The following is a 108,067-nucleotide window of genomic DNA, read 5'->3' on the forward strand; positions in this document are numbered from 1 at the left end:
GCAGTGACATCTCCGGCATTGCACTAGGTGTAGGGAGTGTGAGGTTGTACTATGCGTTGCTATATGTACAGTATACCTGCAGAGCAGTGACATCTCCGGCATTGCACTAGGTGCTGGGAGTGTGAGGTTGTACTATGCGTTGCTACATGTACAGTATACCTGCAGAGCAGTGACATCTCCGGCATTGCACTAGGTGCTGGGAGTGGGAGGTTGTACTATGCGTTGCTATATGTACAGTATACCTGCAGAGCAGTGACATCTCCGGCATTGCACTAGGTGCTGGGAGTGTGAGGTTGTACTATGCGTTGCTATATGTACAGTATACCTGCAGAGCAGTGACATCTCCGGCATTGCACTAGGTGTAGGGAGTGGGAGGTTGTACTATGCGTTGCTATATGTACAATATACCTGCAGAGCAGTGACATCTCCGGCATTGCACTAGGTGTAGGGAGTGTGAGGTTGTACTATGTGTTGCTATATGTACAGTATACCTGCAGAGCAGTGAAATCTCCGACATTGCACTAGGTGCTGGGAGTGTGAGGTTGTACTATGCGTTGTTATATGTACAGTATACCTGCAGAGCAGTGACATCTCCGGCATTGCACTAGGTGTAGGGAGTGTGAGGTTGTACTATGCGTTGGTATATGTACAGTATACCTGCAGAGCAGTGACATCTCCGGCATTGCACTAGGTGTAGGGAGTGTGAGGTTGTACTATGCGTTGCTATATGTACAGTATACCTGCAGAGCAGTGACATCTCCGGCATTGCACTAGGTGTAGGGAGTGTGAGGTTGTACTATGCGTTGTTATATGTACAGTATTCCTGCAGAGCAGTGACATCTCCGGCATTGCACTAGGTGTAGTGAGTGTGAGGTTGTACTATGTGTTGCTATATGTACAGTATTATCTGCAGAGCAGTGACATCTCCGGCATTGCACTAGGTGCTGGGAGTGTGAGGTTGTACTATGTGTTGCTATATGTACAGTATACCTGCAGAGCAGTGACATCTCCGGCATTGCACTAGGTGTAGCGAGTGTGAGGTTGTACTATGCGTTGCTATATGTACAGTATACCTGCAGAGCAGTGACATCTCTGGCATTGCACTAGGTGCTGGGAGTGTGAGGTTGTACTATGCGTTGTTATATGTACAGTATACCTGCAGAGCAGTGACATCTCCGGCATTGCACTAGGTGTAGCGAGTGTGAGGTTGTACTATGCGTTGCTATATGTACAGTATACCTGCAGAGCAGTGACATCTCCGGCATTGCACTAGGTGCTGGGAGTGGGAGGTTGTACTATGCGTTGCTATATGTACAGTATACCTGCAGAGCAGTGACATCTCCGGCATTGCACTAGGTGCTGGGAGTGTGAGGTTGTACTATGTGTTGCTATATGTACAGTATACCTGCAGAGCAGTGACATCTCCAGCATTGCACTAGGTGTAGCGAGTGTGAGGTTGTACTATGTGTTGCTATATGTACAGTATACTGTACCTGCAGAGCAGTGACATCTCCGGCATTGCACTAGGTGTAGGGAGTGTGAGGTTGTACTATGCGTTGTTATATGTACAGTATACCTGCAGAGCAGTGACATCTCCTGCATTGCACTAGGTGTAGGAGTGTGAGGTTGTACTATGTGTTGCTATATGTACAGTATACCTGCAGAGCAGTGACATCTCCTGCATTGCACTAGGTGTAGGGAGTGTGAGGTTGTACTATGCGTTGTTATATGTACAGTATACCTGCAGAGCAGTGACATCTCCTGCATTGCACTAGGTGTAGGAGTGTGAGGTTGTACTATGTGTTGCTATATGTACAGTATTCCTGCAGAGCAGTGAAATCTCCGGCATTGCACTAGGTGCTGGGAGTGTGAGGTTGTACTATGCGTTGTTATATGTACAGTATTCCTGCAGAGCAGTGAAATCTCCGGCATTGCACTAGGTGCTGGGAGTGTGAGGTTGTACTATGTGTTGCTATATGTACAGTATACCTGCAGAGCAGTGACATCTCCGGCATTGCACTAGGTGTAGGGAGTGTGAGGTTGTACTATGTGTTGCTATATGTACAGTATTGCTGCAGAGCAGTGACATCTCCGGCATTGCACTAGGTGCTGGGAGTGTGAGGTTGTACTATGCGTTGTTATATGTACAGTATACCTGCAGAGCAGTGACATCGCTGGCATTGCACTAGGTGCTGGGAGTGTGAGGTTGTACTATGCGTTGCTATATGTACAGTATTCCTGCAGAGCAGTGACATCTCCGGCATTGCACTAGGTGTAGTGAGTGTGAGGTTGTACTATGTGTTGCTATATGTACAGTATACATGCAGAGCAGTGACATCTCCGGCATTGCACTAGGTGCTGGGAGTGTGAGGTTGTACTATGCGTTGCTATATGTACAGTATAACCAGGCACTCATCACTGATTATGATTCCGTCATGCTAACCACCATTTCTAATGGTGTGTACGCACTTGTACAATCACCCTGCGATTCTGACTATATAATCAGAATCGCATCGGTATCGCACGCAGATTGCATGCAGATCGCAAGGGTTTTAACCCTTGCGATCCCAATGCGCGCTCCCGTATCGCACGGCAGAAAGTCTTGGCTGCCTTGACTATATAGTGCAGATCTGTTGTATGCCATCGCATCGGGGATCGCATCGCACGGCACATCGCAGTTGTGTACACACCATAAGTGTCAGAATGGAAAACATCTTAAAACTTTCACACAAATAACTTTCCTCATTCCATGAAGTCGGGATTCCTATTCCTATTAATGTGTGTCATTTATACCAGCTTTATCCTTCAACCCAAGAATTTGCATAAGGGGTACAGAGCGAAGTTTATAACCTCCTTTCCTTATCCACTGCAGTAGATTGCAAGCTCCGGGGGTCAGGGGTTTCTCTATCACATGGCTGCTTGCAGTGTACACATTGGGGATAGAATACATGTGAGAGATGCTGTGTTGGGGAGAAGTGACGTGACTTTGGGGAAGTGAGAGTGAGTGGACTTTCCTGTAAGAGTCACAACACACAAGACAGCATCTGGAAATTACTACCAACCTGTGTATAAGGGACCAGGATGCGTTACAGCTTCTGTTTACACCTCCCCGGCGGGCCGGCTGCGTATCCTGTGCCAGAGTCAGGCACGCCATGACAAAAGCATAACTGGCTGTACCCTGCGCTCTGAGGTGGCAGCTTAGTGTAGAACAGAGGTAACACATGGGCCTTTACAGAAACCAAACAATGCTCAGAGACTAGCGCTGCCTAAGACACATAGCGCAAAGCCAATAAACAGGATGTCACCCCAACATAAAGCCAATAAACAGGATGTCACCCCAACATAAAGCCAATAAACAGGATGTCACCCCAACATAAAGCCAATACACAGGACGTCACGCCAACATAAAGCCAATACACAGGACATCGGACCAACTTAAAGACAATAAAGAGGACATCACCCAAACATAAAGCCAATTACAGGAAGTTGCGTCAACATAAAGCCAATTACAGGAAGTTGCTTCAACATAAAGCCAATTACAGGATCTCATGCCAACATAAAGCCAATACACAGGACATCAGGCCAACTTAAAGACAATAAAGAGGACATCACCCAAACATAAAGCCAATTACAGGACGTCACACCAACATAAAGCCAATAAACCGGACATCACACCAACATAAAGCCAATTAGGATGTCACACCAACATAAAGCCAATTACAGGACATCACACCAACATAAAGCCAATTACAGGACGTCACACCAACATAAAGCCATTTACAGGACGTCACCCCAACATAAAGCCAATTACAGGACATCACACCAACATAAAGCCAATTACAGGACTTCACACCAACATAAAGCCAATAAACCGGACATCACACCAACATAAAGCCAATTACAGGACGTCACACCAACATAAAGCCAATTACAGGACGTCACACCAACATAAAGCCAATTACAGGACGTCACACCAACATAAAGCCAATAAACCGGACATAACACCAACATAAAGCCAATTACAGGATGTCACGCCAACATAAAGCCAATAAACAGGACGTCACAACAACATAAAGCCAATAAACAGGACGTCACGCCAACATAAAGCCAATAAACAGGACGTCACACTAACATAAAGCCAATAAACAGGAAGTCACACCAACATAAAGCCAATAAACAGGATGTCACACCAACATAAAGCCAATAAACAGGACGTCACACCAACATAAAGCCAATAAACAGGATGTCACACTAACATAAAGCCAATAAACAGGACATCACACCAACATAAAGCCAATAAACAGGATGTCACACCAACTTAAAGCCAATAAACAGGATGTCACACCAACATAAAGCCAATAAACAGGACGTCACACCAACATAAAGCCAATAAAGAGGACATCACACCAACATAAAGCCAATAAACAGGACGTCACACCAACATAAAGCCAATAAAGAGGACATCACACCAACATAAAGCCAATAAACAGGATGTCGCACCAACATAAAGCCAATAAACAGGACGTCACACCAACATAAAGCCAATTACAGGATGTCACGCCAACATAAAGCCAATAAACAGGACGTCACACCAGCATAAAGCCAATAAACAGGACGTCACACCAGCATAAAGCCAATAAACAGGACGTCACACCAACATAAAGCCAATTACAGGATGTCACGCCAACATAAAGCCAATTACAGGATGTCACGCCAACATAAAGCCAATAAACAGGACGTCACACTAACATAAAGCCAATAAACAGGATGCCACTTAAACCTAAAGCCAATAAACAGGACGTCACCCAAACATAAAGCCAATAAACAGGACGTCACCCCAACATAAAGCCAATAAACAGGACGTCACACCAACATAAAGCCAATAAACAGGACGTCACCCAAACATAAAGCCAATAAACAGGACGTCACACCAACATAAAGCCAATAAACAGGACGTCACACCAACATAAAGCCAATTACAGGACGTCACACCAACATAAAGCCAATAAACAGGACGTCACCCAAACATAAAGCCAATAAACAGGACGTCACACCAACATAAAGCCAATAAACAGGACGTCACACCAACATAAAGCCAATAAACAGGACGTCACCCAAACATAAAGCCAATAAACAGGACGTCACCCCAACATAAAGCCAATAAACAGGACGTCACACCAACATAAAGCCAATTACAGGACGTCACACCAACATAAAGCCAATAAACAGGACGTCACACCAACATAAAGCCAATTACAGGACGTCACACCAACATAAAGCCAATAAACAGGACGTCACACTAACATAAAGCCAATAAACAGGACGTCACACCAACATAAAGCCAATTACAGGACGTCACACCAACATAAAGCCAATAAACAGGACGTCACACCAACATAAAGCCAATAAACAGGACGTCACACCAACATAAAGCCAATAAACAGGACGTCACCCAAACATAAAGCCAATAAACAGGACGTCACCCAAACATAAAGCCAATAAACAGGACGTCACCCCAACATAAAGCCAATAAACAGGACGTCACACCAACATAAAGCCAATAAACAGGACGTCACCCAAACATAAAGCCAATAAACAGGACGTCACACCAACATAAAGCCAATAAACAGGACGTCACACCAACATAAAGCCAATTACAGGACGTCACACCAACATAAAGCCAATAAACAGGACGTCACCCAAACATAAAGCCAATAAACAGGACGTCACACCAACATAAAGCCAATAAACAGGACATCACGCCAACATAAAACAAAAAACAGGACATCACGCCAACATAGAGACAATAAACAGGACATCACGCCAACATAAAGCCAATAAATAAGATGTCACGCCAACATAGAAGACAATAAACAGGACATCACACCCACATAAAGACAATAAAAAAGAGGTCACACCAACATAGAAGACACTCCAACACTGTGGGGAAATAGAACAGGCTGCTGGGCATTACTGACAAGTCTGCCCAATGTTTTAAAGTTGTAATAATTTAAAAGGTAAAATCACCCTGATATTACATTGCCCCCTTTCTGGGTAAAAATGCAAATTTTAAGTATCCCCCAGAAGTATGTAGGAGGGAGTGGAGGCAATGTGATCGCTCCATTCCCACCGGCAGCCACATCCCGCATAGGTTTCTATGGAGGACGCAATGATGCCCGATTTACCAATATCCAGAATGCAAAACATCCCTGATATTGGCCAACACAGCTACCGGTAGCTGGGAGGGTGAACCCTACACTCTGTGCACTGCGGTCTGGCTGATCACTCATGCACAGCTCCTCCAGCAGCTCCTCCAGCAGCCCTCACAAGACAGGGACAAGTTCCTTCCTGAGTGACAGAACATCAACTGCACACCATGCCGATGTTCAAGTAGTTGTGCGATTATTTGCTACTACGCGTGCACAAAATGACAACCCCTACAGTACATGTTTTACTCTGCGTGTACTGTATGCTGAAATGATCCATACGGAGCTGTTTTTTGAAGAGTCTCCAGTTTTCCTGTCTCCAGTTTTCCTCACTACTGATGAAGTGTTAGAGCACTAAATTAGTGTAAATCATAAATCTCCTGCTGCCCGGCATTGTACTCCTATTCTCCCAAATTCTTCAGATTCTTCCACTTACAGTAGGAGTTTGATTTGCTTCCCAAAATATAAATATATTGTTACTAAAGTTATATAGAAATATCGTGCAACAAGCATTTGAGCATAGACAGTGGGCACACCCATATGTGGTGCTAGACACGCCCATTTGTGGTGCTAAACACGCCCATATGTGGTGCTAAACACGCCCGTATGTGGTGCTAGACACGCCCATATGTGGTGCTAGACACGCCCATATGTGGTGCTAGACACGTCCATATGTGGTGCTAGACACGCCCATATGTGGTGCTAAACACGACCATATGTGGTGCTAGACACGCCCATTTGTGGTGCTAGACACACCCATATGTGTAGCTAAACACGCCCATATGTGGTGCTAGACATGTCCATATGTGGTGCTAGACACGCCCATATGTGGTGCTAGACATGCCCATATGTGGTGCTAGACACGCCCTTTGGGCAGAGTGCGACACAAACCCTTAATGGTGCACTGCGCTTTGCGTGCGGCGTCTTATTGTAATTTCCCTGATTCTAGTTTTCAAATGTAGTCAAGTACAGGTTAATGTGTCATTTACACAGGGATCTCTGGGGCAGCTGTATAAGGAAGAGAGAGTGAGATGACTCACGCACTGTATTACTTGTGTCACTCCCCTTCCCCCTCCCGTTCTGCGGCTCTCTGAGTAGCATTGCTCCAGTTTCCGGATGTCCCTGCTCTAGGGCTCGAATGCTCAGGTAAGGCTCAGACAAGTACATGCTGTAACATATACAATGTAAGAGGGGAATAGCTGTTAGTAACAGGAGCTTCCTGCTGTTCTCACCTCTTTATTCTCAGTCCAGTCTGTGTACAGTGCGTATGAGCAGGCACATTTATAATGAGCAAATACAGGGAGATCAGCTTCTGTCCCTGAGAGCTTACAATCTATTCTACACCATAATTGTATACTCTCAAGTGAAAAAATGATGAGGCTCATGTAATAAACCGCTGTGCGCACGTTCTGGCCCTGTTCTCACCATCCACGTCACCAGGGCCGCCACTAGAAATGTTGGGGCCTGGAACTGACCTACAGTCCGGACCCCCAGCCGCACAGCGCCATACCTCCGGCCGGCCACCCCCCCTCCCAAAACCCCCCTGTGATCACCCCCTCCCCCCCCCCGCATGAGAAGCACCCCGCCCCCTCCTAGCCTGTCCCCATTACTTACCATCACCCACGTCGCGCATCGTCCTCTGGCTCCTTCAGTGTCCACAGTCAGGTCCGGCGCTCACACTGCACAGTGCAGAGCGCCGAGCCCCCCTGTGTCCTAGGCTTGGTGCCCTGCAGGCTGCACTGTGTATTGTGCGTGCCTGGTGGGGGAGGCTGGGTGCGGGGGTCTGTGGATAGCTGCCCAGGCCCCTCCAGAGGCCGGGGCCGGGACAGCTGTACCCAGGGCACCCCTCTGTCGGCGGCCCTGCACGTCACATCGGGAACGGAATCCATCCCACCAGACCCTCGACAAGCCCTTCTATCCCACCCTACTCCTCCCCATGCATTATACCAACTCCCCAGTATTTACAGATGAAATTATGGTCCTTATATAGGGCCCAGACATGATCGCATTGCAGCCGATTATTGATACACTGCGCACGTGTACAGTTTACAGTGCACATGTGCGAGACTCGACTGTTTGCAAGGTGATGGACAGGAAGTATGGCCCTCTTCTCTCATGTGCTTTCCTTCCTTACACTATAATCTCCCCACTGCCTACAACGGTGCCTAAGGTGCTTATTTGGGAACTACATTATGATCGCTTATGCAACGATGTTTATGAACCTTGTCTATGGCCTTCTATGTTTTGTACTGTCCTTTTGTAAATCAAGTTTATTCAAAATGGTCCTGCCTCCACGCCCTTCTCCAAAATGGCCCAGTCTCCATGCCCTTCTCCAAAATGGCCCCGTTTCAGTGGGATGTCACAAAGGTAGCAGCACACACCACATGTCTTACACATTTCAAGGTGGATTTTGAACAGGATAAGGCGGATAGCCAAAGACACACAAACAGATACAGGGAGCAAAGGTATTCTCAAAGGCAGCGTTTACACAAGTGAGCCATAGAGAATAGCTGGAGAGGAGGAATTGGGTGCGGCGAGAGAGTAAAGCTCATCCAGAAATAAAGGCCTGATTCTGAGAGGAGTCTTAGGAGTTCTCTGAACACTAGGAAGCCCCATCGGACCCCAATTTATGAATGGGCGATTCCACTTGTGTAACAGGACCATTACATAATAAACAAAAATTGTGACTTGAGACGGCAGAAAGGATCCAATTCCCTGCTTTGCTCTAGTAATAGAAGTTTTCTTGATCATTTCTGTTTGTCTTTGCCTCTAAAGGTTCTGTTACCTGAACACCGCAGGGACAAAATGGGTCAGTCCACTACACGGTATTACGTTCAAGGTCAGTTGTATTTGGATTATTTCATTATTTTCATTAAGAGAAACATTTGTCTTGTAGAACTTACATATCTAGTTGAGGGGGTTTTATAGATCTTCACAAGATTCAGTAGAATCGGACAGATTCTCATTGGTAGACCTTACGTACAACGCAGAAGAGTAATTATCCTACAGGCTAAATAACCTGCTTGTTCGCTTACTGACTCGGTCCAAGTGGACTACGTAGAACCAGTGCAGCTCATCATAAGAACAGGCCTCATGGTTGTCCCTTTTTGTTCCTAGATGGCATAAAGAAGTTCCATCAGGAGATATCAGACTATGGAGTGCAGGAGCTGAGGACTATATATGAGTATTTCAGAAGGGAGATGATCTACGCTGTGGAGACCATGGGCCCTAAGATCCTACTGGGGGAACTGACTTCTCGAGATGTTCTCAGTAAAGAGGTAGGAGGAGAAATCTGTAGTTTCTTACAATATATAATAGCAAGCTAAAATCTCATGGTTGTACCCGATAACATCTAGACCAGGACATATATTTAGTGTGTGCCGAGGCAGAACTGCCATTGGTGCAGCAGGGGCATTGCACTGGGGCCCCTGGGGACTAAGGGTCCCACTGCTGCCACCTACTGCTGTGTGGCATATTGCAAACTTGGGCTGGAGTCGATGAGGTGGAGCCCAAATGATAGTTTTGCACCTGGGCCAACCACTGTTCCACCACTGGGAACACTAATAAAAAGTTGATACAACTACTTATTACAACAAAGTTGTTGAGAAGAAACGTCTGAAGCTTGGTTCCCAAAGCACCGAGACACAATATGGATCCATCAGAAATGGTGTACACCTTCTCTCATAGAAACTATGGGGTTTATTCTGGTTGAGTCAGACGGACGGCCGATGGTTGATGTTTGCGCACGTGCAGAGGCGTATCTGCGCATGTGCGAACGTTGCGCATGTCCGAATACGGCGTGAATTCTGTACAGAAAACGATCGGTCGGAGCAATCCGAACAGGGGGCGGAGAGGGGCGTGAAGGGCTGTTTGGGCTCATTACCATATGCGTACGCCCCGCGTTTCATGGGCGTTCCCATGAAAACGCTGGGCGTACGTATGGTAATGCGGCGCACGTGTGGGGGGTGGACATCTGACATAGCCAGATGCCAGCTGCCCGCCCATATCCCTGCTTTTGCACGGAGAAATGCCCGAGTGGTCTGGAGCACTCTGAGCTGTCTGACCACTCGGTCCTGCACTCGATGGTCGGCGACCATCGGACGATGGGGGAGGCTCCCAGAGATGAAGGAGGTGTTCACATGAATCAATTGCCAATTGGTGTTTCCGGCATTTTGCATGCATTCTGTATATCTGTTTGACATCCGTATAACTGTCTTCCAGCATCACGTGGAAATGGAAGATGATCTTGGCCACTTTGGGTTTTCCGAAAAGTTGGTACAAGACAATTTGGAGAAAGGAAGAGAAGCCATGTTTGGATTCTGGGAATGTCTCTATGATCTAGAGATTGATTACTCCTGTCCTACTTTTTCTGCACTAGTGATGGAAATCGATCATACAAGTAACTTTATGAATCAGTGTTTATATCCTTATGAGGTGTTAGTAATGGCCATGTGTCTATGGGGGTTATTCTAGTCCATTCTTTCTGACAAAATCCTTCTTAGATGGACAAAACCATGTGCATTGCGGGTGGGGCAGATGTAACTTGTGCAGAGAGAATTAGATTTGGGTGGGGTTTTTCTTCAAAGTGAGATCTATATTGAAGTGTAAAATCATGCAGTCAGTATTTTCCCTGCACAGAAACAAAATAACTCACCCAAATCTAATTCTCTCTGCACATGTTACATCTGCCCCCCTGCAGTGCACACGGTTTTGTCCATCTAAGAAGGATTTTGTCAGAAAGAGTGAACTAGAATAAACCCCTATATCACACTATCTGTAATGTATATGGCTGTTTTTATCAGCATTATGACATGTTACATTATATATAGAGGGCGTGGCCAAACAACCCCTTCTCTACAATCCATGTTTTTCATATATAATTCTTGGTGTCTTTCAAATGAAAAATTCCGTCAGTTGCTCACTAACCACACAGGAAAGAGGTTCCTCCGGAGTATGCAGAAGTGAGGACAAGGAGGTACCCTCAGCTCAGGCATGAGTGGTGGATTCTCTGGGTTCCCAGCTCATGCACCAGAACAAAAAATGGTTTTGTCCCAAGAGTGTAGACATCTAAGAGAAACTTAGAGCGATAGAAGGAAAAAAGTTAAGAGACATCGTGCAACCAAGAAAGAATTCAAGGTGGACTTTGCCTAGACTCAGTATTTTAATGGCTACAAAGAGCCACTGTGCCCTCATAACTCAAATAAATTAAACAATAAAGATCATTTTATAGATGTAGTTGAGAAAGCCTTCTGCATGTAGAACTGTGGACTGTGGGACATCTATAGTAAAGGTAAGTGATCTTCAAAACGAAAACTGTTGGTAGAGCTCGAAGACCGATTTGGCCACCCCTGACTTACATATTCATGCAATAAGAAAGCGATGTTGGATACATAACGAGCAGAATGACGTGATGTAGGGTGTTGGATATGTGACTGGTTATCTCATCCAGGGATCTCATCATTTAGGTGATACTCTGATGCAGCAGATCCTATTGGACAGAGATGGACACTCATTAGCGCCAGAGCTGAAAGGTACGATCATATACCATATAGCTCACTTTGGAATATCTATATATATATTTGGTAAAGGATGACATGTTGGGAGTGAAGCCAAGATAGCCTGGCAGCACATACAGGTTACGGTTGCAGTTACGGTTAGGCTGCAGTTAGTGTTACGATTAGGTGGCAGGTAGGGCTGCAGTTAGGGTCACATTTACGGTTAAGGTAAGGCTGCATTTAGTGTGACGATTAGGCGGCAGTTAGGGCTAGAGTTAGGGTCACAGTTACATAAGGCTGCAGTTAGTGTTACGGTTAGGCTGCAGTTAGTGTTACAATTAGTCAGTGGTTAGGGTTACAGTTAGGCTGCAGTTATTATTAACGATTAGTGGGTAATTAGGGTTACAGTTAGGCTGCAGTTAGTATTACGATTAGTCAGCGGTTAGGGTTACAGTTAGGATGCAGTCAGTATTGCAATTAGTCAGTGGTTAGAGTTACAGTTAGGCTGCAGTTATTGTTACAATTAGGCTGCAGTTAGTGTTACAATTAGTCAGCGGTTAGGGTTACAGTTAGGCTGCAGTTAGTATTATGATTAGTCAGCGTTTAGGGTTACAGTTAGGCTGCAGTTAGTGTTACGATTAGTCAGTGGTTAGGGTTACAGTTAGGCTGCAGTTATTGTTATGATTAGTCGGCAGTTATTATTACGATTAGGCTGCAGTTAGGGTCATGTTTTGGGGTAGGCTGCAGTTATTGTTACGATTAGTCAGCCGTTAGGGTTACAATTAGGCTGCAGTAAGGGTCATGTTTAGGGGTAGGCTGCAGTTATTGTTACGATTAGTCAGCCGTTAGGGTTACAATTAGGCTGCAGTTAGGGTCATGTTTAGGGGTAGGCTGCAGTTATTGTTACGATTAGTCAGCCGTTAGGGTTACAATTAGGCTGCAGTTAGGGTCATGTTTAGGGGTAGGCTGCAGTTATTGTTACGATTAGTCAGCCGTTAGGGTTACAATTAGGCTGCAGTTAGGGTCATGTTTAGGGGTAGGCTGCAGTTAGTATTAGAGCTTAAATGCATTAAATACGATATGTCAACTTGCTGACTGTCGATATCTTACATTCCCATGTTGACATATAGAATGCCTTTGTACAACAAGGCTTGGGCAAGGCTTCACAACGGGATACTGTCATATTGTCGACAGCACTTAGGTCGACAGTTATTAGGTCGACACCGTTGGGTCAACAGGTGTCTAGGTCGACATGGGTGAAGGTTGACAGGTGTCAAGGTCGACATGTGAGAAGATCGACATGGGTTTAGGTCGACGCAGTGAGGCACCGTGCCCGAAACATTGCAAGCATAGCGAGGGGCTGCGGTTCACTTCCAACTGTGTCCATGTCGACTGTGTCGACATTCGGGCAAAAAAAAAAACAGTAAAAAAAAAACCCATATCGACCTTCCGACCTGTTGACCTAACCCATGTCGACCTTGTCGACCTTGCCACCTGTCGACCTCCACCCATGTTGACCTAGACACCTGTCCACCTTGCCTCCTGTCAACCCAACGTGTCGACCTAATGACTGTCGACCTAGGTGGTGTCGACAATACGATCCACACCCGTCACAACTTCTAACACTGAGCATCTGTAGCATTTACTTTTACAGAGCGAAAGCAGCTGCACGGACCTCAGTAAACACTGCAGCATAACACAAATAATTATACAATATGCATGATGGGGATTAAATGGCATAAATGAAACTAGATTATTCTGTTGATTTTACAAAAATTAAATCCAACACGCTGTCATTTACTAGAAACAAAATCGTCTTGTACATCAGTTTTCAAAAAATTCCTCCTAAATGTCATTGCCATATTTTCAGTAGGGAGAGCGTTACAGGACTCCTAACCTGCTTTTACATAAGAGGCAATTGTATATAGTGACTTATGATTATAATGTTTAAAAAAACTTTATATAAAAAAAAAAAAAAGTTGTTACTACGTCCTATTTTTAAACCCTTATATTTATTGTTTTTGGTTTTTCTGCAGATCTGCAAGGACTTTACAAGCAGCATCTTCTGGAGAGGACTCAGAATCTAGAAGAAATCAGATGCCCAGGATCTATGCAGGAAAATAAATGTTTGCACATTCCTGAACGTAATAAGGATCTGATCGTTACATCAATTCGCCCCCTTCATAAGCAGTCTCAGCATTGGCTCATAGAGAGTGGGGGCAAACATGAGGATTTCTTTCAAAGTGAACAGAGTAAGCTGGAATGTGTTCCCTCCAACAGACTGTTCCGCTGGTCACCCCGACATAAGTGTGTGCCGAATACAGTAGTAGTGAGCGGTGTACCAGGCATAGGGAAGACTACGCTGGCGCAGAAGTTTGTCTATGACTGGGTGCATGGAAATCTCTATCAGAGATTCGCCTTTGTCTTCTTTTTCAAATTCCAGGAACTCAACCGGTTGGGTGATGTCAGCTTGGTGGAGCTCATCCTTCAGGAATATCCCCATCTGGAGAGCCACCTCGATGACATCTTAAAGGATCCAGAAAAGCTGCTCTTTATATTTGATGGCTTAGATGAAAGTGTCCACCAGATGGATTTCAGAATAAAGAAATTGTGCCGGGATATAAAGCAGAGAGAACATCTTGGTGTGATTGTGGTTAGTTTGGTGAAACAGTCTCTTCTCAAGGGCTGCTGCCTACTCATTACCAGTCGGCCGACAAAACTAGCAGCCGTTGAAACCAAATTTTTCAAGCGAATAACAGAGATTATGGGACTGGGCCCCAGGGAAAGACAGAAGTACTGTGAGCAGTTTTTCAGGAACAGGGAATTGTCAGAGAAATGCTTTCAATATATGCGGGATAACGGGGCACTATACAACTTCTGTTATATCCCATCGTTCTGCCAGATGGTGTGTACGGTATTCTCATCATCCATCAAAGACCAACCAACAAACAATGATCAGCCGACGTCGCCGTTGCCCAAAACATTGACACAACTCTTCGCGGCCTTTGTTGCCACCATCCTGTCCAAGCACAGACAGGAGAAGGAGAGGGCTCGGGGAGTGTTGACCTCTATTGGGCAGATGGCGGAACACGGAGTAATGAATCACATTGTTGCATTTAATGAACAAGATCTGGCATCATTTAATGTGGACAAGTCCTCACAACTCTTTCCGAGCTTCATGAAGAAATCCGACCGACCAACGAAGACAATATTTTCCTTTGTACATATCATGCTTCAGGATTTTTTTGCTGCCTTGGTCCATTACATTAACGAATGTCCTGAAACATTACAAAAGTCCCTTGATGAAGCCAAATCCCATAACGACAGCCGTGGTTATATATTCCTATGTTTCCTCTGTGGTCTCTCAAATAGCTACACTAGGTCCATATTAGAGCCTTATTTGGGAGAACTGTCTTCTGAGACTGCCAGAGAGGTCATCGCCTTTCTACAGAACCCCATCTCGGACATCCTAGATTGGGAAGATGACAAGAGAAAGTTTCTCAGTGTGTTTTTCTATCTGTTTGAGACCCAGAATAAGGATTTTGTTTTAGAATCTTTTGGATCACACAAAAGTTTTGAATTTTACCAAGTCCACCTGACACCTCTGGATTGCACGGTGCTGTCCTTTATCCTCGAATCCTGCAAAGAAACAGAGGAACTGAGTCTACATGGGTGTAACATTCACAGTGAGACCTTGGAGAGACTTGCACCGGCTCTACACACTGTGAATAATTTAAGGTACAAATAATCTTTAAACTCTATCCAGCCAGATAAGGGTGATCAGAGGTTTAAGCTGCTCCTCTCCCTAACCCGATGGCCACCAAGGTGGATCTCTGTAGGTTGCATGTGTCAACACAAATGTATACCAATATGACAATACATAATTATGGCATCATAAAGTGCACCCAATGCATTTTGACGTATATGTGTTAACAACTGTATACCCTACAATCATTGTGAAAGGTTGAAAAGTTTCCCAATTCTGCAATTTACCAACAGAAACCAGTGAACGTATCTTTGACCCTATTGTGATGGTCTGGGAGACTGCCAAAATATATTTGAACAGAAAATGAGTAGTCTACAGTGGAAATGTGTATATTGCAAACTGAACCACTGACATTTGAGCAGGTCAAGAGAAAATAAATACAATTAAAAATGCAAAAAATTTAGAAATGTTAAATAATGCAGGTTACCTAGAATAGGATATTTGACCCTGTTTCAGTCGTTACCGTTTGAGCTTGAACTTGTAACAGTCGCCACAGTTGAATGTCAATTGAAGCCGTCCAGAAATCTTTATTGTACGGTGTAGACGATTGGGGCATCAAACTGACATGTAAGTGGGCTGGAATAATTCTCACATCTGTTGCTGAAATAGTAATACAGATACAATAACATCAGAATTAAATCAATTATCAATCCACAAAAATATATTCTGTTATTTCTCTGTAATGATCCCAATCTCATTTACGCTCTGCAGGTTTTACGACAATAAGCTGCGAGATGACGGCGTTCGCTCCATTTGTTCTGCGCTAAATCACCCTGAATGCAAGATCCAGACTCTGGTGTAAGTTGTCTTTTTATACCTGGCTGTATGACCTTGTTTATGCTATAAGGGGTTATGGTCAATAGGTTGACACAGAAAAGGCCGAAACATGGAAAGGAGGAGATGGGTTTTTCACAATTTTTGCTTGTGCAAATGTCAAACATATTGGGTGAAATGTAATAGGATGAGAGAATCAGAAAGTGAGAGATTTGGTAAGAAATCTCCAGTTTGTTTAAAGCGGCAATCATTTACACTGCAAAACCAGTTTGATTTTGTTGCCGCTTTAACAAAACTGGAGATTTCTCACCAAATCTCTCACTTTCATAATCTCTCATCCTATTACATTTCACCCTTTGTTTCAAACTATCCGGTGGATCATGCTAGAAGGCCTCTATTTATCATATATGAAACACGCAAAGGGCACCTCCTAGTGCCACAAATGAGGTACACGTAATAATGATAAAGTGCCAGTGACAGGAGTACTATAATTTAACATAAACGTAGGCGTACCTGGAGTTTCTGTGGTCCCTGCACACGTCTCAACCATGGTGTAATCTCTTAAACAGAAGACAAATAAACACGTCCATAATGTATTATATTATAATATAACGCAGACTTTATTCTTATACAGTATAAGAATGGGATATATAAAAGTAAAACTTATATCTCCAATGAAATGTTATTCATACAGGATCGGTTCTCTATTTCCAGAAGTAGGAGATAAATTGTGATTATTATACTGTATAACTTGTACTAAGGGCGGTATTCAATGTCAGGCGCCATTTCCGACAGGGGAAATAGGGCCCGCCTCCTATTCAATGCTGCCGTTTCTGCACTGTCGTGTCGGTTTTGTCGGAAACGGCTGTGTATTGACGAATTCACGGCCATTTCTCGACAATCCATGGCCGTTTTCGCCGACGCGCCCACTTTTCGCCACTCAACAGGTGGAACATTGAATTCTGCCTGTCGAGTCTCTGTTCCGACAGTCGGAATCCAACATTGAATACCCCCCTTAACCTCACTTGTGCACTAGACCGATCCTGACTGCATTCTTGTTTTATTTCGTAGTTTGTCAATGGCCGGACTGACCGACGTTTCCTGCTCGCACCTGGGATCCGCGATACGTAATAACCAGTCCCTGAGAACACTTGACCTGATGTATAACAGAGTGGAGGGTCCTAAATTCAGCGACTTGATGTCAGCTTTGTCCAGCCCGACATGCCGGATAGAGGAGCTGCAGTGAGTATAACAGGGGTATATGGAGAGAAGAACGCAGGTGAGTTTTGCAGGTGGATTTTGCGTGTTTTTGTTCTGCGTATATCCCAGGGCCGAGCATTTGCTATGAGCCGTACACATCTCCTGCTGCAGCAGACATATATTCAGGGCCGGCCTTAGGCATAGGCAAACTAGGCAATTGCCTAGGGCATTTGGAATGCCATGGGGCATCAGCAGCTTCTGCTGATTAAAATGATATGCAGCATGCCTATATTCTGTGTGTGAGTGCGGCTGTATCTGCATATGAAATAGTGTATTCATGGAAATCACTGTAACAAAGCATTCCTTATGCAGGTACAGCCACAGTCACACACAGAATATATTTATGCCACATATCATTTTAATCATCGGAAGCCTTGTGTGTCCTGGTCATGCAACATATGTGTAAGGGGCATTATGTGTGTCATTATGTGTATGAAGGGCATTAATAAAGGTTGGCATAATGTGTAAGGGGCATTATGTTTATAAGGACATTAACCCCTTCCCGACATTTGACGTATATATACGTCATGGCCGGGATGTACTTCCCGACACATGACGTATATATACGTCATGACTTTAAACTGTCACCGCGTCTAGGGACACGGTGACAGAGGGACGATGTCTGCTGTCCCTGACAGCAGACATGTCCCAGCATGCCCGGGGGGGGGGGGGGGCGGCGATGCCTCCCCCCCGTCGGCGATCGCTGCGATTGGCTGTTCAATGTGAACAACCAATCGCAGCGTTTTCCTGTGTTACCGGCGAATCAGACGCTCGGTAACACAGGGATCAATCACCGCCGGGTGTGAGGGGGCGTGAGGGGGTCACCGGTGATGACCACACCTCACCCCACCTCACCCCACCTGCCCCCAAGGCTGTGATTGGTCCGTCGGACCGACGGACCAATCACAGCCATGGCGCGTGATTTAAACTAACGGTGACTGCGCTGCAGACGCCATTCCGGTCTGGAATTGCGTGCAGAGCGGTCACCGTGCCAATCTGTCGTGATATACTGACCTGATCGTTGCCTGATACTTACCTGATCACCGCTGGTAGCGTGCTGCCAGCAGCTGGATGCTTCCTGGATCTTGTGACTTTCTGTGTGCTGCTGCTGCAGTGTCATAGAGTGACAGATAGTGAGAGATAGTGAGAGATAGTGAGAGATAGTGATAGAGAGTGCTATATTTTGTGTCTGCTGCCCCCCCTTTTGTGCTGATCAGTATATCTGTGCTGATCAGCAACTTTTTGGGGGTGCAGGTTTTTTTTTTTTTTATATATATACCTGTCAGTTGCACCAAAGGCCCCCCCTTTTGTGCTGATCAGTATAAATTAACTGATCAGCAACTTTTTGGGGGTGCAGGTTTTTTTTTTATATATACCCTGTCAGGTTGCACCCACAGTTGTGTGCCTGCTGCCCCTCACTGCTAATCAGTGCTGCATCACTGCAGCACTGATCTGCAGTTTTTTTTTTTTTGGAGAGTGCAGTGGGGTTTTGTTTTTACAACCACGTTGCTTTTGTGGGTGTCCTGTGGCCGCTGAGCGCTGATCAGTGACGTACATCACTGAACAGCATTTTTGGCACAGGTTTGATATAATTTTTTTTCTGCAGTTTTTTTAAATTGTTTTTTTTTTTGGAGAGAGCTGTGGTTTTTTTTTTTAAATTGTTTTTACACCCACGTTGCTTTTGTGGGTGTCCTGTGGCCGCTGAGCGCTGATCAGTGACGTACATCACTGAACAGCATTTTTGGCACAGGGTTGATATAATTTTTTTTCTGCAGTTTTTTTAAATTGTTTTTTTTTGGAGAGTGCTGTGGTTTATTTTTTTAAAATTGTTTTTACACCCACGTTGCTTTTGTGGGTGTCCTGTGGCCGCTGAGCGCTGATCAGTGACGTACATCACTGAACAGCATTTTTGGCACAGGGTTGATATAATTTTTTTTCTGCAGTTTTTTTCTGCAGTTTTTTTTTTGGAGAGTGCTGTGGTTTATTTTTTTTAAATTGTTTTTACACCCACGTTGCTTTTGTGGGTGTCCTGTGGCCGCTGAGCGCTGATCAATGACGTACATCACTGAACAGCATTTTTGGCACAGGGTTGATATAAAAAAATTTTTTATTATTGGGATCAAATTCCTGTATAAAGTATTTTTTTTTCTGCACTACATACACACTACACACTACATACCCCCCCCCCCGTGTTGAAATAAAGTTTGTACCCCCCCTACACTATACACGTGTTGAAACATTACACTTACAGAAACACAAAAATAAAAATGTCATCCCAAATGTCATCCCAGTCATCCAGAAGAATGTATTCAGTGGAGGAGGCATATGCCATGCTTGCCTCTGACTCTGACACAGCCAGTGATGCAAGCGGGGAATTTGAAGGATTCGTCTTAACCTAATCTTCCTCCTCTAGTGATGAGGGACCCCCTCAAAGACGCCCCCGTAGAGCAGCTGAGACCCCCCCCCAAATGATTGATCCCGTATGGACCCCACCACCAGACAATTTTGAGCCCCAGGTTCCTGAGTTTTTGGCCATCCCAGGAATCCAATTTGATTCAACAGGTCTCAGAGAAATTGACTTTTTCAAATAATTTTTCTCTGATGATTTTATAAATTTAATGGTGGACCAAAGTAATTTATATGCCCAGCAGTTTATTGCTCAAAACCCCACGTCATCATTTGCTAGGTGGACCCCTGTAGATGCAGTAGAGATGATGACGTTTTGGGGTCTGGTGTTACATATGGGCATAGTAAAAAAGCCAGAAATTAGGCAATATTGGAGTACAGATGTTCTGTACAGCACCCCACTTTACCGTATGGCCATGGCTCGGACTCGTTTTGAGACCATCCTTAAATTTTTACATTACACCGATAATGCACAGTGCCCACCCAGAGATGATCCCACCTTTGACCGGCTATTCAAAGTCAGGCCGGTCATTGATCATTTCAGTGCCAAATTTGCAGAGATGTACATCCCTGAAAAATTTATTTGTATCGACGAGTCCCTTATACATTTTAAAGGAAGGGTTAAATTCCGCCAGTACCTTCCCAGTAAGAGGGCAAGGTATGGCATAAAAATGTATAAACTGTGTGAAAGCACCTCAGGGTACACCCACAGGTTTAGGGTATATGAAGGGAAGGATTCAAGAATTGAACCGCCAGAATGCCCCCCCTCCCTCGTAGGTGTTAGTGGAAAAATTGTCTGGGATTTAGTGCACCCCTTCCTGGATAAAGGTTATCACCTCTATGTGGATAACTTTTACACTAGCATCCCCCTGTTTAAGGCCCTTGGTTCAAGAGGTACAGCAGCTTGCGGTACTGTGCGCAAGAACCAAAGAGGCCTCCCAAAAACGCACATTGCCCAAGTACTGAGAAGGGGTGAAAGCAGGGCACAATCCACCGAAAATATGTTGTTGTTGGTCAAATATAAGGACAAGAGGGATGTCCTTATACTGACAACAATTCATGGAGACAGTACCACCTCCGTCCCTGTACGAGGTACCAGTACCCACACCTTAAAACCTAATTGTATCCTAGATTACAATAAGTACATGGGCGGAGTGTATCTTTCAGATCAGGTACTGAAGCCGTACAGTGCCCTGCGGAAAACAAAAATCTGGTACAAGAAGCTGGCCGTGTATATCATCCAGATGGCACTGTATAACGCTTACGTGCTATTCCGTTCTACCAGCCAGAGGGGGACATTTATGCACTTTCAAGAGGAAGTCATAAAGGGCCTAATATTTGGGAACCAGCAGGCAGAGGGCCCCAGTACTTCTAGTACTGGCCCCCGTATTGTACCAGGGCAGCATTTTCCTAACCAAATCCCCTCCACTGCAAAAAAGGGCAGGACACAAAAAAGGTGCAAAGTTTGCTATAAAAAGGGAATAAGAAAGGATACTATTTTCCACTGTGAAACTTGCCCCGACAAACCCGGCCTATGTATAAAGGAGTGTTTTAAAATATACCACACATCTATGGATTATAAGGTTCATCATTTCACCGTGCTTCGGGGGTCTTGCTAATGCCACATAGCACCCACCATTCATTCCACCAGAATCTGAGCTGCAAAATCCAAAAATCACTCCTTCCCTTCTGAGTCCTGCCATGCACCCAACTGGTATTTTTTGGTCACATATGAGGCATTGCCATACTCGGGAGAAATTGGGGCACAGATTATGGGGTGCTTTTTCTCCTTCATACCTTATGAAAATGAAAAATTTTGAGCCAGAACTGCATTTTTGTGTAAAAAAATGTAATTTTTCATTTGCACAGCCCAGTTGTATCAAAATTGGTGAAACCCCTGGGGGTTTGAAATGTACACTATACCCCTAGATGAATTCCCTGAGGGGTGTAGTTTGCAAAATGGGGTCACTTGTGGGGGGGTTCCACTGTATTGGTGCTTTGGGGGTCTTGCTAATGCGACATAGCACCCACCAACATTTCACCAGAATCTGTGCTGCAAAATCCAAATATCACTCCTTCCCTTCTGAGTCCTGCCATTTTTTGGTCACACATGAGGCATTGCCGTACTCGGGAGAAATTGGGGCACAGATTTTGGGGTGCTTTGTCTCCTTCATTCCTTGTGAAAATGAAAAATTTTGAGCCAGAACTGCATTTTTGTGTAAAAAAATTTAATTTTTCATTTTCACTGCCCAGTTGTACCACAATTGGTGAAACCCCTGGGGGTTTGAAATGTACACTATACCCCTAGTTGAATTCCCTGAGGGGTGTAGTTTGCAAAATGGGGTCACTTGTGGGGGGGTTCCACTGTATTGGTGCTTCGGGGGTCTTGCTTATGCGACATAGCACCCACCAACATTCCACCAGAATCTGTGCTGCAAAATCCAAATATCACTCCTTCCCTTCTGAGTCCTGCCATGCACCCAAATGGTATTTTTTGGTCACATGTGAGGCATTGCCGTACTCGGGAGAAATTGGGGCACAGATTTTGGGGTGCTTTGTCTCCTTCATTCCTTGTGAAAATGAAAAATTTTGAGCCAGAACTGCATTTTTGTGTAAAAAATTTAATTTTTCATTTTCACTGCCCAGTTGTACCACAATTGGTGAAACCCCTGGGGGTTTGAAATGTACACTATACCCCTAGTTGAATTCCCTGAGGGGTGTAGTTTGCAAAATGGGGTCACTTGTGGGGGGGTTCCACTGTATTGGTGCTTCGGGGGTCTTGCTAATGCGACATAGCACCCACCAACATTCCACCAGAATCTGTGCTGCAAAATCCAAATATCACTCCTTCCCTTCTGAGTCCTGCCATGCACCCAAATGGTATTTTTTGGTCACATGTGAGGCATTGCCGTACTCGGGAGAAATTGGGGCACAGATTTTGGGGTGCTTTGTCTCCTTCATTCCTTGTGAAAATGAAAAATTTTGAGCCAGAACTGCATTTTTGTGTAAAAAATGTAATTTTTCATTTTCACTGCCCAGTTGTACCACAATTGGTGAAACCCCTGGGGGTTTGAAATGTACACTATACCCCTAGTTGAATTCCCTGAGGGGTGTAGTTTGCAAAATGGGTCACTTGTGGGGGGGTTCCACTGTATTGGTGCTTCGGGGGTCTTGCTAATGCGACATAGCACCCACCAACATTCCACCAGAATCTGTGCTGCAAAATCCAAATATCACTCCTTCCCTTCTGAGTCCTGCCATGCACCCAAATGGTATTTTTTGGTCACATGTGAGGCATTGCCGTACTCGGTAGAAATTGGGGCACAGATTTTAGGGTGCTTTGTCTCCTTCATTCCTTGTGAAAATAAAAAATTTTGAGCCAGAACTGCATTTTTGTGTAAAAAATTTAATTTTTCATTTTCACTGCCCAGTTGTACCACAATTGGTGAAACCCCTGGGGGTTTGAAATGTACACTATACCCCTAGTTGAATTCCCTGAGGGGTGTAGTTTGCAAAATAGGGTCACTTGTGGGGGGGTTCCACTGTATTGGTGCTTCGGGGGTCTTGCTAATGCGACATAGCACCCACCAACATTCCACCAGAATCTGTTCTGCAAAATCCAAATATCACTCCTTCCCTTCTGAGTCCTGCCATGCACCCAAATGGTATTTTTTGGTCACATGTGAGGCATTGCCGTACTCGGGAGAAATTGGGGCACAGATTTTGGGGTGCTTTGTCTCCTTCATTCCTTGTGAAAATGAAAAATTTTGAGCCAGAACTGCATTTTTGTGTAAAAAATGTAATTTTTCATTTTCACAGCCCAGTTGTACCACAATTGGTGAAACCCCTGGGGGTTTGAAATGTACACTATACCCCTAGATGAATTCCCTGAGGGGTGTAGTTTGCAAAATGGGGTCACTTGTGGGGGGGTTCCTAACTTTTAGCATCTTATGGTGCCTAGAAACCTACATGGTGCCTAAAAAATAATCTCATAAAAAGGAGGCTCCAAAATCAAGTAGGTGCTCCTTCTATTATGAAGCCTGTGGTTTGGTCAACGTGCACACTAGGGCCACATATAGGATATTTATGAAAACAAAAGAATTGGGGGAATCAATTTTTAGTCACATTTCTCTAGTAAAATCTACTGTGTTCCTTAGAAAAATGTATTAAAATTGAAAATCTGCAAAAAAAATGAAATTTTGAAATTTCACCTACACTTTGTTTTAATTCCTGTGAAACACCTAAAGGGTTAACAAACTTCCAAATGCTGTTTTGAATACTGTGAGGGGTGCAGTTTTTGAAATGGCATCATTTATGGGGGTGTCTCACATACAAGTCCCTCAAAGTCACATCAGAACTGAACTGGTCCCTAAAAAAATCAGTGTTTGAAATTTTCTTGAAAATTTGAGAATTTGCTATTCATATTTTAAGCCTCCTAGTGTCCAAAAAAATTAAAAGGAGGTTGAAATATTGATGGCAACATAAAGTAGACATATGGTCTTTGTTAGTTATTAACTATTTTGAGTGGTATGATTATTTGTCTCACAAGCAGAAAATTTAACATTTTGAAAATTGCTAAATTTTCCATTTTTTTACGACATTTTGGTATTTTTCACAAAAAAACACAGACTGTATCGACCCAAATTTACCACTAACTTGAAGTACAATGTGTCACGAGAAAACAATCTCAAAATCACTGGGATAAGTAAAAGCAAAAAAAAGTTATCCCCACTTAAGTGATACATGTCAGATTTGAAAAAAAGGGCTCTGTCAGGAAGGCAAAAACAGGCTGCGGCGGGAAGGGGTTAATAATGTGTGTCATGTGTAAGGGGCATTACTGTGTGGTATTATCAGGGGTGCCGAGAGAAAGGGGTAGGGGGTAAAAATTACCCAGGCCAAAATCTGATGGAAGGGCCTAGTGGGGTCCCCGGGTCCCCTCCCCTTAAGTGACAGCAGCAGCTACAGCTCTTCTCCTCTGCCCAGCACACACTGCTTTGTGCTGGGTTGCAGTCAGTGTGGCCATGGAGGTGCTTAAAATACAATAATTTCTCAGGATTTTTTTCAAAGGGTATAATGTGAATAATGTGAGGACGGAGTAATGTACATAAGGTAAAGTAGTAATACTGTGTGATGTAACGTGAATAAGGGACACCATCGCATGATATAATGTGAATAAAGTTGCACTACTGTGTGGCATAATTTGAATTGGGGGTACTATTGTGTGGCCATGCCCCTTCCCAGCAAGAACACACCCCTGTTTTGGCTGCTCACCGAATGTGTGCACTGTTTCTATTTAAAATATTGAGGGTAGGAGCACCAAAATGATGACTGCTATGATGAGGGTTGATGGTGCTGGGAAAGGGGAGCAGGGTCAGAGGCGGAACTAGTGGCGGTGCTAGGGGGCACCAGCCAAAATCTTGCCTAGGGCGTCATTTAGGCTAGGGCCGGCTCTGCATATATTGACACAATTCAGTTTAATTTATACATACTGTATTGTGATTTTTTTACCACCAGCCTGAATAGTTGTCGTCTAACGGACAGTTCCTGCTCCCAACTGGCATCTGCAATAACTAATAACCAGTCTCTGCGGGTGCTGAACTTATCCTATAATGACTTGGCCGGGCCTCACTTCAGCGATTTAATAACAGCACTGTCCAGTCCGTCCTGCTGTGTAGAGGAATTATTGTGAGTATAACCATACTGAGCAGGTATGAGGTATATAGGTTGCCTTGTATATGACAATCCTGCAAGGCGGCACCCCCGTTTTTCCCGCTGTGTGAGCTGACCATTCCCCCAGCCCCTCTGCCTAGCTGAATAGACACAGCAGAGCAGCGACAGGCATGGGGATATCCCAACTGCCCCCCCCCCCCACTAGGGACACTGCCTGTCCCAGAAAGTTGGGCACAGGAGAAACCCCCCCCCCCCCCAAGAAAAAAAAAACCGGCACTGTCCTGCGAAAAATTGAGACAGTTAGGAAGCATGGACTTGTATTGCCACACAGAAAAAAAAAAGAGAACATGCAAGTGTACACTCTAAGCCCTAAGAACATTCAGAATCTCTGCAGTTCAGCATAAAGTTGAGGTCCTATGCATCATTTTTGGTAAATATATGTGCACACCCGGTGGGGTGACCTCACCTGTTGGAGATGTACGTCCTCCTCTTAGCTCCCAAGACCCCTGTCCCATAGAAGACAGTCACAGACCGGTGAGCTGCCTACAGCCCTGCTCCATCACTCACCCAACAGGTGTAACAGTGAGTACGGCTGTAGATTGTGCCAATAAACCACAATAAACCACAAAGCCTGCTTGAGTCACTGGACTGTTCATTGCCCACATAGTAACTGCTGGTGTGTACAGTAGTGGCAGAATTGTATGGTATTTGTATGTGTTTGTGTTATATCTTACCCACATTTCCATTCTCTGGCAGGATCAGAGAGTGTTTTCGGGAAAATGAAGAGTTACCGCTACTGATATCACTGAGTAATAACACAAAGTTCAGGAAACTACAGCTGGGCAGTAATAGATATTTAGAGGCTGACGCCGGTTACATCGAGGAGCTAATACTGAGGTCACCCAGCCTGAAGGAGATCAGGTACGTACCACAAGGACCGGCCTCTGACTATACAGCCGTGGTGTGGCGTCTGACACCGGGGTTATATAGGCCCAGGACTGTGTCTTATCCCTCTCACTGATCTCACAGCTTCCCCCAAAGTGATCGTGTCTACCCATAAGGGTGCAGGACGGCTCCCCGACAGTCGGGATTCCGACATCAGAGTACTGACTGTCGGAATCCCGACTGTCGGGGTATTATACCACACCCACCCATAATGCCCTGAGATGTCAGACCAGTGTCGTATTCCCATCTCTGTGCCATTAGAACTTTCTCCCTCCATCCCTCCCTTGGTAAAAGCCTGGTCTAAGTGGACTGTCATACAACAGAGGCTGTGGAGAGATCTGGAATAGTGGTGGATTAATGCTATCTATCTTAGGGCTCAATTCAGTTAGGAGTGACTTTGTTGCACCCACAAGTAAATTTGACTTTATACCACACGCACGGTGCTGCCGGGCTCATGGACTTTGGTTTGCAGGCCCATAGGACTGTATACAAAATCCATATGTTCGGGGCGAGATTGGGACTCAAAGGGGATAATTTCTGCTACCGTTGCTAGCATTCCTATGTTGTTGCAATGGCAACTCACTCCTAATTTACTTGACCCCTTATTGTAGGCGTAGAATATTAGACACGATAGGCAGGTTAGGCAAAGAACCAGGGGTTTTTCAGCATCAACGGTACAAACCCACCCACTAACACCCCCCCCCCCCCCACCAGGTGGTACTGAGAAACAGGTCATTCCCGATGCACACGCGAAGCTCCACCCTCACAAGCCGGTGTGGTATAGAGTAAGGACGACAAACTCCTGATTAAAGACTCTGGGCGAGATTTATTGTGTTTACCGTTTTTCTGAAAATGCGATTTTTGCTCAAATCGCCCTGTATCGCCGTTTTTTAAAATCGCATTTTTTTCCACAAATCGAATATTTAATGAGGTGTGTATTCCGGCATAAAAAGTGCGAGAAAGTGCGATGTAGGGCGATTTTTGGGATGAAAAGTGCGATTTTTTAGTCATGAAAAGGTGCGATTTTTTTAAAATGTGCGATTTTGTGAAAATAAATAAAGAAATAAATTGGCGTGAGGTCCCCCCTCCTGTACATAACCAGCCCCGGGCTCATTGAGCCGGACCTGGTTCCAAAAATACGGGGGACAAAAAGCGTAGGGGTCCCCCGTATTTCTGAAACCAGCCCCGGACTCTTGGACCGGTCCTGGTTCCAAAAATACGGGGGACAAAAAATCTGGGGGTCCCCCGTATTTTGAAACCAGCACCGGGCTCCAACAGCCCGCAGTGTCATGCCACAGCCGGGGGACAATTTTTACACAAGGTCCCCCGGCCGTACCATGAGCACCGTGGCTGGTCAGCCTTGGACGGGGTACCTGGAGGAGTGGGGACCCCCCCAATAAAGGGGTCCCCACCCCCAGGCTTCACCCGTCCAGGGCTGAAGCCCGGGGCTGTCACTGGCGTCCCTGGCCATTGGACGCCGGCCTGATATGGTTAAATTAACATTCCTAACATTGCTTAATACAGGAGAACTACAAGTGCCAGCAGACCTCCCCCGCAGGCTGGGACTTGGAGAACCACAAGTCCCAGCATGCAGGGCATTAATGGGCCCGCTGGGACTTGTAGTCCACCTGTAAAAAGAATGTTAAAATAAAACACACACAGAAAAGTAAAACTTTATTACACACACACCTCACTTTTACACCCACATTCTTACCGATCCAGGATCCAGCGCTGGTCTCTCTGCAGCAGAGCCGGACAGGCCGCACTGACAGCGGGCTGACCGTCTTTCTCCGATGCAGCCAACAGCTTCTGTCGCGCTGTCCCAGTGCGACACTGGCTGAGAGCGTGATTGGGCGATGCGTCTCCATGGAGACGCATAGCTCAGCCCTGATTGGCTGAGCTATGCGTCTCCATGGAGACACATAAGCCGGAGACGCTCTCAGCCTCTGTTGCGCTGGAACAACGCGACAGAAGCTGTTAGCTGCATCGGAGAAAGCCGGTCAGCCCGCTGTCAGTGCGGGCTGTCCGGCTCTGCTGCAGAGAGACCAGCGCTGGATCCTGGATCGGTAAGAATGTGGGTGTAAAAGTGAGGTGTGTGGATGTGTGTGTAATAAAGTTTTAATTTCTGTGTGTGTGTGTTTTATTTTAACATTCTTTTTACAGGTGGACTACAAGTCCCAGCGGGCCCATTAATGCCCCGCATGCTGGGACTTGTGGTTCTCCAAGTCCCAGCCTGCGGGGGAGGTCTGCTGGCACTTGTAGTTCTCCTGTATTAAGCAATGTTAGGAATGTGAATTTAACCATATCAGGCCGGCGTCAAATGGCCAGGGACACCGGTGACAGCCCCGGGCTTCAGCCCTGGACGGGTGAAGCCTGGGGGGGGGGCCTTTATTGGGGGGGTCCCCACTCCTCCAGGTACCCCGTCCAAGGCTGACCAGCCACGGTGCTCATGGTACGGCCGGGGGACCTTGTGTAAAAAGTGTCCCCCGGCTGTGGCATGACACTGCGGGCTGTTGGAGCCCGGTGCTGGTTTCAAAATACGGGGGACCCCCAGATTTTTTGTCCCCCGTATTTTTGGAACCAGGACCGGTCCAAGAGTCCGGGGCTGGTTTCAGAAATACGGGGGACCCCTACGCTTTTTGTCCCCCGTATTTTTGGAACCAGGTCCGGCTCAATGAGCCCGGGGATGGTTATGTACAGGAGGGGGGACCTCACGCCAATTTTTTTTATTACTTTTACACATATTTTACCAAAGAACCATGCACAGATCACAATGATCTGTGCATGGTTCTGACAAAATCGCCATGTTTCTGACAAAATCGCCAGTCAGGATCAGGTCTATTTTTTTTTGGAACTTTAGACCATTTTTTTTGGCGATTGCGAATTGTATCTTTTTCAATGGGGAAAACATCTGGATGCGAATTCCGGAGTTAAAAAAAAATCGCACTTTAAGAAAGTGCGATTTCGCGGAAAAAAGTGCGATTTCGCGGCAAAAAGTGCGATTTATGCCGCAAATCGCCACTCATTAAGTAGTCAATTTGGGAAAAAAAATTAAAAAAAACGGCCGTTTTTGCGATAAAAATCGCCAAAAACCCAACATCGATCTCTAATAAATGTCACCCTCTGTATAATATACATATCATTACCCACAGTTATGGGCACCACAACATAAAAGGGATATTATGGAGCTGCTGAAGGTACAGAGAAGGGCAGGTAAATTAGACTACGGGAAGGGTTAGCCATGTTGGGAATGTTTACGCTGGAAAAGGAGTTTAAGAGGAAATGTGATTAATATCTACCAATACATCAAGGGTCAATACAGAGAACTGTCAGGTGCTGTGTTTACCATGAGGTCTATACACCGGACACATGGGCATCTGCCAAGGTTAGAGGAAAGGAGATTTCACATGCAGCAAAGGAAAGGACTCTTCAGTTAAGATCTGGAATTCTCTGCCACAAAAAGGTTGTATTGGCTGATTCAATTAATATATTTAAGAAGGGGTTAAACACATTATTAGCGGAGGAAAACATCCAGGGGTACAACCACTAATTAGGTCCGGAAAGGCAAATAGCAACCATAGAGGCGAGATCACAGGCATTCTGGCCAAAAATGGTCTTGGAATACGTAGGAAGGTTCTAGATATGGGACAATACATTTAAATGATAGGTTGAACTCGATGGACCAACGTCTTTTTTACAACCTCACAAACTATGACACCCGGTTACAATGTCCAGATGGAGATCTTTTCTGACATCTGTAGCATTTTTGGGGATATACCTCCCGTTGTCACCTGTTGGGTAATATGTAAATGTGGTCTAAACAAGTACAAACATTTATACACCTAAATGTTATCTTCCCTGACTTATCTGTGCCTGTTCTCTCGCGTCTAGCATCCATTGTTACCACATGGTGTCCCCGGAAATACAACAAAGGCTTAGAAAGCTGCAGGATGACAAGCCCGGCCTGTGGGTTGACATTTACTGAACATATAGGAATGTGACTGAAGAATGGCTGAAGAGTGTGGATGACACATCCCGGGTTACCCGTTCTGTGGCAGGAGATCACTCAGAGTGCACCTATCAAATCACCTCCCCAACCAACTGAGGTGCCCACATGGAGGATCTTCACTGTACTGTTTGTGGTTTTATTATAGATAACATTATCCCAAAGTAAAATAAATACAAAAATCACATATTGAATACAAATACTCAAGTGTACGACAATAAATAGTGTTGGTTAGAAAATACTTATAGTGTGTGCACAGTCTATATTAGGTTCTCTAATATCCAAGTGATGCTACTACAGGTCGAGTATCCCGTATCCGAATATCCTTTATCCGAATTATTCCGAAATACGGACATTCCAGAAAGTGAAAAAAAAATTTTTTTTTGCTAAAAACTCACTGGGGACATTTGTAACAGCATCACTGGGGACATGATATGTAACTGGCACTATATATGTGCAAGACAATGATTGCTTGGCATTCAAATTCAGTGCTGAGATAGTACACACATTTTGTTTCACGTTTTGAAACCTTGTTTTTTGAACAATTAAAATATGTTTGTGTGTATTTTATGTGGTAATAAAATATATTTGTGTGTATATTATGTGTTTATACAGCATAAATGCAAGAAACTTCAAAATACATCATTGAAATATTAAAATATTCCGAAATACGGAATAATCCGTTATCCAAAATTCTCCTGGTCCCAAGCATTTTGGATACGGGATACTCAACCTGTATTCACAATTCAGTTCCCCGTCACGAACAGAGGGCGATCGCCATGTCCCTGTGTAATATGTCCGTCCTTGGCACGAGAGTAGAACTTTGGAGGGCAAAGAACGATATAAAGTTCTATCCTAGAGATGTGGTCCCGAGATGTATCATGGGTTGGACCTCACATTCCCACATGCCCATCTCCCTCCCCTCAATAGAACTGTATACTGCCTAACATTACACAGGGTCCATCTTTAGTCCCCCACCAGGATCCATAGTTAGTCCTTTACCAGTCTTTGGTAAAATGACAGATAGTACGGCATATCAGCAGTCTTGATTGCAACAGTGTTTGGAACCTACCATGGTTCCGACTCTATAAGTGCGGCCTGATAGCTTTTAGCAAGTAGAACATTGTGGCAGTTGGAGTTCTGATGAGGACGATTACTGATGAACCTCATACACCGTCAGAACTTGAAGACACACTAACATAGGTGTAATAGTCCATCCACCATCCAATCCCCTACGTGCCCGGCTCGAGCGTCTCGTCTGGTAAATGTTTTGAATGAGAATCTGGAAGTAAGAAAAGAAAATGGTCACCTTAAGTTTTATAGGAGGTCTCCAGAGTGGACTCTAGAGCAGGTCCTCCTACAAAAGGTAAAATGTTTGACAAGGAGGAACTAGGCTGACACAGGGAGAACGTAGCAACGCTCAAATTTCTCTGTGGGGCACCTTCTAGTGGCCAACGGTGTGCCCAACACTTCACAACAAATTCCGTATTATTATATAGGGAGCAAGTACATGAGGATTACCGGCGAAGAATCGTCCTATGCAGCCCTAAGCCATTGCCAAGTCAGTGTAACATACAATGGGTCCTGTAAGGGAACAGCTGCCATCTTTTCTGTTGCACCTACTTGAGCTCCTTCAGGCTCCGTGACCTCAGAATTTGTTCCCGGATGGGGATGGACACAGCATCGGACAAATTGTTACGGTTTAGGTCCAAATGGGTGAGACTCTTGCTGTCACTCAGTGCCGCCAATATCGGGGCGTACTTATCTGTCACCCCGATCTTCTCCAGCCTGTGGGAGATAGATAGTTATAGGGTTCAGCTAGTAGCTATGAATAAATCCTTCTTACAAAAGACACGGGGTGGGAGGTTGGGAGGTACTAAAGGGAAAATGGGCTAACTAACCCCACCCCCCCAAATTTCCGTATGTACTAAATGCCAGGCTTTGGTGCGGAGGGTAAAGTGTCAGCTCTGGGGTGCATGCATAGAGGCTCTAGTTGTGGGCTCTTGTGCATCTGCAAGTATGCAGATAGAGAATGGTGCCCGATCACTCTGAATAGCTGTCTTCATGCTAATTGGTGGATGGCTGGTGATATTCACCAATCAGAATGCACCATTCTCTACTTGCCCCCTTGCTGGCTTACAGACAGTGAATGGTTCTTAGCATGCTGATTGATGGATGAATGGAGTTATCCACCAATCAAAGTGCTGACAGCCAGACACTGTATGGAATCATGTGGAGAGCTCTGGGAAATAAGGACAACATACAAGACTAGTTTTTATTTTTCTGCCCCCCCCCCCATCTTCATATGATATCTAGGTTTCATACCAAATAGGTATTTTCATGATAAATGCGCATCACATGTCATTTCTATAACAATATGTGATACGAGGGGGAGAAACAGTGGAGAAGTTGCCCATAGCAACTAAGCAGGTAACTGCCCTTGATTTAACACAGTCTACAACAAGACAGTTGAAAGCTGATTGGCTGCTTTAGGCAACTACTATAGTTCAGCTCTTTTCACTGCTTGATGCATCTCCCCCATCTTTTGGCATTTCCATCTACCCAGTTCCACACACAGTACAAAAGGTCCCTTATACTCACAGTAACACCTCTATCCGGCACGTCTGACTGGACAGAGCTGTAATCAAGTCGCAGAGGCGAGGACCAGCCAGGTTATTATATGACAAGTCAAGCGCCCTGAGAGACCGATTATACGGTAACGCCGCTGCCAGCTGGGAGCAGGATCCATCAGCCAAGCTGGTATCTCTCAGGCTGAACCAGGAGAAGATCAGGAGAAGATTGCACCATTATACAGATCAGTAATCATTATCACCTACAATGCTATGGGCAAGTAGCACATTCATGGCGCCCTAATTACCCGTCACCACCACCACAAAAACTGCCCATGTACTTTTTTTCTCTATGGAGATGTATCCAAGACCTCTCCGAAAACACCTGAAAACCCAACCGACCGTGTACCAGGTAGAAGGGAGCAGGCCAAGGAACCTAGAAGACCACATCACTGGAGAAGTTACTATTCGACCAACTTTGTCCACCACTCAATCTGACCTGGGCCCTAACCCAGAGGCCTGAGCCTGAAGAATCTTTACCTGAGCCACATTGTCTCTCCACCCTGCCCCTACCGTGGTGAGATAGATCATCCGCAACAGTTCTGTTATACTCACATAAGTTCCTCCAGCTTGCATGTTGGGCTGGACACTGCGGCCATCAAGTCCATGAAGAGAGGACCAATAAGACAGCTTCCAACCAGGTTCAGTGTCCTCAGGGACTGGTTAAGACTTAATACTGATGCCAGCTGAACAGAGGAGGTCTCCATCAGCCTGCCATTGCAATTCAAGCTGTAGGGGAAGCATGCAATGATTACGGAGAGTAAATGAGCAATATACCAAACCCTTCTAGGAATTAAGAGGCAGATGTATTAAGCCTGGTGAAGTGATAAAGTGAAAGGTGATAAGGCACCAGCCAATCAGGTACTAACTGCCGTTGCAGACTGCATTTGAAAAATGACAGGAGCTGATTGGCTGCTGTGTTATTACCTTCCACTTTATCACTTCACAGGATTAATACACCTGCCTCTACGTTCATCAGAATCCAGCATCACAACAGGTCCGTATCAGGTCGTACAGGAAGACACAGGAAGAGAACACACTTATTCAGCTAGTTAGGGTTGTCCTGCGTACCCTTCCTCCAAGTCTCATTAGAACATAATGAACCTCATTCAGACTGTACCAAAATGTGAAGTGCATCTGTACAAAAAGGTCTTATTTAAAAACCAATTCTGAGCTGTCCGCAGAAGCAAAGAGAAATAAACTGTAAATAGGTAGCAAATACAGCGCCCTCGCCAAGTAGGTAACAGGGGCAGATGTGCCAGGAATGTGATAGGGGGTGTGGCTTCACTGTGCACACGGGTGCCGGACAGGATGGCGGCAGGCATTCACCCGACGTCGGGATCCTGACTGTCAAAACACAGACAGCCAGGTTCCCGAAGGCCACCCGCTATTTTCCCTCATGGGGGTCCACAACCCCCATAGAGGGAGAATAGAATAGGTGGCTCGCGTAGCGGGCCAACCTGCCCGCAGCGTGGCGAGCGCAGCGAGCCCGCAAGGGGCTTAATTGGATCCCGACTGTCAGACCCCTATACCACACCCGTGCACGCTCCCCTCCCCAAAAACCTGTTCTACTCACATTAACTCTTCTATCCTGCATGTTGGACTGGACAGAGCGGACATGAAATCACTGAAGTGAGGACCCTCCAGTCTGTTATCGGTCAGGTCAAGTTTCCGGAGGGCATGACTGTGGCGCAGCCCAGACGCCAAGTGACAACAAGAGGTATCTGTTAGGCCGCTACGAATCAAACTAGAAGAAAAGCACAGGAACACAAGAGCTTATTTCATAATATCACGGAATCAAGAACACAGCACCAGAGTGTACTACATGAATGACCGTCACAGAGTATGGTCTGAGACCTCCACGAGATAAGGGAAATCCAGTATCCCCTTACAGGAAACAATCAGTAATATGGCCACTATTTTCTGTCTTTCTAATAATAAAGTATAATGCCGCTATATGACGGGTTATACTGAAATGACGGTTGTGAAATGCCTCGTACTTGATCAAATAGAATACCAATCATAAAATATTTGAGATTTATAAATGAACTGTTAATCGACAATTTTTTATTCCCTGCCCCTAGTGCTGTAACTAGACTTGTTGGTGCCTGTGACATTCACTTAACTTTTTTGGTACTTGTGTATTATCACGGAGCCCAGTTTCCTTACGTACGGTACTGTACTGAAATCGCATTGCATCGCATGTCACGTTATAGTGGCGTGCGATGCGATTTCAGTACCGCTCCCGTTCCAGCTCCCTGTCATTCCCGCCCCCTGTCAGATCCTGTCAGAATCAATCTGAGGTGATTTTCTGACAGGAATGGAAGCATTCCTCAGAGCTGCTGGTGAAGTATCGCAAGTATCGCAAATGGCTGTATCTATGAACATGTTAAGCTTGCCTGAGGAGGAGGCTATCCACTTCTTCCAGCAGCATGATCTCCTTCCGCTGACGCAGAATTGCGCTAATGTGCACGCTATGTAGCTGTCAGTGAAGGAGTGTATGTGGTGGTGCCATCTGAGAGCGTGCGTCTCAGAGTGACCCATTGGTTTCCAGGGTGCCCCTTATACTTTTGACACCTTGGTGCGCTTCATATATTCCTGGGCCCAGGAGCTCACACCCATCGACTACTGTGAGCGACAGCTGGAGATATCAAAGAAGACAGCGGTCCTGTATAACAGATGGATGCGGGAGGCTTGTACCATGGACCTCATGGCGTAGCCACAATGGCGTATCTGCAGGCCAGGGCACATCGTGGAGGTCGATGAGAGCTTGTTTGTCAAGCGTAAGAGCAATGTCGGCCGTATGTACGTGGATTTTTGGGGGAATTTGCTGTCAAACTGGACAGTGTTTCCTCACCATGGTGCCCAGACGTGATGCCACCACTTTGATGGCGGCTATAAATTAAAATATTGAGCCCGGCACTACTATTTATTCAGACTGCTGGCGGGCATACGGAACCGAACAGTTGCAAGTGGCTGGTTATCAGCATGCCCAAGTAAACCACAGAGTAAATTTTATAGACCCGGACACAGGGGTTCATGCTCAGAATGTGGAGCGTCTTTTGGGGCGCATGCAAATTGCACAATAAGCGCCAAAGAGGCACAGCACGCCACCATCTCCAGTCATATGTACAAGAGTTTATGTGGCGAAAAACTTTGTGTGGTGATAACCCTTTTCAACGCATCCTTAGACCACTTACGCTCCTTCCTAAAGCTGATGGACTTTTTTTTTACATATTTTCTTTCATTATTTTTCTTCATTAATGTTGTGATTCTTTGTCATTATTATCATTATTTATTGTAATTAATGTGATTAATTCATTATGCTTTTTCATTTTAATTTATTAAGTAAATTACAGATATTCGTTAACACGTCGTCATTACTGTGTCAGATGTATGATACTGCAGGCCACCACTACCCACGCCACCCCAAAGCATGGCAAGCGGTGGCGGAATGCGTCCTCAGACAACGCCACCACGAAGCGTGGCGAGCGGCGCCGGAACGCATCCTCTGACCTTTTCATACCCCCTCTATCCACGTTGGCGTGGAGTTGATTTTATAAAGCGTGGCGAGCGCAGTGAGCCCTGCGAGGGGCACGTATTACTTTACATGTATTCCGCGTACGCTCGCCACGCTTCAGGCTTGGTGGCTCGCTGCGCTCGCCACACTTTATAAAGTCAACTTCACACCGACGTGGAGAGTGGTGGTATGAAAAGGTCGTAGGACATGTTCCACCACCGCTCGCCACTCTACGGTGGTGACGCAAAAGAATAGTATAGCTGCGTAAAATAGTAAGCACCCATCACGTCATAGCATAGGTGCTTCTACAATGAAATATTGGATTGCACCGGATCGCATCCACTGTATGGTGCCATGCGATATTTCATTGTATAAGTACTCTTATCGGATCATATCTCATAGCATGGGTGCTTACACAATGAAATATCGTATCGCATCGCATCGGATCGCACCCTGTCTATGGTGCCGTCCTATCCCATGCGATATTTCATTGTATAAGCACTCCTGTGCACTTAATATGGACGTATGGACTACGCTAGCATACAGGGCGCCGTGATAATACACAAGTACCCTTTTTTTTATTCAGTCTGCAATGTCAAAGGTGATGGGTTTGAATCCTGAGGTATGTCATCATCTTCAATTATAATAAAAGACAGTGTGGCTGAATAACAAAGTTATGTTCATGAATATTGCATAGGTATTAGTGATGGAAGTGGTATGGAAAGGAGATCCCTGGGCCTCAATGAAAGTAAAACAGGTAAGTACCACCAACAGTGCCCCTTACCCTGCAGCACTAGTAAGGAACCTGCAAGCTGGTACTTTATCTCTCTCCACTTTGTCTCTCTCTAAGGCTTAGTACATCTCTACCTATATAATGTGAAAAGAGATGGCTGGAACAATATATTATAGAGAACTCTATTTGTCGCATTGCTAACAAGGGGGGACAGATCTAGGATCCTGGGATCTCCTGGATCTCACAAGCTCTTCCCATGCCCTGCGGGTGCCATAATACAGCCAACAGCCCGTCCTCGTATACTCACATTATCTCCTCTATCCTACATGTGGCACTGCACAGAGCCGTCATCAGGTCACTGAAGTGAGGACCCTCCAGGTTATTATAGGACAGATCCAGGCTCCTCAGGGACTGGTTGGTACTTATCGCAGATGCCAGGCGGGAGCAGGAAGCGTCTGTCAGGCTATTGTCACTCAGACTGTACACGGAGAACAGAACAGTATAAGGGATTTATAGGATGACTTTACTAACAGAGCCTCAGACCTGTTCTCATGCACTTTGATGCGGGATTTGTAAATGGTGTGATATAGACAAAGGCTGATGTGCACATCGCAGTGTACGTATCACAATACACCTGACATGAAGCTGCTATCCCCATTATTACAAATGGGGAACATAAAAGTCAGGATGTGTGTCCTGCAGCAACAAATTGCCCTTATTAGTGGGGGTGGGTGTAAGGGGGCAAGAAATGATCAGGGCGCCCCTACGGCAGCAGCAGCTGAGTGTACCACGTCCCCTGGTTGGCTTCGCTCACCATGCCTTGGGTCAGGTGCCTCGCCCCACTACTCCTGCACTCGACACTACCGCTGCGCACACTTTACCATTCAGAGTCCATGTGGATGATAAAGCATTGCAGTCATACACAAGGGGAAAATTGTGGAAAACTCATGTCAACCTTTTTCTGTGTAGACCACTGTCATGAACCTTTTATTTGTGTCGCTCTTTTGTCAGTACCGACCTTGTGCATGTTACCCTTTTGGTATCGACCTATTGACCTAGACATGGTATGTGAGACATTTGAATACCGTCCGGCACTACGACTGTGGGCATGTGTAAAGCCAACACTACTGTGGCACTGTGTGTGGCACTACTACTGTGGGCATTATGTGTATAACAGGCACTACTACTGTGGGCACTGTGTGTGGCACTACTACTGTGGGCATTATGTGTATAACAGACACTACTACTGTGGGCACTGTGTGCGGCACTACTACTGTGGGCATTATGTGTATAACAGGCACTACTACTGTGGGCACTGTGTGTGGCACTACTACTGTGGGCATTATGTGTATAACAGGCACTACTACTGTGGGCACTGTGTGTGGCACTACTACTGTGGGCATTATGTGTATAACAGACACTACTACTGTGGGCACTGTGTGCGGCACTACTACTGTGGGCATTATGTGTATAACAGGCACTACTACTGTGGCACTGTGTGCAGCACTACTACTGTGGGCATTATGTGTATAACAGGCACTACTACTGTGGGCACTGTGTGTGGCACTACTACTGTGGGCATTATGTGTATAACAGGCACTACTACTGTGGCACTGTGTGCAGCACTACTACTGTGGGCATTATGTGTATAACAGGCACTACTACTGTGGGCACTGTGTGTGGCACTACTACTGTGGGCATTATGTGTATAACAGACACTACTACTGTGGGCACTGTGTGTGGCACTACTACTGTGGGCATTATGTGTATAACAGACACTATTGTGGGCACTGTGTGAGACACTACTACTGTGGGCATTATGTGTATAACAGACACTACTACTGTGGGCACTGTGTGTGGCACTACTACTGTGGGCATTATGTGTATAACAGACACTATTGTGGGCACTGTGTGTGACACTACTACTGTGGGCATTATGTGTATGACAGACACTACTACTGTGAGCACTGTGTACGGTACTACTACTGTGGGCATTATGTGTATAACAGACACTACTGTGGGCACTATGTGTGACACTACTACTGTGGTCATTATGTGTATAACTTACACTATGGGCACTGTGTGTGACACTACTACTATGGGCATTATGTGTATAACAGACACTACTGTGGGCACTGTGTGTGACTACTACTGTGGTCATTATGTGTATAACAGACACTACTGTGGGCACTGTGTGTGTGTGACACTACTACTGTGGGCATTATGTGTATAACAGACACTACTGTGGGCACTGTGTGTGACTACCACTGTGGGCATTATGTGTATAACAGACACTACTGTAGGCACTGTGTGTGACACTACTACTGTGGGCATTATGTGTATAACCTACAATATGGGCATTGTGTGTGACACTACTACTGTGGGCATTATGTGTATAACTGACACTACTGTGGGCATTGTGTGTGACACTACTAAAGTGGGCATTATATGTATAACAGACACTACTGTGGGCACTGTGTGTGACACTACTACTGTGGGCATTATGTGTATAACCTACACTATGGGCATTGTGTGACACTACTACTGTGGGCATTATGTGTATAACCGACACTACTGTGGGCATTGTGTGTGACACTACTACTTTTGGCATTATGTGTATAAAAGACACTACTAATGTGGGCATTGCGTGTGACACTACTACTGTGGGCATTATGTGTATAACAGACACTACTGTGGGCACTGTGTGTGACACTACTACTGTCGGTATTATGTGTATAAAAGACACTACAACTGTGGGCATTGTATGCGACACTACTACTGTTTGCGTGTGCAATGAGCAGGATTACTGTGAGTGTTAGGTGTATAAATGACACTACTGTGAGCACAAATTAGTAATGCCGTTATATACATATTGCCACACAGTATTGGCCTTATACACATTATACCACCTAAATTCCCTTTTACACATGATGCCCCTTACATCGTATGACACCCATAATTAATGCCCTTCTAAACATAATGACACACTTGATCTGCTTTACACATGTCACACATTATTAGATGCAGTTATAAACATACTGCCCTTTACAATGCCCCTATTATCAATGCCCTTACAGTACATATAATGCCTGACATAATGTCCTCAGGGGCCCTGGTACAATGTACCTGCTGCACCAACGGTAGTTATGCACCTGATCAGGGCGTCACAGAGCTGGAACTCTGCAAATTGGAGCCAACTGGGATTTGTAAGCAGAATAAATGAATCGTTTTGGCAAGATTCAACTAAACATTTGACCGAATTGAGGTAAACTGTAATCATGAGTCCACACACAGAGCTGACTACTTACCAGAGCTTCTGAACCTTACAGGCAGGATGACTTAATGTACAACATATAAGCGGCACAGCAGCGTCCATCAGATTGTTGTCGCGAAGGCTGCAGAAAGAAAAGTGATGGTCATAGGCTACACTGGAGAGACAGACTCTTTCGATAATAGGTACTCTATATAATAAAAGGGGAAAATATAGAAGTCGAACATTGAAAAGATATGGGGGGACATTTACCAAAATGAATTCGTAGAAAAAAGGTGTATTCGTAGGGAGAAATACACCTTTTTTTTTTACAAATTTGTATTTTCGGGATTTACAATCCCAAAAATACAACAATTCGTAGTCCTAAAGATGGGACATTCGTATTTGTAGTTACAAATACGAATGTCCTACACCATCGATAGGATACGACAGAAATCACCATTCAAAAGAATGGTGGTTTCTGATTTACTAAGCAGCCGGATAATACGGCTGCTAAGTGGTGTGAAACACCCACGCAAATACGACAGGAAAATAGAACACCATTTTCCTGTTCTATTTGCGTTTTAGCCTGCACGGATCAGTCAGATCCGTGCAGGCTGCAGTGTAAAAAATTGAAAAAAAAAATAAATATTAAAAAAAAACACGGCGTGGGGTCCCCCCCTCAGCTGTAACCAGCACCAGGCTGAAGGAGCCGGGGCCGGTAATTAAAAATCAGTGAACCCGACAAATAGGGGTTCCCCGATTTTTAACAACCAGCCCCAGGCTCCAGGTCCGGGGCTGGTTCCCAAAATATGGGGGACAAAATGACTAGGGGTCCCCCGTATTTTAAGAACCAGTCCCAGGCACAACCAGCCAGCAGGGTAATGTCACAGCCGGGGGACACTTATGATATAAGTTCCCGCGGCCAAAACATTAACCCTACCGACCAGTCAGCCTGGCCAGGGGCCCTGGGGGAGTGGGGACCCCCCCAATGAAGGGGTCCCCCCCCTCCAGGACTTACCTGACCAGGCTGAAGCCTGGTACTGTCCTCGATGCCCCTGGGCGGTGGGCATCGAGCTGATAGTGGTGTAAAAAAATAGATTAAACTATTGTTTTTTACTGTGGCACTACAAGTGCCAGCAAGCTGGGACTTGGAGAACCACAAGTCCCAGCCTGCTGGGCATTAAAGGGCCCGCTGGCACTTGTAGTTCCACAGTTAAAAAAATAGTACACAAAACACACTGACACACTTTTAAAATAAAACTTTAATACATACAAAGCCCACACATACTAATACTTACCTATCTTCTTTCCATAGGTCGCCCTGGCCCTGTGTCGGCGGTCTTCTGGTCCTGTGTCGTCTTCTGGCTCCATGTCGACCGTCGCTGTCGCTGTCTGGATCCGACGAAATCCATTTGGGAAGCTGTGGAAGGAAACCATACTCACCTGTCCCAGCGCGACGTAGTCCAGGTAAGGGTCTTGGCAAAAAAACAAACCGACGTCACCTTACAGCCAGAACACAAGACACCAGCTGAGCAGGTAACGGAAACCCTACTCCATCGGTCGACATTGTAATCAGGTCAACATTGTGAACATGTCACCATTAAGACGGGTATGGATCATATGGTTGACTTAAAGATGGTCGACAGTCATTAGGTCAACATGGGACAGGTAGACAGGTCATTAGGTCGACAAAAGCATTAGGTCGACATGGTCTAGGTCGGCAGTCAAAAAAGTTTTTTTCACTGTTTTTTTACCCGAATGTCGACACAACCGACATGAACACAGAATTAAGTGCACCGCGTGCGCTCGCCATGCTTCGGGCAAACTATTTTATTCTCCCACCACGCCCTAGTGGATGGTAGGGCATGAAATACCACCTGTCGGCACATGTTGGCTCAAAAAACAGTGAAAAACCCCCATGTCCACCTTTTAACTGTCAACCTAGACCATGTCAACTTAATGCTTGTATCGACCTAATGTACTGTCGACCTTGTCCCATTTCGACCGAGACCAATGTCGACCTTGCAGTTTATCGACTATTGGTGTCTAGCCTAATGATTGTCAACCATCTTTAGGTCGACCAGGTGACCATATCCCATTATGACTAATGGATGTCACAGAATACAAATCCAACCCCAAATACACAATAATCTTAAACCATGAAATCCTGCTCCAGGTTTGTAAGCATATACTGTGGGGTGGGCAGGAACGGATGGACAATATCTGGATCTCAATAATTGTAGAAATAACAAGAATTCCTAATGAGTTTATACCTCAGCTCCTGGACATTGTGGAGACCTGGTAAAAGTCTCTCCAGTCCCTCTTTTTGAATTTTACTTGACTCTAAATTAAGTTTTTCTGTCTCTATGCAAGATTCAAGGATGAACGGAAAAACACTGCAGTCCAATGGCGCCAGGTGGACATAGGAGAAGTCAAAACTTTTATATGACCCAAGGGATTCTCGCACAAGCGCCTTATTCCGCGTCTCGTAGAGATAGACAAACACGTTGAGAAGCTGCCTCTTGTCGTCTTTGTACTCGTCCTCCTTCCATACTTCAAGTATGGACTGCTTGAGCCAGGAGATGACAAGTTTTGGAGTCTGAGTATACATCTCGCCCAGATAAGGCTTTAAAATTGACCAAGTGGAAATATCGGACAGACCGCACAGGAAACGAAGAAATATTTCGCCGCGATTGTCTTCATAGGATTTGGCCTCATTGAGCGATTTCTGCAGTTTTTCGGGAGAACAGTTCATGTAATGGACTAAAGCTGCGAGAAACTCCTGGATGGTGAGATGTAGGAAGGAAAAGCTCACGTTGGGAGGTTCACTGGATTCCGTCATGAAACTTGACAAGAGATGGGAGGAAGTGTCCACCTTGAATGATTCCAGATGACATTTATCAAATATAATGATGTGACTCATTACACCATGTTCTGCCATCCAGCCCATGGAAGTCAACAAGTGTTTGTAACCACTTCGATCCTGGCTGTGATTGGCCAAAATATTGGCAACAAAAGTCACAAAGAGTTGAGTGACAGTTTTGGGCATTGAGACCATCATCTGCTCTTGGTTTGTCAGTTGGGACTTGAGGCACATTGATAGTACCGTACAGATGATCCAGCAGTAGGATGGAATATAACAGAAAGTGTACAGTAGGTCATTCTCCCTAACATAATTAAATGCCTTGTCCGATAGTTCCTTGTTTCTGAAGAAATGTTCAAAGTAAATCTGTCTTTCCCTGGGGAAGAATCCCATGATTTCTGATAACCGATGGAAGACCCCAGTATCAATGGATGCCAATTTGGCTGGGCGGCTAGTTATAAGTACGTTACAGCCCTCCAGAAGTGACTGCTTAACCAAACTGACCACAATCGCACCAAAGTTTTCAACCTGTTTCGAATTATGACATAGTTGGCTTGATCTGAAATCCATTTGGTGACCACTCTCGTCTAAGCCATCAAAGATAAAGAGTAGCTTATCTGGATCCTCTAGGATGCTGCCCAACTGACACTGCAGATATGGGTATTGCTGAAGAATCATGGACTCCAAGCTGACGTCCCCCAGCCTGTTGAGCTCACGGAATTTGAAGAAGAAGACAAACGCAAATCTTTGATAGAGCTTTCCCTTCACCCAGTCATAAACAAACTTCTGCATCAGTGTGGTCTTCCCTACTCCCGGGACTCCTCTTACCATCACTGTCCTGGGCACACTTCTTGATCGATGACACCAACGGAACAGTCTGTTGGAGTCAATATGCTCCATACCAGTCTTGGTTTTATACATGCATCGCTCATGTTTTACCCCAGTCTTTATTAGCTCATTTCGAGAATGCTGCCGGACTTGATTATTTGAGACAACAATCAGGTTAACAAAACGTTCTGAAATGTAGAAACTTTGTTCTCCCTGCTTAGACCCTGGTGGCTTGTTCTCCACAAGATTCTGAGTTTTCTCCAGCAGATGTTGTTTATGATGTTCTTGGATGTCTGGGTGGGAAAAAAAATAAAAACGGCTAGATTACACGAAAACCTTGGACTGGTGTGTGTTTTTACTGGCTGCTGTATGTTTGGCAGTTCCCATCTACTCCAGATGAGAGCACCCCTACCCTGATCTCCTCACAGGATGATCTACAAGACATAAGTATTTTTTTCTATCTTGCAAGGCAGGGCCTGCTTTAGAGCTGGACACAAATGCGTTCCCCATACATCACTGAAGCGACGGCCACAATATTCCTGTTCAGTGTATGTATTTTAAGATACCTGCAGCTTGTTTTAATGTGGACACAACAAAGAGGAGATATAGTAGGTCAATAATAATCATCATCATTAACTTGGCATTGTGGCTGCTTTATCGTTACTCTTAGGAAGATAAAAATGGATGGAAATACGTCAATAGCCATGCTAAAGGCTATTAAACCAAGGGGACAACAAGCTTTGGGTGCACTCGTAAATAAGGCTGGCTGGCCAAAGAATAATAAGCAGCATAATGCGATAACCATAATTGGTTTATCTACAACCAGCGCACTTTTATAGCCTTATGCAGTGCATCCAACGAAAGAATAGGCCCATTTGCCCACTGGCCCAATTTCTAAATTACTGTTTAGGGCCCTCATAATCTCACTGCACGCGATGACCATCAGCGATACAACGTCTTCTGTGATAACTTGAGGAACTCTGTGGCTGCCACTGCACCACCCAAAACCCAAAATGTTACTGAAACATGTGAAGTCTCCGCAAGCCTGGAAAGCAGGACCTCTAAATCAATGGACTAGTAGATACCTCTCAGCTCAGGCTTCAGGGTGTGGCCATGTTCATCCAGCATGATCTGATGTACCAGAGTGTCACCTAAACACAACAAGAACACTGGATGAGAGCATCAGTTGCAAACAGGATTCACACCTCATGTAACCGCTGAATCATTTTTATTTACATTTTTGTGATTCCGATATAAATATATATATATATATATATATATATATATATATATATATATATATATAGTAGAAAGAACTCACAACAGCGGCACTCAGCAGGAACTTTTCAACGTGTGTATTCAAAAACCAATATCCAACGTTTCGGGGACCGTAGTGCCCCTTTGTCAAGGTGTGGGTAACCCACACCTTGACAAAGGGGCACTACGGTCCCCGAAACGTTGGATATTGGTTTTTGAATACACACGTTGAAAAGTTCCTGCTGAGTGCCGCTGTTGTGAGTTCTTTCTACTATTCACTGTATCCGGAAGGCACCCAGGCAGCTGTACCCCGTTGGGTGAGTGCCAGGCCGCCAAACCCAATTTATATATATATATATATATGTATATATATATGGACTGCAAAGGTGTAAAGCCCTAAACTGATCCTTGTGATCTACCAACAGTCCATGTTTTCCTGGCCACCTGTGGGTTCAAGGTTTGCAATGCATTAGTTCTGATCATTAACAGTCAGTCAGCTGAGTTTATTAAGCGTAACCTTGTTTTCTCGGATTTTTAGTCTATTCCGAACTATTAGGTGACCGATCGTTAAGAAAAATTGTTTCTGTCATTTTTAGTTTGTTTCTAGTTTTAGGATTAATTTAGCGGTTTTAAAATATGACGATGTAAGCATTATATAAGGCACATTGGGGCAGATGTAGTAAGCCTTAACAAGAGATAAGTGCAAGGGTGATAAGGAGAGATAAAGGACCAGCCAATCACCTCCTTACTGACTCTCACTGACTTTTTTCGAACACAGGCTGTAACATGGCAGTTAGCAGGTGATTAGCTGGATGTTTATCTCTTTATCACCCTTGCATTTATCTCTTGTTAAGGCTTAATACATCTGCCCCAATGTCTCTTCCATACTGTTTATATCATAATTAGTCATCTCGTAGTTCTGTGGTGATATTATTGGTTCTTGGCCTCAATTAACTATGCATTAAATAATTGTGTAAACCGTGGTGACGTATCATAGACTCATAGAGCCTGCGTCGGGTGCAGGGTGATGCCGGGGGGTGCAGCGGAGCAGTGATTTATGTCTGCGAGTCTCTCCCATACATGAATTAGTCACAGGCGTAACTGCAGCACCGTTTATAGTATCAGATTTGTTGCCTATAGCAACATCCCATCTGAAATCGAACTCCCATCTTAGTAACTTCCCCCCCCTTCAGAATCAGGACCATAAACTACAGCACAGGGTACTTTATACCTTCTATAATTCACCTGGACTTTATACTTCATTATACAAGTTCAAGAAAATTAGAATATTATTTGAGTTCTGACAAATTGAGATGAAGCCGATGATTTATTACTTTAACATAGTCATATGTTTTGTGTCACATAAGTAAAATAATATAAAATAACATTCCAGCAAGTCATTGTCTTGCAGCTGTTAGCACGGACCACACAGCTTATAGGATCAAAATACAACATATGGTGGTTGGAGCAGAAATGGACATCAACGTTTTAGGTGAGTCCATGTAATAGGGCGGTTGCGATGTAACTTGGTACTGTATTGGAACACATCTACGTACAACAAGAGTCTGCTATAGAGAGACAGCAATGTTGTTACCTGCGTGACTGATCTCCTCCAGCACCGCCAGTAGATTAGGATCTGAGCTGCCAGTCTTTAGAGCGTAGAGACTTTCCAAAAACCCTATCACAGCTTCTCGTCCGCCAAGCAAAACGTCTTCCACCAATTTCACCGAAAACGTGAAGGCGCCGAGGTCTTTTCTCATTCGTACATAGCGCTAAAACACAAATGAAGTCATTGGATAAGGTACTCATATAGTTGAAGCCTATCTGCTGCTCAGCAAGAGCGTTCTCACCATGAGACAAGGAGAAGGCCTTGTCTTCAGTGTGGTGGACCCTCGCCTCCAATTATTTCTTCAGAGCAAAGTGAATGAAGCAACTTTGCAAATGATTTTTATTGCGCAATAATTATCCTCCTAGGATTCGGGGCCCATGTTTGCCAGTGTTGAACCTCATTGTTAAAGATGACCCTTGACACGTAGCCGATATATAGTTTCCTACGATAAGGCTGATCCCTACTTAGGATCTCTTTCAGAAGCTATAAAACTTGTCTTGATTGGTTGGAGCAGTAGTTCCCAAACTCCCTAACGGCCCAGGTTACAAGGATAGCTATGCTTAAGCACAGGTTACTTAATCAGTACCTATTTTGTTTTAATTTAGCTATCTGTGTTCAAGCATGGCTATCTTTGATACCTTGAATGATTGGGTGCCTGGAGGAGACCACTGGTTTGGAGGCTTTGGTAGCTGATGTGCCTGGATGCTGTCAGCTACTATGATTTGTCTTTTGATTATTTATAATTTAAAGTTTCTTGTAGGAGCATAGGCGAATCTAGGGGGTGGTCCGGGGGTGCACAGGACCACCCATTAGCCCATTTTGTAGCTGAGGGATGGGGCTTTCCAACGAGCCCAGGCCCGTGTCTCTAGCCCCCTGGGAACCGGAGATACTGCCAGGCAAATCTGGAACATTTTCCCTATAGCAGGACAGGCCAACCTGTGGCTCTCCAGATGTTGTGAAACTAAAAATCCCAGCATGCCTTGCCACAGTTTTAACACTCCCTTATAGCAAAACTGTGGCAAGGCATGATGGGAGTTGTAGTTTGACAACATCTGGAGAGCCACAGGTTGGCCAGGCATACCCTATAGGATAACATGGGACCCGCTAATTCCGACCCCCACGCAGTTCAACGGCTGCCAGTTCCCCCTTCGGCATCACTGAAGCTCAAGGTTGATCTCAGTCTAACCCAAATCGCTGGGCCTTCAATCTGATACCAGTCTGGATCCATATGGGTTAATTGGTTCCAGGGATATTGAGGTTAAACCATTTTTTTTTTTTCATTTCTTAAATGTAATTTCATGACTGTTTATGTTCTTTGAGGGCAGATTTCTCTGGAACCAAACAGCCCAGTTTCACAGGACTAAAATCATTCAAAGCCAACTCAAAAGTTCTTCAATATGATACCGGTCTCATGTAAATGGCTCAGTTGGTTCTGAAGATATAGCTGGTTGGTTAAAGGGGAGTAGGGAGAGGGGAGTGGTTGTCTCCCCCTCACACCAGAAAATGCAGGGACTAGGCTGGTCAGGTGTATAAGGGGTCAGTCTGGGAATGTCCCTGCATGAACCTGGGACCATATTCCCGGGTAAATCCTGCTCTGCGCTGCACTCTGCTCCTCTCCCCATAGAAGCAGCTGCACCGCTCTCCATCTCTCCCTGCAGCAGCAGCGAAGGCTCATATAAAAATTAACAGTAAGTGACACTTTTGGGGGCATTGCTTAAGGGAAGCTACAAGTGGCGGTATGTTGGGGCATTACGCATAATGTGTGGCTTAATGTGTAAGGGGCATTACGGTGTGCAGCATCATGTGTAAGGGGCATTATGTGTGCAGCATCATGTGTAAGGGGCATTATGTGTGCAGCATCATGTGTAAGGGGCATTATGTGTGCAGCATCATGTGTAAGGGGCATTATGTGTGCAGCATCATGTGTAAGGGGCATTATGTGTGCAGCATCATGTGTAAGGGACATTATGTGTGCAGCATCATGTGTAATGGGTACTATGGTGTGCGGCATCATGTGTAATGGGTACTATAGTGTGTGGCATCATGTGTAATCGGTACTATGGTGTGTTGCATCATGTGTAATGGGTACTATGGTACCATCAAGCAAGAACCCCCTAGCAATATGCACGTAGGTAAGCAGTGCTTATGTGGCACATATGTAATGGGCATTACGGTTTGTTATATAGTATGTAATGGGCATCATGATGTGTGGCACAATGTGTAATTGGCATTACGGCGTGTGGCTTTATGTGTAATGGGTATTACGGAGTTTGCTAAAATGTGTAATGGGCATTACTGTGTATGGTCTAAAGCAGTGGTAGCCAACCCTATCCCTCAAGAGCTACCAACAGTGCACATTTTCCAGACAACCTAGCTGCTGCACAGCTGCACTCATTACTCACTGAAACATTTTAAAAGATCCACAGGTGGAGCTAATTAGCTCACTTGTGATTCTGTGAGGAGACCTGCAAAACATGCACTGTTGGTAGCTCTCGAGGACCAGGGTTGGCTACCCCAGGTCTAAAGTCTAAAGTGTAATACCACACCCCTTTTTGTGATACCACGCCTCCTTCCCATGAGGCCACACCCCCTTTTTGCCGCGCAAAGCTCCCCCTGCTGTTAAGTCCAGATCTAGGACCACCCATTACCATAATTCTAGATTCGCCTATGTGTAGGAGTATAGGAAAACATACATAATAATGTTTCATACCTCTACTTCAAGTGTAGTCCGAGCCTTGAGTTCACTCAGAAGGGACTGAGCATGCACGGACTCCACAATGTAGACCAGATCATTCCGGATATACTCGTATATCATCCTCAGAGCGGAATTGTGGAGGTTACGCAGCCTCTGGCTGAACTGACAGACTTCACCTGAATAATGGAGGAGATGGACATTTATCCATTATCGTAGCCGAGACGGACATTTACCCATTGTCGTAGCCATGAAGCAGTGGGTACAAAGGACAGAGATAAGACTTCTTGTTGTAATATTCTGTAATACTTACTTTCCATGTTTGCCGCTCAAAAGGATTCAGTAACATTGGTCAAGGATGGGTTCCAAGGATCTATGTAAAGTATAAAAAGTATTGAATAGTATCTGTCCACTGTAGCATTTTTTACGGGATGCAGTCAAAATCCCGACGGTCAAAATCCCGACAGGGTCATAATACCGACAAGGACAAAATACTGACACTTAAAATACCGACAAGGACAAAATCCAGACATTTAAAATCCTGACAAGGTCAAAATACCGACATATAGAATGTACAGGTGAAACAGTCTACATGACTTTGGGTCGACAGGTCGCGAGGTCAACATGGGTTTTTTCACTGTTTTTTGACCCGACATGTGCCGACAGGCGGTATTTCATACCCTACCATCCACTAGGGCGTGGTGGGAGAATAAAATAGTGTGAAGAGCGCAGCGAGGCACCGTGCCCGAAGCATGGCGAGCGAAGCGAGGGGCTGCGGTTCACTTCCAACTGTGTCCATGTCGACTGTGTCGACATTCGGGTAAAAAAAAACTGAAAAAACCCATGTCGACCTCGCGACCTGTCATCCCAAAGTCATGTAGACTGTTTCATCTGTACATTCTATATGATTAGTAGAGCCAGCCCTGATCACTCTGCCACCTGTACAGACGTTTCATCATGTAGGTCATTGAGAATCACAGAGCTCTGGTGCTCTCACTTGAGTGCACAGAAAATACACAATCTCTGGGCTACCGTAAGAGCAGCATAAATGCGTCTCCCGCGATTGAAGTGAGCTCCCCATATGATAACGGTATGGTCACCTTATGTTCTGTTTTTTTTTTTTTTTAAATTGCTGTTCAAAAGAATTGAAACAAAGCCATTTTGGGGCTTTTCACAGTTATTTATCTTAAGAAATGGTTATTGTAATATTTAGGGATAAATGTGTATAGAAATAGTGTAATAGTAGTAAGAATAAGACTACCAATAACTGTGACCCATCCAGTCACCTGAAGAGTGAGAAACGCACAGAAAGACGTCATTATAGGGGTAATATATATATGTTATTACTAAGAAGCTGATACAGCGGTGTACTGTTGTGAGATAACGTTCTAACCCTGGAAATACACAACTAATATAATTACTCTTCAATGTTTAATTGTGGCCCAACCCCCACATCTCTAATCCACACACTGCAGCAGAGAGCAGCAGGTCAGGAGCACTTTGACGCGTTTCGCCATGTGCCCAACATTTCCCACCAGGACCTTTCCGTGCACTCCCGGGGGATGGGTGATGGTGGCAGAGCCATGTCGGCTTGAAAAACACGTGAAAAACTCATGTTGACATTTTGACTGTCAACTTCCCATTGTCAACTTAATGCTTGTGTCGACCTTCCATGTCAACCTTCTGTGGTCAATCCAATGCATGTCAACATAATATAAGTCGACCCAATGACCCATACCCCTTAATAAGATATAATGATATCATGGCCTGCTTCATGTTTGCAAGTAAAGCAAAGAAACCGTGTAACTTTTATCAGTACTCTTTACCTACACTAGCACGGCGCCCACGATGTCCATCGCGGTCATCGGGGGTAAAAAATCATAGGAAACAACGTTAAATGGGCCACAGAGCCCTAATAGTGCCCCTGAAGTCTGAAATGGCCCCCACAATTGTTAACGCCACCCCACGATCAACGTGAACCTGAAGCGTGGCGAGCGCAGCGAGCCCGCGAGGGGCAGCGGTACACGTCCTCCGACCTTTTCATACCCCCACTATCCACGTCGGCGTGGAGTTGAGAATAGAATAGTGTGGCGAGCGCAGTGAGCCACCGAGCCCGAAGCGTGGCGAGCGCAGCGGATACCTGTGAAGCCCGCGAAGGGACGCGTTTACCTGTGAAGGTATCCGCGTGCGCTCGCCACGCTTCGGGCTCGGTGGCTCACTGCGCTCGCCACACTATTCTATTCTCAACTCCACGCCGACGTGGATAGTGGGGGTATGAAAAGGTCGGAGGACGTGTACCGCTGCCCCTCGCGGGCTCGCTGCGCTCGCCACGCTTCGGGTTCACGTTGATCGTGGGGTGGCGTTAACAATTGTGGGGGCCATTTCAGACTTCAGGGGCACTATTAGGGCTCTGTGGCCCATTTAACATTGTTTCCTATGGAAAAATCGCGGGCATTGAGGCATTGAACAGTAAAATCGCGTCCAATCACACTTTTAACATTGATCCCTATGGGAAATCGCGGGCATCGCGTCGCACCCGTTTTTTAGTGCATTTGATGGCCGCGATGGGCGCCGTGCTAGGTAAAGAGTACCCTTTTATCTGGGTCATACCATGTTGCCAGGCGATGGGGGGGGCACATACATTTATATGATTTCTGTGCAGGGTAAATACTGGCTGCATTTGCATGTAGCCCACAAATATTAGACAGCTTTATTTTTACACTGCAAGTTAGATTTCAGCTTGACCGCCCCCCCCCCTCTTACGCCCTCTGCACCTGTTACATCTGCCCCAGCTGCAGCGCAGCATGGTGTTATACCCAGGTGCTTTCTCTTTTGCATTACTTACAGACATGAATCTGGCCCATGGTGCAGCGCTCACTAACACAGACAGGGTACAACACGAAGCCACAATTGCGTTACTTACCAGTGTCCGCATCACGCATTCAGTAACACGGGAAGACGGGACAGATCTCTTCTGTATGTCACGTGGGATCCTCCTCCCTGGGCCACACACTCGTTATCTGTATATGATACGAACCGGCGAGTTCTCGGGCTGGCTCAGGAATCTCCCTCTATGCTTAAAGCGGCGATTTGTCAGAGAAGAGATCTTCATTTGTCAATAAAATCATCCTTATAGAGAACATTAGTCACCGGCCTGAACCTTATGTAGTCCCCAACATGTCCTAAAGATGGGTCTGTGCCGCCCAGGGACTGGTAACAGTCTCACACTGTGTTCTCTGTAATAGTGCCTGCTTCCAACACTCGCCGATAGAGATAGGGGTTTATGGCCGACAGTGATGGACTTTGCCATGATAGCAGTCTGTCTAATCCTCCGCCTGTAAGCGGCCAATGGGACTGGGAAGAGGTAATAACCAGCTAATGATATCAGCACGGGACCGTGCAGCAGTGCCCAGGTGGGGGAATAGATATACCTGCGATCCTGGCTAACTGTAATCAGTCTGTCACTGATGAAGAGATATTACCAGCTGCAGAAATAAATGTGCACTACTTACAGTGCACTACTTATCACTACAGCTGGAATTACCCCATAGAAGCCTCCCCCACTCACACTCACATCTTATAAGGGCCCACTCACCACAGAAGGTGAAACGGTGTGAGCCTTACCATCCCTGTGTGCCCAGCACACAACTCGTTGGGCTGGACATCCAGCCACATTCCCCTATCCCTCACCCTAACACCCATTACCCCACCCATCCTTCATGTTTGTATGCAGTTAATACATCCATGCAATGTTCCAATAAATGTATTGAAGCATTAACACCTGTGTACATCCATTCCTTAGCACCATCTGCACATATATCCCTACAGCAGCTGGTGAACAAGATAGTGTATGGGCACATCATTACTATAGTCAGTGCGCTGATCATTCTAAAATTACCTAAGGCTCTCACCTGTGCCATTAGTGTGGGGTCTCTTGTGTGCTGGCACCTTCTCATCAGCGTTGGCAGCCGTTGCAGGGGTGGGGCACATGACGGCAGTGCAGCCACTTCCCACACCGCAATATTTTTGCTTTAAAAAAGGGAAGAAAATCAAAAATGGTCCAAGCGGCTAGCCCCATAGCAGTTGCTTCCCCTACACCCTCTATAGCTATGTTACTGCAGTACAGGGCACTGACACAGTAGGGAACAGCCAGGACAGGGAACTGGCACAGTAGGGAACAGCCAGAGTAGGGAACTGGCACAGTGGGGAACAGCCAGGACAGGGAACTGGCACAGTAGGGAACAGCCAGAACAGGGAAATGGCACAGTAGGGAACAGCCAGGACAGGGAACTGGCACAGTAGGGAACAGCCAGGACAGGGAACTGGCACAGTAGGGAACAGCCAGGACAGGGTACTGGCACAGTAGGGAACAGCCAGGACATGGAACTGGCACAGTAGGGAACCGCCAGGACAGGGAAATGGCACAGTGGGTAACAGCCAGGACAGGGAAATGGCACAGTGGGGAACAGCCAGGACAGGGAACTGGCACAGTGGGGAACAGCCAGAACAGGGAAATGGCACAGTAGGGAACAGCCATGACAGGGTACTGGCACAGTAGGGAACAGCCAGAACAGGGAAATGGCACAGTAGGGAACAGCCAGGACAGGGTACTGGCACAGTAGGGAACAGCCAGGACAGGGTACTGGCACAGTAGGGAACAGCCAGGACAGGGTACTGACACAGTAGGGAACAGACAGGACGGTACTGGCACAGTAGGGAACAGACAGGACAGGGTACTGGCACAGTAGGGAACAGACAGGACAGAGTACTGGCACAGTAGGGTACAGACAGGACAGGGTACCGGCACAGTAGGGTACAGACAGGATGGTACTGGCACAGTAGGGAACAGACAGGACAGGGTACTGACACAGTAGGGTACAGACAGGATGGTACTGGCACAGTAGGGAACAGACAGGACAGGGAACTGGCACAGTAGGGAACAGCCAGGACAGGGTACTGGCACAGTAGGGAACAGACAGGACAGGGTACTGGCACAGTAGGGAACAGACAGGACAGGGTACTGACACAGTAGGGTACAGACAGGACGGTACTGGCACAGTAGGGAACAAATGATGCCATTAACAGACATATCGTTGGTACACACAGGCTGATCAATTGATCGCCCAGTGGAGCGAATAAACATGCGCATTATATGCTGTGTGCATGAGCGAAGTCCCCCTGTGCAAGATAATTGCCAGGTGAAGGGTGTTTGTAGTTGGCACTCTGGCGGTTTCTGGGAGTGCCACCTGAAAAACGCATGCGGATACCGGCCATTGGGAGGGGAGGGAGGTCCGCAGACATCAGCAGCGGGTCGATCTGCCCACATCCATCTCAGTTCCAAGTAATTCTTGGATTACGTGGCTCTGCACGTGGCTGGATGTGCACGGGGTGTGGGGGTTTGGGGTGTGTGTGTTAATTTGATGGTGAATGATTTCAAATGGATTTCTCCCTCTATGCACAGCTGCGGTGCCATCCACAGCGGTGCACAGGGAGGGAAATCACTCCAGAGGGGAAACAAACAAAACAACAAAAAAAGAATCATTGTGAATTAGTCATGCCTTAAGGTGGAGATTGTGGTACAGGCCAATGTAACTGAAGGTAGGATTACATGCATGTCTAAGACAGAGTAATGCAAGCAGCGGCATCCAAGTACACGGGCCCAATTCAGACTCTCTCTGCACATGTTACATCTGCCAACCTGCAGTGCAACATGGCTTTGCCCATTTTGAGATGAGGTGCAGTGTATATCAGGGCTGTGTGTAATGTAGTGTGTCAGTGTAGTGTGAAGGCTGCACCTCAGAGCTATAAAACACAACCAACACATGCACGAACTATGTCTTATGAACCAAATGTAACACAGCTTTTATTGATGAGGCGAAACGGCCGTCACAGCCAACTATTACTGAAGCAATAGGAATTATTAACTAATCCCAACAATGCCATTTCCATCAGCCCGTGTGTGGACCTTTGGCTCCTGGCTCATCAGTTCTGAGTCTGTGGATTCTGTGTATCCTCAGTAGCATCAGTGGGTAAGACGGCCAGGATGAATGTCCACATAAATATTCCATAGCTCCTTCTTTATTCCAGAACCAATTCTTCCCTTGCTCTTTTATATTATTTTGTGATACGGTTTGGGAAAAAGGAAAGGAACCCAATATGGGGCCAAATGTAACAGTCCGCTATCTACCAGAGCTGGCGCAATTCTAACAAGATTGTCAATAGATTGCAAAATATCAGTACGGATAAGTTTAACACATGGCCATGCTCCAAAATGGCATTCTTAAGGAGGCGTGGTCTACCAGCTGTGAGGCCACCTACCTTTTCATATTGGTACACTGACCAAAAGACTAACATTATCTTTAATATCAGTGGCTAACAAATGAGTGCTGTCAATTTGATCTGACTGATGCAGCATAACCTTTACCCTATCCCAAGTGCCTTGTCCCACCTGTCCCCTTCCACAGCCTATCCCTAGAGGTCCCCCCTGCAGCATAACCCGAACCCTATCCCAAGTGCCTCGTCACAGCTGTCCCCTTCCACAGCCTATCCCTAGAGGTCCCTCCTGCAGCATAACCCTACCCCTATCCCAAGGGCCTCGTCCCAGCTGTCCCCTTCCACAGCCTATCCCTAGAGGTCCCCCCTGCGGCAAAACCCTAACCCTATCCCAAGTGCCTCGTCCCAGCTGTCCCCTTCCACAGCCTATCCCTAGAGGTCCCCATCCTGCAGCATAACCCTACCCCTATCCCAAGTGCCTAACCCCCAACACCTAGAACTGACCTTAAACTTGAGAAACTAGACAAGGTGGTTGGATTGGATGTCCAGCAGGCTGCAGTAGAAGTTGGGCTGGTTGTTAAATGTAGAACTAGTTCTGGTCAAGGAAGTGGTAGTTAAGCCATAAATGGAGCAGTACCACATAGTGGTGTGTCACCTTTTATAGAGGGCAGATTGGTTACTTTCTCTCCAAGAGCCATTACACCGGAGTCAAACCAGAGTGGGTGATAGCAATGGTAATATGGTCCCATGCAAACAACCAAGACTGTATACCACTGATCACAAGGGAGGTAGAGTCACTGAATCATCCACAGCAGAGAGGTTGGGGTGCCTTTATCATGGCCAGACAGTGACCTTGGCTAGTATACCAGAGAGGAATAAGGGCATGTTGTCTGTCAGGTATAGACCATAATCTGCACTCAGATATTATCTTTCTGTTCAGCTGAATTGATTTCACTGTTACAATAGTTGTAAAATGTAGAAAAATCGCTGCAATGGGCCATTTGTATCATATCAGTATATTCCTTTGATTAATATTTATCTATGATTTATTTATCTAGTTGAAGCTTTTTGCCTTGTTCGTGCCACCTAACACCAGGTTCCTTCTCTTATGGTCCCACCAAGTCACACACAGACGGCAAGCTGTGAGGGTTCTGTACCCTTGGGGGCATAGTGGGGTCTCTCTGGGGGGGGGATGCAGAATGTGGGGTCATTCCTCCCTCACAATGAGAGGGGGCACTTCTGTGTTGCTTATTGGGGCAGATGGTAAATCGTGGTATGTAAGATTGGAAATGTTTGGAGTTGCTGTATCTGGTAGGACACAGCTGCGTACGGCCGTTGACTGTCCTGTTGTTATTTGTCATCACAGACTTCCATTTGAAGCAGTAACAAATGAGTATTACAATCTGCAATAATATCACCATGGTGATGTACAGAACAATGTACATAAGAATAGATGTCTTCAGCACAGTATGTTTGGAGGTTTTGCGCTCATCTCTGGAAGTTTCATTTATATTGAAGATCTCTGCTGCGTTCCTCTGGATACCCAGTCCCTGATAGGTTGATTAGAAAGTCACGTTTCCACAGGACCATTAGTGACTGTCACTTTATTAAACCAATAAAGATTCATTTGTGTTCAATAAGGTAAATTTTTTAGTGAAACGGACGTCGGCAATGGCAGAGTCACGCGGAACCTGGCAAGTTACACGTGCCAAGTGTCTCGCACCACATGGTCTATTGAGATAAGATGTATGAGGATACATCTGTAAATAATAATAAGCAACAACATTTTTAGAGAGCGTGGTATCATCATAAATAGGACCTGGCCTCGGGCCTCCCAGGACCCTGCCTCGAGTCTCCCAGGACTTGACTAAACGTAGTGCTTCTAGGGCCTTCATGTAATTTTCCTGCTGGTTATCTGATCCCAGCTAGGCTGTAGTAAATCATATACCTGTGCCAGTATTTATGTCAGGGGCATTTGTCTGGAATGCTTTTGAATATTCTCATAATGAAAAAGAGAGAAATAAAGACTCATTGACATTACAATTTAAACATAACCTGTAATTTACATTCATATGGAGCTTTAGATGCAGTCAGCCTTATATTGCCCTGTATGGGGGTAGCAGGGACTGGACATGGCAGCCGTTCACTGACACAAATGCAAGGAAGCATCACTGTTCAAAGCATCTTCATAATTACTCATCAGTGATAGGAAGCTCTTATGTTCAATGTCACTGTGACACAGACGGATCCATGGCCGGGATCTGGCATCTCAGCATCTATCCAGAAATAACTTTCATACCCGGTTTTCTGGACTCCAGACTTTTCAAATATTTTTCTTTTTCCTTAGAGAAGTAATTTACATCAATCCTGTAGCGAGAAACAGAGTGATTACTGATTATCACGTGGTAGTATCAGGTAAGATTGCAGCTCCCCCTTTGGATTCGAGAACTGAATGGGAGCCAAATGCAAGGTTTGCTGCAGGTAACGACAACCATTTCAATGATGAATTTCATTATGGGCTGTGGGGGTTATGCCTAATATAGTGATGTTTTCACTTATCTAAGACAACTACTAAATGCTGCAGTTGGATCCACAGGCAAAGCTGCAAAAATCTCAACATGGTCAACCCTGCCTGGAGTATAGCAAACCGCATGGCCACATCCATCCTACATCTCAAATATTGGTACAGTGGTTTGCAAATTTCCAGGAATCATGTACGCATCCCAGCATGCCCTGCAACAGTTTTAGCATGGCCAAATAGCAAAACTGTAGCAGGGCATGCTGGGATTTGTAGTTCATCAACAGCTGGAGGGCCGGAGGTTCCCAACACCGCCCTAGAGTATCAGCACTTGTTTCGCATGGCACTCCCAATCTAAAAGTTTATTCATATGGACACATACAGTATGTGCTCTCCTCAGCATAGCATCCAATGATAAGAGATTCTGGGGGATATACAATTAGCGCTGCAATTTTTTGTGCCCATTTTTTTTTTCTCCCTATCCAAATGTTTTTCTTTTTGTATAACAGTCAAAAACACAATGTGGTTACGTCTGTCTTAAGTCAATTCAGTGGTGTTTTTTTTTTTAGGGCGCACTCCCCACTGGGCGAGTTTTTTCTGGGGAGCGCTCCTTAAAAAAATCCCACCAATGTAACCCCCGGGTCTGGGCAGCTCCGCTGAACGGACCATCAGCCGCTACCTAGCCCTGCCCCCGGAAACCCGGCCATGTGCGGCGTGACGTTACAAGGTCACACCGCACACAGCCAGGGGAGGGAGGCAGGGCCGGGCAGCAGGAGCCAGGCAGCCGCTAAAGCTGAGAGCGGCGCTGATTAGGGATGGCCATCGATGGCAAAAGTGCACCTGGCCATCGATAGTGCAATGGATGACCATAGATATTTTTACATATCGATGGTCATCCATTTCCTTTGAAAAATTGGCATGTGGGCCAATCGAAATACCGGGGCTTCATGGGTGCTAGGGGGTGGAGCTATGCTCCGTGTCCCGGCACCCTTGATGAAAAAATTAAAACCAAAACTATTCATTAAAGCTTGACATCGATGGTGGGTTGGACATCGGACATAAACCATTGATGATTTCTAATCATCTATGGCCATCCCTAGCGCTGATCTCTGCGCTCAGTTCAGCGGCGCTGCACGGCAGGAGGGAGCGCAAGCAATGGCATTCCTGAGACTTTTTTTTCCGGGTTTGCCAGTCTGCGCACAGGAGCATAACCCAGAAAATTCTCGGGAGTGCCACTGCAGGGGTTAAAGCATTTGTTTTCATAGGGAAATACACATTTGCTATTAGTTTTGAATGCTTTGGAATACAGAAGATAAAGTTTTGCTTCTCGTGTATGAGAGAAGTCATGGTGGATGGTAATATGGATACACAAGCAATAAAGCATGCATCTATTAGCGTCAGCTGTGGATCCACCATCGGCCAATCAGAAGCCTTTCTTCCGTCCTGGCCAACATGCATCTGCACCAGCCCTCAGACACTGGCAATAGAATATGGCATCGGCAGACATGCATGCGCCTAGGTGTGGGTCTATATCTGTTTGCAGATACACCATAACTGAACACCCCATCCTTTCAGCCACCCCGCCTCTCCATACACATAACATTACACGGGTATGGGTAAAACCAGAACCGGACAGAACCACGGAACGCCGGACCGGACCAGACCAACTCCATTCATCAATTTCTGTCATTCCGGAGCTTCTAGTGTCAGGCCGGGGGGGTGTTCTCAGGGCTGGTGCAAGGTTTTTGGGCACCCTAGGCAAAACATCTGCCTACTGCGCCCCCTCCCCACCCCCTCTGCACCAGTTACCCACTTTTAGTGGTAACATCTATTGTGAATAATGCAGGATAATACATAAATACAATGAGGGCACCCGCATTGGCTTCAGCAAAGTGTCTATATAAGTCTGATGTTTTGGTTTAGTGAATGACTGAAATCCCAGACCACTGTATGATACAGAAGTTGCCTTGTTGAAGCCCGTGTGAGCAACACCTGTTATCAAATCTCAGAAAATTGCAGATTGCAATTTTCGGAGATCAGCACAAACACTATTGCATTTTAAGTACATCGTGTGGCAATAACCTGTTGGGGGCAGCGATGGACCTTTGGGGGGCAGGCCAGGGCATATTCAGTTAGTGACCTGAACAACGTAGACGCGTGAAGTGCCCCAGAGGCTGCATGACATCACACACACATGCTGCGACCAAGAACATGATCAGGGGGCATTCAGTCTGTGCGAGCGCTTCATTGTGGGGCAAAGAGCTCGCACTTTAGCGATGTGCCAGGTGGGCGGGCTTGTCCTGTACTGGGCAAGATATATTTTTAATTTGGCACTCCTTAAATTGCTATATGTCCCCCCTCCCATCTCCCAGATAGAATGCTGGGAGATAGTGACATAGGGCAGAGGTAGAGGGTAAGGCAATGGGTGACAGTGAGAGGGCAATGGGTGTAGCCAGGGAATGGGACACAGAAAGTGGGTGATGCCAGGGGTAAGCAGTAGGGGAAGTAGAGGAGGATGGTGAGAAGCAGTCAGTGACAGGTAGAGATAGTAGGAAATGGAGAGGCAGTGGGTTAGTGGGAGAGGCAAAGGGTGATGGTAGAGAGGGACAGGGAGAGACAGAGGGTGATGTGGTTGGTAGAGAGAGGACGAGATGTTGGAAATATATGGTATCTGAAATATAGTGGGCGACAGAGAGGAAGTGGGTGACCGGGCGAAGGAAAGGGTGACACCGAGATAGAGTATGACAGGGAGTTAGTGGGTGCCCGATGAAGCAGCGGGTGATATTGGTGGCAGAGAGAGGGAAAGAGTGACAAGGAGAGGGTGACAGGAAGATAGTGAGTGACAAGGAGAGAGTAAGGGTGACATGGTGATAGTAGATGACAAGGAGGCGGTAAGGGTGACACGGAGAGGGAAAGGGTGACATGGAGAAGGGCAAGGGAGACAGAGAGGGTAAGGGTGACAACAGTGGGGGGGGGGGGGGTAAGGGTGACAACAGGGGGGTAAGGGTGACAACAGGGGGGGGGGTAAGGGTGACAACGGGGGGGGGGGGGGGGGGGGTAAGGGTGACAAGGAGATAGTGGGTGACATGGATATGGTGGAGTGACACACAGGCAGGCGACAGGGGGGTCAAAGGGGACACCCGTACCGGGCCCTGACCAGTTGAGGGGCCCCAAAGCTTTGAGGAACTCAGGGTCTGTAAGCATGACTGCCTAATCACCTGTCTGGTTCCCTTTACTAATGAGTTTAATGACACAATGCTGTGCCTTCCCATCTGCCCTTCCCTATTATATTGCATTGATAATATTAATTATCTGTTTATTTCTACTAATAAAAAAATACATTTAATATGCAATGTAATAACAATCCGCATTCGGTGTTGGGGGCCTCAGAGATATCAGTGTTCCGGGCCCCAAGATTTCTGTTGCCGGCCCTGGTGACACAGAGAGGAAAGGGATGACAGGGAGCTAGAGAATACCCTTTCCCCTCCATGTTACCTACTAAGTTCAACACCTCTTTTCTCATCAGCAGAAGCTAACAAACACCCCCCCCGCCCCCCCCCACGCTACAGGCTTCCCACATCCGCATCGATATTTCCAGGGCCTTACCTCCTGTGTCCTGCTTGTGCCTTGCTGCAGCATTTGGGCTGACTTTTTCCTCGTGGCAGGGACAGCTGGGAGTCCCTCTGAGCATTTAGTAGTGCCAGTCCTCCTCCTCCAGAGCCCGCGCTGTCAGCTGCTGGAAGCGGAGCTGGTGACAGCCAGGAGTCCAGCCGTCAATCAGTAGCAGCAGTGGTCTCTGCGCATTGCAGCTCCCGCTAGCGCCGGACCTGACGGACCTCACAGAGCCGATACACCGCACGGGCTGGAGCAGGGAAGATGCCCTGTATAGATAGGTGGGTGCCGGGCAGGGGGCGGCTGGGGCAGCACAAGCAGCGGCGTCTCTTCAGCAGGACAAGCAGCGGTGGAGCGGCACCACTCTGATGTCCCACGCCCCAACATTAATACATCCGCGGCGCAGGGAGAGCCAGGCCAGGGATAATAAAGCCTTCCATTGCGCCATGCTGCAGAAGGAGTAAAGGTGGGGTTGCGTTGGTGGCTGATTGTGCTGCCAGGGAGGGGAGGCACAGGTCTGTCTCCATTAGTGCCATCGGCTCCGTGGACCCAGCTGCTGGCCGATTGCTGGAGTAGCAATATAATAAATGTAAATTTTGGATAGATCAATAGGGCGCCCTCCAGTGGCCGGCGCCCTAGGCAGTTGCCTAAAGCTGCCTAGTGGTAGCGCCGGCCCTGGGTGTTCTGTCCGGAGGTGTCCTGTCCAGTGGGGCTGCCTGTGACAGCTGTCACCAGGGAGAGGAGAAGGGAAAGAATAAAGCCTCCATGTATGGTCTGGGGATGTATGGTCCAGGGAAAGCCTCCTTGTATGGTCTGTCCCAAAAACCGGAACGGTCCGGACCACATGGGGAGGCTGTTAATTCCCCTTCCCCATGTCCCTGGTGAAAGATATCACAGGCATCCCACCTGGACAAGGCACCCCCCACACGGGACACATTGCGGGGTCTTGTCCGGTTCCGTTTTTTACTTAGTCCGCATTACGCCAAACACCAGTCTGGGCGTCAGTTCTGTCCGGTCGCCCCATTTACAGTTTTCCTTTTAAAATAAGTTACCCTGCACCTGGATTGCTACATGCACCTCCTTGGTGTAACCTCATCAGCTTCTGCCATGCTTTATATTCTGTACACACCTGATCTCCTGTAGGCTTGCTGACTGCAGTATAAGATCCACGATGTCCCGGGTGCTGGCGTCGGTGAAGTAATTATTGCTCAGATTCAGGTGTGTGAGCGTTCTGTTGTCACCCAGTGGGAGCAGTAATGGAGAATGGTCATCGGTCATCTTCACCTGCTGGAGCCTGGAAGAGACCAGCAGAACCAGTATGTATAGGACATAGATACAATACAATAAACTATTAACTAGTGGAAGCTATCAACCCCTGCATTCCATACCTATGACCCTGTCTAAGAGACAATTAAAGGACTGCAGATGCTAAATGCATTGTCTCTGCTGCCTATTCTATCCTGGGACGGTTGCTGGGACTGTGCAGGTGGAGAAAATAGGGTGTCTGAGCGTGGAATTGGGAAGCCCCCACGTCCAGACACTTCTCCCTCTGCTGTGTGACCCATTGGAAGAGTGGTCTTGGGCAAGTCTTTACAATACCCCACCCAAAAGATGTGGGTAGAGTACAGGGGGGCGCTGGCATCATTAATTGTAGTCTGGAGAATAAAAAGGTACTTGTTACCTAGGAACGGCGCCCACTAAGCTATTTGCTTAGTGGACTATACTGCGTAAGGAAATTGCTTCGCATAGCATGGGCCATTTTAGGGCCATGCGATGTGCGATGCGATTTTCCTATGTAATTTATTCACTGCACTCTCAGCCCCGGGCCATCGCATCGCATCTGCCGCTTAAAAAAAGGGTGTGTGATGCCATGACATTAGGTATACAATAATATGATTGTATGTCCCAAAAATAGGTTTAACGCACCCCCCCACTATCCACGCCACCCCGAAGCGTGGCGAGCGCAGCGGAACGCGTCCTGCAACTTTTTCATTACCCCACTATCCACGTCGGCATGTAGCTGATTTTATATAGTGTGGCAAGCGCAGCGAGCCACCGAGCCCAAAGCGTGGCGAGCGCAGCGTGCCCCGTGTGGGGATGCGGAATACATGTAAAGTAATCCGCGTGCGCTCGCCGCGCTTCGGGCTCGGTGGCTTGCTGCGCTCGCCACACTATATAAAATCAACTCCACGCTGACGTGGATAGTGGGGTAATGAAAAAAATCGGAGGACGCATTCCGCCGCCCCTCGCGGGTCTCGCTGCGCTCGCCACACTTCGGGGTGGTGTGGATATTGGGGGGGGGGGGGGGTGCGTTAAATCTATTTTTGGGACATACAATCATATTATTGTATACCTAATGTCATGGCATCGCACACCCTATAAAATCGCATGCGATTTTGCGGGACATGCGATGCAATGCGATGCGATATAGTGGTGTACAATGAGGAAAATTAAAAGTACATGGGAAAATCGCATCGCATGCCGCTATAATAGCCCATGCGATGCGATTTCCCTATGGTGCCGTACGTAGGAAATCTGGGCGCCGTTCTACGAAATAAATACCAATAAAAAAAAAATATACAAAAGAATGGGCGGCTGCTGATTTGCTGAGAGAGCTCTATCAGCCAATCAGAAGCCGCCCATTCTTTTGTATTGGAGTTTTCAAATGTCCTGCCTGCCGCCATAGGGGATGCAGATGCAGAGTGGGGAGAGTGCCTCTCCTGCCAGGCGCTTCCCAGCTCTGCAGATAGGTGTGTGCCAGTGGAGGGCACCGTTTGCATACACACGGACCAAGTTCTTATAATAAAAAAACGATTTTTTTTCTGCTACCATATAACTCCCACCAGGGGCGCTTTAAGATGGCCCGTATGCAGGCTCGGATTGGTCCCCCTCCTCTACGGCAGTACAATTATCTGGAATTGTGTCTGAGTTTACTGCACATATGCAGGTCTCTGAAAACATGGCACCCATGTGTGAATTACCCCTAAAATGACCGCAGTGGCCATTTTCCCAGTGATATTTGCAGCTGTGGAGCCAGCAGTGTCAGAGAGGCCATGAGATCAGTACACACAGCACGCCCTGCATCCATTGTAGATACGCCAGAGCCTCATACGTTCATGTACTCACGATAAATGTGTTATCCTGCAGGTGTCACTCGAGAGAACAGTCACAAGGTCACGGATGTGTGGCCCGGCCAGAGGGTTCCGGGAGAGGTCGAGTTTCTGCAGGGTCTGGTTACTGCTTATTGCACAAGCCAACATCATGCAGAAGTTCTCTGTCAGAGAGTTATCCCTTAAGCTGGAGAAAGACAGAAATCATCTTATGTACAGAGAGCACATTGCTGGAAACAGTCATTAGGCCTATGACAGCATCGCTCGGAGTTATCACTGGAGAAATAGCTCCAAATAGGAGCGTAGAACCGCATAATAGAAAGATGTACCTTAGTTTCTGGATCCGGCAACGTGAATGCTCCAGTATTTGGAATAACCGCTCACTGTCACTATCCTTCAGGTCATTGTTGTTCAGCCTGCAAAGTTTAAAGAAATGTATGGTAGAAGGAGCATCTTGTGCCCTCCACCCCGGCTTCCAGGTTTAAGCCCTGCTGCGGCATCCCTCCCCTGCAATTTCCCCTGAAGCCTTTTATTGGTCATCCTGTCATCACCATAAGCAGCCTGGCTGCTGCCTCTCCCCGTTCCCCCCGACCACGGCTTCCCGCCAATGACCCCACGGGATGCCTAGCACCCCGCCCCCTTATCGTGCTACAGTGGCCATCTTGGCTACTTGCGCTTCCTCATGTAAAACCAATTACACCAAGCAAGCAAGGAAATCAGGCAGCCACTACCCAAGTGGAATCCCGTCCCATGTAAGAATACGAATGGCTTGTGAAAATAGCGCAGCTCAGCATACAGCTGCAAATCCATCGCAAATCACCCACCATTGAATGATTTCCCCAGTGTGCGCAGTCTGTGCGTAGCCCTGGACCTACTCAAACAGTGCGATAGAAATAGGCTGATCGAGGTGAGAGCAGACATCACAAGCCCTCCCCGGAGATGCCTGGGCAGGCCTTCGTTTTGACACTGTTAGAAACCACCCACAAATATTGGCTACCTGTCAATCAACCTGCGAATGGCCAGCGATCAGAAGAGACGCTTGATTTTTTGGGCAATCAGCCTCGTGCATGTGCCCTACGATCTGTACGCATGCAAAGTTGTTCGACAATTGGGCGCTGCGCAAAATCAGATTAGGTCTGAATAACCCCCAAGGTGTTGTAAAATATATATATATATATATATATATATATATAAAACTTAATAATGCATAATGAAATATTTCTCAGATATTATCAGCAAATGAGCTACATATACTAGGCCTAATTCAGAGATGTATGCCAACCCACTGATTAACATGCATCTCCGATGTTGATCGGTCTGCGTATTTGGAGACATGCCTGCGATGACGATTGCAGTGTTCACCTTCCGATCATGCTGCAGCCGCCGTTTAGGGGCGGTGATGGCCAGCATAAAAGAAAATGGGATGTATTAGATTCATTGGACCCAGAAGCATGAAAACATCGTCCTTCCTGCATAACCTGAGCATTACGCTGATGACCGATGGTCACGCAGAGGGCCCGATGCTGCATCTTAGCGCATCATACAGTAACTAAACTCTTGTAACTAAACTTGTAGAGTAAAAACATAGTTACTCAGTGTGTGCTACATTCGCAATGCTAACCACCACATATACAGCCATGTCCACAGTACCTGAGATCCTGGACCAGATGAAGAAAGGGTGCCAGTCTCTCCAGTCCCTCACTGTGAATAAAACATGCATTTAAATTAAGGCTTTCAACCTCTTTGCAAGACTCAAGGACAAAAGCCAACACGGTGCAGTCCACAGGTGTCAAGAAGGTTTTAGAAAAATCTATATTTACTCTTGGTCCAAGAATTTTTGACACCACAATTTTGTTCCGGGACTCAAAGAGGTTAGCAAATACATTTAGGCGCTTTTTTATATTCAAATTTTCATGCTCTTCATCATCTTCCATGGGTTCATCTTCTAGCACGATACCCTCCGAAATCCAACGGATGACATGTATGGTGGCTTCCCGAGAGAGCTCTCCCAAATAAGGAGTTAGGAAATTCCTGGTTGAACCATCAGACAGACCGCAGAGAAACCGAGAGAATATTTCAGCACGGCCATCTTCCCAAGATCTGGATTCGTCTAGGGTTCTCTGTAGCCTCTCGGAAGAATAGTCAATAAAGTGGACTAAGGCAGAAATAAACTCTTGTATTATAAGATGTAAAAATGAAACGGTGAAATTCGGAGCTTTATCAGATTCGATCAAAAAGCTTGACAAGAGTTTAGAGGATGTGTCCACATTGAATGAACCTAAATGTCTTTCATCAAATTCAAGAATGTGATTCATCGTTCCATATTCTGCCATCCACCCAATTGATGTTAAAAGATTCCGGGCATGGACTTTATTATGACTGTGATTGGCCAGAATGTTAGTAATGAAATGCACAAAGAGCTGTGTCACTGTTTTGGGCAATAGCATTGCTTGACCGGTATTTGTTGCTCGAGCTTTGAAGGACATGGATAATACTGTGCAGATGATCCAGCAGTAGGAGGGAATATAGCAGAAAGTGTATAGTACGTCATTCTGCCTCACATAATGAAATGCTTTCTCCGACAGTTCCTTGTTTCCAAAGAATCGTTCAAAGTACATCTCTCGTTCTTTGGGAAAGAATCCCATGATCTCAGAAACTCGTTGGAAAAGACTGGTATCCATTACTGACAGCTTGGTTGGGCGGCTGGTCATTAGCACAGAACAACCCTTGAGAAGAGACTGTCTCAACAAACTGACCACAATCACAGTCAACTGTTCTGGCCATTGTATATTGGTGCAATTCTGACTTGATGAGAAATCCATTTGCTGATTACATTCATCTAAACCATCAAATATAAAAAGCAGTTTTTCTGGATCTCGTAAGATGGTTTCAAGGTGTTTCTGAAGATAAGGATACTGATCAAGAATCATCGCCTCCAGACTGACCGTATCAAATCTGTTAAGTTCTCGGAATTTGAAGAAGAACACGAAAGCAAATCTCTGATAGTACTTTCCATTTACCCAGTCATAGACAAATTTCTGCATCAATGTGGTCTTCCCAACTCCAGGGACGCCGCTCACCATTACTCTTCGAGGACTACATCCTGATCTATGGCACCAGCGAAACAATCTTCTCGGGGCGATGCGTTCCAATGAGCTTTGGGCTTTCTTTAAGTAATACTCGTGTTTCCCCCCAGTATCTATGATCTCGTGTTGAGAACGGCTTCTGAAATTCTGGCTGGAGATGAGAACCAGATCCAAATAGTGGTCAGAAATGGAGACATGTTGAGCAGCTGCGTTAGATCCTGGAGCTTTGCACGGCACCAGTTTTTGTGTTTTCTCGAACAGCTGCTTCTTGTGACAATCTTGCATTTCTAAAGACAAACAAAATATAAAGCTCAAAATGACAAAGAAATGTAAAACATGGTCAAATAATAGCATGCAACACGCTTATTATTTCATTCAATGTTCCACAACTGACCCAAATGTAAACTTTTTGAAACCACATATTTCATTTTTGTTCAGTTCAGTTTCCTAAATGTTGAGGCCTAGTATCTCAATAATAATGACAAGGAAAAGGATGATCACCTTGGAATGCTTCTGGAGAATGCTGCCTAAACCTGGCTTTACCCTAAAACCAGAGGGTTATGGAAACAGATACAATGGTACTATTGATGGTGCTAGTGGGATGGAACAACAGAAAGTATATCCACAAGGATAGACAGAAAATTATTATAAAAAAACAATACTGGTGATTGGCCTTGGGAAATAATTCATAATAGCTTGAAACGTGTCGGAACCTTATGGACTGTTGGACTTGATCTTGCTTGCCATTATTGGGAGTTTACCATCTGGAACCTGAGGTGATATCTGCTGAGTGAGGGCATCTGGAGTCCAGCAACTCTCCTTACATAGATGACCATGTTGGTGCAAGGTGTCTAACCATCATGTACAGGAGGCCTGGAATTCTACCACCTCCCTCATAGTGATTTACCCCTGTTTAAGGGCAGCAATATTCTTACCTTTAATCTCTGCAGCCAGAGAGTGTCCACCTTTGTCCAACTGAATCTGTGCCACCAAAGATTGACCTAAAACAGAACAAAATCCTGTAATAATACAATATGATTTAATATCATCTAATAATACAACCGGCTCCTCTATGAAATATTTCTACAATCCCAGCCTTAGAGCCAAGCTGCAGAGCTACAGACTTTGTGCACACAATTGTGGCCCAATTGCATGCATGGAAATGAATGTGTCTATTTGCCTGTATGTAGCTATGGCGGCATCTTTATGGCTGTCACTATCAGCCCTATGCCTGGTGTAAGAGATCAGCAATTCTTCTTACACAGCCTTATGTAGTCTATGTGCGAATGCCAATATGTGCGAATACCCAGATGCTGCTGTGATGCGTCCAGAGCTGGATTACCTGTAGCTGTCCATAGTTACATAAGCTTGGCTCAGTGATGTCCATGCTCAAAACAGACTTGGGTACAACTCCGAAACAGGACATACAGAAAATGCATAGGGGGAGGGGCCCTAAACTGCACACCCTGGACATATAAGGTGCTACCTGCTGAGACTTGTAGTGCAGCAAGCAGGAGGAGGAGCTTGCAAGTGCACACTAAATATAAATGCTGAACCAATTAATATCTTTGCTATATTGCATTTATAAGGTTATTAGCCTAATGATAGCCATTATTATGGGCTTGTCCACCGCGTCCAGGTCACTTCTTCACATTTATTATTACCTCTTACTTAGGCAAGTGTTATCACATATAATTTCCCTTGTCCCTTTACTATCACTTTAATTTCACACCAATGTGATGCCGTGGGGTGGTTCTGCTGGGCTCGCCTGGGGGTCCCGTGCCCTGGACTTGGCTCAGAGTAGTGTTAGGGACTTGTCCGATTGAGGTGACCTGGACGCGGTGAACAAGCCCATAATAATGGCCATCATTATGCTAAGAACCTCAGAAATGCAATATAGCAAAGATATTAATTGGTTCAGCATTTATATTTAGTGTGCACCTGCAATCTCCTCCTCCTGCATACAGACAATGCCGACAGAAAACACAGACAGACAATTATAAAATGCAAACAGACAGACAACGCAGATAGACAGACAACGCAAACAGACAGACAGACAACCCAGAAAGATAGACAGATACAGTTGCCCTAGTGTTACCTGCATGACTGAGCTCATCCAATACTGCCAGTAAATTAGGATGTGGGTGATCAGCCTGTAGGCCATAGAGACTTTCCCATAAACCAATCACAGCGCCTCTTCCCTTGGCCAAAATGTCTTCTATTAGCAGAGGAGCAAATACAGAGGCACCGAGTGTTTTCAGCAATTCTGCATAATGCTAGAACATAAAAAATTCCAAATGTAAAAATCATTGTTCCATCATACACTTAATTTAATCATCAAACTGGATACATTGGGAAGAAGACTTTACGGCAATATTTGGCTCCCTAGGTACAGTAAATAGGCTGTGTGATAGGCAATTTCCATCACTTTTCTGTACTCCCTGATTACATACTTTGCCAGTGTCAGTAGCAATGTGCCACCCTATGGTATCGCTGTAAGGCTGAGCCAGGGCACGACTGTATAATTGCTGTCAGACTGGGCTGGTTGGAACAAACACCTGGTAATATCTGATTGACAGCTTTTGGCAGTTTTCCAGCATTTCAAAGCAAATGGTCAACTGTCATTTGCTCTGATCCACAACCAGGATTTTGTTCCAATCAGCCAGATCTGACAATCGATCTGTAGATGTATGGCCAGCTTTAGACCCAAGCTGCAGAGCTACAGACTTTGTGCTGGATTCAGAACTGCACACAAGTGCGGCCCAATTGCATGCATGGAAATGAATGTGTCTCTTTGCCTGTATGTAGCTATGGCGGCATCTTTATGGCTGTCACTATCAGCCCTATGCCTGGTGTAAGAGATTTTTTTATTTTTGGGGGGGGGGGGGGTTAAACAATCATTGTAGGTTTATCAGTTGAATACAATAACCACCAACACTCATTTCAGACTGGCAGTAATTATACAAGCAGTCCATACAACCTGTTATTAGTAGTTCCCCTAGACATATGCCTCACGGGTGATCCACGACTCCTTATTAATGGAGAAGAGTTGGAGGTTATCAGTGAGTATTATCAGACAGACCCACCTCAATGGTCTATAATCCATCAGTAGTGCCTACCTCAGCATTGTCTGGCAGGATGTTCCGTAAACATAATTCTCTTATAATGTCCTCAGCCATAGTCTCCACAATGTAGGTCAGATCATCTTGCACATACTCATAGATCATCCTCAGCTCTGCATCTCCGAACCTGGAAAGCTGCTTGCGGAATTTCTGCTTGTCCTCTGGGCATCGGGGACAGAAAGACACAATAATCTGTCAATAGACTACAGCGGAGTTTTATCAAAGTTTGGAGAGAGAGAGAGAGAGAGAGTACCAATCAGCTTCAAACTGCCATGTTTAAGGTGGTGTTCGAAAGAAAATGACAGTTTGGAGATCAACCAATCAGCTAATGAGTTTGATAAATCTCCCCCTGTGTGAGTTTAAAATCTGGGAGACTGTGAGCCAGGAGCCAATCCTGTCATGATATTGGACTGCCGAGGTCTGGTATTGTTTTTTTCTAAAACAAAAAAAAGTTGAGGTTTCCCATAGCAACCAGATTGTCTATCATTTCTGTATTGTATCTTAGACAATGACAGGGCTGAATTTGCATCGGGCAACATCCTCTCTTAAATTTTGGAAACTTTAGTAAATGTAACCTTCTACTAGGATTCTAGTCTAGTACTATAATTATATTTACACTCTAAGCTGCGGATAAGCAATCTACTGAATCTGTAATCTAAGAACAGATTTACAAAAACAATATGTATACATAAGCACTGACGTTATTGCCGTCTACATGAATAGCAGCAGTTGGGTCTCTGTTGTACTAGATATATGTAAATGTTTTCTCATTGCTTTTATTAGTAAGTAAGCAATACTAACCGTTAGTAACAACTTGACTCCGATTCGTAGCCATTGTCTCAGTACACAGGATGGGTAACTGGCAGGACCTTGAAATCAAATGAATATATTTATAAAACACGCACACACATAATATACTGGCTGGTGGATAAAATCACTATGTCACATATCACTGTAACATGCTTATATGAATAACTAAAGTTAGAATTATAGTACAGTTAAGTCCCCCATCCACTTGCAGGCAGCATTGCATGCAATACCCCGCCAACTTATCCGCAGTTCCCGGACGGCTGTACCGCATCGTATGCGGTCCTATTGTATGCGATCCCAGTCATGGCTGCGGGATCCAACAAATCCTTGTGGCAGCCACGACGATCTGTGAAAATATAACCTATTTATCACAGTGAGGAGTATGTATGTATATCTGCCGGCACTCTATAATAAATGTAGCAACTTGCCCCCAGTGCCAGAAATAAGAAACATGTAGTAATCCAAATCCCAAAGGGGATAAAGCAGCACTAAGGAGACGGTTTAAATATGCAAATAAAATGTATTTGGGGACGTTTCGGGGTATTAGCCCCGTCCTCAGCCCAAACCTGTAGGTTTGGGCTGAGGACGGGGCTAAACCCCGAAACGTCCCCAAATACATTTTATTTGCATATTTAAACTGTCTCCTGAGTGCTGCTTTATCCCCTTTTGGATTTGGATTACTATATATATATATATATATATATATATATATATATATATATATATATATATATATATAATTAATTATTTTAAAATGTTTATTAATTAAAAATTAATCAAAAGTCTCCTAAATGTATTTATTCCATTTTGGAATAAGGCTGTCACGTATCAAATTATGGAAAACGTGATAAGTAATTGGGTCACTCAGTGTATAACTTTTCAGAAAGTTTATATAACATAAATTGAGGCATTTGTCTGACAAGTAGCCTTTGACATATGTACGTGTCCACCTGTTCCCTATCACTTACACTGACGGGCAGAGGAACCTGAGCTGATCTCCCTAGGTACTGCGGATTTCCATCCAATAGATCGAACCAGGCCAATTGGAATGAATTACATTAATAATAATCTTTTTATGCATATATCGCTCTTTCTCCAATAGGACTCAAGGCGCTTTACAGACATGACCACACTGCACATAATACAGAGGTTATAAGTAGTACAGCAGTATACAGGCCACACAGACGTAACACCAATGCACATAATATGGAAGATATAAGTAGTACAGCACAGGCAGAGCCGGCCCTAGCCAATATGATGCCCTAAGCAAGATTTTGGCTGGTGCCCCTTTCCCAGCACCATCATCACTCATCACAGCAGTCATCATTTTGGTGCTCCTACCCGCTGTATTTTAAATAGAAACAGTGCGCACATTTGGCACGCATCCCAAAAAGGGGTGTATTCTCGCTGGGAAGGGGCATGGCCACACAATAGTACCCCCAATTCAAATTATGCCACACATTAGTGCAACTTTATTCACATTATATCATGCTATAGTGTCCCTTATTCATGTTACATCACTTAGTAGTACCACTTAACCTTATTCACTTTACTTCTCACTGTCGTGCCCATTATTCACATTACATCACACTGAATTGCTCTTTTTTCACATTAGACCACACAGTAGTGCTCTATATGTTACACCATACAGTAGAGCACCTTATACACATAATGCCACACATTAGTAATGCCTTTATACACATAATACCACACAGTAATGCCCCTTATACATGACATACAGTACATTATTAATGTCCTTATAAACATAATGCGCATTACACATTATGCCAACCTTTATTAATGCTCTTATACACATAATGCCCCTTACACATATGCCATACATTATTAATGCTCTTATAAACATAATGCACCTTACACATTATGCCAACCTTTATTAATGCCCTTATACACATGACACACGTAATGTCCTTTACACATATGTCGCACATTATTAATGCATTTATACACGGCACACATATGCCCCTTACACAAATGCCAAACACTATTGCACAACCAACCCACTTGCACACATCACTCACAGAGCCACTAACACTGTGTCCTCTGCCTCTGCTTGGATACAGATGTGTCCTCATACATCTCTGCCAGCTCTGCTAACATCGGGCACCTTCTTTGCTGAAAATTCATCTTATTTGCATTATTATGTGACCAGGACACACAAGCAGCTTCCGATAATTACAATGATATGAGGCATGCCTATATTCTGTGTGCGACTGTGGCTGTACCTGCATATGGAATGCTATGTTACAGTGATTACCATGAATACACTATTTCATATGCAGATACAGCCTCACTCACACACAGAATATAGGCATGCTGCATATCATTTTAATCAGCAGAAGCTGCTGGTGCCCCATAGGCATTTGACTAGTTTGCCTATGCCTAGGGCCGGCTCTGAGCACAGGCCACACAGACATACCAAAAACCTTCAGCACACAGTAAGATAATGCAGGATTGTAGGATTACCCTGGGTCCACCCCTAGAAGAGATGCCACAACATGGAGTGCAGCATCTGATGCTGAGTACAGTCCCAACAAAACCATCAGGTCCATGTATTTTTCATCCAATCCACAAGCGTACCAGATGAGGTGGCCATGCTGGGTGTGTTATGCTGTGGGAGGTAAGCCATACAGGGGCACAATGCAGATATGGGAATACTGACAAACCATCTGGGGTGGGCTGCATAGATTGCCGCTGGCAGGGTGTGCAATCACTGGAGGGACAGTGGAGTTAGTTCCCACAAGCAAACTCTGAACTCCTTTAGTTTTGACTGGTTTGTTGAATATGCGGCAGATATATACCCAAGGTAGAATGGGAGACTATATGAAGTCTGTGGAAACTACTGTTGACATTAATGAATAGGCTCCTAATTACTTTTCTGAAAATCTCAAACCCAGCATTTTGCCAGGGAATCAAGAAAGGATGAACCACCAGTGTTGCTAAAGCTGCTGTATCTGGAGGGTGTGAAGCTCCCAAATAATACAGAAACGAGAAAAAAAATCTAAGATCCAGCGCTGGGGTTTTTTCTGAAAAGAATTTATTACAATATCTGAATATATTATTTAATGAATACAAATATGAATAAAAATATCACACATTATACATTTTTATATGAGAATTCTCATGAAGTAATACTTATATATAAAAAATTGTAAAAAATCAATAATAAAAATACTGATGAATATGAATTTTCCAGCTAGCATTCAATATTGAATAATTCTCCACAATATTGAATACTAGCTGGAAAATTCATATTCATCAATATTTTTATTATTGATTTTTGACAATTTTTTATCTATCAGTATTACTTCATGAAAATTCTCATATGAAAATGTATAATGTGTGATATTTGTATTCATTAAATAATATATTCTGATATTGTAATAAATTATTTTTAGAAAAAGCCAGGGAATGCCGGCATTATTGAATGTGAACATTTAGAGCCAATCTAATGGAGAGAATTCACCAATTACAGCTGCAGATAATATACCGGTACTTAAGATGCCACCTGGTCCTAACCTTTGGACAGTAGAGATTCCCAAAATAGGCAGGAGACTGATGGTATAATAAAGGTATATAACCTTGGGACGTATATGATTAGGCATCTAAGAAATGGTTATAGGTTCAGATTATATGGCATACAAATGAACAGCCACTAATTAGGAACACCACATATAGACAGCAAACAAATCTACTATACAATGCAAATGTTACATAGGGACTGGGGTAGCAAAAATGGTTACTAGCCATATAGTAGGAGATGGAGCAACAAAAGATATAAATGCAATATAACACAGAAAGTAACCATTCCACTGCCGAGTAACCTGCATGCAAATAATCAATTAGGCCATCCACTAATTACCCTACACTGCCCAGCTGGAAACCACAGGAAGCTACACACAGATAGCACCCAAGTAACTGGCAGTGCCATAATATTAGGTACAAGTAATCCAAGCAATAAGAAAATGACCAAACCCAGCAGGCAGCAAGGATTACAAGAAATGTGCTGGGATGTAGGTTGATGGTAATAGATATACAGGTGATATGAACTAAAAGGTTAAATCACAAGCTCCTACAAACAGGATCACAATTCAGCGAATTCCCAGGATACACAGGGACCGGGTGACTGGGCTTTTGTGAGCTATCACCAGGTATCAGTACACAGGGTAAATGTAGATACGCATCTCGTATATCCAGAGACACCATGTAGTCCCTTGGCTCCATTGCCAAAACAAAAGTCTGCAACATTTCCATCCAAAATATGGGCACCTGTACAAATTTGTGGAGGGATTTCAAACTTATTTATTACCAGTTTCTTATATAGCGCACACATATTCCGTAGTGCTTTACAGAGAATATTTGAACATTCACATCAGTCCCTGCCCCAGTTGAGCTTACAATCTATATTCCCTACAACATGTACAAGCACGCACAGACATTCTAGGGTTAATTTTTGTTGGGAGCCAATTAACCTATGCCAGAATATTTTTGGATTGTGGGAGGAAACCGGAGTCCCCAGAGGAAACCCACGCAAGTACGGGGAGAATATACAAACTCCGCACCCATGACCTCAGCGCTGTGAGGCAGTAATGCTAACCATTACACCATCCGTACTTCCCCGTATATATAACACATGGTGGGGACAGAACCCATGACCTCAGCGCTGTGAGGCAGTAATGCTAACCATTACACCATCCGTACTGCCCTGTATATATAACACATGGTGGGGATAGAACCCGTGACCTCAGCGCTGTGAGGCAGCAATGCTAACCATTACACTGTCCGTACTGCCCCGTATATATAACACATGGTGGGGATAGAACCCATGACCTCAGTGCTGTGAGGCAGTAATGTAACCATTACACCATCCGTACTGCCCCGTATATATAACACATGGTGGGGATAGAACCCATGACCTCAGTGCTGTGAGGCAGTAATGCTAACCATTACACCGTCCATACTGCCCTGTATATATAACACATGGTGGGGATAGAACCCATGACCTCAGTGCTGTGAGGCAGTAATGCTATAACCATTACACCATCCGTACTGCCCCGTATATATAGCACATGGTGGGGATAGAACCCATGACCTCAGCGCTGTGAGGCAGTAATGCTAACCATTACACCATCCGTACTGCCCCGTATATATAACACATGGTGGGGACAGAACCCATGACCTCAGCGCTGTGAGGCAGTAATGCTAACCATTACACCGTCTGTGCTGCCCCGTATATATAACACATGGTGGGAATAGAACCCATGACCTCAGCGCTGTGAGGCAGTAATGTAACCATTACACCATCCGTACTGCCCCGTATATATAACACATGGTGGGAATAGAACCCATGACCTCAGCGCTGTGAGGCAGTAATGCTAACCATTACACTGTCCGTACTGCCTCGTATATATAACACATGGTGGGGATAGAACCCATGACCTCAGTGCTGTGAGGCAGTAATGCTAACCATTACACCATCCGTACTGCCCCGTATATATAACACATGGTGGGGATAGAACCCATGACCTCAGTGCTGTGAGGCAGTAATGCTAACCATTACACCGTCCATACTGCCCTGTATATATAACACATGGTGGGGATAGAACCCATGACCTCAGCGCTGTGAGGCAGTAATGCTATAACCATTACACCATCCGTACTGCCCCGTGTATATAGCACATGGTGGGGATAGAACCCATGACCTCAGCGCTGTGAGGCAGTAATGTAACCATTACACCGTCCGTGCTGCCCCGTATATATAACACATGGTGGGGATAGAACCCATGACCTCAGCGCTGTGAGGCAGTAATGTAACCATTACACCGTCCGTGCTGCCCCGTATATATAACACATGGTGGGGATAGAACCCAGGACCTCAGCGCTGTGAGGCAGTAATATAACCATTACACCATCCGTACTGCCCCATATATATAACACATGGTGGGAATAGAACCCATGACCTCAGTGCTGTGAGGCAGTAATGTAATCATTACACCGTCCGTACTGCCTCGTATATATATAACACATGGTGGGGATAGAACCCATGACCTCAGTGCTGTGAGGCAGTAATGTAATCATTACACCGTCCGTACTGCCCCGTATATATAACACATGGTGGGAATAGAACCCATGACCTCAGCGCTGTGAGGCAGTAATGCTAACCATTACACCATCTGTACTGCCCCGTATATATAACACATGGTGGGTATAGAACCCATGACCTCAGTGCTGTGAGGCAGTAATGTAATCATTACACCGTCCGTACTGCCCCGTATATATAACACATGGTGGGGATAGAACCCATGACCTCAGTGCTGTGAGGCAGTAATGTAATCATTACACCGTCTGTACTGCCCCGTATATATAACACATGGTGGGAATAGAACCCATGACCTCAGCGCTGTGAGGCATGAAATGTAACCATTACACCACCGTATTGCCCCGTATATATAACACATGGTGGGGATAGAACCCATGACCTCAGTGCTGTGAGGCAGTAATGCTAACCATTACACCATCTGTACTGCCCCGTATATATAACACATGGTGGGAATAGAACCCATGACCTCAGTGCTGTGAGGCAGTAATGCTAACCATTACACCATCTGTACTGCCCCGTATATATAACACATGGTGGGGATAGAACCCATGACCTCAGTGCTGTGAGGCAGTAATGTAACCATTACACCGTCCGTACTGCCCCGTATATATAACACATGGTGGGAATAGAACCCATGACCTCAGCGCTGTGAGGCAGTAATGTAACCATTACACCGTCCGTGCTGCCCCGTATATATAACACATGGTGGGGACAGAATCCATGACCTCAGCGCTGTGAGGCAGTAATGCTAACCATTACACCATCCATACTGCCCCGTATATATAACACATGGTGGGGATAGAACCCATGACCTCAGCGCTGAGAGGCAGTAATGCTAACCATTACACCATCCGTACTGCCCGTATATATAACACATGGTGGGAATGGAACCCATGACCTCAGCGCTGTGAGGCAGTAATGCTAACCATTACACCGTCCGTACTGCCCCGTATATATAACACATGGTGGGGATAGAACCCATGATCTCAGCACTGTGAGGCAGTAATGCTAACCATTACACCATCCATACTGCCCCGTATATATAACACATGGTGGGGACAGAACCCATGACCTCAGTGCTGTGAGGCAGTAATGTAACCATTACACCATCCGTACTGCCCCGTATATATAACACATGGTGGGGACAGAACCCATGACCTCAGCGCTGTGAGGCAGTAATGCTAACCATTACACCATCCGTACTGCCCCGTATATATAACACATCGTGGGGATAGAACCCATGACCTCAGTGCTGTGAGGCAGTAATGCTAACCATTACACCATCCGTACTGCCCCGTATATATAACACATGGTGGGGATAGAACCCATGACCTCAGCGCTGTGAGGCAGTAATGTAACCATTACACCATCCGTACTTCCCCGTATATATAACACATGGTGGGGACAGAACCCATGACCTCAGCGCTGTGAGGCAGCAATGCTAACCATTACACCAGGCTTTCCCAACCACAGTCCTCAAGGCACACCAACAGTGCAGGTTTTACTGATATCCAGGCTTCAGCACAGATGGTTTAATCAGAATCCCTCAGATACTAATTAAGTCACCTGTGCTCAAGCCTGGATAGCTACAAAACCTGCACTGTTGGTGTGCCTTGAGGACCGTGGTTTGGAATGCCTGCATTACACCCTCCGTACTGCCCCGTATATTTAGTATAGGTCTGTAACTCCCGTTTGGTTTAGAGACCAAATACAAGTTAATCAGAGTCCTCTTTGGTGTTGTGGCACAGGAATGATTACCAGGAACCTGCGGAAAGCTGAGTCACTGGGACGACATATCTCATGCTGTGGGACGTGACTGTCCGACAGTGGTGTTACTGGGTGTCTATGTATAATAATACTAAATCTTCTTAGTCCCTTGTTACACTTACCACCACCGTCTATCAAACAAGTAAATACGGTGTAATAAGGCATTAAACATTCTACAAAAACAAAGATTTACCTTTTTTACCTCTTGTTTGCAGATTCCTCCCGCGCTGCATGCATGTGGGGTTAAAGTGCGAAACAGGTCATGTGATCAGTCAGACAGGCAGAATGCCCAGATCACATTACTGCGCGCAATGAGGAATGATACGGCTAGAAACCAGCTGCTCTCTAATCTCTGAAAATAAATAGATTTATTTACAGTTTCTTATATAGCGCAGCATATTCCCTTGCGCTTTACAATTGGAATATACAAATAAAAAGTACATTTTATAATTTGCATGTGACAAATGAGATCTATTCTAGTCCTCTGAAATCATTCCTGTTATATTAGCTGAAAGAGGTACATGGAGTGTTTTATAAAGCCTGGTCGGATTACCCAACTGTCCAATGCTCCCTACGAGGGTACAGCCAGCTCTGGCTGATAACTAAGGTTTAAAGAGACAGACATGAACGCCATATGTTAATATGACAACTATGAGAGAAAGATCATCATATTTTATTTACTGCTTGAGTAAGTAATCTGCAAATAAATACACTAAGCAGCTCAACTTCTAACCATACAGCGGGAATCCCATAAAAATGTCTATTTCGAAAATTTATAATAACACCACCTCCGTGCAGGAATCAATTGTGAAAGAGTACACAACATGTAGTCCTAGGCACAGGGTCTATGACTGCCACCGCCACCCAATAAGCACAGGGTCTATGACTACCACAGACACCCAAATAGCACAGGGTCTATGACTGCCACCGCCTCCCAATGAGCACATGGTCTAGGACTGCCACCACCCTCCCAATAAGTACAGGGCCGATGACTGCCACAGCTACCCAATGAGCACAGGGTCTATGACTGCCACCACCTCCCAATGAGCACATGGTCTATGACTACCACAGACATCCAATGAGCACAGGGTCTATGACTACCACAGACACCCAAATAGCACAGGGTCTATGAGTACCGCAGCCACCCAAAGAGCACAGGGTATATGACTGCTACCGCCTCCAAATAAGCACATGGTCTATAACTGCCACAGCCACCCAATGAGCACAGGGTGTACGACTGCCACCGCCTTGCAATGAGCACAGGGCCTAGGACTGCCATAGCTACCCAAACAGCACATGGTCTATGACTGCCACCACCTCCAAATAAGCACAGGGCCTATGACTGCCATGGACAACCAATGAGCACAGGGCCAATGACTGCCACCGCCTCCCAATGAGCACCGGGTCTATGACTAACACAGCCACCCAAATAGCACATGGTCTATGACTGCCAAAGCCTCCCAAAGAGCACATGGTCTATGACTGCCACCGCCTTCCAATAAGTATAGGGCCTATGACCGCCACAGCTACCCAATGAGCACAGGGTCTATGACTGCCACTGCCTGCCAATAAGCGCAGCGTCTATGACTGGAACATCCTCCCAATAAGCACAGGGTCTATGACTGCCACAGCCACCCAATGAGCACAGGGTGTACGACTGCCACCGCCTCGCAATGTGCACAGGATGTATGACCGCCACAGCTACCCAATGAGCACAGGGTCTATGACTGCCACTGCCTGCCAATAAGCACAGGGTCTATGACTGTCGAAGCCTTCCAATAAGCACAGGGTGTATGACTACCACAGCCACCCAATGAGCACAGGGTGTATGACTGCCAACGCCTCGCAATGAGCACAGGGTGTATGACTGCCACAGCTACCAAATCAGCACATGGTCTATGACTGCCACCACCTCCCAATAAGCACAGGGTCTATGACTGCCATGAACAACCAATGAGCACAGGGCCAATGACTGCCATGGATTTCCAAGCGTTCCATTTATACATATGCCAGAGAAAGCATTAAAGGGGGAGATGTATCAAACTTCTATAAAGGATTGCCCATAGCAATCAATATGTCTACTGCAGTAGCTATAATTTATCTTTGGCAATCTATAAAATGACTAGGTGATTCATCGTGCCCTACGGGCGCTCTTCACACCATCGTAAGGGGCTGCGCCCCCTTAATTTGTGAACTTTTGTATTGTGAGAAATATGGTTAGAATTGTATGTAAGATGCCTGTATTGCAACTTGAGTTATAGGTGAAATGTGTTAAATACTGTAGAGAGCATATGATTTGGAAGGGGGTGTGCATTGTTTTGTTTAATTAAAAAGCGGGTACAGAGTAAGATGTACATTGATAGTGTGGAGGGTACAGTGACATTTGTGGGTGAGGGTCCAGCGTGGCAGCACAGGAGTACAGGACGGTGGCCCTGAGTCAGTGTCGCCTCCTACTGGGTGGGAGTTAGGGTGCATGAGAGCAGGAGGCTGGCCTATAAGGCATGATAGGGGTATGTGGGCAACACAGCGTCAGCGACTTCCCAGTGGTGGAAGTTACGGTTCAGGAGAGCAGGAAGCTGGTAGTGATAGGGGTGTGTGGGCATAAGGGGGAATAAAGAGGAGGTTGGGGGACACTGTGCAGCTTCTGCCAGTGGGTGAGGGTCCAGCGTGGCAGCACAGGAGTTAGTGTCTCGTCCTACTGGGTGGGAGTTAGGATGCATGAGAGCAGGAGGCTGGGTGGTAAAGCATGATAGGGGAACACAGGGTGAGCGGGTCCCCACTGGCGGAAGTTACGGGGCAGGAGAACAGGAGGCAGGGCAGTGATATAGGTGTGTGGGCATGAGGGGTAGTAAAGGTTTTTGGCTGTTGCAGAGTAGGGATGGGCATTGGCTCAGACGCCATCGATGGTTGGCATTGATTGCGATTTTGCACCCTGCCATCGATAGTAGTAAAACATTACTTGGATAACCATCGATTGTTGTAGCTATCGATGGTCATCCATTATATCTGACTGAATAGGCCGTGGGTCAATCAGAACTCGGCGGGGGGACTTCTGTGTGTGTGTGTGGGGGGGGGGGGGGGCGGCGGAGCTATGCTACCATTTTTTGGAGTTGCTCTCCGACCTGGGATTTGGGTTGCTCTATCTAGGTAAGAGGAGGTGACCGTGTTCATGTCACCTGCTAATACAATATGTTTGTCAAGGTACGGAGACAGTAAACAAGACATTTTACGAAAGAGTCAGCTGAAAACACATTAGGCGCATATACATTACACAATACATATCTGTTGTATGAACTGTATTATCTGCCAATACATATCTACCATCCGGGCCACTGACTGATGAGTGAATGTTTTTTGGGAAATATTGCTACTCCACAAGATTTAGTGTTATAAGAGGCGGAAGCTAATAAGGACCGGCCTAAGGTATTCAATTTTAACATTTCGGCGTGTGTTAAATGTGTTTCTTGTAAGTACGCAATATCAATGTTCAGTTTTTTCAAATAGAGTATCACCTTTTTTCGTTTTGAGGGTACATGAAAGCCCCCAACATTAAACGTTCCCATTCTCAATCGTTTCATATCAATTGTGTGTGGAGGGACGGAAAGGTAAAGCTATACAATGAGTTTTTTTTTTTTTTTGTAAACTGAGCATTGGCATATGTACAAAACTTTTCCTATAGGAACCAAGAATGTGACGGGGGATAAGATGAGACACAAGAGCGAGGCAGGGAGGGTCAATGGAAAACAAGAGAAAAACAAAACAACCAGCACTTGTAACGCTACCCATGTATAGGTTATGCATCAGTACGGTATGATCATCACTAACTGTGTCAATTACGGTAAATATCAACAAATAGCGGCTTCCGGATAGCCAGGAGACCAGGTTCTCCGTAACCGATTATAAGAACTAATGTAATCGCTGAACAACATGGCTCGCCCCAGCTTTTATTATTAGCTTATAAGACATCAACCATGTAAATCTAGAACATCAGCTTTTAGCGCCTTAACTAACAGTGTAACAGAGGTATCTCAGATGTGTGAGGTCCCGATTCATTTAGATGAAATTCCGCTGAATTTAGATATTACATTTACTTAATCATTTTTGGAATGAGTTTAGGAGTACTGCTTTCCATCATTAGATTGTCCTGTGGAAATAACAGTGTTTGTCACCATACCTTCTGAAATCTTAATTTGCGTGAGGTAAACTGGATATCCGATATGAACGTGGTATAGTGTTAATGACAGAGGATTGTTGTGTTCTCTCTGAATAATTCCTGTTGTGTCATATTGTGTTATAGTGTATAAACAGAAGGGAAAACTTATGCCTCTTTTTCTGGGGGAGTGGGAGCAAAAGAGTCCTGAGCTTCAGGAGAAACTTATCCGCATCCGAGACTGTGGAAAAGTCTTTGTAGGAGGTACCGTTGTATATACGTAGACGGGCTGAAAATAGGATTGCAAATCTTCTGCCGTTTCTCACTAATCTTGTACCCAACGGGGAGAACTCCTTCCTAGCCCTCAGGACTTCTGTGGAATAGTCTTGAAATATCAGCAATTTATAATCCTTTCACTGATGTCCCAGCGTTTACCATATGCCACCCAAATCGCTTCTTTATGGAGGAAATTTAAGCATTTGAATATTTCAGCTCTCGGCCTATCATTTGATTCAGCACGTGGTGGTGCTGATGAAATCTGTGTGCTCTTTCTATAATCATACCAGTGCACTGGTCTTGAATATGTAATATTTCTGAGAGTTCCTGGAGAATAAATGTGTGCAGTGCTGGCTCCTTTAATGCTTCAGGGAGGCCAATAATTCTTAGATTTTTTTTCTTCTCAATCGATTTTCGAGATCATCGATTTTATTGATTAATTGATATTGGGTATTTTGTAGAGAGTCAGTATGTGTTTTCAATTCTGCAACATCCTGAAATACCTCTCCCAATATCTGCTCATTAGTATGCACTTTCTTTGTGATCTGTTTTGAGTTGTGATTTAATATCTTGTACCGCCTGTGCCATTATGTATGTCTATTATAGGGTTAATGGTTTCTTGTACTGACCTCACCACTTCTGCCTAAGTAAGTGGGCTGGAGGGACTGGGGTGTGCAGGGTGACAGTCATGGGTTTGACTGTATAACTCTCTCTGTGAGTCTGCAGGGGGATCGGTGTCCCTTTTACTCACTGTCATATGTGTCTCCTGCTGCCCGGGCTGTGCTGCGGTGATGGCGGCCATCTTGGGCGCCCCCTTATGTGAGCACTGGCGGTGCTCAGCACCAGAGTTACGGGGGTCTACGAAGAGGTCCATCGGCCGGCCAAGGTGTTTCCCAGGCGAGCGGCAGGTGAAATACCGGCGTTTGGGTGCGTGGGCCGGCGGGTGGGCTGGTTATAGCTGGGGCAGCCATGGAGCTTAGCGTGCTGCCGCCGGAGCTGGAAGTCCATATATTAGGTTTTTATTAACCAAGAGTGAATTGGCTGTGCATACTGGCACATATTAATCTGGTACATTATTATGCATGCACTAAATACTGCAAGAGCATGCACGATAATGTACCAGATTAATATTAGCAATGCAGTGTAGAAAATATTCCACCGTCCTATTCAGTATAAGGTAGTATATGGATAACAGCTCAGTTTTGAACTTGGTCATATAAAAGGAGGTGGCCCCCGATACAGTGGGGCCCAATGGAGGGATTCCCTTGTGGGCCAGTCTAACACTGAGCAAACCCCTCGCTTCATTATTGTAGTGATCACACAAAGGTGATTTTCCATCGATACCGCGGCCTTCCAGATGTAATTCTCCCACTAATTTAAAAAATGTTCATATGTTTATAAAATTGCTTATTGCTTTGGAATGTACACAACACTAACATAGCAATAGAAAAAGTTATAGTTTATTTACACTCAAACAAAGAGGCCTATTTAATATACAAGTCCTATTGGCATTCATTAAATAAGCATTCAACTTGCTGCAACTACTAAGTGATTGAGTATTACTCTGATGCAATGACAGCTAATCTGAAAATCTCAATCTCTTTTGAGTCACAGTAAATTCTGGATAGCCATACAGCACCGTAACGCTACAATAACACAGTGAAAAGCTTGGTCACATACAGCCAGAGTAAAAAATATGCACCTGCAGTCTCAGCCTGGCCTTTAAGTCTGGGGTGTCACAGGAGTGTTTTTTTTTGTGTACTCGGCTGAGAGTCTCGAGCACTGACTGGTTTAGAACTTGTAAAGTGTAGTTTTGCAGGCTTGAAGTACAGCTTGTGCATAAATGGTAGAGGTACTGAAAACCAGTGGCAGAGATTGGCATGACCAAGAACAGGGGTGCAGAGTCAAAGGTGTTTATTTACGAAGATGGTAGTTTTATTGCAGAGGGATGTTGCTATGGGCAACCAATAAGATTCTATCTATTATCTTCTAGAAGGTGCTAAATAAGAATAAGAAGTAGATTCTGATTGCTTGCTTAGCGGCCACATCACATCTTCAATAGAACTCCGCATTTGTAAACTTACCCCTTTGGAGTTGGGTTTTTTCACCAAGAACCCCCACAAGGAGTTGTTGGCTTTTGCGCACCCATCATGCAGGTCTCAGGCCCCCTGCCTGGGTATGGACTAATGAACAAACTGGATTGGACTGATGAAGACTGAAAAATATCTGAAGTCTGAAGAATTATCAGGCTGACCGGCCCGATGAACTGAAGACTGAAGAATATAGAACCAGAGAATTATCAGGCTGATTGGACCAGCAAATATCACAGGAACCGGCAGGTGCAGTCAGGTGGCAGCTCGCCGGACTATGGAGGACCCACATGTCAGAGTACGCCAAATAATTCTGACAGGTAAGCACCGAATCCGCCAGACATGGTGAATCACACATGCGATTTTATTGAGGCTGATGAGTCCTGCACAATAACACAGTTGCCTTAGTACCGACATTCATTCTAATACACCATAGGGATGCTCAGGATTAAGGTACCTGTACAACCATTACGGGCAGTACAGATGGTGTAGTGCACAGGTCTTCAACCTGTGGCCCTCCAGATGTTGTGGAACTACATGTCCCAGCATGCCCTGACAGTTTTGGCATGCCCTTATAGGAAAAAATGTGGCAATGCATGTTGGAACATGTAGTTTCACAACATCTGGAGGGCCACAGGTTGAAGACCCATGGTGTAGTGGTTAGCATTACTGCCTCACAGCACGGAGGTCATCCCTGCGAGCTGTAGCTCTGTCCCCGGCAAGCCTAGTGAGCGCCTCTCACACAGCGCCGGTAACTGCCAGATCCCCTGCGCTGGCAGATGCCGGCGGAGTGGTGATCATGGGGACGCCGGCGGAGAGGCGCTCCATCTGCCTGAGATGCATGAGCGTCTCATACACTTGTGCGTCTCAGTCATTCTTGCGGCAGGGTATGGCAACCCTGCCTGTGTCCTCATCAGGGTGATGGAAAGAATTAGGGGTTCGGTAGCGCGTGCGCCTTGTGCACAAAGGGGTGGTGCGGTGCTACATATTGGCAAATGCCTCCATTTCAAACCCAACTATCCATGCCAGCCGGAAGCGTGGCAAGCCCAGCGAGCCCCTCGAGGGTACGTGGTACGTGTCTTCCCGACCTGTTTATACCCCCACTATCCACCTAATCATGGTGTTGATCTTATAAAGTGTGGCGAGCGCAGTGAGCCACCGAGCCCGAAGCGTGGCGAGCGCATCGTGCCCGCGAGGGGATGCGGAATACACGTCAGTACACACAGTCGCAGGGATGCTGACTACGCTGGCTGCAGGAACACGATGCTGATACTGACAGGGACACTATGCTGACTACGTAACTGCCGCCATAAAAGTACCGTATATTCTCTCCACACTTGCGTGGGTTTCCTCCGAGTACTCCGGTTTCCTCCCACATTCCCCTCAAAAATATACTGGTAGATTATTTGGCTCCTAACAAAAATGAACCCTAGAATGTCTGTGTGCCTGTACATGTGGTAGGGAATATAGAGTGTAACCTCCGCTGGGGCAGGGACTGATGTGAATGTTCAACTATTCTCTGTAAAGCACTTCGGAATATGTGTGCGCTATATAAGAAACTGTTAATAAATAATAAATAAATACACCAGTATTGCTGCTTCTACAGTATATGTGAGTTGTATATCGGAGATGCTATCTGAGATGCTATCGGTGTACCTCTCTGTACATTCATTTTGTAGATCCACTGTACACAAATACGCAGTTGCGAATAGAACTACGTCCACCCCAGAATGAGACCCCTAAACACCATTTCATTCTGCAAGTCCACGTCCAGAGGTCTCTGTGTCTCTAAGTCCATTCTGGGTGCCCAGAAGTCATACGGACACCTCCAGACCTGGCCTCTCACATTCCAGTTTTTTTAAAAGTGTTCGTGTGCTTTCAGAAAACTTGTTGAAATCCACCCTAAGAGGAGAAAGTATTCAAGATAGTGTGATTAACACAAGTCCTATACATGTGTAAATGTATTACAATGTCTGTGAAAAATCCATCTATACACAATAATCTATGCGGTCAGTGCCAGTGTTCTTTCAAGTAAAAGTGTGGAGGTGACGTCTAATGTTGGGTACACACCAGGACAACTAGGGCCCGATCCCCACAATCTCGATCCAATTCCGATCAATTGGATGGAGATTGTGTGCTGATTGGGCCCTTTTCTGACCTGCTGTGGACCGATACCGATCCGATGCGCGGTCCCACGGGTCGGTCGGTCGTTATTGAGATCCTACCTGCTGCAGGTAGGATCTCAATGACGACCATACAGCCGGGTGCGGGTCGCCATCGGATCGGACCCGCTCACGGTGCACATCGTGAGCGGGTCGTGCCCCCCCGCGTCACCGTGAGCGGGTCGGACGAGACACTGACGACCCGCTCACGATGTGCATCGTGAGCGGGTCGTCCTGGTGTGTACCCTACATTAGATGTTCCACAGCTGCCACCTGCATTAACTACAAAAATGATCCTCATAGAGACTCCCTATCCTAAAAATTAAGTCTTTCTGTGATCCCAGATCCCAACGCCCTAGGCAACTGCCTAACGGTAGAGCAGGCCCTGTGCACACACAATCCTGATTAACGACCTTCAGGGTGGGTGGGATTTGCACAGATATTGTTGGTATTTTACATAAAAATGGGCATTCCTGAGCAAATTGGGGCGGCGTTTTGTTGCATATATGGAAATAATGGGAGGTATCACCCATGGTTGCTGTAGCAACCAGCTAGCTCATTGACACGCTACTATTTTGTGATTTGGACAACTGGAGCAGAGTGGAGGCAAATGCACTTAGCACCTTCTACATTTGCACAGTCAAAGGACAATCTCCTGCCATTATCCTCCCATAGACTAATCATCCTCCCCTATCCCTCAGTGAGGACTGGGGTCCGTGTCCACCTGTGCAGTGGGAAGCAGGAGGAAAAGAATGAGCAATAGTTTCCTCTCTATATAAAATAAATAATACGACAACACACTGGGGTTGCAGAGTGAGTTAAATTCCCCCGATTTCTCCATTGTGAGACAAATAAAGGAATGCTATCTATAGAATTCTATACATCACTTTAGTTAACTATCTGGGTTTCTACCACGTACCTGATCTTCTTCAGGCCTGCCGAGCTCCGTATCAATGTTTCAACGTGGTGGTATCCATTGTCTGTGAAATGATTACTGCTCAGGTCAACATGAGTTAAGTTTAGGTTCTCACTTAGAGAAGCCAGCATGGGCAGGTGCTCATCTCCCAGACCAGTTTGCTGGAGCCTGTTTGGAATATAGACACGGAATGTGAGCATTATTGACAGATGTCTACAAGTTGGTAGAAGCATAGCGGATATGAGCAACAAGGTTAGTCCACATGTTGATTACAAACCAGAGCAGGATTTTTTAAAGATAACAGAATACAGGTGACAGAAGATAGACAGCAGTCAATATGATACAGGTATCAGACTATCTTCCACACTTACAGCAAGGTGATGCTCCAACTACACAGTGACAAGCCCTTTTATAGAGTTAAGTAAACATCATGTACCTGCAGTTTAATAAGCATGACCTTTAAGACCGGTTACTCAGACATGTAATGTTATAGAAGCTGATGAGTCATGCACAATAACATTCAGTTAAGATTCAGCCTATAGCAATTAACCATTTAATTAAATGTCAACAACTATATACCAGACTAGTGGGTTGCAACCAAAAAGTGGGTCGCAACCATCATAATTTGAAGTCATGGAACACATGAGGCCAGGCTGATGCAGGAATGCCGCTGGGCAGTGGGTACGAGAGTTGACAAGATTTAGGTTGACCGCTTATGTTTGACAGGCCAAAGGTCAACATGCTTTAGTTTGACAAAGTCAAAGGGTCAAAACAAACAATAGGTAGACTTGAAAATGTCGACATGGAAAATGTCAACATGAGTTTTTCGCTTTTTGGTGTCTATGTTGACACGGACACCAAACAAGCCATGTCCCACGTAGTGTTCTTGACCTGCTGACTCTGAGCTACAGTGGTTCTCAAACCTTCTTGGGTAGTGGCATCCTTGTAGTCTCAGAATTTTTTACAGGGCCCCCAGACGTAGAAGGGTAGATGTAATTAGTGTTGAGGTACCGTTTGAACTTCTCACTTGAAAAGGAACACTATTTTAAAATAATATCCTCTTATTTTCAATAAAAGTTTCCTATTGAGATGCTCATTAATATAGTAAATAGGAAATACCCATATTACATCCCCCAACCCCCATGAGCCCCCAGAAATAACCCACATTTCCCCTATATGCTGTTACCCCAGTGCCACGGTATGCCTTTGCCATCAAATACCTAACATGCCCTCAGTACTGTCAGATGTTCCCACACAATAGTGCCTCACATGACCACACAGAAATAACCCTGCATGCCTCCACAGAAATACCCATTACAGTGGTTAGCCACGCCCCCTATCATTACTGGGGCCCAGGAAAGCTCTCTGCAGCCTAGTTTGGGAAACGCTGTTATAAGACAATAGACACAATATATAAAATGCTGGTCAGCAACAGTAGAAATATAACTGACGGGATAATGTACAATGAAACAGGGGAAAGGGGTCAGGGGTCAGGGAACAATACCAATATGGACTAAAGTTAGAGGGAATGAGATATCAGGGTTAGCTTGTAACCGGGAGATTAACATCTAGTACAGACCTTAGAGGGTTAACGGGTAATGAACATCCGGGACATACTGGAACATCTTGCAGTCACACTCATTTGGCAGCAGCTATGGGTATAGTTCTCACGCCCAGCGCCCAGGAATCCGTTGGCTGTTTGTAACTGTACCATGTGACCACACTCATCTGTCGCCATAGAGTTTGTGCACATGCTGTAATGCGCTGCGGTATATACAGTATATGCAATACAAACCATGATGGACTAAAGGACTATGGGCCAGATTCTCTAAGCTTCAAAAGTGATAAAATAGAGAGTGGTAAACAACCAGCCAATCAGCTCCATTTTTCAAACACTGTCTGTGACATGGCAGGTAGGAGCTGATTGGCTGGCTGTTTATCACTCTCCATTTTATCACTTATGAAGCTTAGAGAATCTGTGCCTAATATGGTGACACTTTACAAAAGTATATTGTCTGCAAATTACAATAAAACATAACAAAATTCTGTCGTTACTGATAAGTGAACATTTAGGGCGGTATTCAATGAGCCTGATTCGTCATGTTTTTATGGCGAATTTGTGCTGTTTGGTGAATTTTTGACTAAAACGGTGAATCACCCTATTCAATGACCACATGGCGAATACATTTGAAGGTTTTTTTCGCCATGATTCACCGAGTAGCAATCGCTATCTTTTTATGGAGAAGTGGAATGTGAACTTTTAAAATAAAGTGTTTTGTTTTTTACATTTGGTGTAAAAAAATCAGGAATCTTATTCTGAGGAGGGGCATGCTATTTTTATTCATGTGCTGTAAGCACATGAATATATATTTAATAAAAAAAAAAAAAATATATATATATATATATTTTTTTTTACACAGCAGCCAGCAGGGGGCGCCGTAGCCGAGCCGCTCATTAGATATTCATATATTCACTGCACCCGATCGTTACGATCGGGTGTAGTGAATATACGCGGTCCCCTGCTGGCACCCCCGGGGGGCAGCCTGTGCTGCCTGGCACCCGGGGAGCCCACCTCCCCCCCACAAACGTTCTGGGGCAGGCAGAGAGACTTCCATCTCTCTGCCTGCCACCGTCCTCAGGCTCCCTGCGGCGTTCGCCGCAGGAGCTCATATTCGCCGGTCAGGGGCAGCGAGCCCCTGACTCGTTGGCATATATTCAATGCCGTGGGCGAGCGGTGACTGCGAGCAGTCACCGCTCACCCTGTCAGTATTCAACTGACCCCCCTCATTCGCAAATTCCCCCTTGCTCCGTTTTTTCAGCGAGGGGGAATTTGCGAATGTGCCTCCAAAAACTGCGAGAATCAAGGCTAATTACAGCGAGTTTGCTGCACTAGCCTCGGCTCTCGCAGTTTAGGGGAATCCTCGCAGTTCTGTGACAGCGAGGATTCCCCCGGAACGTTGCATAGTGCGAGCGGCCGGCGCGGGGGTTAAACTGCGAGGATCACTGGTTTTCTGCACCTCGCAGGTATTCTCATTGAATACCGCCCTTAGTGTTGTGTAATATATATAATTACAGAGATACTGTAGGACACTACAATACAAACAGGAGAACGGACTCAGTTGCCGATAGTAATCTGTACTCACATTAATTCCTCTATCCTGCAGCCTGGCCGGGACAGAGCCGTCAAAAAGTCGCTGAAGTGAGGAGCGCCCAGCGCTGTGCCGGACAGGGTCAGTGTCCTCAGCGTCTGGTTATCGCCCAGCGCAGCTGTCAGGTGACGGTAATCTTCTACTTCTAGGATGTTACTCTTCACACTGCGGCAGAAACGCAAAGATAAAGTAACCGGTCCCAAAACTGATATAAATATTATAGCCACATAATGTATATCATCTACAGCATAATCTATAGCCACATAATGTATATAAATCGACAGCACAATCTATACCCCATAATGTATATAATCTACAGCACAATCTATAGCCACATAATGTATATAATATACAGCACAATCTATAGCCACATAATGTATATATAATCTACAGCACAATCTATAGCCACATAATGTATATATAATCTACAGCACAATCTATAGCCACATAATGTATATAATCTACAGCACAATCTATAGCCCTGTGATATATATAATCTACAGCACAATCTATAGCCACATAATGTATATCATCTACAGCACAATCTATAGCCACATAATGTATATCATCTACAGCACAATCTATAGCCACATAATGTATATCATCTACAGCACAATCTATAGCCACATAATGTATATAATCTACAGCACAATCTATAGCCGCATAATGTATATAATCTACAGCACAATCTATAGCCACATAATGTATATAATCTACAGCACAATCTATAGCCGCCTAATGTATATAATGTACAGCACAATCTATAGCCACATAATGTATATAATCTACAGCACAATCTATAGCCACATAATGTATATAATCTACAGCACAATCTATAGCCGCATAATGTATATAATGTACAGCACAATCTATAGCCACATAATGTATATAATCTACAGCACAATCTATAGCCATATAATATACAGCACAATCTATAGCCACATAATGTACATAATATACAGCACAATCTATAGCCACATAATGTATATAATCTACAGCACAATCTATAGCCACATAATGTATATAATCTACAGCACAATCTATAGCCATATAATCTACAGCACAATCTATAGCCCTGTGATACATATAATCCACAGCACAATCTATAGCCACATAATGTATATAATCTACAGCACAATCTATAGCCGCCTAATGTATATAATGTACAGCACAATCTATAGCCACATAATGTATATAATCTACAGCACAATCTATAGCCACATAATGTATATCATCTACAGCACAATCTATAGCCACATAATGTATATAATGTACAGCACAATCTATAGCCACATAATGTATATAATCTACAGCACAATCTATAGCTACATAATGTATATAATCTACAGCACAATCTATAGCCCAGTGATATATATAATCTACAGCGCAATCTATAGCCACATAATGTATATAATCTACAGCGCAATCTATAGCCACATAATGTACATAATATACAGCACAATCTATAGCCACATAATGTATATAATCTACAGCACAATCTATAGCCGCATAATGTATATAATCTACAGCACAATCTATAGCTACATAATGTATATAATCTACAGTACAATCTATAGCCCAGTGATATATATAATCTACAGCACAATCTATAGCCACATAATGTATATAATCTACAGCGCAATCTATAGCCACATAATGTACATAATATACAGCACAATCTATAGCCACATAATGTATATAATCTACAGCACAATCTATAGCTACATAATGTATATAATCTACAGCACAATCTATAGCCCAGTGATATATATAATCTACAGCGCAATCTATAGCCACATAATGTACATAATATACAGCACAGTCTATAGCTGCATAAGGTATATAATCTACAGCACAATCTATAGCTACATAATGTATATAATCTACAGCACAATCTATAGCCCAGTGATATATGGGCAGCACGGATGGTGTAATGGTTAGCATTACTGCCTCACAGCGCTGAGGTCATGGGTTCGATCCCCACCATGGCTCTAACTGTGCGGAGTTTGTATATTCTCCCCGTGCTTGCGTGGGTTTACTCCGGGTACTCCGGTTTCCTCCCACAATCCAAAAATATACAGATAGGTTAATTGGCTTCCAACAAAATTAACCCTAGAATGTCTGTGTGTGCATGTACATGTGGTAGGGAATATAGATTGTAAGCTTTACCTGGGCAGGGACTGATGTGAATGTTCAAATATTCTCTGTAAAGCGCTGCGTAATATGTATGCGCTATATAAGAAACTGTTAATAAATAAATATATATAATCTACAGCGCAATCTATAGCCACATAATGTATATAATCTACAGCGCAATCTATAGCCACATAATGTACATAATATACAGCACAATCTATAGCCACATAATGTATATAATCTACAGCACAATCTATAGCCGCATAATTTATATAATCTACAGCACAATCTATAGCTACATAATGTATATAATATACAGCACAATCTATAGCCACATAATGTATATGATCTACAGCACAATCTATAGCCGCATAATGTATATAATCTACAGCACAATCTATAGCTACATAATGTATATAATCTACAGCACAATCTATAGCCCAGTGATATATATAATCTACAGCACAATCTATAGCCACATAATGTATATAATCTACAGCGCAATCTATAGCCACATAATGTACATAATATACAGCACAATCTATAGCCACATAATGTATATAATCTACAGCACAATCTATAGCTACATAATGTATATAATCTACAGCACAATCTATAGCCCAGTGATATATATAATCTACAGCGCAATCTATAGCCACATTATGTATATAATCTACAGCGCAATCTACAGCCACATAATGTATATAATCTATAGCCACATAATGTACATAATATACAGCACAATCTATAGCCATATAATCTATAGCCGCATAAGGTATATCATCTACAGCACAATCTATAGCCACATAATGTATATAATCTACAGCACAATATATAGCCGCATAAGGTATATAATCTACAGCACAATCTATAGCTACATAATGTATATAATCTACAGCACAATCTATAGCCCAGTGATATATATAATCTACAGCGCAATCTATAGCCACATAATGTATATAATCTACAGCGCAATCTATAGCCACATAATGTACATAATATACAGCACAATCTATAGCCACATAATGTATATAATCTACAGCACGATCTATAGCCGCATAAGGTATATAATCTACAGCACAATCTATAGCTACATAGGCTCAGTCTTAGGTCCTCTGCTTTTCTCAATCTATACCTCCTCGCTTGGCAAACTAATCAGCTCCTTCGGATTTCAGTATCACTTATATGCGGATGATACTCAAATCTATCTATCAACCCCAGAGTTGTCACCAGTGGTTTTGGGCCGAGTCTCTGAATGTCTCTCTGCCATCTCATCTTGGATGTCTTCTCGCCAACTCAAACTCAATATTTCCAAAACTGAATTACTTATATTCCCGCCAACTAAGAACAGTTACCATCCTGATATCTCCATCACTGTTGACAACTCGACAATCTACCCTACCCCACAAGCTCGTTGCTTAGGGGTCACCCTCGACTCTGACCTGTCCTTTGTTCCCCACATTCAATCTGTCTCCAAATCATGTTACATGCATCTAAAAAACATATCCAAAATACGACCGTATCTCACACAAGACACTACTAAATCTCTTATCCATGCACTCATTATATCCCGCATTGATTATTGCAATAGTCTCCTAACTGGACTTCCCAAGAACAGACTCTCACCACTGCAATCCATTTTAAATGCTGCTGCTAGGCTGATCTTCCTTGCAAGACGCTCATCGTCTGCTGATCCGCTCTGCCAGTCCCTCCATTGGTTGCCTGTATATTACCGTATTCAATATAAAACACTTCTACTTGCATATAAAGCTATTAACCATACTGCACCAGCATATATCTCTGCACTTATCACAAAATATCTCCCATCTCGACCACTCCGCTCTGCACAAGATTTGCGTCTCTCATCTGAGCGGATCACTAGCTCCCATTCACTATTACAGGACTTTCATCGGGCTGCTCCCATCCTATGGAATGCCCTTCCAGACTCTCCGCTAGCCTCCAAACTTTCAAGCGTTCCCTGAAAACTCACCTCTTCAGGCAAGCCTATCATATTTAAGTTCTACACGCATAACCCTCTGAGGCACTTATGTATTATATAGCTTCCCTTCTGGACTTGTAACTTGTTGGGACTGCTATGCTATTACTGATGCCTGTCCTTGTGTTTCCCTCCTATATACCTAATAGATTGTAAGTGTAAGCCCCAGGAAAGAAGGGGTTAATAGAAGCCCGGCAAGTACACTCCAGCGCGTACAGGGTTAACGCACCCCGACCCGGCGCTGCGTGAGTGGCAGGGAAGGAGACTCACCGGATTGGAGGAGGAAGAGGCAGGCTGGAGAAGAGGAGGGGTTCCTGGAGAAGGACAGGAGGAAGGAGCAGCGTGGGAGAAGCCGACGCGGGAGACCGGCAGCACGAGCAGCGTGAAGACGCGCACCGCAGAGAGAGTGAGACAGGTGACGTCGCGGTGACCCCCGCCGACCCCGGGAAGGAGACGAGATGCGGCGTGCTTAGAGTGCCGCAGGCAGCCGGGCTACACAGCGCTGCAAGGAGCTGTGACCCCCGCTGACCCCACAGTAATAGCCGCACACACCGCGCGGCCAGCCCCGTGACCCCCGCTGACCTCCCCCACAGTAATAGCCGCACACACCGCGCGGCCAGCCCCGTGACCCCCGCTGACCTCCCCCACAGTGAATAGCCGCACACACATTGCGCGGCCAGCCCCGTGACCCCCGCTGACCTCCAGCAGCGTGAGGAGGAGGTGCGGTGCCGGAGACTGCCGCAGCCAGGCAAAGGAGGGAGTGCGGAGAGGTCCGCTGACCTCTCCGACCATTAGCAGCGCCAGAGACACGCCGGGAGCAGCCTAGAGGCGCCCGACCCCTGCACCCCAGACGTCCTCCAGAGAACAGAACAACACACAGGAGTGTGCTGCCCCAACAGCAGAGAGGCCGCACAGAAGGCGCTGACCACACTGCCGCAGCCAGCCAGAGGAGTGGGAGAGCAGTGACCCCCACTGACCCCATACCAGCCAGCGTGACCCCATACCAGCCGCAACGAGGGTGCCTCAGTCCGGTGAATCGTTTGGATGAACCTACCCACCAGCAGCGCCCAAAGGAGAGAGAGAGAGGGCTAACTGCCCCGAGTAACCCACGTCAGCTACAGCCGTGACCACTAATCGTAAGTCTGCCTTGAAGCTGTAACAGTGTGATCCATGTACCGAGAGGTTGCCCGCATAACCCTGTCGCTGTAACCTGTTAAGACTGCCCAGCCCGTTAACTGATCTACGTGGGATCTGTCATGCCACTTTGGCTGGTCTTAACCCCCATTAAAGTATTCCCTATGCTTTTGTCCAGGCAAGGAAACAAGCCACTATAAGGGCCACGGAGGCCTCCTTGCCAAATTGCTAACTAACTTTCTCAGCGAAGGAGAGGGACTTTGCTTAGAACAATACTGCTGCACCCTCCTATAGAATATACAGGAACAGAGATTGATTACTTAAAGTCCTATGCATAGGCCCTTCATCTGGACTGACCGGTCTTGGTGGTAGAAAATGTACCCGGGTACTCAGGTTAGATGGTGTATTTATTTGATGGTGATTTGCCGATGTAATTTGTGAGTATACAGTGTGTCGTAAGGTTCACTCGCATTCGGCCCTATCACTGCAGTCAAACGTAAGTAGTGTACCCACTCGCAGTTCAGTGGAGGTTAGTACTGGCTCCCCGAGCCACAGTGATAGGCCGGGTACGGAGTGACTTAGAGTTGCCGGTAGCTCCATAGGCCCTGTACGGTGTCGAATGCAATACTGTTGTTTATGCCTTATCTAATGTATATTGCATTTATTGTATGTTTATATCGTGAAACTACTGTTATCTTATTCCGCAAAAGAGGTTGATGCCTTAACTGACCGTTTTAGAATAAAAGGTCAAACCATTCTTGTTGTCAAGTGTTCCATGTCCATTCCTGCATCAAGAGAAGACTCCAGACTGAGATCCGTGAGTTCGGGAAGCACGACCCCCACCGCATCTATAAGGTAACCCCTCTTCAGGTGTTTACAATTCTTTGGCGTCACGAACAGGATATAGTCGACGCGGAGTATAATCTGACACCAGGATGGACGCAGTACAGGTTGGGGGTGGACAACCACCCGGGGTGCCCCCCAACGGCGACCAACAGGCTGCCCCTCCAGTGGGAGTACCTGCTCCAGCAGCAACCCCTCATGCTCCCATCACGCTACCCTATTACTTTGGGGCCCCATGGATGCTGACTTACAGTGGGGACCCCAATAAGGGCGCCACGTTCACGGCATTCAGGAACCAGATGAAGTCCATGGCCCAGCTCTACACCCCGAGCGAAGAACAGAGGGTACAGATCCTAATCGGCCAACTCACGGGCTCTGCCCTTAGCGAGGTCGAATCGTGGGATGATGACCAAAAGAAGGACACCGACCAGATCTTGACTCGGCTGGGCGCGATCTTCGAGACCACCACCCTCCCGGAGTTGAAGATGCAGCTCTATGGTCGAAAACAACTACCTGGCGAAACCCTCCGCGATTTCGCCCTAAGCCTACAGAAGACCCTGAAGCTCATCCAAGCGGCTGACAAGGATGAGGTGCGTAACGGCGATGAGGCACTCACTCTCCAGTTCGTAGAGGGAGCGGCAGACCCTAACATTAAAACCCAGCTGCGGATCCTAAAGATGCAGATGCCGGGGAAGACCTTTGCCGACTTCAAGAATACTGCGATCCGAACCATTGGTAATCACGTCAACCCCGAAATAGACTACCCGGAGATGACGGGGGCTCGAGGTCCCATAGCTACGAGCTCCGAACAAGTTGCACGGCCAAGGGATCGACCCAATCAGGGTGGCCAACCACCAGCGGACGGCCCAGATCAGGCCCTCCAACGTCAGGTAGAAGACCTGGCCCTCGGGATGGCAGCTATGCAGCGGGATATCCGTCAGCTGGTGCGACAAACCACGTCGGGCAACGAAGAAGCCAGATGGAGGGCCGAAAGGCAGCCGTCAAGCCGGAGGCGATGGGACCCGCCCCAGGAATATGGGAGGCAAGCCTCAGACCAATTCGACCATCAAGGCCGGCCCATCTGTCGACACTGTCACGAGGCCGGGCACGTCGAGAGAAGCTGCCCCTCGTCCGACCATTTAAACTCCAATGCCCCGAGGGAGAGGGCCGAACCTCGGGGAGAACACCGGGAGTAGACTCAGACCCGGAGGAATGGTGGGCCCAATATGTAGGACAATGCCCGAGGATCCCAGTGATGATCAACGGAATAGAGGCAGTGGCCACAATCGACACCGGGTCACAGGTCTCCATGATCCAGTTACCCACTCTCCAAAAGTATTGGGGAAAAGGAGTCCCGCTTAGACAGCCCCCCACACAGGTGACGGTGGTCGCTGCCAATGGCCGCGAGGTCATCTGCAACGGGTACTGGGAAGCCGATTTGCAGATTGGGCGAACACGTTTACCCAGGCAGGGGTATTTAGTGATCACCTGTGGGGAAGGAAGAGTTGCCCCCATCATCCTGGGCATGAACATACTAAGGAATTGCCCTGAAGAGCTGATTGCAGCGTTAAGACCGGAACCAGTTAACCAAGACCAGGCTGGGGAGATCACCCAACAGCACATAATCTGCGTCCAGGGGAGCCAAGTGGAAAAGAGAGTGCTGGCCCCGCGTACCCAAGGGACAGTTAAGTGGTTTAATGTCCGAAAGGGATATGGCTTTGTTAGCCGGAATGACACGGGAGCTGATGTTTTTGTCCATCGAAAGGCCATGAAGAGGAACCACCCAAGGAGGTTCCTGCACAGTATCAGAGATGGCGATGTGGTGGAGTTCGATGTGGTAGAAGAAGAAAAGGGTGCCAAAGCGGTGAACGTAACTGCTCCAGGTAGGGCGCCGGTAAAAGGAAACCGGTTTGTCCCCGACAGGCGTCTTTCCCGCAGGCGCTCTTACCGGTGTCGAGGTGGGCGCCACCGCACCAACGCCGACGTCCCCTCCTGCTGGACTCTACACCCAAGGGAAAAGGTGGAGGATGGCGGTGGGCAGATAGGAGCACCAATTTCCATCAGCCCAGTACCACGGCATCCACCCTCAGGAGTGAACACTGCCTCCGCCAATAGAGAAGAGAAGCCGGCTGCTGAAATGGAATGGACACCCTTCACCCCTATCGTCAACAGTCGTCTACGGCGTAAATTCCACCATACATGGGAGACCGAACCCTACATGGTCACCAAGAACGCAACGGCAGTAATCAACGTCCACAGAAGCGGAGAACCGGACGGGACTCAACTGTACTGTGGGTACGCTACCAGCCCGATACCAAGAATAAATTCCCAAGCCTCAAGGGCCTGTCAGTGTTGTATATAAATATGTTCCACTGCTAGTTATAATGCCGTTCTAATGTTACCTGTATATAAGTGTATATGTATATTGTTCATTTAAATGACACTGTTATAACTGCTGGTAGGTTGTTCTTCTTACTGAAAGTGTTTAGACTGCGACAGAGACTTTAATTACTCAGAACTTTGAACAGTTCGGATTGGTTCCTTCGGTAACGTGGCGTGAGGACACGACCACGAAAAAGTACGGGCGGATGTAAGCCCCAGGAAAGAAGGGGTTAATAGAAGCCCGGCAAGTACACTCCAGCGCGTACAGGGTTAACGCACCCCGACCCGGCGCTGCGTGAGTGGCAGGGAAGGAGACTCACCGGATTGGAGGAGGAAGAGGCAGGCTGGAGAAGAGGAGGGGTTCCTGGAGAAGGACAGGAGGAAGGAGCAGCGTGGGAGAAGCCGACGCGGGAGACCGGCAGCACGAGCAGCGTGAAGACGCGCACCGCAGAGAGAGTGAGACAGGTGACGTCGCGGTGACCCCCGCCGACCCCGGGAAGGAGACGAGATGCGGCGTGCTTAGAGTGCCGCAGGCAGCCGGGCTACACAGCGCTGCAAGGAGCTGTGACCCCCGCTGACCCCACAGTAATAGCCGCACACACCGCGCGGCCAGCCCCGTGACCCCCGCTGACCTCCCCCACAGTAATAGCCGCACACACCGCGCGGCCAGCCCCGTGACCCCCGCTGACCTCCCCCACAGTGAATAGCCGCACACACATTGCGCGGCCAGCCCCGTGACCCCCGCTGACCTCCAGCAGCGTGAGGAGGAGGTGCGGTGCCGGAGACTGCCGCAGCCAGGCAAAGGAGGGAGTGCGGAGAGGTCCGCTGACCTCTCCGACCATTAGCAGCGCCAGAGACACGCCGGGAGCAGCCTAGAGGCGCCCGACCCCTGCACCCCAGACGTCCTCCAGAGAACAGAACAACACACAGGAGTGTGCTGCCCCAACAGCAGAGAGGCCGCACAGAAGGCGCTGACCACACTGCCGCAGCCAGCCAGAGGAGTGGGAGAGCAGTGACCCCCACTGACCCCATACCAGCCAGCGTGACCCCATACCAGCCGCAACGAGGGTGCCTCAGTCCGGTGAATCGTTTGGATGAACCTACCCACCAGCAGCGCCCAAAGGAGAGAGAGAGAGGGCTAACTGCCCCGAGTAACCCACGTCAGCTACAGCCGTGACCACTAATCGTAAGTCTGCCTTGAAGCTGTAACAGTGTGATCCATGTACCGAGAGGTTGCCCGCATAACCCTGTCGCTGTAACCTGTTAAGACTGCCCAGCCCGTTAACTGATCTACGTGGGATCTGTCATGCCACTTTGGCTGGTCTTAACCCCCATTAAAGTATTCCCTATGCTTTTGTCCAGGCAAGGAAACAAGCCACTATAAGGGCCACGGAGGCCTCCTTGCCAAATTGCTAACTAACTTTCTCAGCGAAGGAGAGGGACTTTGCTTAGAACAATACTGCTGCACCCTCCTATAGAATATACAGGAACAGAGATTGATTACTTAAAGTCCTATGCATAGGCCCTTCATCTGGACTGACCGGTCTTGGTGGTAGAAAATGTACCCGGGTACTCAGGTTAGATGGTGTATTTATTTGATGGTGATTTGCCGATGTAATTTGTGAGTATACAGTGTGTCGTAAGGTTCACTCGCATTCGGCCCTATCACTGCAGTCAAACGTAAGTAGTGTACCCACTCGCAGTTCAGTGGAGGTTAGTACTGGCTCCCCGAGCCACAGTGATAGGCCGGGTACGGAGTGACTTAGAGTTGCCGGTAGCTCCATAGGCCCTGTACGGTGTCGAATGCAATACTGTTGTTTATGCCTTATCTAATGTATATTGCATTTATTGTATGTTTATATCGTGAAACTACTGTTATCTTATTCCGCAAAAGAGGTTGATGCCTTAACTGACCGTTTTAGAATAAAAGGTCAAACCATTCTTGTTGTCAAGTGTTCCATGTCCATTCCTGCATCAAGAGAAGACTCCAGACTGAGATCCGTGAGTTCGGGAAGCACGACCCCCACCGCATCTATAAGGTAACCCCTCTTCAGGTGTTTACATAAGCTTGCAGCAGGGCCCTCTAACCACCAAGTCTGTCTGTTACCCAGTTTGTTTTATCACTGTCTACTATTGTAAAGCGCAACGGAATCTGCTGCGCTATATAAGAAACTGCAAATAAATAAATAAATAAATAATCTACAGCACAATCTATAGCCCAGTGATATATATAATCTACAGCACAATCTATAGCCACATAATGTATATAATCTACAGCGCAATCTATAGCCGCATAATGTATATAATCTACAGCACAATCTACAGCCACATAATGTATATAATCTACAGCACAATCTACAGCCACATAATGTATATAATCTACAGCACAATCTATAGCCACATAATGTACAGGTTGAGTATCCCGTATCCGAGTATCCGTTATCCAAATTATTCCGAAAACCATACATTCCAGAAAGTGAATAAAATTTTTTTTTTTTTTGCTAAAAACTCACTGGGGACATTTGTAACAGCATCACTGGTGACATGATATGTAACTGGCACTATATATGTGCAAGACAATGATTGCTTGGCATTCAAATTCAATATCTGAGATAGTACACAAACTTTGTTTCATGTTTTGAAACCTTGTTTTTTGAACAAATAAAATATATTTGTGTGTATTTTATGTGGTAATAAATATATTTGTGTGTATTTTGTGTGTTTATACAGCATACATGCAAGATACTTCAAAATACATAATTGAAATATTAAAATATTCCGAAATACGGAATAATCCGTTATCCAAAATTCTCCTGGTCCCGAGCATTTTGGATACGGGATACTCAACCTGTATATAATCTACAGCACAATCTATACCACATAATGTATATAATGTACAGCACAATCTATAGCCACATAATGTATATAATCTACAGCACAATCTATAGCCACATAATGTACAGGTTGAGTATCCCGTATCCGAGTATCCGTTATCCAAATTATTCCGAAAACCATACATTCCAGAAAGTGAATAAAAAATTTTTTTTTTGCTAAAAACTCACTGGGGACATTTGTAACAGCATCACTGGTGACATGATATGTAACTGGCACTGTATATGTGCAAGAAAATGATTGCTTGGCATTCAAATTCAATATCTGAGATAGTACACAAACTTTGTTTCATGTTTTGAAACCTTGTTTTTTGAACGCTTTAAATATATTTGTGTGTATTTTATGTGGTAATTAAATATATTTGTGTGTATTTTATGTGTTTATACAGCATACATGCAAGATACTTCAAAATACATAATTGAAATATTAAAATATTCCGAAATACGGAATAATCCGTTATCCAAAATTCTCCTGGTCCCGAGCATTTTGGATACGGGATACTCAACCTGTATATAATCTACAGCACAATCTATCCCACATAATGTATATAATGTACAGCACAATCTATAGCCACATAATGTATATAATCTACAGCACAATCTATAGCCACATAATGTATATAATGTACAGCACAATCTATAGCCACATAATGTATATAATCTACAGCACAATCTATAGCTACATAATGTATATAATCTACAGCACAATCTATAGCCCAGTGATATATATAATCTACAGCACAATCTATAGCCACATAATGTATATAATCTACAGCGCAAGCTATAGCCACATAATGTATATTATCTACAGCACAATCTATAGCCGCATAATGTATATAATCTACAGCACAATCTATAGCCCTGTGATATATATAATCTACAGCACAATCTATAGCCATGTGATATATATAATCTACAGCACAATCTATAGCCACATAATGTATATAATGTACAGCACAATCTATAGCCACATAATGTATATAATCTACAGCACAATCTATAGCCACATAATTTATATAATCTACAGCACAATCTATAGCCACATAATGTATATCATCTACAGCACAATCTATAGCCGCATAATTTATATAATCTACAGCACAATCTATAGCCACATAATTTATATAATCTACAGCACAATCTATAGCCACATAATGTATATCATCTACAGCACAATCTATAGCCACATAATATATATAATCTACAGCTCAATCTATAGCCACGTAATATATATAATCTACAGCACAATCTATAGCCACATAATGTATATAATCTACAGCACAATCTATAGCCGCATAATGTATATCATCTACAGCACAATCTATAGCCACATAATATATATAATCTACAGCTCAATCTATAGCCACGTAATATATATAATCTACAGCACAATCTATAGCCACATAATTTATATCATCTACAGCACAATCTATACCACATAATGTATATCATCTACAGCACAATCTATAGCCACATAATGTATATCATCTACAGCACAATCTATAGCCACATAATATATATAATCTACAGCTCAATCTATAGCCACGTAATGTATATAATCTACAGCACAATCTATAGCCACATAATTTATATCATCTACAGCACAATCTATAGCCACATAATATATATAATCTACAGCTCAATCTATAGCCGCATACTGTATATAATCTACAGCACAATCTATAGCCACATAATGTATATCATCTACAGCACAATCTATAGCCACATAATGTACATAATATACAGCACAATCTATAGCCACATAATTTATATCATCTACAGCACAATCTATAGCCACATAATGTATATCATCTACAGCACAATCTATAGCCACATAATGTATATCATCTACAGCACAATCTATAGCCACATAATATATATAATCTACAGCTCAATCTATAGCCACATAATTTATATCATCTACAGCACAATCTATAGCCACATAATATATATAATCTACAGCTCAATCTATAGCCACATAATGTATATAATCTACAGCACAATCTATAGCCACGTAATGTATATAATCTACAGCACAATCTATAGCCACATAATTTATATCATCTACAGCACAATCTATAGCCACATAATATATATAATCTACAGCTCAATCTATAGCCACATAATTTACATAATATACAGCACAATCTATAGCCACATAATTTATATAATCTACAGCACAATCTATAGCCACATAATGTATATCATCTACAGCACAATCTATACCACATAATGTATATCATCTACAGCACAATCTATAGCCACATAATGTATATCATCTACAGCACAATCTATAGCCACATAATGTATATAATCTACAGCACAATCTATAGCCACATAATATATATAATCTACAGCTCAATCTATAGCCACGTAATGTATATAATCTACAGCACAATCTATAGCCACATAATATATATAATCTACAGCTCAATCTATACCACATAATGTATATCATCTACAGCACAATCTATAGCCACATAATGTATATAATCTACAGCACAATCTATAGCCACATAATATATATAATCTACAGCTCAATCTATAGCCACGTAATGTATATAATCTACAGCACAATCTATAGCCACATAATTTATATCATCTACAGCACAATCTATAGCCACATAATATATATAATCTACAGCTCAATCTATAGCCACGTAATGTATATAATCTACAGCACAATCTATAGCCACATAATTTATATCATCTACAGCACAATCTATAGCCACATAATGTATATCATCTACAGCACAATCTATAGCCACATAATGTATATAATATACAGCACAATCTATAGCCATGTGATATATATAATCTACAGCACAATCTATAGCCACATAATGTATATAATCTACAGCACAATCTATAGCCACATAATTTATATAATCTACAGCACAATCTATAGCCACATAATGTATATCATCTACAGCACAATCTATAGCCGCATAATGTATATCATCTACAGCACAATCTATAGCCACATAATATATATAATCTACAGCTCAATCTATAGCCACGTAATATATATAATCTACAGCACAATCTATAGCCACATAATTTATATCATCTACAGCACAATCTATAGCCACATAATGTATATCATCTACAGCACAATCTATACCACATAATGTATATATAATCTACAGCACAATCTATAGCCACATAATGTATATCATCTACAGCACAATCTATAGCCACATAATGTATATCATCTACAGCACAATCTATAGCCACATAATATATATAATCTACAGCTCAATCTATAGCCACGTAATGTATATAATCTACAGCACAATCTATAGCCACATAATTTATATCATCTACAGCACAATCTATAGCCACATAATATATATAATCTACAGCTCAATCTATAGCCACATAATGTACATAATATACAGCACAATCTATAGCCACATAATTTATATCATCTACAGCACAATCTATAGCCACATAATGTATATCATCTACAGCACAATCTATACCACATAATGTATATCATCTACAGCACAATCTATAGCCACAAAATGTATATCATCTACAGCACAATCTATAGCCACATAATGTATATCATCTACAGCACAATCTATAGCCACATAATGTATATAATCTA

The 108,067-nt window shown here is 45.2% G+C and overlaps 2 protein-coding genes across 2 annotated transcripts; one reads left to right on the top strand and one right to left on the bottom strand.

Annotated features, from left to right (window-relative positions):
* Positions 1–7,276: 7,276 nt before the first annotated feature.
* LOC146050567 (NACHT, LRR and PYD domains-containing protein 12-like) lies at positions 7,277–30,767 on the top strand. The gene is made up of 11 exons (XM_083167636.1): positions 7,277–7,352; positions 8,982–9,045; positions 9,324–9,484; positions 10,428–10,605; positions 11,672–11,737; positions 13,738–15,439; positions 16,179–16,265; positions 17,313–17,483; positions 25,422–25,592; positions 26,334–26,498; positions 30,414–30,767. The coding sequence occupies exons 2-11, from the start codon at positions 9,012–9,014 to the stop codon at positions 30,505–30,507; spliced, it is 2,829 nt and encodes a 942-aa protein (XP_083023762.1). The 5' UTR covers positions 7,277–7,352; positions 8,982–9,011; the 3' UTR covers positions 30,508–30,767.
* LOC146050297 (uncharacterized) lies at positions 13,541–81,348 on the bottom strand. Its single transcript, XM_083167224.1, has 26 exons — positions 80,532–81,348; positions 72,436–72,503; positions 71,632–71,795; positions 70,611–70,788; positions 69,448–69,513; positions 67,077–68,799; positions 65,756–65,842; positions 65,443–65,613; positions 63,446–63,610; positions 58,478–58,553; positions 57,517–57,736; positions 49,932–50,092; positions 47,207–47,384; positions 45,441–45,506; positions 42,938–44,648; positions 40,720–40,806; positions 37,719–37,889; positions 34,735–34,905; positions 33,714–33,887; positions 33,130–33,300; positions 32,152–32,316; positions 31,601–31,810; positions 16,755–16,801; positions 15,931–16,067; positions 15,288–15,340; positions 13,541–15,170 (listed from the first exon to the last, which is right to left on the bottom strand). Exons 1-22 carry the CDS (start codon positions 80,564–80,566, stop codon positions 31,723–31,725), a joined length of 6,096 nt encoding a protein of 2,031 aa, XP_083023350.1. The 5' UTR covers positions 80,567–81,348; the 3' UTR covers positions 13,541–15,170; positions 15,288–15,340; positions 15,931–16,067; positions 16,755–16,801; positions 31,601–31,722.
* Between the last annotated feature and the right edge of the window lie 26,719 nt (positions 81,349–108,067).

This window comes from Crinia signifera, chromosome 12, assembly GCF_055691185.1.
Source record: "Crinia signifera chromosome 12, ASM5569118v1, whole genome shotgun sequence".
Taxonomy (NCBI): Eukaryota; Metazoa; Chordata; class Amphibia; order Anura; family Myobatrachidae; genus Crinia; species Crinia signifera.

Excerpts from the sequence above, each read along its gene's own strand:
- LOC146050567 (XM_083167636.1), top strand. The coding sequence starts at position 9,012 with ATGGGTCAGTCCACTACACGGTATTACGTTCAAG. Across the intron at positions 10,606-11,671 it reads GATGGAAATCGATCATACAA|GTGATACTCTGATGCAGCAG; the intron begins GTAACTTTATGA and ends CTCATCATTTAG. Across the intron at positions 16,266-17,312 it reads TGCAAGATCCAGACTCTGGT|TTTGTCAATGGCCGGACTGA; the intron begins GTAAGTTGTCTT and ends TTTATTTCGTAG.
- LOC146050297 (XM_083167224.1), bottom strand. The coding sequence starts at position 80,566 with ATGCATGCAGCGCGGGAGGAATCTGCAAACAAGAG. Across the intron at positions 70,789-71,631 it reads TCCTGCCAGACAATGCTGAG|CATTATGCAGAATTGCTGAA; the intron begins GTAGGCACTACT and ends TTTATGTTCTAG. Across the intron at positions 57,737-58,477 it reads CCAGAAAACCGGGTATGAAA|GGACTGGGTATCCAGAGGAA; the intron begins GTTATTTCTGGA and ends TCAACCTATCAG.